We start from the raw sequence: 144,179 nt of genomic DNA, 5'->3' as shown, positions 1-144,179 counted from the left end.
GACTTGCATGGAACCAAAGGAGAAATATCCTTGCAGGAGCAAGAGGTCCACTGGTTTTGGTTGCCAGTCCTAGAAACATGACTAAAAGAAGAAGGTCAAACCAATATGTTAAGAGTTTCCCCAAACATGAATTTGGGATGGATGATGTGTGCTACTATAACACTACTTCTAGTTGTGATGTAGAATCCAGAAATGAAAGGACCCATCAGCAGAAGGTGGTAAGACCTGCTCCCAAGTGTGAAAAGGGGAAGAAAAATAAGACCAAGCAGGTATGGAGGAAGAAGACCATGGATCGACACTATGCATTCAATGCACAAGTGATATCTCCTAGGGCCTAAAGGAGATGCAGGATCAAAGGGGGAGTAATACACTAAACCTATCATCCACCCCTTGAGTGGAAGAGAAATAATATAAGACCAAGCTACTATTGGTATAAAGGAAGTTAATGAGAAGATAAGTGTGTGTAGAGGTTGCCTTGTCGACACACCTATAGATTGAAGTTGGATCACTACTACATCTGTCAATGGATGGAGGTTATGTAAGACAATGAGGTTGGAGATAATTGCAATAGCCCTGATAGCATGGAATGTGGAGTCTATGTCTTAGGTGGTATTGGAAAAGACCTGAATGACATATGTTGGCTTGGTGGTTGATCATGCATGCATGCATATTTATGGGCTAACCGGTTAGTTTTATGACTTGATGATGATATTGTATGCCATTGGGTTGATCTAGGATCATGTCATAGGATGTGGTGGATATAATGGAGTTGAAAGATCATCAGATGATCACATTTGTACAACTCAACTGGTACATGGCGATGATTGGAGCCTAGGTATTGGACCTAATCAAAGATAAGAACCTGAGATGTATGACTCAGGGGGAGTTCAAGTGGTTATAATGCAAGGGTGACATGGTTAAACTTGAGACTGTAAGTGCACTAATTACCCAAACTGCAGATGATGGAAATTACAGTAGGTATACCCAGGAGAATTTCATGGTTATGGGTATCTACTTGTCATTTGGTTGGTTGTATTCATGGTACAATCACATTTGATTCTAAAGAAATTTGGGATCAAATGGGAGGTGATGCAGTTTGATCAACAAGTGAGTAGTATTCATTGACACATCCTTCTACAGTTGAGTGTTTCAATAAATATTATCAAATTTGTATACTCAATTGGTGTTAGTTGATGGTTGAATCCTCCATCTCAAGTGTTGTGAGTTGAGAAAATGTAACAAGTGGTATCAAAGGGGGAGAAAAATTTATGTCACTGACCGATCTATACAAGGAGGAATGATATCCTAACAGTGCCCTTTGTCATTTGTATCAAAGGGGGAGAAAGACTCTATCGTATACTACATACTACATGTGTGAGAATACATTGGATCATACAAAAGGAGGAGAGAGATTATGTAGTATATCAGATACTACATGAGTTGACATCAATGCAAAAGGGGGAGATTGTTGGCATTGTGTTGTCATTAATGTCAACCGATATGGGATGGAGACTGATATGAAAGATGTATGTGCAACACTATCATGAAGAAGTATAGGATGAGATATCTTTGATTTCACCTTCTGTTGCAGAACACTAGTAAGGAAAAGAAGAGAATGTCATTCAGAGAAATGACCACTGATGTTACCGATACATAAGCTAATGCCTAACTTGTGAGAATGAAAGGGTAATATTATGACCAGTATACAAGCAAGATGGGAAAGGTGCTTGAGCTGTTGTTTGTGATGAAGAGGCAAAATGTTACCTAAATCACATCAACACTAGAGGAGAAGAATGAACAGGTCACCGATATACTATGTGGTTGTAAAACGACAGGACTCCCACCGGATGAAGATGTAGTCATCATGTGAAGCATTGAATGACAGTGAATGAACCCACACTCGATCACATGTGCCTATTTGAAGATGTGCTGCACAAACAGGGAAGTCACATGAGTGCATTACAGGAAGCAGATGACAAGGTGTCACTCCACTGGTAAGTGGAGCTTATCTCCTATTATGCAAAGTGTGCATTATAGTTCTATGAGATAAGGAAAAATAGGTGAAGGTAAGTGTTTGAAGGCTCACACCGAATCTACCAGTGAAACAAAGGAATGCCTTGAGTACATGAAATTAGAGTTATACACTAGACCGAAAGAGAAGGCATGTTGGGATGTCGGTGTAGTTGAAGTATGTTGAGTTTGTCTCTTTGACAAATTGGTTGAGATATGGTCTAAGCAGATTAGGGAGAAGGTAAGGCTGAGAAGATGCAAATAGAGGAGAATGGTCGGATTGAAGATAGATTCTGGTGAAGGTTGATGACATACTATCATCAAGAGTGTTTACTGGTATGTATGTCCATTGATAATATAGACAAAGGTGCAGATGCAAAATAATTTGTGCTTGATGAGAATGAGCATGCTTTGTATAGACATATCTGGTGACCGGTTAAGGAATTCAATCCATAGTTCAACAAAGAGCCGAAATAAGGAGTTAACCGGTAAAGTGTAAGATACTGGAAGGGTTAGCAAACTGGTAGAAAAAAGGAACTGATAGAGTGTTTGGTCAGTGATCCTATCTGGACCAACATGATGATCCGATCTAGCAGTTGGTTGACATGGATTCCACATGGAGTCAAGGTGGCAGACTTGCATGTAGTGGTAGATGGAATGTGCACTGATGGGGTAGTTGCAAAGTTGGTCAACATGAATAGAAGATCTCGTAAATCATGGGATGTGTTGCAAAGTCATTGTAGAGGTTTGTCGCTTGAGGTCTAGAGGACAACTAAGAGCCAGGTCAGACTGATTGAGGACATCGAGATAGAAGAAGGAAACCACAAGACCAATCTTGGTGTTTGACCAAGAGATCAGCTGACAGGGTAAAAAGCAAATTGCCAAAGATAAAAGGTGTGATCAAGAAAGTGCATTAATTGTGGTGATGAGAAAATAGTTGTCTGGGCAATCAGATCGAACAAGATCTGATTGGATTTGGTTTTCCTTGAGTTTGATGAGGAAATCCTAGCTGCCTAAGATTTGAATTAGTTTTTGGCGAGAAAAACTAGGCTATAAATGTACAAGCCAAAATAAAAAATAGTGCTACTGATGAGAGTGTGTTTCTGTTGGATGTGAGAGAAAATAAATCAAGTGATCAACAAATATCTGAGAAGAGACTGAGATGTTGTAGTATTCATCTGGTAGCAGTGTAGAACCAGTAGTGTTCATACCGGCAGAGTAGAGGTGAAGGAAGCTGCAAAGTAGGCATATATAGAATGTTGGCATTTTTTATGATTATGTTGTGATTGTCATTGATGGACACACACTTTCTTTGAGAGTACTTTTTGTATGTATAAGTTATGCTCAACCAGTATTTGTTCCAAACCGATACTATGTATTATAGTCTTCAGTCTATCAGTGCTATGTAGAAAGTGTTTACTGATCTCAAGTGGTATGAAGACCCAAGTAGTATGAAGACCTCAAGTGGTTCAAGGATCCAAAAGCAGTACAAAGAAACAAAGCGGTTGTTATCATTTTCCCAGTCTTCACTTTGTCAAACCAGTAATCGGTAAAATGTGAACTGGTAATAGGTAAATGTATGAACTGGTATTACTCTATGATGAGTTACCAACTAGAATTATTTTTGTGATGAGTTACCATCCACTAACACTTTGGCGGTGATTTTGTGTTGTGTTACCAAATATGTCTATATACACTGAACCTAGGAACTTGCAATATAATCCTATTGGACCGACATGAAATCAGATTCCTTTATAAGGACATCATGTTTAGGGTTTTAGGTGGGGTTAAGGTCTTGAATATTGTATGATTTTTTGTATGAGCGATCATAGGAGAGAAGAGCAAGTCTGTGTGAAGTAATAGAGTGTGGATATTTTGAAGACTGAAGTAATGCTGAAATGCATTAGCAATGAGCTATCATGGATCTAATCAAGATGACTATGCTATATGCTAAATCATTCACTTGTTGATTACTCACATCTTCGACAAGTCTGAAACGCTTAACCAGGTAAGCCGAGAAAATCCTTTGTAAATCCTCTAACAAGGTGGTTCACAACTGTGGATCTAAAATCCTCTCACAAGGTAGTGTTTAATCGGACTTATCTCCTGATAGAGATTGAGATTTCTAATAGGATCTATTCTGGTGAAGAACATTGTATGATCTTAACTAGTTTGATGTTAAGCGATCTATTTTCTATTCTGTAGATAGTTACTTGTGAGTTTCATCTCACCATGGTTTTTCCCATTTAGGTTTCCACATCAAAATCTCTTGTGTAATGGTTATTGTGCTTCTGTGGGTGAATGCCTTATTTTTTGTTTGGTTTGCATTTATGTTAACTGGTTTGTTACTAAAACTGTTATACTGGTTTACTACTAAACTATTTAAGTGTTTGAGTTTAATATTTTTAGGTATACTAATTCACCCCGCCCCTCTTATTATTCATCAATTGGTATCAGAGCCAAACTTTCTATAAGTTTAACCACTTGAAAGGAGATATGGGGGAATACACTGTGAGGGAACTTACTCATCGGCTCACTAAGATTGAGAAAGCCTATGATGAACTCAAAGTCAAGTACAAGGCCTCTATGGCAAAAAGAAGAGAGCATGCTAAGAAATTGATAGAGATAACTAAAAATAGTTCCTCTGATGAAGCGGACATGGAAGCCCTAGTTGAAGAAATTGAAAAACTGAATGAGTCTAACACTAACCTAAGAAGGGAACTTGAAGGACTGACTATTAGGATGTGTCAAGAGCTTGAGAACTAGAGAAAAGCTGAAGATCTGGTAAAAGATAAAGATCATGAGATCTCCAAGATGAAGCAAGAAATTAGTGCACTTACCACTCATCTCCAAGAGAGTGAAGTGGAAAAAAAGGAAATGCAAGGTGAACTAAACATGGCTATTTATGAGAATGCAACTTTGAAGGAATCTAATGCTGCTATTTCCAAAGAACTCACTAAGTCAAAGGAAATACTTGTCAAATTCAACAAGAGCACTGTTAAGCTAGAGCAAAAGCTTGAGTCAGCTAAACCGATAAAGAATACTAATGGACTTGGTTTCTCTGAATATGAGGAAGGTGAGACCTCTGGAACAAAATATTGAGCATCAAAGAAGCAACTAACATCAAAGGATAAAGGTAAGCAAAAGTTCAAACCTATTTTCTTTAATTGTCTCAAGGGAGGACATACTGCTAATGTATGTAGAAATAAGGCTTAGAATAACTTTCCTTACTTTATAAATGATAAGCCTAGATCCAATAGATTCAATCTTAACTATTATGCATGCAACAAGTTTGGGCATAGAGCATTTGAATGCAGGTCTGTCATGCACAACACCGGAAGGTATCCTCAAAGGAGTTAAGGATTTTTTCCTGAACCCTTTGGGAATAGGAATTCAAACCGGTTTAATACCTATACTCATCAGTCTGGAAGTGGTGGCTATCAAGCGGCAACCAAAAGGACAAAAACCTATTTGATTTGTCATGGTCATGGTCACACTGCTGCAACATGCAGAAGGAAGAGTTGAAACATGAATAATGGACCATGGAGAGCACCTGGAATGATTTGCGATCATTGCAACAAACCGGGGCATACAATAAGATTTTGCAGATAGAGAAAGAATATATCGGATGATATACCGGTCACTCCAGAAGGAAAGATTGATGTTTAAACTATTCAAGCGGATATGAAGAAAGCATGGAGAAAGAAGCCAGAAGAAGTGTCTCAAGAAGAACCGGTTTCTGCACCTAGTGTGGAAATCGTTGAACTAGAAAACTAAGCTTCAGAAAAGCTTAGGGGGAGCAAACGGTGAAATGTTTCGAACCCTTGGTTTACACCGGTAAAAGACCTTAATCGGTATGAGATACTTGTCAATTAGCAAAAGACCAAAAATGGTAAAAGGAAAATTAGGGTTTACGCCCTAACAGTAGAAGCATTTATTATGGTAGGTGAAGAATTCATTCAAAAGGAATTTTCAAGTCATTTTCACCTATCAGTTTGCGAGCGAAGAAGTTTTCAAGTGCAGAGTGACAAAAGGCAATTTGTCTTGCAACTAAGAGAGATTTCAAAACCTTGAAGAAGAATAAGAAGGAAATATCAATCGGTCAAGTGTAGAACTCAAAGCAGTAATTTAGTAACCGAAGTAGTGTGCAACGAAGTGGAATTTGCAAGCCCTAAATCCCAACTTGCGAAAGTATTTTTTTTTTTGAGTTTCTCTATTTATAATGGCTTCAGCATTGTACTCTAGTTCTAGTGTACCCGTTGATTCAGTAGATTTCATCCAACTGAAGGCAAAATATAATTCACTATCCCAAATACCTACTAGTGTTATAGTTGAGGAAGGTATTTCGGATTACATTGAATGTAAAATTGAAGACCTAGGATCTCTAGTGATCCATTCTTAGTTGAGTTTGTTCTACGGGAAGGACAAGAAGATCAAACTGGAATATAACATCTTGGAAAAGGAGAAGCTTCACAATGCAGTCTATTTCCTTGAATAATTCATAGATGATCACATCTGCATCATTCTAAGAAGAGTGCATGGTGACAAAATGTATTTGGAGCAGACACATAACATCACACCAGAAGCAATTCATGTCGTCACTAGTTTCTGCAATGTTGGTGAAGTGCTAGACCTAAGGAAGATCATGAAGACTGAAATGACCAAGCTCACCAGTTCTGTGAGAGACCAACAGGGAATGACCATGAATTCCATCAAGGATGATCTGGTCAAGTATGCCTGCATGGTGATAGGTTACCAGACATTCTATGCTAGCAGGATCAACTCTGTCTCTGCTGCAGTGGTAAATGTCACCTACCGGATGGTCATGGAAGATGCCTCATTTGATTTATGCACATGTATGCAAAGGCAACTTCTAGTGAACCTGAAGTCAATTAAATAGGACAATTCCTTGAAATTTAAGTTTGGTCAACTATTGGTAGGATTGTTCTTTTACTTCCAAGGCTATTTTCTAGGAGTTGGAGATATTCAGTGGTCTGCTGACCAACCAGTTACCAAGCAAATAAAAGAGAGTCTTCAAGCCGTTGGAACTGGTTACCCTGAAGTATTGAACAAATACTTTGATGAGTTCAAATGCAAGATGAGACAAAGGATAATAATATCTAGTGATATTGTCAAAAAGTATGAAGAAGACATTTTCTTTACCATCAAAGTACATGAGTGCATAATGGAGGTTGTTGAGCCTAGATAGGAAGAAGTGGAACCTATGGGTTATGAGGTGATGTACGACATGCTAGATAGGTATGCTTCTACCCTACTTGCCTCACTTCTTGATCCTAAAATGAAGAGAACCAGCACCTATCTAGAAAGGGTTACATTGGTTGAAGAGCCCTTTGTGAGGAAAGGAAAGGCAGTACCATCTGTATCGGCACCAGTTACTTCAGCTAGTCCTAAAGTGACCAAGCAGTCATCAACAAAGAAGAAACTAGAAGTTGCACCTGCCAAGGTATTTGAGAGGAAGAGAAAGACAAAAGGCAATAGGCCGGACTTAGAGGACACTATATTTGAAGAATAGCCTAAGAAGACTAGGCAAACAAGGAAGAAGACAAAGACAACCAGCAATAAACCGGCAACATCAACACTAGTAAATATTGATATTTCCTCTTATAAACCTTTGTCACATTGTCAAAGGACTATCAAGAATGTTAGAAGAAAATTGATTAGTGATTTGAAAGAATATTTTGATTATTTCAATGACAATGAGAGAGAGGAAGTAGAATAGGAAGTCATTCAATAATTATGTATTAATGACCGGTCACCATCATAAATTAGATTTGAGGTACCTGATAGTTTGTATAATTCTTTAGATAACAAATGGCGCATAGCCATAGAGAAGGAATAGGAAATAAGAGAGGAAGTGTTTACACAATATTTTCTTGATGTGTCCAATTCAGAACTTTATGAAGTTATGGAAAAATACAAAGGCCTCTTCTTTATGCGAAGAACGAGACTCTTGTTGCTAGAAGGGAAAGTCCTTGAGGTGGTGAAAGATACCCACTCTCATGCCAAGGCAGCTCTCAAATTGCACAATGTATCCGAAGCCAACAAAAAGGCTAAGCAAGAACCGAAAACCAATAAACCGGATGAGGTGTATGACAATGAAGGAGAATCAGTCACTGCTCAAATGGACCCTATTGATGTTGATGCCTTGAATGGTGAAAATGTTACTCCAGATACACCAATAGAAACTACAAGATAGGAGAAATAGGATGAGGAAAATAGAAAAGAGTAAGAGAAGAGAAATGAAGAGGAGAAGAGAAATGAAGAGGAGAGGAGAAAAGAGGAAGAGAAGAGAAAAGAGGAAGAGAGAAAACAAGAAGAAGAGAAGAGAAAATAGGAAGAGGAGAAGAAGAAGAAGGAAGAGGAGAGGAAAGAGGAAGAGAAGTGGAAAGAAGAAGAAATGAAGAAGGAAGAAGAGAAAAGAAAGAAAGAAGTTGAGGAGTAGAAGAAGGTAGAAGAAGATAAGAAAATAGCCAAAGAAAAGGAGGAAGCAGCAAAGAGTGTACATGTAGAGACCCCAAAGGTAACAGGTGGTCAAGCCAAGCCGACTGACATCACCAATCCCATTGATCTCTAGTCTACAAATGAAATGGAGTTGTTGCAAAGTATTAAGCTTGCCCAAGAGTGATTGGAAGTGCTAAGGAGGAAAAAGGAGGAAGATGTGATTCAAACTACAGTGGGAACTCTCACCATTTTGATCTCCCAAGTACCGATTCCTCTCTAGCTCAATTGAAGCTCCTATGCACAGTTGTAGAGGACTAAGTGCAATGTCTCAAAGAGGTGGCTGAAGCCAGTGCACAAAAGAAGCATCAAAAGGCTCTGAACACTATCTTGGTGAAGAAGTTAAATGAGCTCCAGTCTGAACTACAGAAGGCATAGAAAGACATAAGAGATGCAATGGATGAGGGGAAATTACTGCTCAGTAAGATTTGCCAAACCCATCTATTATGTGATGATGTGCTTTCTTAGAAAGACAAACTGCAAACTAATTTGCAGACATACATAAGCACTTTCAAGATGCCCTATAATTCCTTCACCACATATGGGCAAACCATTCACCGGTTTCAACTCTAGTCTACCAGAATAGAGTTAGAAATCAGCAAATAAATCAAAGATTTGCAGGAACTTCAACTGGTTCTACTACCAAGACTACAAATATTTTAGAAATGCTATCTGAATCTGGATGCCTTAATGGTCACTCAAGAGAAGAGTATCTTGGATGCCATGGAAGAATAGGTTTTCTAGATGCAAATGAAAAGAGAGATTTCTACCTCATTGCTTGAGTCATGGTCTATATCCATGAAGACATTTATGTAGGACTTTAAATCAGTTTTTGACAAGTTTCACTCTTTATTGTCATAAACTTTTATGATTTTAATGATAATGGAAACAGTGGTTATTCAGTTTTACTTTGTCATTGTTGGCAAAGGGGGAGTAGTATTATGTATTTAAAATTTTGATTCTTGCTATGTATAATTTCATGCTTATCTTTGTAAGGGAGTAGTATACATTGTATTTTCTACAAAAAGGGTAGTGTATATGCTTAGGGGGAGTAATTTTGATTATAGTATAATTTTTGTTGTAAAACACTTAGATGTCAAAATGTTTCCTAAGTGTTGCCATCAATGCCAAAGGGGGAGATTGTTGACATTTTTGATGATTATGTTGTGATTGCCATATATGGACACACACTTGCTTTGAGATCACTTTTTGTATGTATAAGTTATGCTCAACCGGTATTTCTTCCAAACTGGTACTATGTATTATAGTCTTCAGGCTATCGGTGCTATGCAGAAAGTGTTTACCGATCTCAAGTGGTATGAAGACCCAAGTGGTATGAAGACCTCAAACGCTTCAAGGATCCCAAAGTGGTACAAAGAAACAAAGCGGTTGTTATCATTTTCCCAGTCTTCACTTTGTCAAACTGGTAATCGGTAAAATGTGAACTGGTAATAGGTAAATGTATGAACTAGTATTACTCTGTGATGAGTTACCAACCAGAATTATTTTTGTGATGAGTTACCATCCACCGACACTTTGGTGGTGATTTTGTGTCATGTTACCAAATATGTCTAGATACACTGAACCTAGGAACTTGCAATGTAATCCTATTGGACCGACATGAAATTAGATTCCTTTATAAGGACATCATGTCTAGGGTTTTAGGTGGGGTTAAGGTTTTTAACATTGCATGACTTTTTGTATGAGCGATCATAGGAGAGAAGAGAAAGTTTGTGTGAAATAATAGAGTGTGGAGATTTTGAAGACTGAAGTAATGCTGAAATGCATTAGCAATGAGTTATCATGGATCTAATCAAGCTGATTGTGCTATATGCTAGATCATTCACTTGTTGATTACTCACATCTTCGACAAGTCTGAAACCCTTAATCGGGTAGGCCAAAAAAAAGCCTTTGTAAATCCTCTAACAAGGTGGTTCACAACTGTGGATCTAAAATCCTCTCACAAGGTAGTCTTTAATCGGACTTATCTCTTGACAAAGATTGAGATTCCTAATAGGATCTGCTCTAGTGAGGATCATTGTATAACGTTAACCAGTCTGACCTTAATCGGTCTAGTTTCTATTCTGCAGATAGTTACTTGTGAGTTTCATCTCATCCTATTTTTTCCCATTTGGGTTTCCACATCAAAATCTCTTGTGTAATGGTAATTGTGCTTCTGTGGGTGAATGCCTTATTTGTTGTTTGGTTTGCATTTGTGTTAACCGGTTTGTTAGTAAAATTGTTATACCGGTTTACTGCTAAACTGTTTAAGTGTTTGAGTTTAATATTTTTAGGTATACTAATTCACCCCTCCTCTTAGTATTCATCATAGAATGGGAAGAGTATTGTATTGATAAAGAGAAAAGTAGTGAGGAGGAGATCTAGTAGAGAGGTGAACTGGTAGAGTTTACCAACAAGGATGCAACAAATGAGAGTAGTAGAATAAAGAGTCAGTATAGGTGAGAAGGTGTCTCACTAGAAGAGAGAGGTATATGTGATGGTTACAATATTCACTTGTAACAATAGTATTAATTTTGTATTTAAATATTATCTTTGTGAAAACTAAGTTGTAGCTTGGTGCAGGAGTTGTAGCTCCTTTGGGTTGTAGCCCATAAATTAGTTAGGGGTTCGTGCTTCTTAGGTTGATGCCCTAAATCAGGGGTTGTAGCCCTAAACATTGTAATAGATTTGATTATGAGGCTAGATTGGAGTAGACTCAAGCAACATTCCTCACTGAGGTTTTTCCCATCTTGGGTTTTTCATCGTACATACTATTGTTATGTGATGTCACTTTATGTGAATGCATTTGTGTCTAGTCTCCTCAACTAACTGGTAAGTCTGTATTGAGTTAGTATCTAATAACTAGTATACTCACGTAGAATAGTTAGAAGGGTAAAGTTTGAGAACCACTGATTCACCCCCCCTCTTAGTGGTGCATTACGTCTAACAAAAACAAGGCTAGACTGGTTTGTAAAGGATATTCTCAAATGGAAGGAATTTATTATTATGAGATATTTGCACGAGTACCTCGAATTGAAGCTATTAGACTATTTCTTGCCTATGCAACATACAAGAACTATAAGGTGTATCAAATGGATGTTAAATGTGCATTTTTGAATGGTGTACTTGAGGAAGAAGTATACATTGAGCATCTTGATGTATTTTCACTAACAGATGACAAAGATAGGGTTTGCAGGTTAAGGAAAGCATTATATGGATTGAAACAAGCTCCTAGAGCTTGGTATGCAAGGTTGGAAAAATATCTTTTGAAGCTTTGTTTTACCAAAGGTAGTGCTAACAATAATTTGTATTACAAGATCACATGTGATGATATTTTGATTATTGAAGTATTTGTTGATGATATCATTTTTGGAGGTGAAGATGAATTGTGCATGGAATTCTCTATTAATATGCAGATTGAATTTGAAATGTCTATAATTGGTGAGATGAGATTTTTCTTCGGTTTGCAAATTACTCAATCTGACAAAGGCATTTTTATCTGTCAAACTAAGTATCTAAGGGAATTGTTGAAGAAGTTTGGTATGGATAATTCCAAACCGATAAGTACTCCTATGGTGACAAGTGAGAAATTATCTATCAAGAACACATTTGCATTGGTAAATTTGACAAGGTATAAGTCTATGATTGGTGGCTTGTTATATCTAACTCGAACTAGACTAGATATTATGAATGTTGTAAGTATTGTTTCAAGATATCAAATTAATCCTAAAGAAAATCATGAATATGTGGTAAAGAGGATATTCTGATATTTGCAAGGAACAACAAAATATAACCTATGGTACTCTAGAGATGATAACTTCACTTTATGTACATATACATATGCAGATTGTGTAGGAGATACTGATGACCGGAAGAGAACTTCTGGTGGAGCTTTCTTTCTTGAAAAGAAATTATTTTCATGGATAAAAAATAAACACTCTACATTTCTTTATCTACTACGGAAGCTGAATATGTTGCAAAAATAACTAATTTCACTCAAGTCTTGTGGATGAAGCAAATGTTGAAGGATATCAAGGTAAATTGCAGTGAACCAATAGTTATCTATTGTGATAACTCTGTAGCTATTGACATATCTAAGAATCCGATATTTCACTCTAAGACTAAGCATATTTCAATAAAATATAACTTTGTGAAAGAAAAGGTGCAGGAAAAGGAAGTCAAATTGGTTTATGTGAACACTAAAGAGCAGATTGCAGATATATTCACTAAGCCATTGTCTAAGGAATCATTTGAATATTTGAGAGATAGGTTAGGGGTATCTACCCCTCTGATAGAAAATTAATTGATGGAGTAGAGAATTAGTCTGATATGCATCATCAACTTTATACTTTTCGTTGGATTGATGTAGTGGTGCTACTACTTTGGGGAAGTAGTCAGCTTTGAGTTTCATAGGATTTTGATATCTATGTCATATCTTTAGCATTGATGTTAAAGGGGGAGAATTATATGTGAAAAATAATGTCATAATATGTCATATGGGATAGAGATTCAGATCAGTTTCAGATTAGACTACACTCCTAAGGGGTAGTTGCTGGGATTTTTTTAGTCTTTCATTGTTATATCTTCTATGAGAATTTTTTGGAATTTCTTGGCACTAAGATGTTTTCTTTTTCACATTTAGTGTTACCATCAATGCCAAAGAGGGAGATTGTTGGCAATATGAAGGAATTGATTATGTATTGCATTGATGTTTTGTCATTGATGTCAACACTAGTTGTTATGATTGGTTATCGACAGACAAATTTTGGTTATCGGTAGAAGAACTAGTGTTACCGACAGAAGGAACTATCAGTTGGATACTACCGACATGTTTGGATCAATGGAATATGTTTGGTTTGATGTTTCTAGAGTATTTTTTGGTTAGTTATTATTGACTTGATGATGGCATCCTATCATACACTCTAGTAAGCCTTTATCGGTAAGAGATTACGGTTTTACTGACAGAGCTTTTACTGAGAATATTTGATAGTATGCATAAGTGGTGTTGGTACAACTTCTAGATAGAATTCAGGATGTAGAAGGTGATCTTTATTTGTGCCTCAATTGATTGGAGATATTGCTTTAGCATGGTGAATCTATTTGGGTCTAGGTTATGGACCAGTATCATGTAACGCAGTCTCTAAACATTACCGAGATGATTTATGGATTGGTTAATGGTGTTTTGGTCTATAGCCAACATGGCATATAATTGCAATGTGGATATATGTAATAATCTAATTGTAATATCTTTTATGTGGCTGGCCTAATTGGTTTAGGCCTTAGGGTTTGTATAAATTTATGTAAGATCTCATTGTAGATCGTAGTGGTGGCGATGGTCATGGAATGAAATATCATATATGAAGGATATTTGGTCGATCATAGGTGATCAAATTGGGTTTATGTAAGAGGTCAAAGACCTCTACTATTGAGCTTAACTAGGACTGTAATCAGGCATGGTAGATGTTATCATTGGCAGTTTACTCTTCTGGATTGTTGTCCAATTATATTGAGGTGGTTATAACTCCTCTGTAGTCAGTGAGACTCCTTTGTAATGAGAAGTATGCTCTAGGAAGTACGCCTTATTTCATATGTAGGCCCCTTATTGTATCACATACTTTCTACAAAAGTATTATCTGGTTGTGGGTAGGCTTCCCACTATAGTTTTTACCTTAACTAGGTTTTACACATACAAATCATGGTGCTATATGGTATGGTTGAATTGTGTTGATTCTCTGTTTCATACTTAATTTTTATTGCTTCCTGGTATTTTTTTCTACTATTCTGGTATTCAATGTTTATATGCTTTGATTAAAGGTTTTAAATTGGTTTGATTAATATAATCCATTGAAAACTGATTCACTCACCCCCTCTCAGTTGTACACCGATTATTCTAACAAAACTCTCATCTCTCTTTGAGGGAAAGGGTTAGTTTTCCTCTTGATCTATCACTCATCATTTTCCCACCATTACACATCCAATGAAATGGTTCCTCTTCCTTTTCTCATGCATGGTTTGTTATTACCAAATTTGACTTGACCACCATCAAATTCTTGCAGGGTTAGAAACTTTAATTTGTCTCATGTCATATGATGAGAACATCCACTGTCTATTACCCATTCATCTTTTTCTTCAAATTTTGTTGCAAGGGATTTTTCCTCATTTTCGATAAATAGTTCCAGATCGTCTTCCTTCATAGCATAAAATACCTAGTCTCTTTCATTGCTAGATCCACTAGTTGAATCTCCTACCGGTTCTTCCTCTGAGGCATCTATTACTCCTTCCTCATTAGCATAGTAGCATGATTTGATTTTTTTCTTCTATACTTATGATTGATCTGATATTCAGGGTTAGGCTTAAAAGATCTTATTTCTCTTTCTTCCAATTTTGAATTCCCTTTAGGACATCTAGATGCAAAATGACCTATCTTATTACATGAAAAAAATGTAAAGGAGATTTTCCATCATACTTACTTCCTATCGGACCTTTAGGTATCCTTCTAGAAAATAGTGCTTCAAGTTGCTCAATCTCTTCATCTTTTTTTGCAACCTCTTCCAATTCCTTTGCATACAAAACTTTCTAACCTTGCTTGTCGATTGATGATGTAGATGCCTTAAATGTAGTATCAATCTTTGTAGCTCTTGGAGGACCAAATTCTTCAAGCTCAAAAGAAGATATTTTCCTAACAAGAGTATCTCTATTGATTGAATAATTAGGCATGGTTCTTAGCTCATTGATTGCAGTTACCCTCATCTTATATGCTAGTAGCAAAATGCTTAATACTTTTGAAACAATCTCTTCCTTGCTCAGAGATCCACCACAACATTTAATTCCAAATATAATTTCATTTACCCTTTCCATGAATGGATAAATTCTTTCATCTTCCTACATCTTCAAGTTTTCATATCTTACTCGATAACTTTCAAATTTTGCAATTTTAACGGTGGGATCACCTTCATTCAGAGTCTCCAACTTGTCCCATATAGATTTTTCCAATGATTTATCTAATATTCCCATGATCTGCTTATCTAATAAGGTGCTTAAGAGGGATTCTCTAGCTCTACAGTCATTTTCAATGTTCTTTTCCAAGTCTGCTAGTGCAAGATTACCAGATGCCAGATCAAAATGAGTGTAACCTTTCTATGTTATTTCCCAAATTTTATTTCCATGATTGCATCTTAAATGATTCTCCATCCAAATTTTTCATACTCCATAGTTTGTTCCATCAAGCCTAGGGTTGTCCTTCCGGTAAATAGTAGCTGAACTATTAGTTGCCATAAGATCTTCCTCGAGCAATTAGGCTTCTGCAAAAAGAGGACTAGGCTCTGATAGCAATTATTAGGATAAACAGTGGAAAAATGAGAGGGGGGGGTGAATTAGTTGTCAACAGATTATGTGAATTAAAGCACTTAAAACCTTTTAGCAAAATATAAGAAGAGATATACTGAAATAACTGATAAAGAATTAAAGCATAATTGAAAACCAAAGAATCAATACCATGCAACCATAACACATAACAACATGATTTGTACATGGAAAACCTGGTAAAGGGAAAAACCATGGTGGGAAACCCTATCCATAGTCAGATTGTACTTCTGCAGAAAGTATATGATTATAATAGGGGCCTGCACATGCAGGAAGGCACACTCCCTAGAGTGCACTGCTCATCACAATGGAGTTGAACTAACTAAAAAATAGGTCAACCACCTCAAAATGTTTGGACAACAATCTGGACAGAAGAATTTCCTATGATAGCATCAAACATACTAGATTACAGTTTTGGTTAAGCTCAATACTGAAGGTCTAAAACCTCTTACATAAACCCAACTTGATCACCTATGATCGACTGAATCCTCTACACAAATGATTATTACATTATTCGCTCCTTGTCTATGATCTATAATGAGATCTTACAAATATTTATACAAGCCCTGGACCTAAACAATTAGATTGGCCACCCAAATGATAATTGAATAGATGAATTACATAATCCCGAAGTAAAATCATAGAACATGTCAGCCTAAGGAAAAACAAACATCGTCCAATCAATAAAACATCCCAAAAGCGCATCATAAGGATCCACCAACACGTTTCATGAAACAGGTCCATAACCTAGATAGCACCAGACCTAAATTAGATCCATACACACAAAAGAAAGAACACCAATCAGTTGAGGCATAAACACAAGCACCATCAACATCCTGAATCCCATCTAGAAGCTGCACCAACACCACTTATCACAGATCTTCAATAAATCTATCGGTCAAACCCTTACTAGACCTTCAAAGCAGGCTTACTAGAACACAAGATAGCATCCAATCATCGAGTCAATACCAACTAATTGAAACATACTTCAAAATAATATGAACCATTCATACAAACTTATAAATCCCATGATTCAAATTATACTGGTGACAATCAATTGATAATCTTCCCAATCCAATCCTTCTACTGAAAGCTGGTAAACAACCATAATAGCTAGTGTTGACATCAATGACAAAACATGAATGCAACACATAATAAATTCCTTCATATTTCTAAGAATCTCCCCCTTTGGTATTGATTGCAACACTAGATGTCAATAAAATCCAAGTACCAAAAAATGCCCAACAAGTCTCTCCCTATGGAAGAAAACCAAAAAAATCCCATAAAATGATATATCAATGAAACTCTAAACCAAATCTGAATCAAAAGACCAAATATAGCCAAACTCGCCGCCAAACTCCCCTTGAGGAGTGCAATCAATCTAAAAAATAAATAGTAATGGTTTCTCACATATATTCCTCCCCCTTTGATAGCAATGCCAAATATATGACATAGATATCGAACAAAATATGAAAACTCTAAATCTGAAGGCTGACTACTTCCCTTGAGTAGTAGCATTATTTCATCAATCCAGGGAAAAAGGTAGCTTTGATAATGCATACTGTACTGATGCACATCTACATCATTTAAGTCTCTACCAAAGGGGTAGAAACCCTCAATCTATCTCTCAAATGCTCAAATGATTCTTGGGACAAAGGTTTAGTGAAAATGTCTGCTATCTGTTCTTTAGTGTTCACATAAACCAATCTGACTTCTTTTGCTTCCACCTTTTCCTTCAAAAAGTTATACTTGATGGATATATACCTAGTCTTGGAGTGAAATACCGAATTCTTTGATATGTCAATAGCTGCAGAGTTATCATGATGAATAACAACCAGATCATTACAACTCACTTGTGTTAGGTCTAGGAGACAACTAAGAGGGGGGGGTGAATCAGTTGTCTAATAAATTCAAACCAAAAACTAATTAACCAACTTAATACTTAATACCAGTAAACACATTAAGTATGTTGATAGAGAGTGTTAATAATAAATTGCTATACCGGTAAGGATTAATGCATGAAACATAAACATAAAGTCATCCACAACATGTAACACCAATATTTGTACGTGGAAACCCTGTAAGGGGAAAAACCATAGTGGGAAACCTTACCCACAATCAAATGATACTACTGTAGATAGTAAGTGTACATAAATGGGGTCTGTACATGCAGAAAGGCCGATAGTCTAGAGCTCACTGCTTAATCACAAAATGGGAGTCACACTAACTACAATTTGATGGTTAAATCCAATAAGAATGTACTGCACAAAATAGCATCTTCATATGCTGGATTCAGTAATGGTGTAATGCTCCTATGCTTATATAAAAACCTAACTTCACCTTCAAATGATGTCTTCATGTATATCCTTGCTTGATCTCACATGTACCTTCACTTAATTCTTTTTCGCATTCCACACTTGATCTTACAAATAAGATCTTACATTTATATCATACCCTAAGACCAATTTTAGTAGGTCAGCTCTACAAGATATTACAATAAAACATTTTATACAATATAATATCTGATGCAATAACCAATTAAACATGTTAGCTAAATGCATTTACATCAATAATAAAGCATCTCCATAGCGTGCCATGCTGATCTGGAAAAGTTAAACCTACCGGTGTAACTCTAGATAACTTGGACCTATTTGCCGGTAAAAGAAAATATGAAAATATGAATATACCAATGATTAATTCTTCAAAACAAAGTGTCCACATGATGTCTTCGACATTACCAAGTGTCTTCCATATCATTCCAGGTACCGGTGAACAATATATCCTACCGGTGAACCATATACCAGTAACTGTTGCATAGTTTTCTTGCTTGCCAGTGAATGTTGATGGATCTTCAAAGTGCTTGTATTTAGTAGGTGTTGACATCAATGACAAAACCATACCAAAATACCAACAATCTCCCCCTTTGGCATTGATGGCAACACAAGATGGAAAAACCATCAAAGTGCCAAAACAGAAATGCGAAATACAAAAACCAACAATCTCCATTTCTTCCCTTGGGAGCAACATGTGTTTATCCAAAGATTTATTTTCAATACCAATTTCTCCTCAAAAGATAATGTGTTTTCCATAGATATCTCTCCCCCTTTGACATCAAATGCCAAAGTCAAGTTCATACAAAATACCAACTACTCCCCCTGAGAAGTAGCTTCCTCATCAAATACTGGAACAAAAGATTTGTCTTTTTAATTCTACCAATTGATGACAATCATCAACTATCTAAGTCTCTACTGGTGGTGGTATGACTCCAAGCTGATCTTTGAGATATTCAAAAGTTTCCTTAGGCAAAGGTTTTGTGAAAATATCTGCAAGATGTTCTTTAGTATTCACATAAACTAGTTTTATCTCCATTTCTTCAACTTTTTCCCTTAGAAAATTTGGTTTGATAGAAACATGTTTAGTTTTAGAATGTAATATCGGATTCTTAGATATATCAATTGCTCCAGTGTTATCACAGTATATAGTAATGGGTTCCTTGCATTTTACCTTTATGTCTTTCAACATTTTCTTAAGCCATAATACCTGTGTACAGTTAGCTGCTGCTGCAACATATTCTGATTCTGTTGTTGATAAAGATGTACAACTCTGTTTCTTACTTAACCAAGAAACTAATATCTTTCTAAGAAAGAATGCTCCTCCAGTGGTGCTTTTTCTATCATCTACATCTCCTACCCAATTTGCATCTGTGTATGCACATAGATCAAAATTTTCATCTTTAGGATACCATAGTCCAAGATTTCTTGTGCCTTGTAGGTACTGGAAAATCCTTTTTACTGTTGATTCATGATTTTCCCTAGGATTACTCTGAAATCTAGAAACAATACATATTGCATTCATAATATCAGGCCTGGTTTGTGTCAAATACAGTAAACCTCCTATCATAGATTTGCATCTAGTTGGATTAATAGGTGTAGATTCATCCCTTTGAGATAATTTGTCTTTTGTAGTCATAGGTGTGCTTACCAGTTTAGAGTTCTCCATCCCAAATTTCTTTAGTAATTCTTTCAAGTACTTGGATTGACTCAAAAATATACCTTTATCGGTCTGAGAAATCTGCAAACCTAAAAAGAATTTTATTTCTCCAATCATAGACATTTCAAATTCTTGTTGCATTTCAAGAGAAAATTCCTTACATAATTCATCTTCTCCTCCAAAGATTATATCATCAACAAATACTTCAATAATCAAGATGTCATCATTAGTTATTTTGTAGTATAAATTGCTATCTGCATTTCCTTTAGTAAAACCAATCTTCAAAAGATACTTATCCAACCTTGCATACCAAGCTCTTGGGGCTTGTTTCAATCCATACAGAGATTTTCTTAACCTGCAAACCATGTCATTGTCATTTGTCAAAGAAAATACATCACGTTGTTCAATATATACTTCTTCTTCAAGATCTCCATTCAAAAATGCACATTTAATATCCATTTGATAAACTTTGTAGTCCTTGTGAGCTGCAAAAGCCAAAAATAATCTAACTGCCTCAATTCTGGCTACTGGTGCAAAGGTTTCATTGTAACCAACTCCTTCTTTCTAAGAATATCCCTTACACACTAGTCTCGCTTTATTTCTGACAACCTTACCATCTTCATTAAGTTTGTTTCTAAATACCCATTTAGTTCCAATTACATTTTTATCTTTAGGCCAGGGAACTAATGTCCAAGTATTATTTTTCTCAATTTGTCCTAATTCTTCTTCCATAGCTTTAATCCAAAATTTATCTTCACATGCCTCATTGATAGATGATGGTTCAATTTGAGAAATAAGACATACCTCTTCATTTGCCAATTTTCCTCTTGTCATAACTCCCTTAAATTTGTTTCCAATTATCTGATCTTCAGAATGATTCAATCTTACATATCGAGGTGTCTTAGTTTGTTGTTGTTCTTCAATTAATGTGGAATCTTCTGATGATACCAGGGTAACTGGATCTTCATTCTGTACCGGTGGATTCAGTATAGGTTCATTTGTCACAATTTCTATTGCTGGTTCAGAATCTATATATCTTGAAGTTCCTCTAAATTGTTCATCAATCTTTACATTTGTACTCTCAACAAATTTTCTGCAGTCTTTTATTAAAACATCTATATGCCTTGCTCTTACATGAATAACCAAGAAATATTCCTTCATCACTTCTAGGATCAAATTTGCCAATATACTCATCCCTTCTAATATAACATTTACTTCCAAAAATTCTGAAATACTTAAGAGTAGGAGTGTTACCAAACCATAGTTCATGAGGGGTTTTACCAGTTTCACCTTTGATGTGAACTTTGTTGAATGTATAGACAACAGTGATAATTGCCTCTCTCCAATACACATGTGGTAGATTTGCTTCTGATAACATACTTCTAGCTGCATCCAAGATAGTTATGTTTTTCCTTTCAACAACTCCATTCTGCTGTGGTGTCCGAGGTGCTGATAACTATCTTTTGATTCCATTCACTCCATAGAATGTATTAAAGTCCTTAGATGTGAATTCTCCTCCTTGATCTGATCTTAAACATTTGATTTTCTTACCGGTTTCATTTTCAACCATTGCTTTGAATAGTTTGAACTTTCCAAGTGCTTTTGATTTCTCTCAAAGAAAAGTAACCCAACACATTCTAGAATAATCATCAATAATTAGCATGAAATATCTATCACCTTGTAAGCTTCTAGTTCTAGCTGGACCACATAAATCAGTGTGAATTAAATCAAGAGCATTATTGGATTGTTTTGGAATACTTTTGAAACTAGCTCTAACTTGTTTTCCAAATTGGCATTCCTTACAAATTGTATTCTGAGGTTTCACAATTTTAGGTAGATCTCTAACTGCCTTATAAGTACTGATTTTTACCATGCAATCAAAGTTTACATGACATAATCTCTTATGCCATAACCAACTTTCATCTATATGTGCAATTAAGCATGCCTTTTCACTGTTATTCAAATGAAAGATATTGCCTCTAGTTTGATTACCGGTTGCAATTTCCAAACCAGTTCTATTCATGATTTTGCATTTTCCATTTTTAAATTGTAACTGAAACCCCTTCTCAACTAATTGACCAACACTTAAAAGATTATGCTTTAATCCTTCAACATAGTAGACATTGTTAGTGTTATGCTTACCATCAAGAGATATTGAACCCTTACCTTTGATTGAATAGGCTTTGTCATCTCCAAATCTTACTAAACCTCCATTGTATTCTTGAAAGTTCAAGAATTTACCTTTGTCTCCAGTCATATGATGTGAGCATCCTGAGTCAATGATCCATTCATCCTTTGCTTCAACTTTAGCTGCTAGGGCTTGTTCTACTGGTTGAGCAGTAGGTACCAGTTGATCTTCTGTTATAGCAAAAAAAACCCATCCGTTGTTTGCTGGATCCTCATCAGAATCATCAGTCACACCTTCATCAGCAATGTAACAAGATTTGTCTTTGTTCTTTTTAAATCTATATCTTTGATATTCAGGATTAGGCTTGTATATTCTTCTAGCTTCTTCTCTTAGTCTAGCATGTCTATCAAGGCATCTTGAAGCCATATGACCAATCTTATTGAAGTTAAAACATTTAAAGGGTTCTTTACCTTCATACTTACTTCCAATTGGACCTTTTGGCATTTTCCTTGCAAATAGTGCTTCAAGTTCTTCAAGCTCTTCATTCACCTTTCTGGATTCTTCAAGTTCTCTTGCATAAAAGGCTCTCCAGTCTGATTTGTCAAATGATGGAGTAGATGATGTTGATGCTTTAAAGGCCAAATCAGTTTTTATAGTAGCAACAGGACCAAATTCCTCAATTTCAAAGGCTGAAAGTTTTCTAGTCAATGTATCCCTAGTTACTGATGTATTAGGCATTGTTCTCAACTCATTTATAGCAGTAACCTTCATTTTATATGCCAATGGTAAACCTCTTAAGATTTTTGAAACAATTTCATCTTCACTCAGAGTTCCTCCACAACATTTAATACCCAAAACAATTTCATTTACTCTTTCCATAAAAGCAGAAATCCTTTCATCTTCTTCCATTTTCAAATGTTCATACCTGACTCGAAAGCTTTCAAGTTTTGCAATTTTGACTATGAAATATCCTTCATTCAGTGTTTCCAAATGATCCCAAATAGCTTTAGCAGTAGACCTATCTGATAATCCCATGATTTGTTGATCTGATAATGTGCTCAAAAGTGCTTCTCTTGCTTTGCAATCATTTTCTTCATCTTTAGCTAAGGTTGTTGGAGTATTCTGACTAGCTACAACAACAGTATAACCATTCTTAGTAACTTCCTAGATGTCTTTACCAATGCAATTCAGATGTGTCTCCATTCTGATCATCCATATCCCATAGTTGGTTCCATCAAGTTTGGGACTATCCTTCCTGAAATAATTAGTAGACATTGGATCTCCTCAAGTTGTTAAACTTATCCAAAATAGGACTAAGATTTGATACCAATTGTTAGGTCCCAGAGACAACTGAGAGGGGGCAGGGTGAATCAGTTGTCTAATAAATTCAAACCAAAAACTAATTAACCAACTTAATGCATAATACTGATAAACCAGTTAAGTATGCCGGTAGATAGTGTTAATAGTAAATTGCTATACCGGTAAGGATTAATGCATGAAACATAAACATAAAGTCATCCACAACACATAACACCAATATTTGTACGTGGAAACCCTGTAAAGGGAAAAACCATAGTGGGAAACCTTACCCACAATCAGATGATACTATTGCAGATATTAAGTGTACATAAATGGGGTCTGCACATGTAGAAAGGCCAATAGCCTAGAGCTCACTACTCAATCACAAAATGGGAATCACACTAACTACAGTTTGATGGTTAAATCCAATAAGAATGTACTGCACAAAATAGCATCTTCATATGCTGGATTCAGTACCGATATAATGCTGATATGCTTATATAAAAACCTAACTTCACCTTCAAATGATGTCTTCATGTATATCCCTGCTTGATCTCGTGCATACCTTCACTTAATTGTTTTTCACATTCCACACTTGATCTTACAAATAAGATCTTACATTTATATCATACCCTAAGACCAATTTTAGTAGGTCGGCTCTACAAGATATTACAATAAAACATTTTATACAATATAATATCTGATGCAATAACTAATTAAACATGTCATCTAAATGCATTTACATCAATAATAAATCATCTCCATAGCGTACCATGCTGATCTAGAAAAGATAAACCTACCGGTATAACCCTAGATAACCTGGACCTATTTGCTGGTAAAAGCAAATATGCAAATATGAATATACCAATGATTAATTCTTCAAAACAAAGTGTCCAGATGATGTCTTCGACATTACCAAGTGTCTTCCATATCATTCCAGGTACCGGTGAGCAATATATCCTGCCAATGAACCATATACCAGTAACTGTTGCATAGTTTACTTGCTTGCCGGTGAATGTTGCTGGATCTTCAAAGTGCTTGTATTCAGTAGGTGTTGACATCTATGAAAAAACCATACCAAAATACCAAAAAATTGTATATCCTTCAAAATCTATTTCATCCATAGAACTTGATTGCAATTAGTTGTAGCTGCAACATATTCATCTTCAGCAGTAGATAAAGAAATACATGACTGCTTCTTCTTGATCCACTAAACCAACTTCTTCTCAAGAAAGAATACTCCGCTGGATTTTATCTTCCAATCATCAACATCACCTTCCAAATCTACATATGTATATGCACACTTAACATCTATTTGATAGATGTTATAGTTCTTATAGGCTACATAAGCAAGAAATAGTCTAACAACTTCAATTCTAGCTACCAGTGCAAAATTTTCACCATAATCAATTCATTCCTTTTGAGAATATCCTTTGTAGACCAATCTAGCCTTATTTCTTACAACTTGTCCATCCTCATTAAGTTTGTTTCTAAAAACTCATTTAGTTCCAATGACATTCTTATTTTAAAGTCGGGGAACCAAAGTCAAAGTATTGTTCTTTTCTATCTAATCTAATTCATCTTCCATAGCTTTCATCAAATATTCATCTTTACAAGCTTCAATTACTGGTGCCGGCTCGAGCTAAGAAATGAAGCATACCCCTTCATTTTCCAATCTTCTCCTTTTTATAACTCCCTTGTTTTTGTCTCCAATGATCTGATTTTTAGAATGAACTAGCCTTACATACCTTGGTGTTTTCTAATTTTCAGGTTCTATGTGCTTCTCTTGAGTTGCAGTTGAGTTTTCTGATGATGTCAGGGTAACTGGTTCAACATTCTATTCTCGTATAGGAATTACCAAATCAATTATGATCATTTCAACTATCGGTTATCTATCATAAGATTTAGCTTGGTCTTTGTGCTTCTCATCCACTTTCACATTAGTGCTCTCCATAATGCTCTGAAATCTTTTGTTATAATATCTATATGTTTTTTTCTTAGTTTAATAACCAATAAATATTCCTTCATCGCATATAGGGTCAAACTTTCCAATGGAATCATCTCTTTTGATATAACACTTACTTCCAAAGATTGTAAAATATATAAGAGTAGGGAATGACCAAACCATAATTCATAAGGTGTCTTACCGGTATCTCCTTTGATATGAACTCTGTTGAATGTATAAACCACTATCCTTATTTCTTCTCTCCAATAGATATAAGGCAAATTAGCTTTCATCATCATGGTTTTAGCTGCATCCAAAATAGTTGTGTTCTTTCTTTCCACAATGTCATTCTGCTAAGGTGTCCAGGGTACAAATAATTATCCTAATGCCATTTTTTCTCACAATAGCTGTTGAATTCACTAGATGTAAATTCACCACCTTGATATAATCTTAGGCACTTGATATTCATCCCTATCTTAGTCTCAACCATAACTTTAAAGATCTTGAATTTCTCAAAGTCTTTGAATTTCTCCCTTAGAAAAGCAACCCACATCATTCTAGAATAGTCATCACTGATTAACATGAAATATCTATCTCCTTAAAAGCTTCTTGTATTAGAAGGACCACATAGGTCAGTATGAATCAAATCAAGAATATCATTAGATTTATCAAGTATGCTCTTAAAAGAAGCTCTAATTTGCTTACCCATTTGACATTCCTTACAAACTAGATTATGAGGCTTCACAATCTTAGGTAAATCTCTAACTCCCTTAGTTAAACTGATCTTTACAAAGCAATCAAAATTTACATGACACAACCTCTTATGCAATAGCCAACTTTCATCAATATGTGCAACCAAACATATTTTTTTTCACCGGAGTTCAAATGAAAGATGTTACCTTTTCTCTATGTACCGGTGGCAATTTGCAATCTTGATTCACTAATGATTTTTCACTTTCCATCCTTGAATTGTAACTGAAATCATCTATGTACCAACTGTCCTACACTCAAAAGAATATTCTTCAGACCTTCAACATAATAGACATTTTTAGTGCTATGGTTACCATATTGTAGTGTAATAAAATTGTGACCCTAGCAATTTTTGATTGCATTAGGATACTCATGCATGAAAAATCAAATCCTATAGCCTGATCGCAGATCAAAGAGTGCTTAGGTTGCAAAAAAAGCTTCTCCCTTGCCCTCTACATCACCCTAAGTACATTCTACCCTGGAGAAAGGGGTAGGACAGGGGCATGGAGCTGCTGTCTCCCCTTGGATAGGGGCACAATGCCCTTTTTTTCCTAGGAATGGGGTGTGGTGCCTCTATCCCTAGCCTATTTTAGTGCAGGACCCTTCCTAGAGCATGTCTTGTGGGTTGTGCCTCAGGCAGGAAACCTCCTTGATGTTGGCCTGTGATGAAATTACAATCCTCCAAACATGTATTTAATGGGCATTCGTCCTCTCATTTGTATAAGTTCATAACGTGGAACTCAGATAAGGTCATGTTGCATAAGCGATCAATAATTCAAGCATTCTTTTCCATCATTGAGCATTCTCAAGTATCCATTCAAGGATAGGTGTTGCATTCAAGTCAAGGATTCAACCATTGAAGAGGAGATTGATTTCAACATACAATTCCACAAAAGAATTTCTATCAACATTGCTACTACAACCTCCCTTGAGGTGATTTACAATTTAGTCTCTCATTTACATCTACTTGCAAGTACTTTCTTTCATTATTTGGTTAATTCCAAAACTAGGGTTTGACCTAAAGGCAAACCCCCAATCCCAACACATTTCCCTCTCTTTTTTGTGTAGGTTACAGGTGTGCATGTGTACTTTTAGATTCGAGCTTCATTTGCAGAGGTAGAAAAACCCTTTTAGTTTCATGGATTTTTTGGAGGACCATGTACATTCCCACAATGATCCGGGCAACTTTTAATCAAATTTACAGAGCGACTTTGTCTCGACATTTTACTGCCAGATCCAGGTGCACAAATTCATCCAATATTCCGATCCCAATTTATATTCGATTCTTTATCACTTTTGTACTACATAATCTAATCAATTTCTCTCCAAATCAAACAAAGTCAAAAGGGATCATCCTAACATTCTTAATTCATTTAGAATTCAATCTATCATCTTTGTGTGGAGATTGAATCTAGTGAATTCTCCCTTATCTTCCTAATGCAAATGTGAAAAGTGCTTGAAGGATAATCAATAGTGAAACTCTCATCTCTCTTTGAGGGAAAGGGTTAGTTTTCCTCTTGGTCTATCACTCATCATTTTCCCACCATTACACATCCAATGAAATGGTTCCTCTTCCTTTGATCATGCATGCTTTGTTTTTACCAAATATGACTTGACCACGATCAAATTCTTGTAGGGTTAGAAACTTTCTTTTGTCTCCTTTCATATGATAAGAAAATCCACTATTTATTTCCCATTCATCTTTGTCTTCAACTTTTTCTCCAAGGGCCTTTTCCTCAATTTTGATAACTAGTCCTGGATCATCTTCCATCATAGCATAAAATACCCAGTCTCTTCCATTGCCGGATCCACTAGCTGAACCTCATGTCGATTCTTCCTCTGAGTCATAATTTACTCATTTTTTATCAACATAATAGCATGATTTGTTTTTGTTTCTCCTGTACTTATGCTTGATCTTCAATTATCTTGTTCTAGCAAATAGGGCTTCAAGTTGCTCAAGTTCTTCATGTTCTTTTGTAATCTCTTCCAATTCCTTTGCATACCAAATTTCCAATCTTGTTTGCTAGTTGATGATGTAGATGCCTTAAATGCAGTATCAATCTTTGTAGCTCATGGAGAATCAAATTATTCAAGCTCAAAAGAGGATATCTTCCCAACAAGAGTTTCTCTATTGACTAAATAATTAGGCATGATTATTAGCTCATTAATTGCAGTTACCTGCATCTTATATGCCGATGGAAAAAACCTTAATATTTTTGAAACAATCTCTTCCTCACTCAGAGATCCACCATAACACTGAATTCCTAAATTAATTTCATTTACCCTTTCCATGAATGCATAAATTCTTTCATATTCCTACATCTTCAAGTTTTCATATCTTACCCGGTATCATTCAACTTTTGCAATTTTAACAATGGGATCACCTTCATTTAGAGTCTCCAACTTTTCCCATATATATTTTGCCAATGCTTTATCTAATAATCCCATAATTTGTTGATCTGATAAGGAACTTAAGAGGGCTTCTCTAGCTCTATAGTCATTTTTAATATTTTCCAAGTCTGCCAGTGCAGGATTACCAGATGCCAGATCACGAGGAGTGTAACCTTTTTGAGTTATTTCCCAAATTTTCTTTCCATGAATGCATCTTAAATGAGTCTCCATCCAAATTTTCCATACTCCATAGTTTGCTCCATAAAGCCTATGGCTCTCCTTTTGGTAAATAGTAGCTGACCTATTAGTTGCCATAGGATCCTCCTCAAGCTTTTAGGCTTCTGGAAAAAGAGGACCAGGCTCTGATACCAATTTTTAGGATAAACGATAGACAAATAAGAAGGGGGGGGGTGAATTAGTTGTCAACAAATACTGGAATAACTGATAAAGTATTAAACCATAATTGAAAACCAGAGAATCAATACCACACAACCATAACACATAACATCATGATTTGTACGTGGAAAACCCAGTTAAGGGAAAAACCATGGTAGGAAACCCTACCCACAGTCAGATGATAATTTTATAGAAAGTATATGATTACAATAGGGGCCTGCACATGGAGGAAGGCACATTGCCTAGAGCGCACTTCTCATTACAATGGAGTCTCACTGACTACAAAAGAGGTCAACCACCTCAAAATATTTGGACAACAATCTGGAAAGAAGAACTGCATATGATAGCATAAAATATGTCAGATTACAGTTCCAGTTAAGCTCAATAATGGAGGTCTAAAACCTCTTACATTAACCCAACTCGATCACCTATGATCAACCAAACCCTCCGCAAAAATGATTATTACATTATTCGCTCCTTGCCTATGATCTACCATGAGATCTTACAAATATTTATACAAGCTCTGGACATAAACAGTTAGGTCGGCCACCCAAATGATAATTCAATAGATCTATTACATAACCCTAAAATAAAATCATAAAACATGTTGGCCTAAGGCCAAACAAACATCATCCAATCAATAAAACATCTTGAAAGCGCATCAAAAGGATCCACCAACATTTTTCATGAAATCGGTCCATAATCTAGATAGAACTGGACCTAAATTAGATCAACACACACCAAATAAATGACACCAATTAGTTGAGGGATGAACACAATCACCATCAACATCCTGAATCCCTTCTAGAAGCCACACCAACACCACTTATCAAAGATCTTCAATAAAGCTCTGCCAGTGAAACCCTTACCGGACCTACAAAGAAGACTTACTAGAACATAAGATAGCATCCGATCATCAAGTCAATACCAACTAACTAAAACATACTTTAGAAGAATATGAACCATTCATACAAACTTATTCCATCATTCAGATTATACCTGTGACAATCAACTAATAATCTTCCCAATCCAATCCTTCTACTAGAAGTTGGTAAACAACCATAATAGCTAGTGTTGACATCAATAACAAAACATCAATGCAACACATAATTAATTCCTTCATATTTCCAACAATATATTAGTGGGTTACATGGTTTTTTAAGACATGCTATTCTTATATTGAACCCAACTAATTTTGATGAAGTTTGTGTTCAAGCTACTCTCATTGAGTCAAGAGGAAAGAATGTTCATGAGAACTTCTCAAAGAATCCATCTCTACCAACCACCAGCAAGTACAAAGGAAAGGGTAAGGTTAAAAGAACAAATACAATGAAGAAATAAAAATAGAAGCCCACATGTTCACATAGTAAAATAGAAGGACATGATGAAGCCAAGTGTTGGAATCTTCATCCAGAACTTAGACCAAAGAGGTTTGGGAACAAGAGGGGCGATAAGAAGAGCAGGGCGATAAGAAGACCACTGCCATAGTCCAAAAAGATCTCAAATCAAATTCAGTTGATGAAACCAGTATCATGGCCATGGTTTTACAAGGTACTTCTTTTGTTGCTAGTTCTATCTCTAGTACTCATTCTTGAAAATCTGAAATTGTGCATGATGAAAGGAAACTTAGTGAGCTATTTCATATCAGAGTCATCTCAAAATATACAAAAATTGATACTCTTTGATCTAGTGGTTTACAAGATAATTTTATTTCTAAAGAAGTTGTTAAGACATTGGGACTTGAGACCAAGCCTTATCTAAAACCATATCCTTTAGGATGGGTATGTGAAAATGCTAAGTTACAAGTGTCTAAACAATTAAACTCAGATATGCAATTACATCTAATTTCATTGATGAGGTAGAATTAGATGTCATACCACTAGATATTTGTGGGATTGCTTTGGTAATTCCATATCTGTATGATACAAAAGCTATCTTCTACACAGAGGAGAAAAAATATCATCTAATAAAAGATGGGATTGAGTATATTGTGAGAGCCCATTAAACAAAGACCAATTTTTGTCTCGTTACTATGGGACAAATAAAGAGACTTGTAAATGCTAGCAAGAATTTTTACTCATGATTGTAAAAGCTACTAATGATGATAAATCTAATCCCTTCAAAGGATGTGATCCTAAATATAATGATGAATTAGTTTAGATTGATTCTAACCATGATGAATTGTTCTAGGAACCGAAAGGATTACCTCCCAAGAGAGAGAGACAACATGAGATTCCATTGTAGAAAGATGCCCCTCTGCCTAACATTGGTATGTACTAATGAATACTAAGAGGCGGGGGGGGTGAATTAGTATACCAAAAATTATTGAACTCAAACACTTAAATAGTTTAGCAGTAAAGCGGTATAACAGCTTTACTAACAAACCGGTTAACACAAATGTAAACCAAATAGCAAATAAGGCATTCACCCACAGAAGTACAATCACCATAACATAAGAGATTTTGACGTGGAAACCTAAATGGGAAAAACCATGGTGAGATGAAACTCACAAGTAGCTATCTATAGAATAGTAACCAGATCGGTTAAGGTCATACAATGTTCTTCACCGGAGAAGATCCTGTTAGGAATCTCAATCTCTATTAGGAGATAAGTCAAATTAAATACTACCTTGTGAGAGGATTTTAGATCCACAGTTGTGAACCATCTTGTTAGAGGATTTACAAAGGCTTTTCTGGGCCTAGCTAGTTAAGGGTTTCAGACTTGTCGAAGATGTGAGTAATCAATAATTGAATGATCTAGCAAATAGCATAGTTAGCTTGATTAGATCCATGATAGCTCATTGCTAATGCATTTCAGCATTACTTCAGTCTTTAGTAAATCTACACTCTGTTACTGCACACCAACTTGATCTTCTCTTTGAAGATCGCACATACAAAAACTCATCAACCACCAAAAAACCCTAACCAACTCTCTCATCTAAAACCCTAGACATGATGTCCTTAAAAAGGAATCTGATTTCATGTCGATCCAATAGGATTACATTGCAAGCTCCTAGGCTCATTGCATCTAGACACATTTGGTAGCATGACACAAAATCACTATCAAAGTGTCAGTGGATGGTAACTCATCACAAAAATACCAATTGGCAACTCATCACAAAGTATTACCGATTCATACAACTTTACCGATTACCAGTTGACAAAAATGAAGACTACGAAAATGATAACTACCACTTTAGTTCCTTCATTCCACTTGAGATCCTTGAACCGCTTGAGGTCTTCATACCGCTTGAGATCGGTAAACACTTTCTGCAAAACACCAATAGTCTAAAGACTATAATATATAATACCGGTTTGGAACAAATACCAGTTGAGCATAACTTATACATACAAAAAGTGATCTCAAGGCAAGTGTGTGTCCATCAATGACAATCACAACATTATTATCAAAAATGCCAACAATCTCCCTCTTTGACATTGATGGCAACACTTACGAAAAATTTTGACATCTAAGTGTTTTACAACAAAAATATGCTAGAATCAAAATTACTCCCCCTAAGCATATACACTATCCCTTTTGCAGAAAATACAATGTATACTGCTCCCTTACAAAGATAAACATGATAGTATATATAACATGCAGAAAATTTTTAAATACAGAATACTACTCCCCCTTTGCCAACAATGACAAAGTATAGCTAAATAACCCTTGTTCATATTATCAAAAATAATAAGTGTTTATGACAATAAAGAGTGAAACTTGTCAAAAACTGATTTAAAGTCCTGCATAAATGTCTTCATGGATAAGGACCATGACTCAAGCAATGAGGTAGCAACCTCACTTTCCATTTGCATTTGGGATACCTGTTCTTCCATGGCGTCCAAGGTACTCATCTCTTGAGTGACCGTTAAGGCATCCAGATTGAGATAGCATTTTTGAAGTATTTGCAATCTTGGTAGTAGAACTAGTTGAAGTTCCTGCAAATCTCATGTCTAGTTGTTGATCTCTAACTCTATTCTTGCAGTCTGGAGTTGAAACTGGTGAATGATTTTCCCATATGTGGTGAAGGAATCATAGGACATCTTGAAGGTTCTTATGTATGCCTACAAGTCAGATTGCAGTTTGTCTTTCTGAGAAATCACATTATCACAAAATAGATGGGGTTGGCATATCTTACTGAGTAGTAGATTCCCCTCATCCAGAGCATCTCTTATGTCTTTTTGTGCTTTCTATAGTTCAGACCGGAGCTCGTTTAATCTCTTTACCAAGGTAGTGTTTAGAGCCTTTTGATGCTTCTTTTGTGCATTGTCTTCAACAACATCTTCCACGCATTTCACTTGGAACTGTGCATAAGAGTTTCAGTTGAGCTAGAGAGGAATCAATACTTGGGAGATTGGTACCAGGAATCAAACTAGTAATAGTTTCCACTGTAGTTTGAATAACATCTTCCTCCTTTTTCCTCCTTAGCGCTTCCAGTCGCTCTTGGGCAATCTTAATGCTTTACAGCAACTCCGATTCATTTGCAAATTGGAGGTCAATGGGACTGGTAATGTCAGCCAATTTAACTTGACTACCGGTTGCCTTTGGGGTCTCCACTTGTGTGCTCTTTGCCACTTCCTCCTTTTCCTTGGCTTTTTGCTTTTCTTCTTCTACTTTCTTTTGCTCCTCTACTTCTTTCTTTCTTTTCTCTTCTTTCTTCTTCCTATCTTCTTCTTTCCACTTCTCTTCTTCTTTATCCTTCTTATTCTTCTCCTCTTCCTACTTCCTCTTCTCCTCTTCTTTTCTCTTCTCCTCTTCCCATTTCTTTTCTTCTTCTTTCCATTTCTCTTGTTCTTTCTTCTCCTCTTCCTGTTTCTTCTTCTCCTCTTCTTTTCTTTTCTCCTCTTCCTCTTTGCTCTTTTTCTCCTCTTCTATTTGCTCTCTGTCGACCTTTTCTTTGTCGTATTTCTCCTTTTCCATTCTTTCTTTATCATCTTTTTCCTTTGGTGCATCAGGAATGACATTTTCACTATCCAAGGCATCAACATCAATAGGGTCCATTTGATTAGTGACCTGATCTCCTTCATTATTATACACCTCATCTGGTTGTCTAGTTTCCAGTTCTTTCTCAGCCTTCTTGTTGGCTTCGGACACTTGGTGTAACCTCAGAGCAGCTTTGGCATGAGAGTGGGTACCTTTTACCACTTCAAGAACTTTTCCTTCCAATAGTAGGAGTTTTCTTCTTCTCATGAAGAAGAGGCCTTTATATTTTTCCTTAACTTCATAAAGTTCTGAATTAGACACATTAGGAAAATATTGAGCAAATATTTAATCTCTTATTTCCTGTTCCTTTTCTATCACAATGCGCCATTTGTTGTCTAAAGAATTGTATAAAGAATCTGGTGTTACAAATTTAATTTCTAATGGCGACCGGTCATTAATACATAAATATTGAATAACTTCCTATTCTACTTCCTCTTTCTCATTGTCATTGAAATCATCAAAATAATCTACTAAATCACTCAACACTTTTCTCCTAATATTCTTACTGGTGCTGATGATGCTGGTTCATTGCTGGTTGTCTTTGTCTTCTTCCTTGTTTGCCTAGTCTTCTTAGGTTATTCTTCAAATTCTGTGTCCTCTGAGTCCGGTGTGTTGCCTTTTATCTTCCACTTCCTCTCAAATACCTTGGCAGGTGTAACTTCCAGTTTCTTCTTTTTTGGTGATCGCTTGGTTACTTTAGGACTTGCTAAAGTAACCAGTGCCGATACAGATGGCACTACATTTCCCTTCTTTACTGAAGGTTCTTCAACCGGTTTAACCCTTTCCAAATAGGTGTCGGTTCTCTACTTCTTAGGATCAAGTGGTAAGGCAAGTAGGGTAGAATAATACCCATCTAGCATATCATACATTACCTCATATCCCATAGGTTCCACCTTTTCCTTTCTAGGCTCAACCGCCTCCATTATACACTCATCTACTATGATGGTGAAGCATATGTCCTCTTCATACTTCTTGACAATATCACCAGATATTCTCATCCTTTGGCTCATCTTGCATCTGAACTCATCAAAGTATTTGTTCAAGACTTTAGGATAACCGGTTCCAACCACTTGAAGACTCTCTCTAATTTGCTTGGTAACCGGTTGGTCAGCAGACCATTGAATATCACCGACTACTAGGAAATAGCCTTGAAAGTGGAAGAACAATCTGAGCAATAGTTATCCAAATTTAAATTTCAAGGCATTGTCTTGTTTAATTGAATTCACGTTCACCAAAAGTTGCGTTTGCATACAAGTGCATAAATCAAACGAGGCATCTTCCATGATCATCCTGTAGGCGGCATTTACCGCTACAGCAGAGACAAAGTTAATTCTGCTAGCATAGAATGTTCGGTAACCTATCACCATGAAGGTATATTTGACCAGATTGTCCTTGATGGTATTGATGGTCATTCCCCATTGGTCTCTCATAGAACTAGTGAGCTTGGTCATTTCGGTCTTGATGACCTTCCTTAGGGCTGACACTTCTCCAATGTTATAGAAACTGGTGACAGCATGAATCGCTTCTGGTGTGATGTCATGTGTCCGCTCTAAATACATTTTGTCACTGTGCACTCTTCTTATATTGATGCGGATGTGATCATCTATAAATTCTTCAAGGAAGTGGACTGCATTGTGAAGCTTCTTCTTTTCCAAGATGTTGTATTCTGGTTTGATCTTCTTGTCCTTCCCATAGAATAAGCTTAACTAAGAATGGATCACTAGAGATCCTAGGTCTTCAATTTTACAATCAAATAATCTAAAATACCTTCCTCAACAATAACACCAGTGGGTATTTGGGATAGGGCATTATATTTTGCCTTCTGTTGGATGAAATCCACTGAATCAATGTGTGCACTAGAACTAGAGTGCGATGCAGAAGCCATGATAAATAGAGAAACTTGAAAAATACCTTTGTAAGTCAAGTTTTAGGGCTTGCAAATTCCACTTTTCCACACACTACTTCAGTTGTTGGATCACCACTTTGTGTTCTTCACTTGACTGAATGATATTATCTTTTGATTCTTCTTCAAGGTTTTTGAAATCTCTCTAAATCGCAAGACAATTCCCCTTTTGTCGCTCTGCACTTGAAAACTTCTTCGCTCGCAAATTGATAAGTGAAAATGACTTGAAAATTCCTTTTAAATGAATTCTTCACCTACCATAATAAATGCTCCACCATTAAGGCGTAAACCCTAATTTGCCTTTTACCATTTTCAATCTTCTGCCAATTAACAAGTATCTCATACTAATTAAGGTCTTTTATCAGTGTAAATCGGGGGTTCGAAACATTTCACCGATTTTTCCCCCTAAGCTTTTCTGTAGCTTAGTTTCCCAATTCTGAGATTTCCACACTAGGTGCAAAAACTAGTTCTTCTTGAGACACTTCTTCTGGCTTCTTTTGCTAGGTTTTCTTCATATCTGCTTCAACAATTTCAACATCAATCTTTCCTTCTGGAGTGACCGGTATATCATCTGATATATTCTTTCTCATTATACAAAATCTTGATGTATGACCCAGTTTGTTGCAATGATAGCAAACCATTCCAGGTTCTCTCCAAGGTCCTTTATTCATGTTTTCATTCTTCCTTTTGCATGTTGCACCAGTGTGACCATTATCATGATAGATCAAACAAGTTGCTCTCCATCTAGTTGCCGCTTGATAGCCACCACTTCCTGATTGATGATTATAGATTCAAATGCTCTATGCCGAAACTTGTTGCATGCAGAACAATTTACATTGAATCTATTGGATGTGGCTTATTATTTAGAAAGTAAGGAAAGTTATTGTAAGCCTTATTTCTACATACATTAGCAGTATGTCCTTCCTTGAGACAATTGAAGCAAACAGGTTTGAACTTTTTCTTACCTTTATCCTTTGACGTCGGTTGCTTCTTTGATGCTACATCGTTTTCTCCAGAGGTCTCACCTTCCTCATTTCCAAAGAAACCAAGTCCATTAGTATTCTTTACTAGTTTAGTTGATTCAAGCTTTTGCCCTAGCTTAACAGTGCTCTTATTGAATTTGGCAAGTATTTCCTTTGACTCAGTGAGTTCTTTGGAAATAATAGCATTGAATTCCTTCAAAGTTTCATTCTCAGAAATATCCATGTTTAGTTCACCTTGCATTTCCTCTTTTTCCACTTTACTCTCTTGGAGATGAGCAGTAAGTGCATTGATTTCTTTCTTCAGCTTGGAGATCTCATGATCTTTGTCTTTTACCAAATCTTCAGCTTTTCTCTAGTTCTCAAGCTCTTGACACATCCTGATAGTCAGTCCTTCAAGTTCCCTTCTTAGGTTAGCATTAGACTCATTCAGTTTTTCAACTTCTTCAACTAGGGCTTCCATTTCTACTTCATCAGAGGAGCTATTTTTAGTAAGTTCCATTAGTTTCTTAGCATGCTCTCTTCTTTTTACCATAGAGGCATTATACTTGACTTTGAGTTCATCATATGATTTCTCAGTCTGAGTGAGCTGATGAGTAAGTTCCCTCACAGTGTATTCCCCCATATCTCTTTCCAAGTGGTTAAAATTATAGAAAGGTTGGCTCCGATGCCAATTGATGAATACTAAGAGGGGGCGGTGAATTAGTATACCAAAAATTACTAAACTCAAACACTTAAACAGATTAGCAGTAAACAGGTATAACAGTTTTACTAACAAACTGGTTAACACAAATTTAAACCAAACAACAAATAACACATTCATCCACAAAAGCACAATCACCATACTAGAAGAGATTTTGACGTGGAAACCCAAATGGGAAAAACCACACTAAGATGAAACTCACAAGTAACTATTTGCAGAATAGTAACCAGACCGGTTAAGGTCATACAATGTTCTTCACTAGAATAGATCCTGTTAGGAATTTCAATCTCTATTAAGAGATAAGTCAGATTAAAGACTACCTTGTGAGAGGATTTCAGATCCACAGTTGTGAACCACCTTGTTAGAGGATTTACAAAGGCTTTTCTGGGCCCACCCAGTTAAGGGTTTTAGACTTGTCGAAGATGTGAGTAATCAACAAGTGAATGATCTAGCAAATAGCATAGTCAGCTTGATTAGATCCATGATAGCTCATTGCTAATGCATTTTAGCATTACTTTAGTCTTCAGTAAATCCACACTTTGTTACTACACATAGACTTGATCTTCTCTTTTAATATCACTCATACAAAAACTCATCAACCACCAAAAAACCCTAACAAAATCTCTCATCTAAAACCCTAGACATGATGTCCTTAAAAAGGAATCTGATTTCATGTCAGTCCAATAGGATTACATTGCAAGTTCCTAGGTTCATTTCATCTAGACACATTTGGTAACATGACACAAAATCACCATCAAAGTGTCGGTGGATGGTAACTCATCACAAAAATACTAGTTGGTATCTCATCATAGAGTATTACTGGTTCATACAACTTTACCGATTACCGGTGACAAAAATGAAGACTGGGAAAATGATAACCGCCGCTTTAGTTCATTCGTTCCTCTTGAGATCCTCGAACTACTTGAGGTCTTCATACCACTTGGGCCTTCATACCGCTTGAGATCGGTAAACACTTTCTGCAAAACACCGATAGTCTAAAGACTATAGTACATAATACTGGTTTTGAACAAATACTGATTGAGCATAACCTATACATACAAAAAGTGATCTCAAGGCAAGTGTGTGTCCATCAATGACAATCACAACATTATTATAAAAAATGCCAACATGTACAGTTTATTGGTTATTGAGAATGAAGAAATCAAGAAGCAATTGCAGGAGCTACTTGAGAAAGGTATCATTTGACCAAGTACATCTCCATGTGGATCGCCCATTGTGTTGGTACCAAAGAAAGATGGTATGTGGAGAATGTGTATGGATTTCCATGCATTGAAAAAGATCATGGTGAAGAATCATTATCCTCTTCCTCATATTTATGATTTGTTAGATCAATTAAGGGGTGCAATCTATTTTACTAAGCTAGACTTAGGAATTGGTTATCATCAAATCATAATTTCTGAAGTTGATATTTGGAAAACTGATTTTAAAACAAAACCAGGTTTGTTTGAATGACTAGTTATACCCTTTGGGATTTGTAATTCTCCTGCTACATTCATATGATTTATGAATGTTGTAGTTAGGCCATTCATAGATGATTTTGTAATGGTCTACTTAGATGATATCCTGATTTTCAGTAAAACCTGGGAAGATCATATAATGCATGTTATGAAAGTCTTGGATGTTTTGAAAAAGGAGAAACTATGTCTAAAGATGTCAAAAAGTGAATTTGGAAAAACATCTTTAGTGTATTTAGGCTATATTGTAGGGGGTGGTGAATTGAAAATTGATCCCTCTAAAGTTGAAGCCATCACAAAATGGCCTAATCCGAATAATGTAACTAAAGTTAGGAGCTTCCTAGGAGCTGTTCAGTTCATTGCTAACTTTTCATTTATTGCATCTCCTTTACATGCTTTGATAAGTACTAAGAAAGTCTTTTAGTGGGGAGGCAAACATCAAAACACCTTTCAAACTTTGAAGGAGAAAATCAGTACAACCCATATTTTGACATTACCAAATTTATGACAACCATTTGAGATTGAGACTAATGCAAGTGATTATACCATGGGAGCAGTGTTAATACAAAGAAGGAAACCAATTTGTTACCATTCTAAGACCTTTAGTGGTGCAATAATAAATTATCCTACATATGACAAAGAATTGTATGCTTTGGTTAAGAGTGTGAAGAAGTGGAAACACTATTTAATGGATAAAGAGATAATCATCCATACTAATCACTAGCCTTTGCAATATCTTCAATCACAATGTAAGCTACAACAATCATGACATTTTCGGTGGATGGGATTCTCACAACAATTCCATTTGGTCATCAGGTATAAGAAAGGCAAAATAGTTGCTCAATTGCAACATTATTATTATTGGCCTTAGATGAATGAAATAGTGTCTAAATATGTGAAGGGATGTGTCATGTGTGCTACAAGAAAACCCAGTAACAGAAAAATTAGGTTTGTACATGCCACTTACAGTACCTTCTCATCCATGGGAAAGTGTATCTATGGATTTTGTAGGGAGTTTACCTATGTCTAAAAAAGGACATGATTACTTGTATGTCGTAGTGGATAGATTTAGCAAAATGTGTATCTTGATGCCTTGTACAAAGCAGATAAGAGGGGAGAAGACTACTCATATATTCTTTCACAATGTTTGGGCTCATTTGGTTTGCCCACATCCATTGTATCTGATTGATATTATCGCTTCCTTGGGGAGTTTTGGTCAACTTTGTGGAGGTTAATGGACACCAAGCTTAGAAGAAGAACTTCATTTCATCCACAAACTGATGGACAAACATAAGTGGTTAACAGAACAATAGTACATCTACTCTGAGGATACTTTAGCAAGCATCCTAAGCTTTGGGATGAAAAAATTTTGTATTATGTACAACATGCCTATAACTATGCAATACATTCTTCTCCACAAAGGTCTCCTTTTGAGACATATTTTGGTTGTCTACCCAAGTCTCCTTTGGATCTCATTTTTGGGAATGATTCAGTAGCAGATGGACATAGTGATGCAAACAAAGCCATAAAGTTCATCCAGAAGATGCAATTGGTTCATCAAGTTGTGTAGGAACAACTGGAGAAGAGTCAAGCCAAGTATAAGGCTAGACATGAAAAACATTGGGTGGATCATCACTTCCAAGTTGGTGATCAACTTTGGTTATACATCAACAAAGAACATCTTTAAAGGTGAAGGTAAAAAGCTTAAACCAATCAGGTATGGTCCATTTACGATTTTGAAAAATATTGGTGATAATGCTTTCTAGTTAGATTTACCTCTATATATGTAGATATATTCTATTGTGAATGTTGAGAATTTAAAACTATATGAGCCTCCTATTCAATGATGGATCATGGTGAGAATGTTTCAGTTCCTTTAGTTAATGATTTTGCTCCTGAATATCTTGATAACTTGTAGGAAGATGTTATTCTTGATAGAAGGATTAGAACTTCACAACGACGTGATGTGGAATATATTTGTGTAGGCGTCAAAGGAATGCATTCAATTAAAGCATGATGGAAGGAAATTAGAAGAGTGAGGGAGATGTACCCTCACTTACTTGCTCAATAAAATCAAACTTTTGGTGGTCCAAAAGCGTCTTAGTGGGGAGGAATGATATAGGAGGACCTTCTCACAATCGATCCGAATTGATGATTTCAAAATAATGGATGATATTGTAGTTTTATGGAATGTCTTTCATATTTTAGAGATCGTCAAGGTATTTCTGATGCATTTTGAAAGAACTTAATCAGACACCGTATGCAAAAGTTATGGCCTTCAGAAGTTGAGGGATAGAAATGGGTGCATTAGCACGTGGCTCAACCAAAAAATAACATGGCATGGTTAAAGTTTAAAAAATGACACAATGCAAATTCAACATGTGGAAACAAGTGGACCAAGAAAATATGACCACATAGAATGATCGGAAGATGTCATGTGGACCATTCAAAAATTAGCACTTGGCAAGTCAACTTGCAAAAATGGTAAGTGGGACTTTAACTCAAGCCTATCCATAACAAATAAATGGTCCTACTGTTATCCCAAGTGCTACACACATGAATGGATAAGAATTAAATTATATTAAAAAAATAAAATAAAGGATAATGATGTATTTAATAAAAAAAATTATTTGGTGGGATTTGATCTGAAGACCTATCCCACCAAATCATCACATATTAATTATTGTGCCATGCATTTAGATGTGGGTATTTTTTTTATTGGAAAATAAAGTCTAAAAAGAGATTGCTCACATGGGATAAGTCTTATCTTTATCCATGGGATAAGTCTTATCTTTATCTTATTTTTTTGAACCCACAACCTCCATGGGATAAGGCTTATCCTTATCCATAACACCACATATTTTATATGTGTTTGGAAAAGAAAAGATATGCATTTAAAATACAATCTTCTTGATAAAGCATAATTTAATGCAAAAGGAAGGCTAGAACTTGCAAGCTTACCTATATAAAGGCAAAGTATCATTTCTCCACAAGCCTATTTGATAACAGAGAAGTATCCATAAATGGTTATTGTAAATAGTTTTGGAGAGTTAGAGGTTTTTTAGCCTTTATTTATTTATTTATTGTGCAGGAGGAAATTGGAGGAACTCTTAGTGAGTTCATATCTTCCTAGAGAATCCAAAAGACTTATTCTACAGTTTTAAAAATTGCTTTTGATGTTCAAGGCAATTTCATGTAATTTTCATCATTTTTAATGGATTGGTTGTGCACTTGAAGCAGACCTAGAGACATAGCCCATCAGGGGTGAACTATGTTATCAACTTGTAGTGTATGGTCTATGTTTAATTCTGGTTCTTTTCAATTCTTGTCATTTAAATTACTTATTGAATATTGTTAATTCAATAAATTAGTTATGAACAATTGAATAATGACATTTAAATTATTGGAATTCAAATTAGTGTGAAAGAAGTATTTTTGCCACTAATTTTGGATCACCAATCAACCCATAAACATCTTCCAATGCAAATTATTTGTTGTAAATCTACACACAACATGGTGAAACCCATTAAAATATTCTAACTCAACCAAAAAGCATGATCCAAACAAGATAGTTCAACTAAGAATGCTGAAAATACAAGACAAGTGAACATACCAAGCATAGACCAACATAACTCACTAGTGGAGTAGAAACCCCACTAGAGAATTGAATTAGAATAATGCATAGAATAAATAAACATGTTCTCAAAATTATAACACTTGAATTCACATATCTGAAAGCCACCAAGCATATTCTAGACCAATCTGATAGACACTCTTATTATTAGAAAGCAACAACAACTAATCTCATCATCTGAGGAATTCAATGGAGCTGTAAATTTGATAGTACACCACTCATAGAACATCGATATTATATCCAAATCTACACACCATACTCTTCATAATCTATAGGAATATAAAATATTCTTCCATTTGGACATTAAATATCCTTTCCTACATAATAAAACTTCTACTTTACCACCCTTCCAAAAAATACTTAATGTATGCACAATATTTGACTACATATTGGTAAACAATGCATATCATCTTTACAAATAATCATAAATCTCTTCACTCTGCTTTCACTTTTGCACATCACTAGACAACAACAAATACTACTACCACTTCTTTACCTTAACATTTCAGCATTAATTATGACTAAGATACCAATAAGAAAACATCAAACAAGATACCAACATTTGATCACTCAATTTTGGACAATATAATTCATCTGAACATCTACAACAATCTGCTGTGACTTCTGTAGTAGTGCATACTACTAATAATGATAGGAGACCAGATAAGTTTGACATCAATGACAACACAATAGATCAATGACAATATTCTCCAAGTTTCCAAATCTCACCCTTTTTCATTGATGGAAAAACTTGTGTCACCAATAGCAAGGAACACACGACACTAATCTCCTACTAAACTCTCTTCCCATTTGACATCAATTACAAAGGGCACAACAACTATAACTTTAGCAACTATAAAATTTTCTTTCTTTATATCTAAATCCCTTTTCAACATGAATCTCTCTTCCTTCTTTTAGAAATAACTCAAACCACTACAACACTCCCCTTGATAGGGACAACTTCCATTACCAGAACACCACATCCATCACTATTCTCCCTAAGAGAATCCACAACATCAATCCAAGAGACAAAAGTTATGCCTTAAACCTACACAACTACTATGACTTATATTTCTCTTGTTCCTTCTTTAGATTCATATGTTCTTCTTTAAGTCATCTTTGCGATCTCTTTAGCATCTTCTATTCATTAGATTTCATATCTAGAAGAGGTTTTGGACAACTATCTTCTTTGCTAATTTGTCTATACTGACAACATTCATTTTTGAACCTACTACTATATCCAATAGCTCCATAGTCTTCACAAACTCTTCTGCAAATTTAATTGCTTCTTTATTTTCATGATCAATCTTGTATAAACTTTTAGATCCATACTTATACAAGCCACCTTTTTGTTTTTAAGAAACATACATCTCTACTAGCCATAAATATTGTTAATAAGATTAGAGGGGCGGGTGAATCATACAAAATTAATCTTCAATATATTCAACAGATTCAACATTGGTAACCTTATCAGAAAAATTGTAAAACATGCAAACTCATAAACAGATAATATCATAAAACATATAACATTAGATTTAACGTGGAAACCCAAATAGGGAAAAACCACTGTGGGATTTTGGACCCACTAAGAAATATACTCTTCTAGAGTATGCTTAGTTAAAAGAAAATCATGTTAAAGATTACAAACACATTGGTAGATGTGACCCAGTTAAGGGATTTCCCTCAAATCTATTAGGATCTTCACTTTGTTAGAAGTGACCTTGTCAAAGGATTTCAAACACTAAATCAGAATGTCACCTTGCTAGAGGATTTACAAATAAGATTGTTAAGTCCACTCGGTTAAGAGATTTTCTGTCACTTACAAAATAAACAATAGTAATAAATATATCTACAACTTTGCATCTAAAATGCTAAAGCAGATTCCTATTTGCTCAATACTGTCAAGTCATAGGACTTATCTTGTCCCTCTGTTGGGCTCCTTACTCTGTTATTCAAATAGGTCTTCAAGCTTCTATGCTCGGTAATCACTATGTAGCATCCCTGTGCTTACACTTGCCCGCATGCATTGTTTATCAATAGTTCCTTATTTATAAACAATTTGCTAACCGCTTAATCTCCTTGATCACATTTCCCATGATCAATCATAGCCACCAAATCTTCAATCTTGACCAAGTTCAATGTATCCTTCAATCTAAAAATGTATTACTATGCTTGGGAACTTGCATTCTATTCTTGAAACTTGTGCTAGGGTATTGCAGTTCCATCTCTACTGTAGATCTAGCTCCTGAATCTTCAAAGCCGTAGATCCTTAACAAACTTCATGCCCATCGTATCAATCATTTAATCATATCCAACTCATCAGTTTCCTTCACTAAATAACACTTTTATTCATCCAATGCATTTTGTTATTACTCGGTTACAACTCGGTAAATACTAAACTTCACTCAGTAGACATTCTGCCTTCATTAACCGATAGCGATAACCTTAGGGTTTACCAACTAGGTTCCTTAGGGTTTATCGACTAGGTTCTATGCTCGGTAACGTATTATAGTATTAACCTTACAAACAATAACATATGTAGGATATCAAAATAATCTAAACATCATGATCTCATCATTGTCTAACTCAGTAATAGTTGCCCATTGAATAACTTATTCCTCCCCTTATTCATCACATTCTTTTTGTGTCTTTTATCGACATCTTAATTCTCTTCAAAACATACTTCTTAAGATATGGCAACATCATACTGAATCAGAAAATCAATTTCTTGACATCAATGAACAAATAATATTGTTAAGACATTAAACATCCTTAATTAGTTATATCCGTAATCATGAACAACCATCTCAATATCCTTATTGAAATGCCAACAATCTCCCCCTTTGGAATTCATGGAAAAACCAATTGATTTGACCTAAATGATTCAGATTCACATTGTTGTAAGATGTTGAAATTCTCTCCCCCTATCATTAGTCTTCTCCCCCATACATTAGTCTTCTCCCCCTTTGACAACAATGTCAAAAAGAAAACTAATACATAATTTCTTCTTGTGTGAAGTAATTCCCTTGCTGTTAGGTATCAACTCAGTCTCGGTCAGAGCATCTTGTCTTCAATTCCTATTTCCTATTTTTGTTTTCTGCACACCTTTAGAAAACCTCCTAAAGTGTATAAATCAGCATCAACTCATAAAAGGTATTCTGTAGAGTCATCGAATTGATGCTTCCACCAGACTCTATTAGTGAGTAGAAGATAGGGGTAGGACCCCTAACTGACTTCTAAGATACTCAAAAGTGTCCCTTAGCAGTGGCTTGGTGAAGATATCTGCTATTTGTTCCTTTGAGCTAACATATTCCAATGCCACTTTCTTTTCTTGGACTTCTTCTCTGAGATAATGATACTTCATAGAGATGTGCTTTGTCTTAGAGTGCATAAAAGGATTCTTTGAAATGTTTATGGAACTGGTATTATCACAGAATATAGTTACTGGCTAAGTAACTTTCTCATTTATGCCTTCCAACAATTGTTTGATCCATGCTATATTGGTACAATTTAATGCTACAGCAACATATTCAGCTTTTGTTGTTAACTATGAAATACATCCTTGTTTCTTGCTAAGCCAACTCACTAGTCTTTCTCCTAAAAAGAAAGCTCCTCCACTTGTACTTTTCCTGTCATCAAAGTTGCCTACCCAATCAGCATCAGTATAAACTTTTAAATCAAAAAAATTTCCTTTCTGATATACCCAGCCATAATCTTCAGTGCCTTTTAAGTATTTGAAAATTCTCTTGATTGCTGTCATATGTGTTTCCTTGGGATTTGCAGAAAAAATTGCAACTATACCTACTACATGTGCTATATCTGGTCTGCTGTGAACAACATATTGCAACTTTCCAATGATAGATCGGTAAAGTGTCTCATCAACAGATGTAGATTCATCATTCTTTCATAGTTTACAGTTGGTAGTCATAGGAGTACTTACTGGTTTTGAATCCTCCATTCCAAATTTCTTCAAGATTTCCTTTATATACTTGGATTGAGTAATGAAAATCTCATCTTTCATTTGTAGTATTTGTAGACCTATAAAATACTTTATTTCACCAATTAATGACATCTCAAATTCTTTACACATTTCATTTCTAAATTTCTTGCATAAAGAGTCATTTCCACAAAAGATAATATCATCAACAAATATGGCTGAGATTAGTATTCCATTGTCTTCATTATTCTTCATGTACATATTACTATTTTCACTAGTTCTTATAAAACCAATCTTGATTAAATAAGAGTGCAATCTCTCATACCATGCTCTAGGTGCTTGCTTTAGACCATATAAAGCTGTGTTCATCTTACATACCTGATCTTTATTCTCTCCTTCTCAAATCCTTTAGGTTGTTCAATAAAAACTTCTTCTTCTAATATACCAATCAAAAATGCAGATTTGACATCCATTTGATATACCTTGAAATTCTTGTAAGCAACATATGCCAACAATGTTATTACTCCTTCAAGTCTTGCCACAGGTACAAAAGTCTCACCATAATCAATTCCTTCTTCTTGAGCATAACCTTTGCAAACTAGTCTTGCTTTATTTCGAATGACCTCACCTTTTTCATTCAGCTTGTTTCTGAAAATCCACTTTGCACCGATTACATTTTTGTCATTCGGTCTTGGGACCAATGTCCATGTGTCATTCTTCTTGATTTGATCAATCTCTTCTGTCATAACATTTATCCAATCTTCACTGTTAAATGCCCCTTTCACTATCCTCGATTCAAATTCAAATATCAGACATGTCTTCTATCTTAGTTTGTTCCTTGTCATCACTGGATCATCCTTATCTCCTATAATCTAACTTGATGCATGATTCCTTTTGACATACTTGGCTAATATAGGCTCGGTAGATTCTATATGATCTTCTTCATCACTCAGTAACTAGATATTCTCTTCATTTCCTTCAGTAGCTTTCTCGGTAGGACTTCTCGGTTGAACATATATAAATCCTTCATAATCTTCTGGTTCTTTGGATTTTCCTTCATCATTTCTTTCAGAAAATTCATCAATTTTCACATTTACACTTTCTACTATTTTGTTAGATGATTTGATCAGAAATTTAAATGATTTGCTTCTAGAAGAATAACCAAGAAGTGTTCCTTCTTCACTCTTTTGATCAAACTTACCATTTCTATCATCTTTGTGAACATAACATCTACTTCCAAAGATTTTAAAGTAACTTACATTAGGTTTCTTGTCATACCAGATTTCATATGGTGTCTTCAAAGTTCCTTTCTTTAGTTGTACTCGGTTCAGGGTGTAAACAACAATGCTTATTGTTTCTCTCCAAAAATTTTGTGGCACTTTCTTTTCAATCATCAGGGTTCTGGCACAATCCACAATAGATCTGTTTCTTCTCTCATCTATCCCATTTTGTTGTGGAGTTCTTGGTGCAGAGACTTGTCTTTTAATACCATGATCATTCCAGAATAAGTTGAACTCGTCAGAAGTGAACTCTCCTCCTCTATCGGATCTAAGACATTTCAGTTGTCTTCCTGTTTCATTTTCAACTCTTGCCTTGTACCATTTAAACATTTGAAAATCTTCTGATTTTTCTTTTAAAACCATAACTGACATCATCCTTGAATAATCATCCACAAATAATATGAAATATTTATCACCATAATAACTCAGAACTTTCATAGGACCACAAAGATCAGTATGCACAAGATCTAAAATTCCCTTAGAAGTGTAGGACTTACTTTTAAAGCTTGATCTTGTCATCTTACCCATCTGGCATCCTCAACACACAACATTCTCAAGTTTCTCCAAACTTTCTAGATCTCTTACTTGGCGCTTCTTACTTATTTTGATCAGATTATCAAAATTTACATGACAAAACCTTTTATGCCATAACCAGGTATCATCTATCTTTGCATATAGACACTTATTCTGAGTTGAATCAAGGTGAAATGTGCTACCTTTTATTTGTGTCTCGGTAGCTGCTAACTTACCATGCTTGTCATGAACTTTGACAATTCCTTTCTAAAATTCTATTTGGTATCCTGTATTGTTTAGCTGTGCTACACAACAAATTGTATTTCAAACCTTCAACCCAATAAACATCATTACATTTAGCATTATCAAGAAGTGTTATGGATCCTTTACCTCTTACTGGACATGGTGCATCATTACCAAATCTTACATAACCTCCATCATAAGCTTCTAATATAACAAACTTGTGTTTATCACCTGTCATGTGATGTGAGCATCCACTATCTATGATCCAAGAATCATTAGTATTTATGTGCGATATTAAAGCTTTTTCCTCATACCTTTCTTCATCTAATCCATCTTTGATAGCCATACAAACAACTTCCTTTGTATCAATTTCATCTGATTTATCATCATTTGATTCCTCATAAGATATTAGGCATGTCTTTCTATCTCTTCTTCTGAAGTCTCGGTGTCCTCTGTAATGATTGTCTTTCTATCTGTCATCTCACTAATCTATCTTTTCACTAGATTCTGTGTCAAGACAGTTAGAAGCCATATGTCCTATTCTATCATAGTTAAAACATTTCAAAGGCAACTTTCCTTTGTACTTACCTTTTCCTCTCGGTAGCCTTCTGGCTAATAGTGCTTCAAACTCTTCTTGCTTTCTGATTTCTTCATATAGTTTGTGTACCTCTTCCATGTTTTTGCAAAATCTTTCACTTGCTCCACTGTGATTCCCTTCAGAATACTTATATTTTGTATTATTGTAATCATTAGATTCATCAAGATGAAAAGAACTGAATGCAGACTCAACTTTATTTACCGAAGATCCACTATTATCAAAGTTACTTAACTCAAATGCATGTAGCTTACCAATAGTAGCATCCAAAAAAACTGGCATATTTGGTATAGACCTCAATTCATTGATTGTAGAGACTCAGATTGCATAAGCAAGTAGAAGGGTTCTCAATAACTTACTTGTGACATCCTTCTCTTCAATGGTTCCTCTTACTCCTTTGAATTGATTGACAATCTCCTTTAACCTTGTGTTGTACTGGGTTATGTTCTCACCTTCATTCATTCTCATAGATTCAAGTTTTCCTCTTAGACTATCCACTTTTGCTCTTTGAACATGTTCATTACCACCATACACATATATGAGGTTGTCCCACATTGCTTTGGCATCACTGCAGCCTTCTAGATCATTAAACTTTGAGTCAGTCAATGTAGATGTTATTTCAATCATTGCTTGATTATGTTCTTGTTTTGCCTTTATCTCTTCCATTGTCAATGGATAGGTGTTAGGTGTAGTGAAATCATTCTCTAGATAATTTACAACCTATTCCCCAATTCCTAATAGGTGCAGCTTCATCCTTTTTTGCCATGTAGAGAAACTTGACTTGTTCAGCTTCAGTGCATCTCTCTTATACATCTTTGGATCTTTTCCTCAAGTGCCTTTAAACTTTACTTCCAGAGTCCAAAGCTCTGATACCAATTGTTAATAAGATAAGAGGGGGGGGGAGTGAATCATACAAACTTAATCTTCAATATATTCAATAGATTCAACCTCAGTAACCTTATCAGAAAAACTATAAAACATGCAAACTCATAAACAGATAATATCACAAAACATATAACACCAGATTTAACGTGGAAACCCAAATAGGGAAAAACCACTATGGGATTTCAGACCCACTAAGAAATATACTCTTCTAGAGTATGCTTGGTTAAAAGAAAATCATGTTAAAGATTACAAACACATTGCTAGATGTGACCCAGTTAAGGGATTTCCCTCAAATCTCTTAGGATCTTCACTTTGTTAGAAGTGACCTTGTCAAAGGATTTCAAACACTCAATCATAATGTCACCTTGCTAGAGGATTTACAAATAAGACTGTTAAGTCCACTTGGTTAAGAGATTTTCTATCACTTAAAAAATAAACAATAGTAATAAATACATCTGCAACTATGCATCTAAAATGCTAAAGCAGATTCCTATTTTCTCAATACTGTCAAGTCATAGGACTTATCTTGTCCCTCTGTTGGGCTCCTTACTTTGTTATTCAAATAGGTCTTCAAGCTTCTGTGCTCGGTAATCACTATGTAGCATCCCTGTGCTTACACTTTCCCACATGCATTGTTTATCAACAGTTACTTATTTATAAACAGTTTGCTAACCACTTAGTCTCCTTGATCACATTTCCCATGATCAATCATAGCCATTAGATCTTCAATCTTTACCAGGTTCAATGTATCCTTCGATCTGAAAACATTTTACTATGCCTGGGAACTTGCATTCTATTCTTGGAACTTGTGCTAGGGTATTGCAGTTCAATCTCTGCTGTAGATCTAGCTCCTGAATCTTCAAAGTCATAGATCCTTAACAAACTTCATGCATGTGGTATCAATCATTTAATCATATCTATCTCATCAGCTTCGTTCATTAAATAATGCTTTTATTCATCCAATGCATTTTGTTATTACTCGGTTGCAACTCGGTAAATACTAAACTTCACTCGACAGACATTCCGCCTTCATTAACCGATAGCGATAACCTTAATGTTTACCAACTAGGTTCCTTAGGGTTTACCGACTAGGTTCTATGCTTAGTGACGTAGTATATTATTAACCTTACAAACAATAACATATGTAGGATATCAAAATAATATAAACATCATGATCTCATCATTGTCTAACTCGGTAATAGTTTCCCATTGAATAACTTATTCCTCCCCTTATTCATCACATTCTTTCCGTGTCTTTTACCGACATCTTAATTCTCTTCAAAACATACTCCTTAAGATATGGCAACATCATACTGAATCAGAAAATCAATTTCTTGACATCAATGACAAAATAATATTGTTAAGACAGTAAACATCCTTAATTAGTTATATCCATAATCATCAACAACCTTCTCACTACCCTTATTGGAATGCCAACAATCTCCCCTTGTCTGTTGTAATGCCAACAAATATACTATACTCTTACTACAAATAGATGATATTTTATCTCATTAAAAAACTCAACCAACATTCCATACGAATGAAACCATCCAATACACACTAGAGTTGACTTACTAACCTCTGCCATGTCGAAAGCAATTCAACATCCCAACCGTAAGAGCTGCAAAAGATCTACATTTAGTTCTCCTCCTTAGACCATGCATGTCTGCTTAGTTTCCTAAAGAATCAGCACCAACAGAGGGTGCAAACCCATCATCACATTTTTCTTCCACCTTTTCTTCTGATTCCTTCATTGACATGTTTTGCATCTTCTCCTTTTCTATATTAATATCAATTTTCTTTACTAGACCATTGTTCTCATTCCCTTTCTCTACAAAATTTTGCAATGTGTCCAAGTTTGTTATATTTATAGCATATTGGACCTCTTTGTGAATCAATTCCATCGACATTGATGTTGCCACTTCAATTTCTTTTAAAATTAGGACTGCACTCTACAATCTTATGCCTAAAATTGTTCCAAGCATAAAAAAACCCATTGAAATATTGAACATCCTTTCCAAAATTTGAATTTCTATATCTATTCAAATTCATCCTACTTCTAGATTCACATTCTTTATGTCCAAACTTATTGAAATAATAATGTTGTTCTCAAAAATGAGAAACCCAAGTTCACCTGCAATCAATCTATGAAATGGCCAATTTCAATCTATGAAATACTTTAGGGCTTGGTAAACATAACAAGGATCACAATCCTTCTACTATTTAGGATTTTCAAAACCTAGGTGGGTAGACCTATGATGCATTAAATCAGACCCATTACATACATGACAACATTAACCAAAGCATATAGATCTCATAAGGGCTCAACAACAAGGAGGTTACTGCAGATGGGCTAGATCTACATTGATATCTCAACTAGATTGGAGCATGAGATAGGTGAAACAAACTAAACCTATAACATAAAAGTAAATGGATATTGATTATTAAAAATCTCTAAGAATCCCCGAGAATCTGCAAGACCAGTGCCTTGTCCAAGGGCATGGAGTCATATATCAAACTGCAAATGAAAACCTCTATTGTGAATCCAATTTATTGAAAAAGATATTCCTATATTAATGCCTGACATTAATACATTCTAAACTCAAACAGAGGATCATACATATCCAAACATTATCCTAAATCCAAAATGAATGTTCATAGAATTTAAACTCTTCCTTGAAGAATACCTAAGAACACCCATTACACTCCCACTTTGAGAGGACAAACCCAAACTCCTTTGAAGACTAGATTTATTGAAAATAAGAGAAGGCCTAGAGACAATCCAATAAAGTGTATATATGCCTTACATATATGTGACCTACAACAAGAAACACCTACAACAAGAAGATATATTCCATTACTTGAAAAAGACAATAACTAAAAACTTGGAAAAAAAAACTCAGAATTGGAAGCCAAGTTTATGGAGCCTTGCTCACAAAAATATGGAACCTCTACAAATGAGAAGACAAAGAGAATAAGATGGCCCATAGAAGAAAATTGGATCTCATTCTCTGACCATGGCAACTACCCTATCTTTCAGCGTTAATTGTTTCACACAACTTGGCCTGCCGAAAATCTAATCTTTCTGACTATGAAATAAATTCTGAGATCCTGAGGTAACTGCCCCAAAAATACTTTCTGTGGGTTACACTTGACTACAAAAATGGATTCCTCGGATCACGATCTTTCGAATGATATATAATATGTCAATATTAGGGAAAAAGAATAATCCCTCAGTCATCAATCTCTCAGATATGCAGGTCAGTTATTTAAATCCTGCCTTTTCACTATAGTCACTTAATTTTTGCATTTTCCACATAGTCTGAAACTATACATTTAAACTTGACTTTGATTTTTTCCTCCTTTGTGCTCTACCACATGTCACCTCTAGATTGGCTCTAGAGTCCCTCTGTGCATCACTCGTCCTGCCACCCGAGCATGACTGGACCTACCCTCTAACTTGGGCCCGCTCTTTAATCTCACCTGGGCTGCTCATCCTTTCTGTTGGGTCCCACCACCTAGTCGCCAAGTCATGGCAGATAAACACCACGTAACTCCACATTGCGGTTAGCGACAATCATTAGATCTGAAGAAACCTGCTCAATCTTTATTTCACCTCTAGGTCACTCTCCTGCTGTGTCCCACCACTTGGTCGTGAAGTTGTGCTGATAGCCATCAAGCTACTTACATTGCGACTCGGTCACCGTTCATTTTCCTTGACTTGTTCAGCCTTTATCTCTTCTAAGTGGCTCACTCTATCACTTTGTTGATCCGTGCCATGTGTCAACATTTGGTTTGCTTGCAGATCTACCTAACTCACCACATGGACCTGCCACTAAACTTGGGCCTGCCTTGGTTCTTCTTCAATGCTCTTCCACATGGCGCATCCTCATTCTCCCCAAGCCTGCCTAGACTACCACCTCAACTACCACCTCGCTAGTCACCATGTTGCATGGGATAACAATCGAGCTTCTTCACATGGTAGTATAGCGACAACCGTTGATTTGTGTTCAACTTGCTTGATCCTTAACACTTGAACTGCTCACCCTTTTCGGCATGTGGTTTGTCACCAGATCATTATGATAACTCGGTGGGCATCTTTCTATCATGGTATAGCAACCATCATTAGATCTTTTGCCTCACCATTCGATCTTCTCTAATTGTTAACCTTGATTGATTTGCTCCTCTCTATCGCATGTCACCAGGTGGCATCCCTTGGTTCGCTCATGAGATCTGCCTGGGCACTACCACCTTTGGTTCTATCAGATATAATTCTTTTGGCCAAACTTCCTCTTTGGCTAGCTGTTTTCTTATCTCATCAAAACCTTAGTTTCATCGATACCTTTTATGTCGATGAAACTAATGCCTTCGGTAAGTCCTTATAGTGATCCATTGAAACCACGGTCTGTTCGATATTCATTTTTATGACATGCCACCTATTATGCCTCATGTCACCACTCGACCTTCCACCTCATCAGCTGCATGTCACCATGTGGCACCTCATGATTTGCTCAGATTTTACCTCAATGCCCCCTAGATCCACCATTTCACTTTGGTTTGTTCGGCATCAGTCTTTAGGCCAAAATTCCTCTTTGGCAAGTCATTCATATGTCTCATCAAACCCACAATTTCATCGATGCCCTTATTTTATCAGTGGGACCAGTTGATATTTTTTTGATGTGCCTTTGTCAATGGAACTTAGCCTTTGGCAAAACAATTTGGAGATTCATCGTAGCCAATTTTTCCTCAACATTCATTTTGATGACATGCCACCTGTTTTGCTGTGTGTCACCATGTGTCCGCCACTTGTCTTCCACCTCATCAGTCACCAAATCATGGTGACTAACCGCCAACCACTTTGGCTTAGCAGTATAGCGATGGTCGTCTAATCTTTTGTAACTTGCTTGCTTGTTAATTTTCCCTATTACTCCAAAATTTGGCCACTTTGAGATGGGTGTGCACGTGAGGGGCCCACCACTTTCTTAATCAGCCACTTGCCAAAATCCCATAAGCTTTGACACTAAGGATGCATGTGGCATTGTTTTTAAACACAAAAATCCTCCTCCCCGCGGCTAATGTGGGAAAAATAGTTCTTCATGCCTGGTGACTGAAACTTCCTGGAAGTCCTCTGGCCTTTTAAAAACCTCTTTGGCACCCAAGTAAAAATCTTTACACAAGCTGATTGCATTTTCTCTGAGTTTCTTTTCTTTCCATGTTTCACAGGCACATGAGGGGAGGATTGTTGGTTCTATTTCTCATGCCCTTAAACCAAGCGATTAACAGTTGATTCATCAAGTGCCATTTGAAAGTGCAAAGCAAAATTTTTAAAATGGTCCTCCAAAATATCAAAAATTTAATAGGTCCCAACAAGTAACATTGGCCATTAAATATTTGATTTATGATTTGACTACTGCATTTACTAGCTCTATGTTCAAATTTATTGCATGAAAATAGTTATCATTAAAATATGAGGATTTATTGGATTGAATAAGAGGAGGTTTGTTGAAGTTCCTCAAGTTCTAGATTAGAAGGATTTTTTTTTGGTCATTATTAGTATCCTTGAATTTATCCTTGACCTTTTCTTTCTCACACTTTGTTCCTATCTCTTTCTTATCTATCATTTTAGGTACTAGTTTCCATGCTTGACTTTCCTCAATTTGGTTTTGTTTGTCTTCCATTGTTTTTATCCAACTTTTAACTTCCAAAGCAATAGGATTAACCTCAATCTTAGGTTTCAATATACGCTTAGTCTAATTCCATCCTTCACACATTTATGCTAATAGGAATTTCTTTCATTGTTATCCTTCACATAGTAGACATTTCCCTCAATTATTATAACTTCTCCAACGCATCTCCCATAATTTTTTTTCTCATCACACATACAGACTCAATGAATATGAACTCATAATCTTTATTGAACATTTGACTAACACAAAAAATTATGCCCCAAACCTTCAACATAGTAAATATCATCAATTTTATACATACCATCAATTATAATGCTTCATATCCCATAGATAGGTGCAACTTCTTCTCCTGTGCAAACTTCATTGATCCTCCATCATACTTTTCAAGATTATTGAACTTCTCTTTATTAGCAATCATATAATTTGAGCATCTAAAGTCAATGACCCAAAATTTTGATTTTATTTTCGCATGCAATATAGACTTATCACTTACTGAATTTCTTTTGTTCTTCATTCCTTTCAATCTTCTGGATATTTCTAAGTATTATTTTCTTTTATAGCTAGAAACAAAGATTCTTCATGAGTAATCATTATTTTCATCTAGTGCAGGATCACCTCATCAAACCCTTCAATATGACATGACAAAATCTAACAAGGGAGGATAAGGCATTAACAATGTCTTTAGGATGTTTTAAATAGGTTTTTAATCATGCATTATATGTTTGTAATAATGAATCCCATCTAGTGAGCCAAACTCCTATTTTGGCATTTCTATGAGCCAATTAGGAATTTTGGACAATAGGGATCCAATGTGTTGGTTTTGAGTGTTTTAAGATGTTTTAGGAGGGGTTGAACTTGACCCAAGGCATTAGGAGGCGAAAGATGACATTTTGACAACTTTTGCAAAAGTTGTCAAAAGTTGTCATGAGCAACTTTTATCCACTTTTTGCATTTTGTAATTTGAAAATTCTCCAACGTCTCTAACCTCTTGATTTTTGGTTGAGAGTAGTTCTATTTTTATTTTTATTTGGAGACTTTATTGTGTGTGTTGCTCCTTATATTGAAATTTTGTTGTAGGTACCCAGAAAACCAAGGTTTACCTTGGGTTTTTCGTCCTTCATAGCCATATCTTGCACTTTACCAATCTGAGGCTCATGGTATTTGGTGAAGGGAAAGTATGGTCAATTTATTTTAGAGGTATAAGACTTTTTTAAAGGAGGAGAAAGGGAGAGAAGTGTTTGAAGCGACCCTAGGTAGGCATCTCTATGTGGCTACCTAGACCTTGAACAAACAAAATCACTTTGTGTGCAAATGGCGATGCTTCCAAGTGTGTAACCCTAGAATCCCCATTGATTTATTTTTTCCAACATTCCCATGGTATTGTAACCCACTAGTTCATTCATCTGAGCATAGTTGTTTGACAAAAGAGACCTAATTAGCCCTTCTAGGACAGTCAAATTCCTACCGGCAAAGACCTTTATTTTCCAGATCTTGACCCTTTTTTTGGGGACTTGTATAAATTCCAAAAGGGTATTTGAATCCATAATTTCTTTTCCAAGGTGTTGCGTAAAATCTAAACTTAAGGTCCCATTACTCGCTAAATAGGGCTACAAGCAACTAGGCCTAATCGAGGAAGTTTCTTAAGGAATGGGTATGAACTCTTGTCACCGATGCTTTGTTTGAACTTGGGGAGTTTTGTATGACCCAAAACTGGTGTGAAATTAATTTGTAACCCTTGGAGGTACCATGGAGTGTGTTGTAGAAAGATACCCCTAATTGAGTAAGAGAGGGTCTTGGAGATGTTAAGAAGATTGTACTAAAGTTGTAGGGCCTTGCTTTGATAGGATCCCATCCATGTGTTAAGGGGTTAGTGTCAGACATTTGGAGGTGTTTGGCAGGTAACAAGGAGGGCTTTGCATCAAGTGGTATCAGACCCAAGTTACGAATTTGGTAAGGAGATAGAAAATTGAGAGATGTTAGAGGGACAAGAAGAAGAGGTCCCTAGAGGACCAATCACCAACATGGAATTGGCAAAGATTGTAAGAAAGCAGGCCACTGCTTGCAAGGCAATGCAAAGGGAGCTAGAGAGGTTGAGAGGTAGAGTAGATGAAAAGGAAGATGGAGGCACTGGTAGTTGTGATGAAGGGGATGAGGATGAGATCCCTATGCTGGAGGAAGAGGTGATTCCTCCTAACTAGAGTCACTTCCTTAATTCCCTCAAATCCATGGAGAGGAGAACCATGGAGAACCATGGAGCAAAAGATTGATTTGCCAAATTTCACTGGGAAGATGGAACCAGATGTTGTGATGGATTGGATAGACTCCCTTTCTAGTTTCTTTGAGTGTGAAGACAATCTAGGACACCAGAAGATAAAGATTGATAAGTCCAAGTTGAAGGGAGCAGCCCTAACTTGGTGGAACTTTGTCCAAGAGGAAAGAGAGAAGGACAATAAGCCCAAGATTATTTCTTGGAAGAGGATGGTTGCCTTGATCAAAGAGGCCTATGTACCCAAAGACTATGAAATACAACTCCATAAGAGGAGACAAAATCTCAAGAAGAAAGAGATGGATGTGAACTCATATAATGAGGAGTTCCAAAGGCTATGCATGAAGTCTAAAACAAAAGAGGAAGCGAGTGAGAAATTTGCCCAGTACCTAAATGGATTAAGGTACAACATTCAAGAAGAATTGAACCTTCCTATCTTGAATACCATTGGTAGATGCCATCAACTTGCTATCAATGTGGAAGAGAAGATCAAAAATGAGACAAGAGCAGAATAATAAAGGAAGAGGAAGATAGCAGAGGGGTGGAAGAAATTTTTTCAGAAGCAAAGGAAATGGCTTTGGAAATCAAAGTGAAATCAGTCAAGAAGGTAATAAACAAGAGAGTAGTTCCAATAACAATGGAGGATACAATCAGAGAGGTAATTTCAGAGGAAGAAGACCACCATTTAGAGGGAGATCTCAAGGTAGAGGTCCAATTAGATGTTACAACTACAATCAAGAAGGACACATGGCTAATAGATGCCCGAAGAAGCCTACTAGTTCCATAGGAGAAAGAAGAAGTAACTTGATTTTAGATGCTGATTGCCAAAGTGTGGCAAGTGCAAGCACATACCAAAGTATCAATACCCCTGATAGTTATGGATATGCTAAAAGAGGTGAAGCCTTGATGATCAGAAGAGTAGTAACCACCATGAAGGTGTCTAATAGAGAACCCCCATAGAGGAAATCTCTATTCAAGACAACTTGCAAAGCAGGTGGAAAAGTCTGCAAAGTCCTAATAGATTCTGGTTCAACTAAGAACTTTGTGTCTCTAGAGATGGTGGGAGGAGGCTACCTCACCCTTGCCCCTACAAGGTCTCATGGCTCACACAAGGACATCAAGCTGTTGTGGAAGAGAAGGCTAGGGTAGAATTCTAGATTGGAACCTATAGAGATAAGTTGACATTTGACATTGCAAAGATGGATGCTTGCCATCTCCTATTTGGGAGACCATGGTAGTTTGATTTGAAGGCACAACATGATGGTGCTAGAAATACATATTCTATTTCCAAGGATGGTAAGGTAATTGAGTTGCTACCTTTAATGGAGAGTGAGGAGGAAACCAGACAAAAGGAGGCCAAGGTGTTGATATTAGGAGGGAAGTAGTTCATGAAGAACATGGAAAATGAAGGCATCATCTACTATGCCCTTATCCGTATTCCAACACCAACAAAGGTGGAGAGGTCTAAGGATAGGAAAGAGGACAGATTGAATTGATTGACCTTGCAATGCAACAACTACTAGACAAATACAAGGGTGTCATCTCTGATAGCATGCCAAGGTCACTACCTCCCATGAGGGATATAAACCATTGTATAGACCTTATACTTGGATCCACATTGCCTAATAAATCAGCATACAAGCTCACACCGGATTAGAATGTTGAGATGACAAAACAGGTTGAAGAATTGTTGGAATCCGGATTGATTGGTAAAAGTTTGAGCCCATGTACAGTCCCTACAGTCTTGGCACCCAAAAAGGAAGGCACTTGGAGGCCTTGCACCGATTCAAGAGCTATCAACAAGATTACTATCAGGTATAGGTTTCCCTTGCCTAGGATTGAGGATTTGTTAGATTGTTTAGGGGGTGCTAGATGTTTTACAAAAAATGATTTAAAAAGTGGCTATCATCATATTAGGATTAGGCCATGAGATGAATAGAAAACTGCCTTTAAAACAAATGAGGGGTTATATGAGTGGAAATTCATGCCCTTTGGCTTATCCAATGCACCTAGTACCTTTATGAGGTTAATGAATGAAGTCTTGAGGGATTTCATAGGGAAATTTTTATAGTCTACCTAGATGACATTCTAGCTTTCAGTCAAACTAAAGGAGAACATCTAGAGCATGTAGACCTAGTCCTAAGGAGATTGTATGAAGAACAATTAATGATCAACTTGGAAAAGTGTTTCTTTATGCAGGAAGAGATCATTTACTTGGGATTTGTAATCTCATATGGTAAATTGAAAATGGATCAAAAAAAGGTGAGTGCCATATTGTCTTGGCCTACACCTAGGACAATGAATGATGTTAGGAGTTTCCATTGCTTAGCTACCTTTTATAGGAAGTTTATAAGAGGATTTAGTAATATTTGTGCCCCTATACTTGATACAATAAAGGGAGGACAAAAGTGTAGCTTTAGTTGAACAAAAGAAGCAGATAACTCTTTTGAAACAATGAAAAGAAAAGTTGTAGAACAACCGGTCCTTGCCCTACCTAACTTCAACAAGATCTTTCAAGTAGAATGTGATGCTATTCATATGGCCATTGGAGCAATTCTTAGTCAAGAAGGAAGACCTATTTCTTTCTTCAATGAGAAGTTGAATGAGGTAAAGAGAAGATATTCATCTTATGACCTAGAGACATATGCTCTAGTCCAATCCTTGAAAAAAAGGAGACACTACTTGCTACCAAAAGAATTCATAGTTTTCACAAACAATTAGGCCCTTAGATTCATAAACAGTCAAGAAAAGTTGAATCACCGGTACATGAAATGGGTAGAGACCCTACAAGATTTCACTTTCATTCTTAAGCACAAGAAATGAGTCAAGATAAGGTGGTAGATGCTTTCAGTAGAAGAGTCCTAACTGCAAATCAAATTTAGTTGGAGAGTGTTGGAATAGACTCTTTGAAAACCATGTATGAGGGTGATGAATATTTTGGAGAGGCCTACAAGGTATGTACTTCATTTGATGAACGGTTTCATGTTGAGTATTCTGAATTTTTGAATCAAAATGGATTGTTGTTTAAGGGTGCACAACTATGCATACCCAAATGCTCTATGAGACTAAATATAATTAAGGAAAAACATTATGGAGCAATGGTAGGACATTTTGGTCTTGACAAGACATTAGAATTGGTGAAAAGACACTATTTTTGGCCCAAACTATAGGTAGACGTTAAGAGATTTGTCGAGACGTGTAATCTACCAAAAGGTAAAAGGAAAGTCCACCAATGCAGGTTTATACCAGCATTTACCCATACCTTCAAGACCATGGGAAAGCATAAGTATGGATTTTGTTTTAGGATTACCTAGGAAAAGGAAATGATATGATAATGTTTTTGTAGTGGTGGATAGGTACAGTAAGATGGCACATTTATTGTCATGCAAAACAACTTGTGATGCTTCTTATGTAGAAGATTTGTTCTTTAAGGAGATTGTTCGGATACATGGCTTACGTTTAACCATTGTCTCTGATAGGGATGTAAAATTTGTTGTTCACTTTTGGAGGACCATTTGGAAGAAACTTGGTACAAATTTATCCTTCTCCTCATCCTACCATCCCCAAATAGATGGTCAAACTGAAGTTGTGAATAGATCACTAGGGAATCTCTTGAGGTGTTTGACTAGATAGCATGGAAAAAGGTGGGATAGTATACTATCTTAGGTAGAGTTCTCCTATAATGATATAATGAATAGGAGTACCAATAAGTTACCTTTTTAGATTGTCTATGGCATCCACCCAAGAGGTGTGGTGGAGTTGAGAGAGATACCTCAAGGAGAACCCATTAGTGCAGATGGAGAAACCTTTGCTATTTCTATAGAAGAGATCCATGACCAATTGAAGACTCATCTTCACCAATCTATTGAAAGATATAAAGCCCATGCTGACAAAAAGAATAGAGATGTCCAGTTTGATGTAGGAGACTTTGTGTCGGTTCAATTGAAGAAGGAAAGACTTTTGAAAGAAAGATACACAAATCTCATGCAAAGAAAGATTGGCCCCAGCTAAATCTTGAAGATATGTGGTTCAAATGCTTATGAACTTCAACTACCATTTGATCTTGGTTTGTCACCTATTTTTAATGTTTGTGACTTAACTCTTTATAAGTGTAGTGTTGATGTAGGCGAAGACACAATGCATGATATTGCTGATGATGATATTCCCAAACATGAACCACCAAACTTGCATAAGGTTCTCGATGATAACGTTGCCAAAAAAACTAGGAGTGAATTTTACATGGAGTATTTAGTGGATTGGAAAGGACAACTTGATTCTGAAGTAGTCTGGATGATAGAGCAACAGATCAAAGATCATGGTGTAGACCTACAAACTCTCATCTCAAGTGAACTTGAGATTTCTTCTTTTGAGGAGTATGGTGTAGGAGCACCTCATCAATCCCTTCACTATGACATGATAGACTTTGATAAGGGAGGATAAGGCATTAACAATGTCTTTAGGATGTTTTATATAGGTTTTTAATCATGCATTATATGTTTGTAATAATGAATCCCATCTTGTGAGTCGAACTCCTATTTTGGCATTTCTACGAGCCAATTAGGACTTTTGGACAATAGGGATCCAATGTGTTGGTTTTTAGTGTTTTAAGATGTTTTAGGAGGGGTTTAACTTGATCCAAGGTATTAGGAGGCGAAAGATGACATTTTGACAACTTTTGCAAAAGTTGTCAAAAGTTGTCATGGGCAACTTTTATGCATTTTTTGCATTTTGTAATTTGAAACTTCTCCAATGGCTCTAACATCTTGATTTTAAGTTGAGAGCAATTGAGGAATGGTTTTACACCCCAAGGATCTATTTTTCCAAGGGGGTGATTGTACAGAGAAGAGTATTGATGCAAACAAACCAATAGAATTCTGAGTTTTCTTGCAATTCTGGAGTTTTCGTCCGTGGTACAGTTCTGTATGGAGTGGGATCCATTTCAAATGATGTGAATTTATTTTAGAGGAGAGTTGACTCTAATTTTATTTTTATTTGGATACTTTATTGTGTGTGTTGCTCATGATATTGAAGTTTTGCTATAGGTACCCATAAAACCAGGGTTTACCTTGGTTTTTTCCTCCTTCATGGCCATATCTTGCACTTTACCAATCTATGGCTCATGGGATTTGGTGAAGGGAAATTATGGTCAATGTATTTAATATTTCTAAAAATTTTTTGTAGGAGGATCAAGGGAGAGAAGTGTTTGAAGTGACCCTAGGTAGACATCTCTATGTGGCTACCTAGACCTTGAACAAACTGAATCACCTTGTGTGGAAATGGTGATGCTTCCAGGCATGTAACTCTAGAATCCCTATCGATTTATGTTTTCCAAAATTCCCATGGTATTTTAACCCACTAGTTCATTCATCTGAACATAGTTGTTTCATAAAAGAGACCTAATTAGCCCTTCTAGGATAGTCAAATTCCTAGTGGCAAAGACCTTTATTTTCTAGACATTGACCCTTCCTTTTGGGGACTTGTATGAATTCCAAAAGGTTATTTGAATCCATAACTTATTTACCAAGTTATTTGGGAAAATCTAAACTTAAGGTCCCATTACCTGCTTATGAAGTCTTGTCACCAGTGCTTTTGTTTGAACTTGGGGAGTTTTGTTTGACCCAAAACTTGTATGAAATTGATTTGTAACCCTTGGAGGTACCATGGAGTGTGTTGTAGCAAGATACCCCTAATTGACTTAGAGAGGGTCTTAGAGATGTTAAGAAGATTGTACTAAAATTGTAGGGCCTTGCGTTGATAGGATCCCATCCATGTGTTAAGGGGTCAGTGTCATACATTTGGAGGTGTTTGGCAGGTAACAAGGAGGGCTCTGCATCATCATCCTTAGATGAATGTGTCTCCATAAAATATATAATCATTTTTCCTTTATCTCTATCATTTGTCTTTACCTTTGTATCATATCTTTTGTATCTATCATTCTTCTCATCCTTATCAGACATCTTGTAGTCTTCCTTATGTTAGACAGATATGATACTGGGAGTAACTAAGAGGAGCGGCGTGGGGGGGGAGTAAATCAATTTACTATCAATAATAAGAATTATAGCATATCATAACCTTTGAACCAGAGCACAAAGAAACCAACAAAATGAAAGATAGAAAATGAAAGCATAGTACATACAACACCAATATTTTTGATGTGGAAAGCCTGATAAAGGGAAAAACCATGATGGGAAACCCTACCCACAATTAGATAATTCTTCTGTTGCAGTATGTGAAAAAATTACAATGGGGATTGCACTTGCAATTAGGCCAACTGCTTAGAGCTCACTGCTCATCACAAAATAAGTCTTATTGACTTACATAAACATCGGACTACAATCTGAAAAGAAATGAACTATGAAACTAGCATCTACTAATGCTTGATACAATTCTGGTTGAGAATAGATGTCTACCTAGTAGCACAGAACCTTCTCAAACCTTTGTAGAATGATATAACCTTGTTCACACATAAACCACTATTTGATAATGCAGACATAACTATCAACACATAGATTACATGAATAAGTCAGCTATAAATACATATCATCAACCTTATTGACAAGGTCGACTAAACCCTAAACCCATAAACCCATAATTATAAAAATTACGTCACACGGTTCCACCAGGCCAATATTATGATTTGTGTTACATAGAATGGACCTAAACCAAATATCCAAACAATTAAATCTGTCAAAAATTTTGCTAAGACCAAAATCCAACACGCTTCACCAACTGGTAGAAACCCTCAGTGAAATAACATAAAGTTTAACTGGATCCAAATAGGACCATCATAACAACATGCCAGCCAATGCAAATCCACCAAATAGTTAGGACACAATCATGAAGTACCTTCAACATGATAGAAACCGATTCCATATGCCAAACCAAAATCATTTGACCAAATCACCAAATATTGCTTACTCATAAAGCTAACCGGTACCAAGAAATACCAACTGGGAACAAAAGCGATAGTAGCTGGAGCACCAAATAATGAACCAACAAAATATAGAAAACATATAACCATCCAAAACTGAGTCTAGAGATCTGATCATGGTGGATCATAAACATAGCCAAAACCAAGAAGATCACCAAGACTAACCAGGATAAATCCAACAGAGATAGCCTCCAACCATGATACAGTGTTGACATCAATGACAAGACTAAAAAAAATCCATTATATTGCCAACAATCTCCCCTTTTGGCATTTATGTCAACACTAAATGTGAAAATCATCCAAGTGCCAAGAAATTCCAACAATCTCCTCATGCAATGTTTCCAATCTGAAATATCTCTCCCCCTAAGATTAACAACTTTTCACATGAATAGTCCCCCTTTGAAATCAATTACAAAGGACAGATGCCAAACCAAGAATACTAACCAAATAGTTGACTACTCCCCCTAGGTAGTAGCATCATTTCATCAACCTGAATATAAAAAGTAGGTCTGATAAGCTCACCAGATTGATGCATTCCTGCATCTCTAAGTCTCTTCTAGAGGGGTGATAACCCCCAACTGATCTCTACAATATTCAAAAGTATCTTTAGGCAATGGTTTAGTTAGAATATTTGTAATATGTTCCTTAGTAGGCACTTAAACCAATCTGACTTCCTTTGCTTCATCCTTTTCCTTCAAGAAATTAGACCTTATAGAAATGTGTTTTGATTTGGAATGAAATACTAAATTATTTGACATATCAATAGCAGTAGTATTATCACAGTGAATAACAATAGGCCAATCATAACTTACCCTTATATCTTTCAACATCTGTTTCATCCATAAAATCTAAGTACAACTGGTAGCAACAACTACATATTTCGCTTCAGTACTAGATAATGAAGTGCATGATTGTTTCTTGCTAATCCAGGAAACCAACTTCTTCCTAAGAAATAATGCACCTCTAGTAGTTCTCTTCCAGTCATCCATATCTCCTACCCAAATCAGAATCTATATATGCACATAATCTGAGGTCATCATTCTTTGGATACCATAATCCAAAATCTATTTCACCTATCAAATATCTCAATATCCTCTTGATAGAAATATCATGAGTTTCTCTAGGATTTGACTGAAATCTAAAAGCAATACAAACAACATTCATTATATCAAGTCTAGTCCAAGTTAAGTATAACAAACCACCAATAATTTATTTGTATCTACTTGGATTCACCTTAAGGGATTCATCATCCTTTGATAATTTGCAACCGGTTATCATAGGAGTACCGACAGGTTTAGAATTCTCAAGTCCAAATTTCTTAAGTAACTCCTTCACATACTTAGTTTGATAAATGAAAACACCTTTATCAGTCGAACTAATCTGCAAACCTAAGAAAAATTTCATCTCACCAATCATAGACATTTCAAACTCATTCTTCATATCATCAACAAATTTCATGCATAGACCTTCTTCACCTCCAAAAATGATATCATCCACAAATACTTCAATAATCAATATACCATCATTCTCAATTTTGTAATATAGGTTACTATCAACATCACCTTTGCTAAAACCAAGCTTTGAAAGATATTTATATAATCTAGCATACCATGCTCTAGGGGCCTGTTTTAGTCCATATAAAGATTTATTCTATTTGCAAACAATGTTCTTGTCTTTTGATAAAGAAAATCCATTAGGTTGCTCAATGTAGACTTCCTCTTCAAGATTTCAATTCATAAATACACATTTGACATCCATTTGATATACTTAATAATTCTTGTGTGCAACATAAGCAAGAAAAAGTCTTACCGCTTCAATTCTAGCAACTGGGACATAATTCTCTCCATAATCAACTCCTTCTTCCTATGAATAACCTTTGCAAACCAATCTAGCCTTTTTCCTCACAACCTGACCTTCCTCATTAAATTTATTCCTAAAAATCCATTTGGTTCCAATAATGTTCTTGTTTTTTAGGTCTAGGAAATAATTCCCATGTCTTATTCTTTTCTATCTAATCTAATTCCTCTTCCATTGCTTTTATCCAATTTTCATTCTTACTTTCTTCAATAAATGATTCTAGTTCAATTTGAGAAATTAAACATACCTCTTCAACAACTAACCTTCTCCTAGTCATCACACCTTTCCTTTTATATCCAATGGTATGATCTTAAGAATGATTTAATTTCACATACCTTGGAGTCTTTGAATTTTCTTGATTTTCTGACTCTTTCTGCTATTCATCGATCACTATTGAATTTTTTTATGTTACCAGAGTGACTGGTTCATTGTTCTGAACTGTTTCTTGCAATACCAGTTTAGGTCTGATAAATTCATCTTTTGGTCCATAATCATATGATCTGATCTTATTACTGTCATGCTCATCCAACTTGACATTTATTCTTTCCATTATTCGATTCAATATTTTGTTAAAACATCTATATGCTTTTCTCTTAGTAGAATAACCCAAAAATATTCCTTCATCGCTTCTAGGATCAAACTTTCCTAATGAATCATCTATTCTAATGTAACATTTACTTCCAAAAATTCTAAAATATCTGACAGTAGGAGTATGACCAAACCATAATTCGTAAGGAGTCTTATCAGTATCACCTTTAATGTGTATTCTATTGAAAGCGTATACAACCATATTGAAAACTTCTCTCCAATAGATATCAAACAATCTGGCTTCTATCATCATTGTCCTTGCTGCATCCAAAATGGTTTTGTTCTTCCTTTCCAACAATCCATTCCATTGTGGGGTCCTAGGTGTAGAAAGTTGTATTCGGATTTCGTTCCTCTCATAAAAGTTGTTGAACTCACCAGATGTAAACTCGTCATCATGATATGATCTAAACTTTTTATCTTCAGTACTATTTTAGTCTCAACCATAGATTTAAATATTTTAAATTTCTCAAGAGCTTCAATTTTTATTTAAAAAATTCTACCCACATCATTCTAGAGTAGTCATCTATAAGTAACATAAAGTATCTATCACAGTAAAAGCTTTTAGTCCTTGCCGATCTACATAGATCAATATGAATAAGATCAAGAACTTCATTAGATTTATCATGTATATTCCTAAAATAATTAATAAATTTCTTACCTATTTGACATTCTCTACATACCAGATTATGAGGTTTAACAATCTTGGGCAAATCTATGATAGCCTGTGTTGAACTAATCTTCACCATGCAATCAAAATTTCCATGACACATCCTCTTATGACATAAATTTTTTTTATCAATTTGAACAATCAAGAAAGCTTTCTCACTAGAGTTAAAATGAAAGATGTTACCTTTGGTCTGAGTTCCAGAAGCAATTTCCAATTTAGATATATTGATGATCTTACATTTTCCATCCTTGAATTGTAAATGAAATCCTCTATCCAGTATCTAACCTACACTTAAAATATTATTCTTTTAGCCTTCAACATAGTAAACATTATCAATATTAGGCTTACCATCCAATGATATTGTTCCTTTTCCTTTGATCCTACATGCCTTGTTTTCTCCAAAGCTTACTAGTCTGCCATCAAATTCTTGCAGTGATAGAAATTTTTCCTTGTCGCTAGTCATGTGATGTGAGAATCCACTACCTATAACCCATTCATCCTTTTCTTCAATTTTAGTAGCCAAAGCCTTTTCCTCAATATGAGTTGCTTCAATGAAAAATTTCGGAGAATGATCCTTAATAGCAATAAAAACCCAATCTTAATTGGAGGAAGCTCCATTATCAGATCCACTCAGAGGTTCATCATCATCATCATCATCATCAGTAATACCAAAATCATTATCACTAACATAATAGCATGATTTATCTTTAATCATTCTGAATCTAGGTTTGGTATGATATTTCAGATTAGGCTTATAACTTTTTACAAATCTTTCATGATTCCTAGTAGCTCTTTCAGGGCATCTAGAAGAAAAAAGACCAATCTTATTGCATGAAAAACATTTAAAAGGGACTTTTCCTTCATACCTACTTCCAGCTAGTCCTTTAGGAATTATTATACCAATTAGGGCTTCCAACTCTTCAAGTTATCTTTCTTCTCTCTCAATGTCCTCCACCTCTTTAGCATGCATTTCCTTCCAATCTATCTTCTGCTTACCAGAGATAGATGCTTTAAATGCAATGTATTTTAGTAGCACTCTGATCTCCAAGTTCTTCAAGCTCAAAAGAAATCAATTTCTTTAGTAATGTATCTCTAGTAAGAGGGGTACTTGACATGGTCCAGAGTTCATTGATTGGAGTAGCCTTCATCTTGTAAGCCGAAGGTAGAACTCTTAGAACCTTTGACACTATCTCAACCTCACTAACTGATCTACCACAAAATTTGATACCCATGAAAATCTCATTTAATCTATCCATGAAAGAACTAATCTTCTCATCTTCTTCCATGTTTAAATTTTTATATCTTACCTAGAAACCTTCAAGTTTTCCAATTTTTACTGCCTGGTCACCTTCATAAAGAGTTTCAAGCTTCAACCATATTTTCTTAGCATTCTTCAATTCGATGACATTTAATAGCTTTTCATCAGATAGGGAACTTAACAATGCTTCTTTTTCTCTAACATCATTTTGAGCTCTCTTATATTCATTAGCAGGTGTCAGTGTTCAACAATTAGGATCATGAGGTATATACCCTTTCTCCACTATCTCCCAAACTTCAGCCCAAGACATCTAAGATGAATCTTCATTCGCTTCTTCCATATTTTTTAATTTGTGGCATCAAGTCTAGGACTCTCCTTTCAATAGGGATTAAATGTGGAACTTGATACTAATACCATCGGATCTCCTCGAATGGTTAAGCTTCTCTAGAGAGGACCTTGCTCTGATACCAATTGTTAGACATACCTGATACCAGGAGTAAACTAAGAGCGGGGGTGAATCAGTTTACTATCAATAATAAGAATTACAGCATATAATAACCTTTGAACTAGAGCACAAAGAAACCAACACAATGAAAGATAGAAAATGGAATAATAGTACACAAAACACCAATATTTTTGATGTGGAAAACCTCGTAAAGGAAAAAACCATGACTAGAAACCCTACCCACAATCAGACAATACTTCTACAGTAGTATGTGAAATAATTACAATGGGGATTGCACTTGCAATCAAGCCAACTGCCTAGAGCTCATTGCTTATCACAAAAGAAGTCTCACTGACCTACATAAACATCGGACTATAATGCAAAAAGAAATAAACTATGAAAGTAGCATCTACTAATGCTTGATACAGTTTTAGTTAAGCACATCTATCTTCCTTGCAACACAAAACCTTCTCAAACCTTTGCTAAATGATATAACCTTATTTGCACATAAACCACTCTTTGATAATGTAGACATAACCATCGACTTACAAATTACATGAATAAGACACCTATAAATATATATCATCAACCTTATTGACAAAGTCAACTAAATCCTAAACCCATAATTACAAAAATTACATCACATGGTACCACTAGGCCAATATTATGATCTACGTTACATAGAATGGACCTAAATCAAATATCCAAATAATTAAATCTATTAGAAATTCCACTAAGACCAAAAACCAACATGCTTCACCAATTGGTAGAAACCCTTGGTGAAATAACAATAAGTTTAATTAGATCCAAATAGGACCATCATAACAACATGCCAGCCAATGCAAAGCCACTGAATAGTTAGGATATGATTAGGAAGCACCTTTAGCATGATAGAAACCAATTCCATAAGCTAGATGAAAATCATTTGCCCAAATCACCAAATATTGCTTATTGGTAAAGCTAATCGGTACCAGAAAATACTGTTAACATTATTTCAGGGTTGCTCGTAGGCGACATTTTGATCAAGTGGCAGCGACTCCTTTTAATTTTTGGTCATTTTCCAGTTCTCTAGCATGCGTCAGGTAGCATCCTAGCATTGCCTCTAGGCGCTCGCTTTTCTCGTTCAAAGTTGGGAGAATGCGGAGCTACTGCGTGGATCAGTTTTTTATAGCATGGCACACTTCCCGACCTTACCATCCATCATGTGAAGGTAAAGACACTTGGTGTCCTTGTGTTGCTTGACCTGGTTCTCTTTCTATGCTCAACTTAAGATGTCGCCCGAGCCACTGCGTGTCTTCCATGGTAGTTCCTGAACCAGGATGTGCTTTGCATCATGATTTTCTTATTAGGCGGGTGCAGGGATCGCCATGATACAGTGGAGATAACAACTTTGAAGGTTATTTTTCTGGGTAGTATCTTGCGGTGTGCCACAACACGTTTCTTGTTAGAAGAGGTTGCTAGGATTTTGCTGATGCTGTAAGTTGTTAGTTAGAAGCCAAGGGCTCTATTTATGCTTTCTTTTCCTTGCTTAGAAGGGTTCTGACTTTTAAAGAGTTTTATAGAATTTGTCTCACTAAAGAGGCCTATATGTTTATTAAATTTGGTGAATGATAGACATGTCATATTGTGCCTATGACCTTTGTGATTGTTTTATTTGAAGCTTAATATATTGACTTCTATGTTATTTTTAAGCTAGATAACTTCTATGATATTTGTTGTGAGACTCCATGGATTAAACTATGTTATGAGACTTTTTATCTATTGGATGAATGGTTAATGTAATTTTATATTGAATGATTTTTTGTTGAATTATTCTCTTGAATTTTTCTGAGCATGTAGATTGTTGAATGGGCTTTAAAACCACATGTCTCTGGGTTTTATATGTTGTTAATTTTTTTCTAAAATATTTCAGCATATCGCCTAAGTAGTGTAGATCATTGGTTTTAATTTTTCTCTTTCCCCTTTTCTCCCCCAATTGTATGAAGAGAATTAGATTCTCAAAATCGAAGGTCATTCAGTGAGTCTCATGCAACAAGTTCCCCATCACTGAATTTCCCATAAGGTTGTTCACATTTAAGGTAAAATTAGGAGTCTACAAATACCAAACAGGAACAAAAGTGATAGTAGCCAAAGCACCAAATCATGAACCAACAGAATATAGAAAACACATAAGCATCTAGAATAAGCATCCAAAACCGAGTCCAGAGATCTGATCATACCAGATGAGAAACATAGCCAAAACCAAGAAGATCACCAAGACTAACCAAGATACAATGTTGACATTAATGACAACACTAAACTAAATCCATCATATTTCCAACACCTTATACATGCACTTAGAAGAATAATAACCAATTTTTCCACAATTAAAGCATTTCAGAGGTAACATACCTTTGTATTTTTCAATTCCTCTCTCTAGTCTTCTTACAAAGTTTGTTCAATTTTATCCATATTTTGATTTTCTTTAGGTTCATCTTCAACCATCTTGGAAACATTGAATGTAGCCTATTTTATTTCCCTTTTGATATATTCCATATCAAATTTTTCATAGGTAGATATTGATTTAAGAAATTGATCAACTATATACTTATCTAAATCATGACTTTCTTCAATAACACACTTCTTAGGCTTGTAGGGTTTAAAGGTAGAGTCAAAACAATTTTCTCACAATGTCACCTTCTTTTATCTTTCCACCAACACCCTTGATAGCATTCACATGCTCATTTACCCTATGTATGTAACTCTCGACACCCTCATCATCAACAATCTTTAGAGATTCATATTTTTGTTTCAAATTCATAACCTAGCCTGATTTGTCTTGGGATCTCTAAGTTCATATACAAAACTTATCCTAGATCTCTTTGGCTTTTTTTAACCCTATAACTCTAGACAATACTGTATCACTTAAATAATTGATAATTGTATCTCTAGCCTTTGTATTATTCTCACGATTCTTAATTTGATTCGGAGTTTAAGGGCCATTTTCTAGAGGCTTATAGCTAGATTTGATAATTTCCTTGATTCCACTTGGAAAAGTTTCCAAATATGAGTCCATCCTCTCTTTCTAATAACAAAAACTGGTGCCATCAAACTTTGGTGCCTTGAAATTGATTTCTTGCACCATTTCTAATCTACCTCAAGTGGTTAAGATTTTCTTAGAAGAACCTTTCTCTGATATCAATTGTTGAACCCATGATAGGACTAAGAGGGGGGATGAATCAAACCATATCTTAAAAACACAGATCTATAAAACTTTAAGCAACATTTAACTATTCTACAACAATAGTGAAAATATGACTTTTACAATAAAAACTCACTACTTCAAGGCAAGATAGAAAGAGCTACTGAGAGACTCACTGTCTCTGGCAATAGAAAGAATAGTAGAACTAAAATGAAAAGAATCTCTTGATCATGAAATTTTACTTGAACCACTATGTCAACTGACCAATATCATGGAAAACACATGTAACATCAACCATCATTTTAGAACACTATCACATTGAATATATCACCATCAAAAGCTCTTCATAAATTAGCTTTCGTAGATATGTATCACCAAATTTCCTTGCACATTCTTCACATTCACTTTGCATCAATTCACACACCTTCCTTACATCAACTCATACATATACACTTCTTAAATATAAGTTAGATCATCAAAAACCTAGTCAAGAGTTTGCCACAAATAGAGTATAACAATATTACATAAAATAGATTGCCTAGACTAAAAACACTTAATGCAGTCTACTTAGAAGATAGATGGGACCCAAATAAATCACAACCAAATCCTTCTAAGTTGAATCCAATAAAGCACACACACTAACACATCCTCCAAAGTTGGAACCAAACATAATATGTAGATTAACAATAAAACTCGACAACTAGTTAGCCCAAAAACATCTTCCAATGCAAATTACTTGATGCAGATTTCCACACGCCATGGTGAGACCCATAAAATATTTGAACTCAACCTCTAATGAACAACTGGACCAAAAATCATGATCCAAACAAGATAATCCACTCTCGCAACATGAAAACACAATACAAATCAACATATCAAACACATACCAACATAACTCGCGAAACAAAAACAATACCAAAGAATTGAACTGGAATACTACAAAAACTAAATAAACATGTCCTCAAAACTGAAACAATTAAATTCACATATCTAGAAGCCACCAAACATACTCTGGATTATTCTAACAGACACTCTTACTATCATAAAGAAACAACAACTAATCTCATCATCTAAGCAATTTAGACGACTTGTACACTTGACAGTACACCACTCACATAACATTAACATTATATCCAAATCCATATACCATACTCTTCAAAATCTAGAGGAATATAAAAAATTATTCCATTTGGACATTAAGTAATATTTCTTATATATCAAAACTTCTATTGCACCACCCTTCCAGAAATAATTCATGAATCTATAAAATTTGACTACATATTGCTAGACAATGTATCTCATCCCTACAACTGACCAATAGTCTCTTCACTCTGCCTTCACTTCTGTACATCACTAGACAACAAAAATACTACTAAAACATATTTACTTCAATATTTCAATATTAATTATGACTAAGACACCAATAAGAAAACATCAGACAACATACCTACAAATGATCACTCAATTCTTAAAAATATATTGTTGTCAAGAGATATTGCATCAATGATCAAATATTGTCATTTATGGCAACTCAATTTAGATATCCAATCCGTAGTTCATGAGTCATTCATTCATGAAGATTGATTGAGGTCTAGTAAGGTCTGGTAAGCAGAATAATGTATCTAACAAAGTGTACAGTTTGGTGGTCAGCAAATTATTTTGGTTTAGTATTTTTCTTTGCGGATCTGGGAGATGTATTGTGGATATGTAATTTACCTTATTCCAAGTTTCTGGCCTCTAATGTTAAGTTTGGTATTGGTTGGAAGATCTGGTAGATGGTTTTTTTTTTCGTAGGATAGTGTTTTGGTGCAATAGTGTGTGAAGATTTGTTATGTAGATCATGCAGAGTAATTTTAGTGGTTGTTTCTATGTTTGAGGTCAGTGAGATGACATATGAGGAGCATGTGGACATCTTGTTTTGTTTCACTTAGTTTTTTTGGATCAGATTGAAGCAACTTGGGTAACACATTTCATGTTGTGTGTTATGTGGTTCTTTGGGCTGACATGGAATTAATTTAATTTGGTTGGTACAAATATATTTGTCCAATTGATATGATCATTTGGGATGTTGATGGTGATGTGTGAAGTGTGTATGAGAGATTATGTGTAGTTTCACTTGCACGGTTTAGAGATTTGTGCTCCGGTATAATGTAGAATTTTAGAATAAAGTAGAGTAGCAGAGCAGAGTATGATCATGTATTTATGCTTAACTGGAACTAAACATAGGCTTTTGTAGATTCTATTAATTAGTTCAATCTTTCTTGTATTTCTTATAATAATTTTGCAAGGCAGTGAGCCTTCTGAGATGTAGCCCTTACTTATAATTGAGCAGTGAGCTCTAGGAAGTGTGTCTAAATGCATGTGCATTCCCCTTGTAATATTATTATACGTATTATAATATTATGGGTCATAGTCCCATCATGGTTTTTCCCTTAACCGGGTTTCCATGTAAAAATTTTGGTGTTATGGTGTTGCTGATCTTGGCTTTGTATTTATGCACTTACTTTTCTTCATTTGCATAAAGTGGTCATAAGATCAAGTTATTATAGTTAAATTTTTTGAATACTGATTCACCCTCTCCTCTTAGTGTTCCCTTGATTACAACAATTGGTATTGGAACCTATTTCCTTGGAAGTATCCTAATAGCTTGAGGGAGATCTGGGAAGGTGTCTTAATGGATTCTAGTGGTCTTAGACAATAGCTACTTATTGCACTTGATCATCTTGATTAGTCAAAAGCCAAAGTCTAAGAATTGAAAACAAATCTCAAGGATGCTAAAAATTTCATTCAGACATTAGAGGAGAAACTGAGTAAGTTTAAGGAAAAGAGAAATGAGCTTGTTGATCAACTTCAGGAGAAAGAAAGTCAAATCATTGATGAAGAATCCATGAAAGAAAAGATAGAAGAATGTGATAGACTTTCTTAAGTTAATGCACTTTATAAGAATGATATGGAAGCCATTGTGATGAAATTGACAAAGAAGATTGAAGACAAGAAGAAGAATGAGGAAAATGAATGTTGCAGAATAAATCATGAAAATGACCTGCTAAAGCTTGAATTGATACTATCCAAAAATAATGAGCAAGATCATGAAAGATAGATCATAATTATAAGAGATGAACTCACCACTACTATGAGTACAAAGAAAAATTCAATGCAATCTCAACTATACTGGATGAAATGCTACAATGTCAGAAGAATAAAGGTGATGTGGGATGACTTGGATTTGAGAAAAGAGAAAGCTCCAAATCTGGGCAAAGCAATACTAAACCTTAGAATAACAAGGGATCTCTGGTAAGATAACCTAATACTTATAAATTAAATAGTAAATGCTTTATTTTTTATAACTTTGGTCATATGACAAGTCAATGTAGAAATAGAGAAAATTAGAATAATTCATTATTCTCCAGTCCATGTTTCAATTGCAATAAATATGGTCGTAAGTCAATTGAATGAAAAAGTATGGTAAATAAAATAAATATAAGATGCTATGCTTGTAGAAGATTTGGGAATATCACTAACCAATGCAGATCTAAGGGAAATCAAAGTAATTCTAGGCCTAATCAGAGAAACACCATTATTTTCTAAGCTTTCAACAAATTCGGTCACATTGCTAAATTTTATAGAAGCAAGAATGTGAAAACAATTCTTTGGAAGACAAGAACAAATCATATGGTAAGGGAAAAGAGAAGGTTGAAGAAATTAGAGAGCAGTACAAGAAGAAATGGGTCAAGAAGAGTGATTATGAGATAGGAAATGGGTCTGCACCTCATTCTGGTGTTGGAACCTCATCTGACAACTAAGCTAAGGCATATGGCCTTGGGGGAAGCTTTCATGAAAATATTTTAAAACCCCTGTCTAAGATCTATGCTTGATTCTGATAGGTTATAGAGGTATATATGATAATTATAGATATTTATGATGGATTTCTAGAAGAATCTGAAGGTCCCCCAAAGATCCTTGTGAAATTAAGAGTATCCAAAAGTATTAGGGTTAAGTGCATTTATTTGAAAAGTCAGGTATGCAAAGGATAAAAGGAGAATTAATAATTTGTTTCTCACCTTGCATTCAAAGAAGAAGAGCATATTAGCACAGTAAAGGATAATTTCTATAGATTCCAAAGCGATAACTAGATTTGGTGTGTGATCTTGCATATGGTTGAAAGGTTATTTTATAGTGAAACCCCTTTTTGGTTGAAGTTTTAAATTTGAACTCGATAATATGGTTGCATCTAGTATTGTAACTCCTTTGGTAATTGAAATCACTGAGCATGCATGTCTAAGCTTCAAGAATCACCCATTCATTTTGATGGAAGATGATCCTAAGAGTGCATCTTCATTGGCGCCCTACAGAGTACTACATATTGAGGATATTAGGGTATATATGAACTTCCCCATTAAGGAATTGGGAATCACACAAATGCTGAGTCTATATAACAATCAGTTAGTAGAAAAGAGTTCGGTATTGAAACAAAAATTTCAAGAATTGGAGAACAAGGGTTTTGCATAGTTCATCATATTTTTGATGTTTTATTAACATGAATGAATTTGGTTCATCTTGAGATGAGTTCATGATGAATCTATTTGGCTAGATAAGCCCAATAAAATCACCAAGATAGTCATTCAGGTCGTAACAAGATTATGTGCAACCAGAGAACTGCCATCCTTAAAATTTGTGAAGAGTGAAATTGTGATCAATGCGGCAGGATCAAAATTTGACAAACGAGTGATGAAAATTTACATGGTATTAGGTTTGCATCAATGGTCATTGGGTACAAAATCTATTTTTCTAGTAAAGAAAATTTTGTTTTTGGTACTACCATTTATACCACATATGAGATGAAGAGAGAGAACTATAAATATGATCTTTGTTAATTGCTCCAGAGTGAGCTTATAAAAAATATTAAGAAGATCAATGAAAATAAGAAACATCCTTTCAAATTTAGAACACTGCTTCTATGCCTATTTTTTTACTTTATGAAATAGGTTCTAGGTGTTGGCCTAGTGCAATGGGCATTTGACAAACCTGTGGAAGTTCAAGTCAAGGAACACCTATACAATTCCGGTGATGCCAAGGTCTAAAGAAAGAATATATGGGGTTATTTCAAGAACTTCCATAAAATGCATGATAGGGAAAGGATACCTAAGCCTATTTTAAAGAAATATCAAGACACCATTTTATTCATGGTAGATACAGATCAACATTTTATGGAAGTTGTAGAGCCTCATACCATATGGATCATGCCTATGGGCTATGAGGTCGAAGAACAAATTTTGAAATTGTATGCACAACATATGTTGAGAAAATCACTAGACCCTAATGATGAAAGATTTAGAACATACATGGAGAAAAGTTTAAAACTTGATCAACCATTTAAGAAACCAGTGATTTAGAAGAAGGTTCAGAAATAAGTAGAGGCTTTTGTAGAAAGTATGGGGATATCAAAGGAAGCTATTCGAAAATCTAGGGAAGAAAATATTCTCTAAGGAGCAGTCTATGAAGAAGGAAGAAAAACCTAAAGTACCTAATCCTAAGCCAAGGAAAGTCAAAAGCACAACTCCCTCCTTCGGTCCTGCAAAGTTAGCAGGCAAAGCTAAATCTTCAATCAAGCCATCTGGTGGTGAAAAGAAGAGGAAGATAGTCAAATTTGTGACTATGGATGAAGAAGAGACCAAATCTAATGAAGCCATGAAGGAAGTGAAGTCCCAAACTCCAAAAGTCACCAAGATCACAAAGGAGAAGCCTTCCGATAGAATGAGATCTGGTAAGAAATCTAGGGCATCTTAGTTTGATGAAGCTTTAAAACAAGCAAAAATTTACTATTGTTCCTCCTATAACATTAGAGAAGATTGTTAATGAAGTTGTTAAGAATGGTAACTTGCAACCACTATCTAAGTGGTATGACAATTTTGATGAATACTGTAAGAGAGCACTAGAAAAGGATACTATAGAATACCTAAATGTGTATAGTAAAGCATTGATTGAACTAATGTGAATCATACCCGAGAGCTTGCATGACATTTTGGATACTAGAAGACAACTAGCTAATAAGGAAGATGAGAGACTGAAGGAATATGTATTGGTCAACTTGTGTTCAGTCATCACTACAGAGGTGATAGAGAGATTGCTTAATCTAGCAAAGTACAAATTCAAGAGCAAACACAAGGTAAACAAAATCATGTTAGGAAAGATAGATAAAGTTGGCAAGGAGACTAAAAAAGATTTTGACTAAATTTTTTTTTTAGATAATTAGTATGAGATAAATAAGGCTAATGAGCAAGAAGAACCTCATCTGAAAGAAAAGAAAACATCACAAATTAATTTGAAAGTCGAGCAGATAGTAGATGACACTTCTACTCTAGAAGTCTAGACAATTAAGCATGTAGAGGTCACTATGCAAGAAGAAGTTGGAGAAGAGGACACAGGGAAAGCTGAGGAAGGAAATGACAAGGTTAAGAATCCTCTGTTGTTGTAGTTGACACTTTGATTCTTGAGAAGAATGTAGAAAAAGAAAAAGTGGAGGTCAAGGTTGAAGTCAAGACTAAAGAAAAAGACACTGCAAAGAAAGTAAAGGGAAAGAAAGTTATCGATGATCCAAAATTCATTGGAGGTCCAATCAACCTCGCTTCATTTTCCCTAATTCAAAATCTTAAACTTACATCATTTGCACAAGACAAAAGCAACACAGATCTTTCGAAGTCACATACTGAGGATAGTATGCTGTTAAATATGGCAACCGATGTTTTTGAAAATTTGATGCCCTCATTTCTAAAGGAAACTACAGATACTCCATCTAGGCAATTAAAGAGTCTGATTAATTTTGTAGACAAACATTTTGAGTCTTTGAAAGGTCAGCTGAAGAAAAAGTCTAAAATCAATTTAATGCAAAAAGGCTTTGAAATTTGCAAAGAATGATTACCAAAGATAAATCCACATTAGGAGAATGTGCGAAGAGCATGCAAGATGCATTTTTCGAAGGTGGGAACTTGTACAAATCATGTTTATCCTTGAACAAGTTCACTACAAAGATATTGAGAAGAAGTCTAAGGTGCATGAGAATGAGCTTGAATGCATATCCCAATAAGTTGATTCCCTCATAGCATCATGGAGTTGTCATGAGAATTAGGTAATATTTTTACTTGAGAAAATCAAAAGCATGAACCATGATCGAGAGAAAATAATTGGGAGAGTTAGTGAAGTTAGGAGTCTTATTACTCCTAAGCTAGATATTATGCAAAGTGCCTTCAAAGATACTCAACATGCTCTAGCTAGTGGTGATCTGAATGATGTATAGACAACAGAGGGACAAGATTATTTTCTTAGTGGATTCATAATTGTATTGAATAATCTTCAGAAAGGCTGGGACAACCACTTGGCCTCATTGAAGAATTTGTATGATGATATCTTCAAATTTTTGTGAGTGTATATGGACTATGTGTGTATGTGTAATTAAAATTTTTGATTTCTAGAACTATACCTTTATCATTGATGTCAAAGGGGGAGAATAGATGAGTCAAAAACGTTGATCTTAGGGGGAGATTCTTTATTCTTTGAGTCTGGCAATTTGATTTTGGTTTTGATTCGACACTTAGTCATTTTTCAGTAAGTATTGGCATCAATGCAAAAGGAGGAGATTGTTGGAAAGAGACACTGTATTGATGATCAAAAATTGTCATTGATGGAAACTTGATCTAGATATCTAGTCCATAGTTCATGATTCATTCATTCTGGAAGATTGATTGAGGTCTAATAAGATCTGGTAAGAAGAATAGTGTATCCGACAGAGTGTATAGTTTGGTGGTCAACAGATTATTTTGGTTGATTATTTTTCATTACGGATCTGGGAGTTGTATTGTGAATATGTAATTTACCTTATTCTAGGTTTGTGGCTTCTGATGTTAAGTTTGGTGTTGGTTGGAAGATTCGGTAGATGCTTTTTCTGTTAGAATAGTGTTTTGGTGCAGTTTCATGTGAAGATTTGTTGTGCGGATCATGCAGAGTAATTTTGATGGTTGTTTGTTTGTTCGAGGTCGATGAGGCAATATATGAGGAGTGTGTGGACATCTTGTTTTGGTCCCCCTAGTTTTTGTTTGGATCAGATTGAGGTGATTTGGGTAACACATTTCATGTTGCATGTTATGTGGTTCTTTGGGATGACATGGAATTGATTTAATTTGTGGGTGCAAATATATTAGTCTGATTGATATGATCCTTTGGGATATTGATGGTGGTGTGTGAAGCATGTATGAGTGATTTTGCATAGTTTCACTTGTGTAGTTTTGTAGACTCGATGATAGTCCCAAAGACATTGAGAGGAGGGGGGCTGAATCAATGTCTAACCAGTTAGCAAAATATTTAAAATTATTAATAACTTTGCATCCCAAAATAGTATACTGGTAAATAAGAATTATTCCAATAAACAAAAATAGTAGAGACAACATAGAAACACACCATAACACAAGATATTTAATGAGGAAACCCAGTGTGGGAAAAACCTCAGTGGGATTTGTGACCCACAATATTTACTCACTGGCCAATGAATAAATACTACTTACAATGAGGGGCCTGGACATACAAGGAGGCCAATAACCTAGAGCTCATTGCTCAATAAAGAGTCACACTGACTACAAAATGGATTATCAAATCCAATATAATGTACTGCTCAAAACAACATATCTCATGCCAGGTTCAATATCGGTTTAAGCTCAGTCAATAACCGAAACCTTCACTATCAACTATATCACCTTATAGAAAATTGTCTACACATATCACAATTCCTTATCTCTCTCTCTCTCATGTCAAAATGACTGATAAGATATCATACATATATGAGTCTTTTACAATATACCATATCATCTTACAAAAGATAATTATATTACAAAACAATTCATATTAAAAAAAATTTATCCCATGTCGGTTGGAGTGTTGGTATGCTTTGTTGCCGATGTAATCTGAATGCCAATGAAGTGCTTGTTGGTGCCAGTGTCTACCGATGTATGAAGTTTGTGATGCTGGGGATGTAGAAACCAATTGCCAGTGAGTTGCCAGTTGGTTTCCATCAATGAAAAAATCAACTATTCTCATAAGAGTGTAGAATGCCAACAATCTCCCCTTTTGGCATTGATGGCAACACTCATGAGAAAAATCAAAACTATTATCCAATAAATGAAATCCAGAAATATGTGCTCCCCATGAGCAAGTGATCTCCTCTGTACATGCATTTTTCTCTCCACTACTCCCCCTTTGACATCAATGACAAAGGATGTCATAAATAATCAAAATATTAAAAAAATGATACCTCAAGGTTTGTAACCGGTTGGTTACAATATGAAAGATGTCCACCAAAATCATATTCAGACTCTGCATAAATTTGTTGCTATCATCTAATGTTGCCTCAATCTACTAGATCATACTGGGGAGATAGTGCATTTGCTACTTCAGTGATCATTCTCCTTGTACTATTGCCTTAGATAATTCATCTCTCTAAGTAATCAGATTATCTAGCCTCAGACCAAGTTTATCTTTTAGTTCTCCGGCTTTAGACATTATTATTTCCTTCTCTTTCTCATGTTTTCTAACTTTTCCTCAAATACTACCATTTCCTGCTCAAAAATTGATATGTTCGGATGAACCTATAATATTATCTGCAATGCCATCAATTTCCTTCGATGTCTTCTTGATCACCTCATCAATGTCCTCAGTCAAATAGTGAGGTTTGCATGCTTCCCTATATTGCTCCTTATACTCCAAAATTGTAGAATTGAGTACTGGTAAAAGTGTATCCACGTGATCGATACATTTTTATGGTGTTTTCAAAGAATGTGTTCTTCTCTTTTTCAACTTTCTCCTTTATGATATCCTCATTTACCTTGTCTATAGTTATAACATTATCATAAATGAATTTGGAAAATGTGTCCAATTTACTTAAATAATCCTTAATGTGATCTATCTAACATGTAGGTGAAATCATATTTAGAATAGGTAAAGTATTGTCAATTGCCTTAAAAGCCAATGTATTGTAATCAGTTGTCCTCCTAATAGAATCCAAAAGTACCTCTATGATATTGGTAGGTCTGAATTCACCTATAGATGTACTTGGATCTATTGTAGGTTTCTTCTCAACAGATGTTTGACCAATTACCTTAACTATATCCTTTTTACTTCCATCAGATGTATCCATTTTGCTTTTATTTTCCTCCAGTGGATCTATTTGTGTTTGTACCTCTACCTTTAATGGTTTCTCAAATTGTTTTAGTGTCTCTATAACTGTCGGTTTCTCAGTCTCAACATGAACCTCTACCTCTATTTGTTTCTCTGAAAGTTCTACAGTCGGTTTCTCTATCTCCGGTGGCCCTATGCTAGTACCTTTGTCTTCTATAGGTTTTTTAGTATCTGTCGGTTGCTCTGTTTGGGTTGATATATCAGTTTTCTTAGAGTCAAAAGTTTGTACCAATTTCTCTGAAATCTTGCTATTATCAACATTATCTGCCTTAACCTCTGAAGTATCTTTATCCACAACAATTTTTACCTATTGAGTATCCACATTCATTGTAAAGAGCATCTTCGACTCTAGATTAGTATTGTCAAGAGTTATAGCTTCAATATCAATAACTGGTGGATCTTCTATGTGTACCGATGGTGTATCCAAAGTTGAGGGTGAAAGATTATCTATAACCTTTATATTCAGAATACCACCAACTTTGCCTTTACCCTTGTCCTTGTCTTTCTGATATACTTTGAATTTCTTTTTAGGTCTGCTCTTTTCCTCTTGCTTTTCCTTTTCTAAAAAGAATATATCCCATTTATCTGCAACCTCATCTACAATCTCTTTTACCCTTCCAGCCATTAGGCTCACTTGTTAGTGTCCACTAACAAATACAGATTGGTTAGCTTCAAAAATAAGTTCATCTATTTCTTCTTTGGAATTCACTGGATGTGCAGATAAGAGTGCTTCAACTTTTGATTTCTTATCCAATTCCATTACAAATAGCCTTTTGGCTTCTAGTCTCATGTATAGATCATTCGGAATCTCATCAATCACTTCTATCAACACCTTATTGTAAATTTCTAAGTGCAAAATAATACTCTCTTCAATTGTGCTTTTGTTAGAGTCATGAGAAGAAATATACCATTTATTCACATTAGATATATTACCTTTCTTTGTTATCTCATTCAGTAAATCATTCAATGTGGGGGTAACTAGTGTCTATTTCTTCTTAGGTGTAAGTTTCTTCTTTGGTTCCCTAACTGCCTGTTGTTTCTTTCTTAGCGTCCTGGTTTTCCTAGGTGAAGGAGAGGGTACTAGTGAGGGTTTTCTCTTCATTTCTACTCTTTTAAACTCAACAGCCTTCCCACTGTCAGTATTAGAAGATGTTACAACTGGTGAAACATGTTCTTCAGGTTGTAGTCCTTCAAGTTCACTGGCATATACCACTGATGTTCATGACATTTTCTTTGATTTCCTTTACCTTGTTGGAGGCATCTCTAATTAATTTTTCTCTTCTCTTTGTCCTTTTCTACATAGATACATTTCTCTTTATGGTTTCTGCATTTCCAAAGAATTTCTCAGATGGCTCTCTTGGTGCATCAAGTAGAGGTTTAGCATAAGTTTCCAAAACAAATAGGTCTACCTCATATCCCATCTCCATAACTTAAATAGTTCTAGGAATTGTTGCTTCCATCCAATTTTCATCTCTTTTAATCACAAAACAGATTTCCTTGTCATATTTATCAACTATGCTCTGCAGTAGTTTCTCCCTTGTTCTCATCTTAGATTGGAATGTCTTAAAATAGTCTGCAATTTTCTTAATATTGTCATGCCCATACCTGTGAAAGCATCTTGTATCTGTCTTCCTACCAGAATGTCATAACCAAAATCCTTGTGACCTATGCCAGTTATCTCCTTGGTAGAGTACAACATTAGGCATACTAGAAGGTTTCCAAAATGGAAAGTACCTTTCTTGTCTCCCTTAATCTTTTTTCAAATTGTTAATTAATTCATCCTCAAGACATTCACACACATCAATCTTAACATTATTGTTTACAATCTCATATGCACTATGAATACATATGCTAGAAACAAAATTTAGTCTATTTGCATGATTAGCTTTGTAACCTAGTACCATACTCACATATCTCACATTGATATCCTTAACATCTTTCACTCTAAGTGACCTGTTATTAGATGTTTCTCTGGTTAAATCCATGATTCCCCTATTAAGTATCTTCTTAGTTTCATCAAGTCTACTACCGGTTGAAGGTAAACCAGTAACTGCCTTAATTACATCTTTGGTTATCTTGCAAATTGACTCTAACCACATGAATTCTCTATGGACTCTACTTAATACAAGTTTGACAACTTCCTTTAGAAATTTGGGAATGTTCAAAATCTCTACAAAACCTAAATTTTCCACAACCTTATGTTCGGGTTTGATCACACCATGTCCATCCGTAATGACCTCATTAAAAAATTTCTTCAACTCCTCAGTTCCTAGGTTTTCTATGTTGCAATGTATGTAAATTCTAGGGTCTTCTACAAATAATACACCCTTTGGTATTTTTGGAAAAGCTCCTATAGAGTCATCTTGTTTCACAATCTCAAGGATAATCTTGAATACGGGTCTAGGGCGTTTAACATTTTCCACAATGGTAGGGTTTGAAATAAACTTTGGAATAGAAGATGAGGAAACCATTTCAAAGAAAAATACCTCTAAACTAAAATTTTGAATACTTGAAAATCATTTCACATCTTCACCTTAGAATGCCTTTGCTCAATTTCATGCTCTTTGATCGTTTGAATGCTCGGTGAGTTCAAAATGAGGGTTTCCTGGTGCTTTATAGCCAAAAAAGGGTTCTTTAAGCTGCATTAAATTCTCACCAGTTAAGTGAAAACTTAACACATCCTCTAGTAAAGAGGAAATGTATCTTCTTACCATCAACCGAGGGTAGAATGCATGATTTTGAACTTGCTGCAATACCCCCTAAGCATTATTCCTCAGTTAGATGAAGAATCTCCTGCCAGTGGAGGATTACTCTATTCTACCGGTGCAGAGATAGTTTCATTAGTTCTTTGATCACTCTTCTTAATCCATTATTTTACAAAAAAATTCTTAACTTCATCTACCTTTTATTTGCCCTTCAAACTAGATCCTTTGTTGTTTGCCGATGCATTCTTCCTTCTATAGAATTTAGCAATATGTCCAATCTTGTTACATGCATAACAAGTTACATTATTCCTCTGAATAGCTTTTCCATATCCTTCACCGGTATGTGATTTGCATTGATTAGATAAATGCCCAAATCTTCCACAAACATAGCATTTCACATTCATTCTGTAATTTTATGAATTATGACCAACTTTGTTTCATTTGGAACATTGACTGATGGGTGAGTTCATATTCTGATTATTTCTAAATCTACACTGATTTGCTCTGTGACCATATTTGTTGCAATAGAAACATATGCCATTAAATTTATAAGCATTAGGTTGTCTTACCGATTTGTTCTCATCTTGATTGTTTGTAGTACCAGAACTTTCTCCATGTTCAAATCCAAGTCCATTAGTATCTCCATCAAGTTTCTGTCTTTTAAGCATATCATCAAGTTCTTCTTAACTTTTCTTGAATTTGTCTTTGTGTTTATTTGCAGTAGCCAACTCATTTTCCAAAATTCCAACTTGTCTCACAAGCTCAACTTTATCATGTTTCATGTGAATCAGATATGTCTGTAACATATCATTTTCATAACCAAGTCTCGAATTTTCATTTCCAGCATCATTGAGTCTCCTAGCCAAGTCTTCATCATTCTTCTTCCTATCTTCAATATCCTTACATAAACTCATAGTCATATCTTGCATTTCATTCTTCATGTTACTGTTCTCTTATCTCAACTTGTTTGCAATGTCTCTAAGAGTTTCTTTTTCATCATCATCATTTTGCATCTTCTCATGAAGTTCTTTTTTTTAAATTTTTTGCTATAACAAAGTTGTCCTGAAGTCCTTTAATGAATTCCTGTGCAATCCTTAGATCATCTTCAAGTTTGATATTCTTCAATTTTTCTGCATCAAAATCTTCAAGAGCTCCTTCCAATTGTTTTCTTAAGTTCTCCATTTGTACCGGTGTCAGAATATTCCTCAAGCTATTAGGCTTTTGAAAATAGAGGACCAATCTCTGATATCCATTGTTAGATTCAATGATAGTCCCAAAGACACTAAGAGGAGAGGGGGGGGGTGAATCAATGTCTAACCAATTAGCAGAGTATTTAAACTTATTAATAACTTTGCATCCCAAAATAGTGTACTGATAAATAAGAATTATTGCAATAAACAAAAATAATAGAGATAGCTAGAAACACACCATAACACAAGATATTTAACAAGGAAACCCGGTGTGGGAAAAACCTCTGTGGGATTTGTGACCCACAATATTTACTCACTGGCCAATGAATAAATACTACTTACAATGAGGGGCCTGGACATGTAGGGATGCTAACAACCTAGAGCTCACTACTTAATAAAGAGTCACACTGACTACAAAATGGATTATCAAATCCAATACAATGTATTGCTCAAAACAACATCTCTCATGCCAGGTTCAGTACCAATTTAAGCTCAGTCAATAACCAAAACCTTCCCTGTCAACTATATCACCTTATACAAAATTGTCTACACATATCACAATTCCTTATCTCTCTCTCTCTCTCATGTCAAAATGACTTATAATATCTCATACATATATGAGTCTTTTACAATATACCATGTCGGATTACAAAATATAATTATATTACAAAATAATTCATATAAACAAAACTTTATCCCATGTTGGCTGGAGTACCGGTATGCTTTGTTGCCAATGTAGTCTAAATGTCGGTGAAGTGCCTATCGGTGCCAGTGCCTGCCGATGTATGAAGTTTGTGATGCCAGGCATGTAGAAACCAATTTCCGGTGAGTTTCCAGTTGGTTTCTATCAATGAAAACACCAACTATTCTCATAAGAGTGTAGAATGCCAACACGGTTGAGATGCTTTTTCTCCGATATAATACAAAATATGAAAATAAAGTAGAGTAGCAAAGAAGAGTGTGATCATGTATTTGTGCTTAACCGAAACTAAACTCGGGTTTTTTTATGCTATTAATTAGTTCAATCTTTCATATATCTCTTATAATCATTTAGTAAGTTAGTGAACCTTTTGGGTTGTAGCCCTTACTTGTAATTGAGCAGTGGGCTATAGGCAGTGTGCTTGAGTACATGTGCATTACTCTTGTAATTTTATTATACTCCTGATCACAATATTATAATATTGTGGGTCTCAATCCCACTCTGGTTTTTCCCTTAACCAGGTTTCCACATAAAAATCTTGGTGTTATGTTGTTGATGATCTTGGCTTTGTGTTTCTGCACTTACATTTCTTCATTTGCATAAAGTGGTTGTAAGATCACGTTATTAAAGTTAATTTTTCTGAACACTGATTCACCCCCCCTCTTGGTGTTTTCTTGATTTCAACATATAATTCATCTAAACATTTGCAATAATCTGCTACAACTTCTACACTACTACATTCTAGTAATAATGACAAGAAACCATAGAATTTTTATATTAATGATAATAAAATAGATCACTAACAATGTTCTCCAAATATTCTCCAAGTTTCCAGCAGACTTTATGTAGTTCATGTATACCCTATTTGTGGCCAACCTAGTTGAGTCTTTCAATGTATAATCTTGTATCAATGAAAGTACATATGTATTTTGGTGAGTGCATTGTTGTGAATTGGATGTGATTGATGTGAAAGTAGTAGAAGTGTGAATTCTAGGTTATGATGAGATTTTATGATCATATCTTCAGTGCAACAATATGTTGAGATAGTGAATGAAGTCAGAGATGTTTGCCAAATATTTTCCATTATATTGTCCACTTGACACAGTGATTCAACTACAGTTTCAAGATTAGGAGATCTTATTCATTTCAATACATTATTCCCTAGACCTTCCCTAAGATAGTGAGTCTTTTTGAAAGAAAAATAAAATGAATTACGAAGAAAGAACCAATCAATGATCAATTGTTTGAAGGTAGATTATTACCATAAAAATGAGAATCCAAAACCAAGAGAGAGCACACCATAATCCAAGAAGAAGACACAAAATTTGTAAGGGGGAAAAAGAAAAGAAAAAACCCCCATGATTATGACGATGACATAAAGCCTAAGAAAATACAAATGAGGGAAAGAAAGAATGAGCTTAGAATATAAATTCTTCCATAGAAGAAATGAGAGAGGAACCTCAAATATATAGAGGTGAGAGAGGAGTTGAAAATGTAACTCCCAACTCTAAGAATATCATCTATCAAATATTCCACATATTTGGAATAAACAATATGAGTTGCGAGAACTCAAATAAGATAAAAGACTTGTAGGGATTCCTTAGGAATATTCCTAAAAGTAAAAAGGAAAAGGAAATTAACTTTACCAAGTAAAGATTAATTCCTAACACACCCCCTTAATCTTTACTTGTGAGTTGACATCAAACCCTTCAATTGGTTGAAATCTAAGATAATTACAATGATGAAGAAATTTATCTTTACAAAGTGGCTTGATGAGAATGTCTTCAATTTGATCTTCATCTTTACAACATGAAAGAGAAATTTCCTTGTCTTCAATTTTCTTTGAAATGAAGTGAGAAATGTGGTATCCCTAACTCTTCAAGTAATCTTTGTTGCAAATCTGAAGATGTTTGATGTGTTAGTATGGTTGTCATTGATGTCAACATACTAATCATGTGTTTCAATATTTGGTTTTTCTTCGCATAGGTGATATGTTGCAGATGTGTTGATATCTTGTTGGATATTGCCTTGAGATATTACTTTCATGTTTTGGAGGTTTGAAAGTTGTGCTCCAAAAGTCTATTCAGTGACGATGCTTTCTAGCAAAGGTTGTTGGTGCTCTGCATTTCTCTGTATATTCAGTTATGTTGATAAGATTATAGATTTATATTATTGATATATTTATTTGTATTATTCTAATCAAAATGTGTTGGCATACTCTTAAGTTGGTGTTTTGGATATGATCAGTTTGAGTCCGGTTGACCTGGGATGCTCTATATTTTTCTTCGATGATTGTGGCATTTGGATAACATGTTGTTGTATCATGGTGTGGTCCACTTCTCATTCCTTTCCATGGTGAGAATTCTTAGTGAAAATCTATTTTGAATTATGTTTCTTTATCTCCTTGGCCTACTTGAAAATTTTATTTGAGAGATCAATATAAATGAAGAATGATTGTAATGAGGTTACACAAAAATATATAGAAAGATATAGAAGATTTTATATTGAAAAGAGGATCTATCTCTTGTTGGTTTGTGTGAGGTTATGTTTGGTTTCAAATGATCAGTATGGTTATGTGTTGATATTGTTTGGTATAGGTGGTAGTGAGCCTAAGGTTTCTTTTGGCAAGTCAATTGTGTGGTTCAGTGGTGGATTATTTATTTCTTCTTATTTTGGGTAGTGAGCTTTGTTTCATTTTTTGGTTAGAGGGTAAAGAGCCCACCTATAGCAAGAATTCTGGTAGAGAGCCATCTTTATAAAAAATACCTTAATTGGTTTCACCATGATAGTTGTTTTCATATTAAGATCTAACATTCTCCGTGGTTTTTCCCTTCTTGGGTTTTCCATGTCATATCTAGTGTTTCATGTGCATATTCTTTCATGTTTATACCTGTTGATGGTTGAGTAATCTAAGATTGGTTTACCAGATTTATTTTCTATGGGAAAAGTAAAATATTTAAATGTACAATTTATTCACCTCCCCTCTCAATTCTTAGAGATATTCAATAATTGGTATCAAAGATTTGGTTCCTAGAAAGTGAGTCTAACCACTTGTGGAGTTCCAATGGCACCTAAATTGACTATTCCTTCTTTTAAGGATTTGACTATAGTTTTTGGAGAGTGAAGATGCAAGGATATTTTCTTTCTCTGAGTTACAAGACTTGGAAAGTTGTGGAGATCAAATATGTACAACCAACAAATGGACCTACTACACCAGATGAGATTGAAGTGTATGAAGAGAATGAGAAAGAAAGGTATGATATCTTTAGTGCCTTATCTAAATATAAATTGGCAAAGGTTATTGCATTAGATACTGCTTATGAAGTTTGAGAAAGATTGAAGAATATCTATGAAGGAAATGGTAGAGTTAAGCTAGCTAAGATGCAACCTTCTAAAGACAGATATGAGAATTTAAGAATAGAAGAAGGTGAAGACATAACAAGCTATTTTCAAAAGGTCGATAGTGCAGTGAATGAGATCAAAGATCTTGATGGTACCTTAGATGATAAGGATATGATAGAGAAGATTATGAGGAATTTATTGGAATGTTATAGTGACAAGCTTTCAGCTATTGAAAAAACTTAGGTTTCATCAAAGTTTACCAGAGAACAGTTGTATGACACCTTAATAGCATTCGAAATGAGGAAGTTTGATAAAGACAAAGCAAATATAGAGACAACATTTAAAGAATCAAAGACTATAGATGAAGATTCAAATGATGAAAGATTGGATAAAATGAAAGTGAACTTTGTGAGAAAGATGAAGAGAGGAACTGACAAGCATAAAGGTATATTACCCCTTAAATATTTTAAGTGTGGAAATATTGGTCATTATGTATCTAGATGTCTGGAAAGAGGATCAAAATAAAAAATTAAAGAAAACAAAGGAAAGTTCAATAAGATTCAAGCCTACTATGTTAGAGATGATGCTAGTATTTCAGATGATGAGCTAGATTATGAGGATGTTGATTGCTTATTATTAGTGGAAAATGATGGACATAAGACTAGTAATAATCCTAAGGTTGTCGAGGTTGTTGCTTCAATATTTCATGTTAAAAAGGATAGAAATAAATGGTTGATTGATAGTGGATGTTCAAATCATATGACCAGTAACAAAAGTAAATTTGTAAAGCTTGAAAAGTATGATGATGGTTCTATTAGATTTGGAGATGATCAGACAACTCACTATTGGAATTGGTTCTATTACTTTTGATGAGAAGCATAACACTAACAATGTTTATTATATAAAAGGATTACATTACAATCTCTTGAGTGTTGTGTAGATGTGCGAAAATGGTTACACTTTTGTTTATTAGGATGGTGGCTACAAGATCTAAAATTTTTATTATTGTGAGAAAAAAGACAGGTGGAAACATGTATCAATTCAAAGTTTCTACTGGACATTGCCTATTATCTCAGATCAATGAAATTTGGCTATGGCACTAGAGGATGTATCACATAAAATTTTATTATTTGGTGAAGATTAGTATGAAAAGAGTTGTAAGAGATTTACCAAGATTGACTAAACTAGATAATAGTTTTTTCAAAGAATGTTAACTAGGAAAACAGACAAAAAGAACATTCATAGGGAAAGTATCATCTTCTACCAGATTATTGGATTTATTACACATAAATATTTGTGGTCCAACTAGAATAAGGAGTTTACAAGGTGAGAGGTATTTAATGCTCTTAATTGATGATTATTATAGAATGACTTGGGTTGCATTTCTAAGAGAAAAATCAGAGGCATTGGAAAAGTTTAAGATATTCAAAGCTAGAATTCAAAATGAAGTTGATAGAAGGATTAAATTTTTAACATTTGATACAATAGGAGAATTTAATTATTATGAATTTGATACTTTATGTGAGAAATATGGAATTAGAAGGCATTTGTCTACTCCGAGGACACCCCAACAAAATGAAGTAGTTGAAAGAATGAACATGACTAATCAAGAGGTGGCAAGAACTATGATCAAAGAAGCAAATCTACCAAAATTTTACTAGAGAGAATCAACACATATTGTTGTGTATACCATTAATAAAGTTCTATATAGGAAGAAGTAATGTGGGAAGACACCATATGAGTTATGACATGGAAGAATTCCCTCTATAAGGCATTTCAAAATTTTTGGAAGTAAGTTCTATATCTAGAGAGATGAAGGAAATCTTAGAATGTTTGATAGTAGAGCTAATGAAGGTATATTTCTGGGTTACTCTACAAAGAGAAAAGATTACGAATGTCATAACAAGAGGTTCAACAAAATCATTGAAAGTGAAAATGGGAAGTTTGATGAAGATGTTTCAAAAGAAACTAGTGTTCAAGAAGGTTATAAATTTTATGAGTCTACAAGCATAGAAGAAGAGAAGAATAGGGATGAAGAAAAATAAAAATAAACTCAGGCTACCCCAACAACTACATCAAAAACCTTGAAGTGTGTGCAAAAAAATCATTTTGAGAATCAAATTATTGGAGAAAAAAATAGAGGAGTTATCACAAGAAGAAAACTGCTAAAGAACAAGTTTTTTTATGTTTACTTTTTGAAGATGAACCAAAGATAGTTGAAGAAGCTTGTAAACATCATAATTGGAGGAAAGATATGAGGGAAGAGATGGATCAAATTGAGAAGAATCAAACTTGGGAACTTGTCCCTAGACCAACAAATAAGAATGTTATTGGAATGAAAAGGGTGTTCCTTAATAAGATGGATGAAGATGGTCATGTAGTAAGAAAAAAAGAAATGTTAGTATGCAAAGGTGATGCAAAGGATAGATGCAGGTTGAAGGAATTGATTTTAAAGAAACATACACTCATGTTTCTAGAATGAAGGTTATCAGGATGTTTTTGTCTTTTGCAACATTTAAGGATTTCAAAGTCTATCGAATGGACGTGAAGCCAACATTTCTAAATGGATAATTAAAAGAAGTTTACATTGAACAACCAAAAGGATTCAAGTTATTAGATGATCTAGATATTGTTTGCAGATTGAAGAAGGTGTCATATGGGTTAAAGCAAGAACCTAGAGCTTGGTATGGAAGGTTAGACAAGTATCTACTAAATCAAGGTTTTCAAAAGGGATCAATTAATAATAATAAATATTTTAAAGTTGAATCAAGTAAGATCCTAATTGTTGTTCTGTATATGGCTGATATAATCTTTAGAAGTATTGATGAGAAAAAGAGTACTAGTGGTGGATCATTTTTCCCTAGTTCCTATTTAGTTGCATGGTTAAGAAATAAGCATGATTATGTATCTCCATCAACCACATAAGATGAGTATATTGCAGCTACTTCATGTTGCACTCAAATAATTTATATGAAATAGACACTAAAGGATATTGGTGTGATGTTTAATGAATTGATATCAATCATGTGTGATAATACAAGTGTAATAAATATCTCTAAGAATCTTATACTGCATTCCAGAACAAAGCATATTTTTATTCAGTATCATTTCTTAAGAGAGATGGTGTTGGACAATGAAGTAAAACTTGAATATGTACCTATACAAGAGCAAGTTGTAGATATCTTTATGAATACTTTTTGCAAAGATACTTTTGAGTATCTTTGAGAGATGGGAGTCATACCCCTTCCTAGTTTTAACTAAGTGCATTTAGTAGTGTATTAGTCTAGGGAACTTCATGCATATTGTAGTTTGGGCTATTGTTTTGGGGCTTCCTTTTAGGGGCAGTTGTGTGGTTTTTGAGCTGAGATATTATTGACCTTTGTCTTTGATATCAAAGGGGGAGAGGTTTGTAAAATTTCAGAATTGATGGGAGAGATTTAGTTATTTTTCCTAATGGGGAGATGTTTTTGAGAACACTTTGGAGAAAATTTCATTGATGAATATTGCCATCAATGACAAAGGGGGAAATTGTTACAAATGTAAAGAGGTTTGATGTGCTAGTGTGGTTTTCATTGTTGCCAACGTACTGATTATGTGTTTCAATATTTGGTTTTTCTCTACATTGTTGATATGTTGACGATGTGTTGATATATTATTGGATTTTGCCTTGAGATATTACTTTCGTATTTTGTGAGGTTTGAAAGTTCTAGTCCAAAAGTTTATGTAGTGATGATTCTTTTTGATAGAGGTTGCATTGCTTCACATCCCTCCGCATTTCCAATTTTGTTGATGAGATTTCAGATTTATGTTATTCATATGTTTATCTTTATTATTCTGATTCAACATGTGTTTATGTAATCTAGAGTTGTGGTTTTGGATATGATCAATTCAAGTCCAGTTGACCCCAAATGCTCTATCTTTTTCTCCAGTGATTGTAGAATTTGGATAACATGTTGTTGCATCATGGTGTGGTCCACTTTTCATTCCTTTCCACTGTGAGAATTCTTAGTGACGACCTATTTTGAATTATGTTTCTTTATCTCGTTGACCAACTTGAAAATTATATTTCAGAGATCAGTATAAATGAAGAATGATTTTAATGACGAATACATAGAAAGATGTAGAATGATGTAGAAGATTTTGGATTGAAAAGAAGATCTATCTCCTATGGGTTTGTGTGAGGTTATGTTTGGTTGTGAATGATCAGTATGGTTGTGTGATGGTGGTGTTTGGTACTAGTGGAAGTGAGCCTAAGGTTTGTTCTAGCAAGTCAGTTGTACAATTTAGTGGTGGATTGTTTCTTTCTTTCTTCTTCAAATAGGCTCTGAGCCCTCTTTCTTTTTCTAGTAGTTTTAGCTAGGTGGTGAGCCCACCTACAATGAGCATTCTAGCAGTGAGTCATCTTTATAAAAATCACCTTAACCAATGTCACCCTAACAAGTGTTTTCATTTTGAGAACTAATATTCTCCATGGTTTTTGGTAATCTGAGATTGGTTTACTGGAACTATTTTCTATGGGAAAAATAAATATTTTAATGTACAACTGATTCACCCCTCCTCTCAGTTGTTTGGGATATTCAACAAGCTTCATAATGAAAGAGCTTCTTTAGATGCATTAGTACAAGCTTTATACTCATCTTTTGTGGAACCAAGAGAAGTAGATTGTTGTTTTTTTACTATTATAAGAAATTACACCTAAACCAACAAATATACAATATTCACAAGTAGATTTCCCATCAATGCGATCCCCCCCCTAGATTTGAATTAGTATATCCCTTTAAAAGAAAAGCACAATTTTCATCATAAAATAAACCAACATTAATAGTACCTTTAATAAACCTCAAAATTCTTTTTGCAACTTTGAAATGGATTTGTTGAAGTTTGGACATAAATCTAGAAGCTAAACCAACACTATATGCTTCCTTTCTACTACACCATTTTGTTGAGGTGTATAAGTTGTGGATAGCTCAAGATTAACACCAAATGATTTTAAAGAAACACTGAAACCATTATTGACATATTCCTTATCATAATTAGTTGTAAGAATTATGAGTTTAAAACCAGATTGCCTTTCAATAGATTTGAAAAATTTAGCACAATAATTCAAGAACTTGATCCTTACCAAGAAGAAAAGAGATCCAAGCTCATAAACATCAATAAATTTAAGTGCATACCGTGATTTGGATGGAGGTATTTTCCATGGGTCCCAAAAAAGGTTGTATTATTAATGGGGTGCAATTGAAGTGCCCTCCATGGTTAACCTTGTAGATAAGGCTCCCTACACATCTTACCATAACATGCATCTAAGTGCATACAAATTGATGATGTAAAACCAACTTAGAAGTTTTGCAAGGAAAAGTTGTTAGTTAATCATTGAAATCAATAATAATACCCATCAAGGCAAAATTGTGAGAAAATTCATAATACTTGAACAAATTATAATTAAGCATTAGCAATGACATTATTTTTCTTGACATGATGGAAGAAAAAAACTTGAATGCTAGAGATTGGCAAAAATTACCCCCTTTTCTTAAATTAGACTGTAAATTTTTTTGAAAAAATTGAACTTATATAGATCCTTTATTTTAAATTTTATTTTTTTTAATAAAAATGACTATTATTTGAAAATTTAGAAATACGAAACTAGAGAAATATAGAAAAATTATTCTTATTTACAAAAAAAAATTTGATATGAAAAGAGAAATATGATTAAATTAAAACAACATTAAAAAAAACTTTTGTTAAAATATCTTAATGTTAGTCAGGAATGCTTTGATATGATTGCCAAGATGGATGAATTTCAAATTTATCATATTTTTGGGAGGGTAATGTGCCAACAGAGCACGTGGAAAATATTGGTGTGTTTAGTGATGATATTAAATGGTGGTGGGAGGGGGATTCCTTCTTGTTTCACTTGTGTGAGCTGGCTCAGAAGGATGTCAATAATATCTCATCAATTGAATACTAATTATTTCATCTTTTCACATGTGTAAAGGAATTCCTTAAAAAAAGTGTATCTATCCTTCCAGATTGTTCCTATGGGTCTGGATTTTTAGCTTTTGGGTTAAGATTGGTTTTAATTTGAAAACCAAAATTTGCAAAGGTAATAGTCATATGGGGAAAGACAATAATAGGATTTAATCTCCATCATGTTCTTTATGGGAAAAAAAAAAGAGCTTCAGGTAGAAGTTGTGGATGGTGGATTGGAACCTTATGCTAGAAAACTCCATGGCTAGGATCATAAGTTAATAGAGAGGTTTGTGAAAAGTTGGAACAAAGGGGTGCTTAGTATGTGTGGGGCTAAATTCAGGATTGACGAATCCCTCATTTATAAGATTATGGGGTTGAGTATGGAAGGTAGGAAGTTCTATAGAGAAAGAAAATACTCAGAAGAAGCCCTCACTATCTTCGATGATAAACAAAGTGAGAGAAGCAGAGTAAAAAAAATTCCAGATGGAGACTACAACTAAAAGGATCTTCTGATGGTCTGGGAAGACATGCCATAATTTATCATGAGGTATACAACCCTTGATGACCACTTTGCAAGCATATATTCCTATCATTTTTTGATCTTGAATTACTTTAGGCATGATAAAAAAAATGTTGCCATTTTATTTAGTTTCTTATCTTGATAATGACATAAAATTTCATGTAAAAAAATAATGAAAATCCGGTCTTGGATGAGGAGTTAATACTCCTCATTATTGAGTATGTGAAAGTGCATGAGGTTAAACCTTCCCCCATCTTGAGAAATCCCAAACCCTTAGACAACTAGGATGTGTATGTGGTCTTAGATGCTGAATTTGATTGGAAGGAGGAGGGTGGTATGGCCATGGATTGGAATGATATCCTGTTGGAATTATGGTGAGCAAGATGAAGTTTGAGGTACTTAGAGGTTGTCATTGATGGAAAATATTGGCTCTAATGTCATCACAACTGATTGGAAAAGGGTTATAATGGATTCGTAAGGAACAAGGAACTAAAAAATTCCACCGATGAGAAGAGACCGATTTACAGGAAGCAATCGGTAGTTTAGCTAAGTGAAGCAGGTTCACCGATATAAAGGAAGCAACCGGTAGCAAATCATAACAGTGATTGTTAAGCATACAAAATGAAAAGGATAAGTAGGTGTAGTCGTAAGCATGTTTGGCTTACTAACATATGGATCTGACAAATTTAGAAAGAGCTAGTTGAAGCCAAAGTGCTTTCTAAAGAACCAATGAGATTTGTGCCATGAGAAGATAGTCACACCAATATAATCGACAAGATTTGTTGAACGAATAGATTGGCACATAGAATGATTTTTGAGTTTGAATTTTGGAGGGACAATTACGACCAAGATTGAATACAACTATGTACTATTGGCCATTTGGTGGAATTGATTATGTGTTGCATTGATATTTTGTCATTGATTCCAACACTAGATGTTTCGATGCTTTATCAACACCCTTCTGGTCCTGATAGGTTAAGTGGTTTCTGGTTGATTTGGATCCAGCATGATCTGGTAGGCTTCCATACAATTTGGTGATGGAATTGGTTTGTTCATGATACTCATGCTCATATTTGGTCAGTTGGTTTTGTTTTGGTGATCAGATGCTATCTTGCTTGCCTAGAACCTTAGTTTCTGGTTCCAGGGAGGGTTTACCGACAAAGCTTTTGATGAAGATCTTTGATTAATTGCATAAGTGGTGTTGGTGCAGCTTCTGGAGGAGTTTCAGGATGGTGTTGGTGATCGTGTTTGGGACTTGGCGGATGGAGATCATTGTTGTAGCGTTTGGACCTATACTGGGTCCCGGTTGATCTAGGTTATGGACCGTCTTTAATGTAACATGTGGATTGGACCTCTCGATGTATTTCCAGGATGTCTTATGTGTTGGAAATTATTTTATTGGTCTAAGGCCGACATAGTTTGTAATTATGTAACTAGTTTATTATCTGGTGGTTGACCTAATTATTTATGGTCGAGGGTTTGTATATATAGATGTAAGATCTCATTGTAGATTATCATGGTTATGGTTAGAGGTCATGGTCAAGGAGTGTAATGTCCAAATAATGTAATATCATTCAAGCAGAGGAGTTGGTCAATCATTGGAGATTAAATTAGGTTTATGTAAGAGGATTTAGTCCTCTAGTATTGAGCTTAATTGGAACTATACTCAGGCATAGGAGATGCTATCTTTTGCAGTTCAACACTTCTCCGGATTGTAGTTTGGATTTCTATAGAGTAAGTGAGGCTCCTTTTGTGATGAGTAGTGCGCTCTAGGTTGTTGGCCTTCTTGCAAGTGTAGGCCCCTCAATTTTAATTCACATACTTACTACATAAGTATTATCTGACTGTGGGTAGGCTTCCCACCGTGGCTTTTCCCTTTACCGAGTTTTCCATGTATAAATCTTGGTGTCATGTGGATGTATTTTATTATGAGATTATTGTTTATGCTTAATTGTTTTCATAGATATTCTCATATTTGGTTTAAGCATTCCAGTATTAATGTTTTGTGTTTTGGTATTAAATTTTAAATTGCTAATAGTTTCAGTAATTTGTCACAATCGATTCACCCCCCTCTTAGTTGTCTTCTGGTTATTTGAATTGTCTAACATATACATGTTTTTCATCTTGATTTTTGTGAGTCATGGGAGTTGTGAATGAATTGAAATTGAAAATCAGAGTAAGGAGAAGAATGAGCGAAGTGTAGAAGAGTTCTTGATGAATCAGTAAAGTCATCACCAAGCAGAGATTGAAGTAGATACAAAGCAGATCTATTCGACAGAAAAGTGTCATTATCAGATTAATGATTTGTTGCTCTCTAATCATTGCAACAGATTAAGTCTCTTAATAGGGTGAACCTTAACCAGTTCTTTTTGTAAAATCCCGTAATAAGGTCTCTCCATGAGGGAAGTGTAAAATCCTTTTGGAAGGTGAATCCTAATAGATTCTAAGGTATTCTTAACAAGATACCAATCATATTTAATAGGGTGATGTTCTTAGATGGAACAAGATTATAAGCTCTTAACTGGGCACTCTTTTTATTGCAGTAAAAGAGATTGTGAGTTATCCCCACTATGGTTTTCTCCATCTAACTAAGGATTTCCACGTATAATTGGTGGTGTTATGTGATGTTTATTTAATGCATGCAAATCTTTTTTATTTAATGTTCTTGCCTTCATGATTAATGCATGCAAATCTCTTTTATTTAATGTTCTTGCCTTCATGATTAATGAAATATTTTAAGTTAATTTAAAAAGGGTAGTTGCAGACTGATCAGTTTGGGATATTATTCTTTATAAACCATTTTTACTGATTCACCCCCCCCCCCAGTCACTAGTTAATAGCAACAATTGGTACCAGAGCTTAGGTCCTCTGAAGAAAACTTTAATAGCTTAAGGAAAATATCATGGAGGAATACTGATATCAGAAGTATCTTGATGAAGCTAATGAGATCATTTCTCAGCTAAAGGATAGACTGAAAAAATCACTTATTAAAAGGAAGGAAGGAACTCTACAACTTAATGAGAGTTAGGATATCATAGATCAAATATCTGAACATAGTGGATATGAGGAAATAAAAGAGACAGTCTTAGAGATGATGGAAAAGAACAAGAAGTAGACTAAAGAAATCACAAATCTAAAAAGAGGGCATGAAAGTTAGGCCCTGAGAATGATTGAAATACTGTACAAGACAATAGGATAGTAAAGGAAAGAAAGAGAAATGCAAAAGAAGCACTATCAAAAGATGAAAGAGCTAAAAGGCTTACTGAAGAATACCTAAGAGAGAATGATGCAATCATCATTGGAAAGGATGAAGAAATCCTAATTCTTACTCAAGAGAACACAATCATGCAAGAGAATCTGCATGACAAAGCAAAGGAAAAGGAGAAGATGATGAAGGAGATTGAACAACTCAAAAATGAGTTGAAAGTCACAAATGAGAGAAATGAAAAAAAGAGAAAATTTAATGAAAGCTCTGACAAGATAGATGAACAATTAAAAGGTCAGAGGAAAACAAAGGTGACAACTGGTCTTGGCTACTTCGGTATAGGTCCACTAGAAATAGGAGAATCATCTAAATCTTCTTGCAATTATTGTGGTAAACCATGTCATAAGTTTGATGTTTGTAGATATCAACTAATCAGTCACAAGAAGTCATGCACCTCTTATGGCTATCGCTATAATTTTCACAAATATGGTCACACTTCTTATAGGTGTAAATATCGATCAAGTAGCATGTCTAGTAGAAGAAGCTTTAATTGATATTTCTTTACATGCAATAAATTTGGACACAAAGCTGAAGAATTCATGTTCAATACAAATGCATCAAGATCTCCACCCAAATTGTTTATCCCTAATAGAAAGAGTAATCAACTCAATGCTACCTATCCCACTTGTGAAAATTTTGGTCATGTTACAAGGAATTACAGGATGAGAATGGGTTAGAGAAACAATGCAAGACCATAGAAAACAACTGGTATGGCATGTTTCATTTTCCCTAAGATCAATCATTTAGCTAGAGAGTGTAGGAACTGATCCTATAACCGGTGTGAAGACAAGAACTAATTTGGCAAGAAGAAAGGGCCAAATGATTTGAAAGGAAAGAAGATAGTTAAAAAAGTGAAGAATGAAATGAAAAAGATGTGGACTAGGAAGGAATCAAGAGGAGGAGATAAGCATTCTAAAACTAAGTCATCATCCACCAGTGATGACAGTTATTCTTCAAACTAAGCATATTGATGCTCAGGGAGACCCTTTTAAAATAGAAAGAAAAATCATGGCTGATTCCCTAAAACCAAAGTGAAGTAACTCTTATTTAGATGTAGAAAAGTTGGCATATTTTTTGTAATTCTTTATCAGTGAATTATTAAGAGTATATGTGTTAAAGGTTGCATTGTTACTAGTAGGGAAGTAACATCAGTAAATTATAAAATATTACCGTTTGAGGTCATACAAATTAACCATTGTAAAAGTGCACCAAACAACTTAACAAATAAATAAGGAAATGGAAGCTCATTTTGTTTACCTTCCTTTCATTTGTGCATTTGTGTGCTCCTTGTGCAATCAAAGTATTTCTAAATATGTTTAGTGCATTACGTGCTAAGTAAGTTTGGAGATCAAGTGGTGAAGTTTTGGTGATTGAAAGCCCTAGCAGAAATGGTAGAATAAGCCAATTTGTGCATTTTATTCAAATTCATCATGGCAACTTCTGTGTTGACTCCTGTGTTGGTTGAGGTAGTTAAGGAACCACAACCCGAGTTCAAGTTGCATCCTATGAAGGTCAGAGAGATCGATATGACTAGTGCCCTATCATCTATGGCCTCTGATATGTTACTGGTTGAATATATCTATTCTTTCATCCATTATAAGATTGAAGAACTTGGAGTAAAATTCATTCAAGATGAATTCAAAAGGTTTAGTGACAATGGTTTATTGAAGGCAGAATATATGCATCTAAAGACCAAGGCTTTTCTGTATGCTGTTGATATTCCTAACCAATTTCATGTTGATTGGATCAGGTATGTGCTAAGTAGAGTGCATGACCAGTTACCATGGTTGGGAGATGAAGCACCAATCAAAATCACAAAGGAGGTGATCCAAAGAGTAACAGGGCTCAACATAATAGGTGAAGCTCTAACCCTAAGGACAATATCATCCAGTGATGTCACTGGGTTGACTCAATCATGGTTTGACAAAAGAGAAATGACATTCACTCACATTGAGGATGCAGAAGCAAGGTTTGCATCTGTAGTGATAGCCTATAGGGTTTATCAATCAAGCCGCATGAACAATGTGTTGAGCGGTGCTATCCATGTAGCTTACCGGATCATCAAGGAGGATGCAACATATGATATTTGTGAGATGATAAAAATTTAATTACTAGTGAACATGGGTCAAATCAAGAAGGACAAAAGACAATCATTCAAGTATGGTTCAATACTGGTATGTATCTTCTTCTATGTGCAAAATTTCTTTACTCATAAGGGCAATGTAGTGTGGTCTATAGATAAACCTATCACAGTCCAGATAGGTGAAATTATTAGAGACTTAGGTGATAAGTTTGGAGAGACAATGTGGGTTATTTTAAATATTTCCAAACTAGAATGCATCAACAAGAGAGAACCCCAACCGGTATAGTCCAGAAGTTCAAGGAAATCATTTGTTTTCTTTTGATACTGATTGTTGCATTATTCAAGTGGTTCAACCTAGAACCTGATGGGTACCTACTATGGGTTATGTGATTAGGGCAGACACTACCAAATTATATGCAAACATATTACTATCTAAACCGGTAGACAAAAATGAAAAAAGATTTGGAACTTATATGGAGGCAAGCTCCAAAATAAAGAGGGAAATCAAGGAGCCTATCATACAAAATAAAGTTTGGAAAATTATTGATACTTTAGATAAGAATTAAGGAGGTGAAACATCCAGTGCCAATGCTTCCACTAGTACAAGTGAACAAACAAGGGCTAAATCAAGCAAAGATGGAGAAGAAAATAAGAAAAGAATAAAATTTCCAAGACAAAACCCAAGGGTGTTGCATCCAGCAAACCAACAACATACATGAAAGAAAAGGACTCGAATACTCCTACATCATCCCAAGGTAAAGGTAGACCGATAGGAGTCACATATGCAAGAAAGAAAAGGAATGAAAGGATAGTTGACACAAAGGCCAAAAAGAAGCCCAAGAAGGATGAAAAGGAGGGTGATAACTCTGACACCTAATCTAATAAGATAGTAAAATAAGTCAGAAGAAGTAGTAGGAATGTACCCCCAACCATTGATGAACTGGTCCATGGGATCAAAGCATATGGAGGTTTAGCTAGTGTTGGGAGAAAGTATCCCCTCTACAACGATGAAGACAAAATAAAACTTGAAGATGCACTTATATGGAACTTACATAATTTCTATAGAACTCCCAGTGAACTACATGGAATTATTCCATCAGATTTACAAAATCTCATTGAACGGAGATGGAAAACTGCCCTAAAAATTGAGAAGGAACATAGAATAAAGGAACTCATGGAAGTGCAATATGAACTAGATTATAATCAAGCATATGTAGTGGTCGAAGCATGTGTACAACATTTCAAAATAGAGAATAGAATAGGCAGAGTGACCATAGGAGATGTTATTCTCAAAATCTGATTCCCCTTCAATGCCTTTAATAATATAATCTAAAATGGGTGCCGAGAAGGCATCAAGGATAAAAGGATTTCAGAGACAACATATGACAAGGTTTGGTTAGACCTTCTACACTTTGGGCTCTTCCTTAAGCCCAGGTGGGTATACCTTCTGTGAATTAAATCCACACTCTTAAGCAACAAATCCACAACAAACCAGTCCAGAAAACCAGTGGATTTATTCACCTTAAAAAACAATTGAAAACAAAGAGGGAAACAATACTCAATTTCAACACATTTGATCGACAACAAATGCAATAAAGGCCTCAGATTAATACCAGTGCTTTATCCAAGGTTACAGAGTCACTCAAACTCAAATAAAACTCCTGAAATGAGGTACCTCTATACCTCCCATCAACTCGGCTTCCATTTATCCCTGTAAATGCCTAACATCAACAAGGATCTAATCACTTCAAAATGAACTATGGTCCTCCAATTCAAAGTTTCTCCTAAAGTATTTACCGGTAGAGTGGTCGTGCATATTTAATTTCCCTCCTAAAGAGAAAAGCTAGAAACACCCATACTGAGATTGCCTTACAATTCCATTCAAACAGAAAAATCCTAGACTATTATGAATGAAACAAAGTAAATAAACTTAAGGACAAGTTTGAAGACGACACACAACTTTACTCAAAATTGATGGCCTGTATATTAATATTCATTTGAAAAATTTCTACAAAAGTCTGATTCTCCATTAATCTTTGGAAAAGCGCAGAGAATTTTTCTGCAGCATTTTCTTACAAAAATTTTGTGATTCCTCTCTCTCTAGTCCTGGTATCCATTTATAACAATATGGATGCACAAAGCTTCGGACTTCTTGAGGAAAGTTTGTTACAATTACTTCAAAAATTGAAGAAGTTACAATTTCAGTTATGCGCTCTTTTCAGCTTCTTCAGCAGTCTGTTGGACGGGTTGTTCAGTTGCAACCTCCTCTGGCTCTTCAGGGACATTCTCTAACTGCTCCGGATCTCGAGTGGAATATTTAATTCCCCACTCACCATATGTCTCCTCGGTCGGCCATACAAAATTAATCACATCACTTTTAACCTTAGTCAACCCTTTCCAAGAATTCCTCAGTTTGTTGACTTCTGAGTTAAGAAAACTGTAGTGTGATTTAACTCTCTCTATTTCCTGTATGGTTATAACAAAAAATGAGGTATCATCCAGATCAATAATTCCCTTGACCCTTGCTGACAATTTAGCATTTATCTCATTGAGCCATATCTGCTTATCTTTCAGCTGATCTGGATTGGCAAAAATTCCTGGGAGTAACTCACAAACCTGATCAGTGTATTCCTTTTTAAGCAATTTAACCCTTCTTTCCACATTATCCACCTCTGTTGCCAATTGTAATAAACTCTTAGTGATATCAGAAGTGGATTTGATAATAGGGTTAGCTCTTGCTTCATCACAGGAAACACACATGAACTCCAAATCCTGCTCCCTAGGCCTCCATTTGTCAAAAATGGGTGTCAATATGACTTTATCTCTTCCCAACTCAGTTCATATCTCCATGACTTTTCCTACACTATTGTGAAGGAGTGAAGCATTTATAGTGTCTGCAAAACTGGAGACTGTGGCCTTGATCTTTTCTTCATACTTCCCTGCATAATAGGCCTGAGTTTGCTTAAGATTCTCCAATTCTTGGGGAGTTATCTCTATCATCTGAGAGCTGGAAGGTGCAGGAGATGGTGGGAGCTCAATAATGGGGCTAGTAGGTGGAGGTCTTGCAGGAGAAGAGGTGATCATTAATGTTGAAGACTCACCTTGTTGACGTTGTCCTGCTAACTGGCTCTGCAATTTGGCAATGATACTCTCCTTGCCTCTTATTTCCTCCTTGGCACTGTCATAAGCTTTCAAGACTATTTCCAATTTGAGCTGGAGAGCCTCCTTTTCTTTAGCATCCTTCTCAGCTACTGCAACACTAAATTTGGCAGTCTCTAACACTGTGCTAGCAGCCTCTACTACCCCTGTACTTTCCACTCTCTTGACCATCAATCCGCCAATGTGACTTGTCCCTGTGGTGTCTTTACCCTTCTTGTCCTCATTTCTCTTAAGGGACCACATGACTAGAGCAACATTGTCTTTACTGAATGTAACCCCTTCCATGGGTTTGGTTTCTTTCCTCACTGCATCCAGCACCAGAGCATCAGCAATATTCCATTCTGGCAAAATGAGCACTCCAGCTTGTGCTACTAAATCCCTCCCCTGTTCAGGAGTGATGGTTTTGAATTCTTCCATCATCTCCTGTTTTATTTCTTCCTCCACCGAGGCTGGATCTTTATTTAGTTGTTCGGCCTTTCTTGTTTCACATCTAGCATTATATTTATCTATATGTTGTTTCCATATAAACTGCATGAATGCTTCAGATGTTACAAAACTATCATCTGCTAGAAAAGCACTAGTGGCCTTCTTTATCTCACGATCCCACTCCTGGCCTTTGAGTTCAGTCGAGGTGATGTCCATTTGTGCTTCAGTGGGTTCTTCTGGCATCCCCTCTTCCACTTCATCATATGTATACGCAATCTCCCCCAAACTGCCCAACTGAGAGAGGTATTCAGTTGCTGCTTGTTCATCTCCAATGTGGAGAGGGGATTGGGATGGGGAATATAAGGGTGTATCTGATTGCACTTCCTTCCCCACCCTCTGCTTCTTTGGGCTGTCTTGGATGTCAATGACTTCATGTGCTTTCCTCTTCCCTTTAGATGAAGAGAGTTCCCCTGTTGCAGACACCAACACACTGTAACCTCCTTTCTTATGCAGGGTATAATCACCAGGAGGGATGGCTTTAGTGGGAGCTGATTTCCCCAAAATTATTCTTGCTTTCTCAGGGTTGTTTTTAATTACAACTCCCCTTTTCTCCTTTATTGTCTGCATTACATCCTCAAAACAAATGATCAAAAACTTTATCTTTTCTTCCAATGGGAAGAAGCTAGACAATGGGTCATAGCTGGCATCAAATTGATGCACAAAATCCAGGGCCTTCCTGTAAGCCACCCATTTTTCCTTCTTCAACTCCTGTTCATCTAAATCAAATTCATTCCTGATTAAGTCTTCAGGAAAGTGGAATTGATGGGGCCTACCCCTGCATGCTACTTTCTTCCGGAATGCACCATTGTAGAAGTCCTCCGGATCAGCACATCTTGACACTGCAGTGGACAAATGGTAGGGTTTGAGGAAATCCTCAAAACATTTCCAGCCTCCCTTGGTGATTACAAATTGGTGGGCTACTGTAGCTGTAGGGAAAATAGTCCCTTTACCTCGGCCTGTTAACTCTGCCTCTTGCAAGTCACCAATTTGTCTGAGAATCTCAGCTATTCCCACTTTGAGGGGGACCTGGTATGGTAACAAAAATGGGGTGCCTCTGAAACCAAAGACCCTAAACACTGTGGACACTGGATACAAATACATATCACCCGAGTTATGAACAATCTTGACATTCTCTACGAATTCTTTTGGTCTTAAGAATTCCAGAAGAATCTTGGGGACTCGTGGATTGTCAGAACAAAGAAGAGTCCTTATCTTGGATGCAAAGTATTTATCAAACTTTAGAAAACTTGCATCCTCTCTATCCCATGACAATACGGTACTCCATAATTGTACTGGCATCTTTTCTCCCTCCTTTTCTTTTACCAGGTCCATTCCACTGGCAAAATAATCTCCACCTTTGAAGAGGAAGAGGTGCATCAATAGTGAATACCACCCAAATGGCCTATCCACCTTCCCATTCTTTATCCCCATCAATCCTCCATGGATAGCATCAGCAATATAGGAGGCATAATCAAATGTAATAGCAAGAGAAGGATTCAGAATTTGAACAATCATTAACAAATAATGATTTGGCATATTAGATTCAGCATCCTCTCCTAGAACTTGGCAAAGTGCCCAGTACATCCCTTTTGCCCTCAAGGTAAACATACTTAGTGAAAAGGGCTCTTGTGTATTGGGCCCTACAACTGCTAACCCTCCCACTTTCAGAAAAAGTTCTTTGAGAGGCCCATTCCTGAGATGAGTCCTCTGTGCCCTGTATACCTGAGTTAATTGTGTGAAGTTTATAGGCTCCAAGAAATTGGTAAACTCACTAAGCCCAAACGCTTTTCTCAGCTCTTCTGCATTTATCTCCACGAGGGTTTTCCCATTCACATCCTGGATACACCTGGTAACTGAATCATAATTTAATGCCATTTGGGTTAACAAATCTGTATCCATGAATACCCCTGGGACTACCAATCTCCCAACATCTAATTCCCAAATGCTATTTTGAGGAGCAGGAGAATTCCTCATTCCAAAACCGATTTTAAATAACCCCAACCCAGACAGCCCAACCTGCGGGTCTCTTAACCAATTACCCTTATCATACAATCCTTCTCCAATTCTCAGTCGGGAAGCCCTGGGTACTAATTCTTTGGCCTTAGATGCCTGGTTGGTTGACAGCGTCAACTGCTCTAAGAAGTCATCACACACACTTCTTTCAAGATAATCAACTTTACCAGAAAATTCCCTTTTAGGAGCCATTTGCAATACAACCAGATAAATATTACTTCTGAAACTATTTCTGTTATACGAGAACAGTTTCACGTATTACAACACAAGAACGGCTGCAAAATAAGAAAAAACCTGATGCTTGCTCGAAGAAATTCGCTCTGCAACCAATTCGCCTTCTCTGTATTTGTAAAAGATAACTCTGCGTTTGCCTCCGCTGCAAAAATCCTTTTAAGAGGTATCCTTACTTGGTTGTTAGGAAATCAAATGCTTGTACTCTGGGCCTTAACTGTAACATTGATTCCGCATGCTTCGACCGTCCCTTCAAAATCGAATTCATACGAGAATTCATATCTTAGCTCCAACGGGTCGCGGTCTTTCTGCAAGTGTCTCTCTATGAATTTCATTTTGACGGCTTTGTCCCTAGTCTAAGTCCTGTCTTTTTATTGGCCACATAATACCACGCGACATCCGACCATTGGCTTAGAAAATCCCCTCACATTCTATTTTGATACTGGCTGAATGTCGCCCTTTATACTATGGCGGGCCCGTGCCTTTCTCTTTTTGCCATGTCATCATCATGACACATGGACGGCCGATATTCATTCTCGCTATTTCGCAGCCTTAAAGGGTGAGCACTTAACCCTTGCGAAATAGCACGGGCCGTTGGATTATCTTTCAAGTTAATCACCTTTTAATCCTTCAAATAGGTCCTCAGGAATGGTGGGCCCACTGAGTCATCAGTGACATCTGGCATCTAGTCATCCACTATGCTGATTTGTCATTCTATCATTTGCCGGAAGAAGAACCATGGGGGCCCCACTTCAGTCTCGACAGGTCTATCTCAGAAATGGTGGGCCCACGGACACGCCATGGACACCTGGCTCCCCGTTATCTTTGGAGCTGACCTGTCACATTTTCATTTGTCAAGCATACACTACAGGGACCCACAGCTTCCTTTTAGACTGCGTGTCATCAAGACACGTGGACGGTCCAGGTTAACTTTCGCTATTTCGCAGCCTTAAAGGGTGAGCACTTAACCCTTGCGAAATAGCGCGAGCCGTTAGATCTTATCTCAACCCGCTCGGCATTTAAACCCTGTTAGGAGCTCTTAGAAGAGGTGGGCCCACGGACATGCCACAGACACCTAGCGCCCTGTCATCTTCGAAGCTGACCTGTCGACTTTTCATTCGCTGGAAGGGGCCACAGGGTCTCAATGAATTGTAAGAGCTGTCCCTGCCAGGTCACCTCCACCTGTGAGCTGACTCATCTTTAGGGCCCACTTTTGAACCTTGATCTCAACATGATAACTGTGGTGACCTGTGCCACGTGCTGCCCTCTAATACGCCAGAGAAGACCACGTAGAGGGGGCCCCACCTTCTTGATAGCCGCAACCTTCACTTCCTCCGCATGACACATGGACGGCTGATATTAATCCTCGCTATTTCGCAGCCTTAAAAGGTGAGCACTTAACCCTTGTGAAATAGCTCCAGCCATCGGATCTTTCCCCAAGTTGATCAATGTTTACTGGGCCCGGCACTTTAGAAGGAAATAATGAAAGGTGAAAATTTTTCAAATAATTTACATGACCGCCTAGGTAAATAGCAAGGGGGGACACTTCTTACGACCCCGCGACCCATGACTTAAGTGAAATAAAGTAACGTCGGAATAGAAACCAGGGGACTTAACACAAAAGATAAAGCCTAAAACTTAGAAAAACCTTAAACCCTCTAGGTTTAGAATAGAGATGAGACACCTGGGGCCACACCCTACGAATATTTTCAAAGAACCATAGCCAATTATGGGAAAAGAACCCAATTTTAAAAACAGTGATAACAGCGGCTCTGACTGGGGATGGTTGATTGCAAGATCAACACAAGAAAACTCAGAAATTCTGGAGAAACAGACCAAAACACAGACCAAGACCAGGAAAACAGGAAAGAAAACAAAATATATACAAACCAAGGACCTACTGTGCATGGACATTAAGAGAAATAGTGCTTCAGGAATTGTCCATGCACTGGAAATTCCTGCATCTCATCATTCATATTCTTCAAAAAATATGAATCCTTACCATTCAAATCACAAATTACAAAAGGGCCAATCCAGAGTGATTCAAATTTCTTATGCTTTCCTTTATCCTGCCCTTTTGCATTCCACTGAAGAACCATGTCATCAATTTGAAACTTCCTTAACGATGTTCTTTTATCAAAAAGATACTTTGACTATAGCTGGAGCTTTTGATTTTTCTGATGAGCAGAGGTTCTAAGCTCTTCCACCTCTACAATTTGGATCATCCTGCTTTCCATTGGTTCAGATATTTCCATGTCCTCTTCCTGCAAAAACTTATACACTGGAAGAAGGTTATTTACTGGCAATCTAGCTTGGGTACCATAAACCAACTCAAAAGGTGACATTCCAATGGATTTTTTAACTGTTATTCTATCCGCCCACAGAGCTAATTTCAACTTTTGATCCCAAGACCTCTTGTTTTCTTCTAAAATCTTCTTGATGATATTCAGCAAGCTTTTGTTGCTAGATTCTGCTTGTCCGTTTCCTTGAGGGTGATAAGGTGATGAGTATGACATAAGTATACCATGACTATTGCAAAAGCCTACAAATTCTTCTGATCTGAAACACATAGCATTATCCATTACCAATTTTGCAGGTGTTCCAAATCTAGTCACAATATTATCCATCAGGAAATCAATGACAATTTTACTAGTAGCTCTTCTTGTGGGAATAGCTTCTATCCATTTGGTAAAATAATCTGTAGCCACTATAATCCATCCATGGCCTCTTCCTGACTTTTCAACAATCTCTCCAATAAAATCAATACCCCATTGAACAAAAGGAACTTCTACAGAAACTGGATTTAGTGGTAAGGCTCCTTCATACTTGAGCTTAGAAGAAAATCTCTGACATGAATCACATCTTCGAACATATGCATGGGTATCTTTAAACAAAGTAGGCCAATAATACCCAGCCCGTATTATCTTACCAGCTGTAGTCTTAGTAGAGTAATGACCTCCACATACTCCATCATGCATTTCATTCAACATCCGTTTAGCTTGAAATTCATCCAAACACAGTAGTAACTCCCCATCTCTTTTTCTCCAAAAAAGATCACCTTGAATGAGGACATACTTTTGGGATTTGAGCTTTAAAGTTCTCTTCTGGTTGTGAGTCATTCCTTCTGGCAGCATATTACCCCTCAATACTTGGACTATCTCTGTGTACCATGGTTGTCTCTCAATACTAGTAACCAAAGTATCTTTAATCTCAACATTGTGTACTTCAACATTCATGAGATTTGACTCAGTCATGAGCTTAGCCAAACCTAACCCTCTCACCAATTTAGTGATCTTTACCTCCAAATTGAACTCTTGAATTCTATTGATCCATCTGCATCTCTTCCCAGTAACCTCAGATTGAGACAGAATATCTTTAACTGCAGCATGTGGAACATAGGCAGTGACATTTGCATTCACCAAATATGGCCTAAAGGCTTTAACAGCTTTAACCAAGGCATAAGCTTGTTTCTCCATGGTTTCATATTTTAATTCTGCCGCTTGCAAAGATTTTCTATAGAAAGCTATGGGATGATCATATCCCTCATTATCCTTTTGCAATAATACTGCAGCCACTGTGTGATATGAGGCAAAAGAAAACAGAGAAAAAGGCTTACCATAATCCGGGGACTTCAACACTGGTGCTTCCTGGATTGCTTTCTTAATCTCATTAAAAGATTTTGAGGCTTCCTGATCCCAGTGAAACTTGGTGTCCTTCTTGAGCAACTTGACAATAGGCTTTACTATCTCAGCAAAGTTGGCAATGAATCTCCTGACAAAATTCACTTTGCCTAGAAAGGACTGAATTCCTTTCACATTTTTTGGTTCAGACACCTTATTGATTGCTTCAATTCTTTCAGGGTCTATTCTTACTCCTTCCTTGGAAACTATATGTCCCAATAATTTTCCTTCAGTGACCCCAAAATGACATTTTTTGGGATTCAGTGATACACCAAATTCCAAGGCTTTATCAAACACCTTCTCTAAATGTCCACAGTGATCATCAGCTCTCTTTGAGAAACAAGTTAAATCATCTTGGTAAACCACCATAATAATGTTAATGAATTCCTTAAAAGCCACATCCATAGCTCTTTGAAAGGTAGCCCCTGCATTTTTCAATCCAAACGGCATTCTCACATACACATAAGTTCCCCATGGAGTAGTAAAAGCTGTTTTAAACTGTTCAGACTCCTTTACAAGCACTTGATTGTATCCTGAGAAACCATCCATCATGGACAAAAGATCACAACCTGTCACTCTTTGTAGCATTGCTTCCATGTTTGGAGATGAATAATTATCTTTTAGGGAAGCAACATTCAGATTCCTAAAATCCACACACAATCTGATATCTCCATTCTTTTTTCTCACTGGGACCAAATTAGAAACCCATGAAGAATGTCTGATTGGTTTGATAATCCCCCCTTCTCTCAATTTAGTTAACTCTTGTTGCATTTTTGTTTCTAACAAGGGGTTTATAGGTCTCTGTTTCTGTCTAAAAGGCTTAGCATCTGGAAGTAAGGGAATTTCATGCTGAAAAAGATCTTGTCTATACGCTTTTAGATCTTCATAAGACCAAGCAAAAACATGTTTATACTTTTTCAGTAAACTGATTAGGTTAGTCCTAACATGAGGAGGTAGCTTCTTTCCAATATATACCAACTTGGGGGATGATTCTGTCCCCAAGTTGACCTCCTCTAATTCTTCTAACTTAGTGGTAGATTGCTGGTGTAGATGACTGTCATTATAACTAAACATGCTTTCTAACTCCACCAGCCCTTTAGGTATTTCGTTGGTTTCCAATTGGACAATATCATTTCCAAACACTGTCTCTCTGCCATCCACTACTTCCACCAATGCATTACAATCAATTTTTTGTCCATCATAATCATCAACACATTGGATGAACCTAAGAATATCATCATCATCAGCAAAAACTTGCCAGTTATATACATTATCAGGCATAGCAGGCCTAGCTTTTATTTCCACAGTGGAGATACCAGTTAGTGTTGCATCGTCATTTTTTAAAGCAACATTAGCTAGGAAATCTGCCATAATATTTTTTGCTCGCTCTATCCAGTTGATAGAAAAGGCATCAAAATATTCAATAATATCCCAAACAGCATGCTTATATTGCTTCAATTTATCATTCTTAGATGCATACTTAGATCTTACCTGAGAGACGACCAGCTCTGAATCACCCATCACTTTCAATAATCGGATTCCATGCCTTTTTGCAACCTCAAGTCCTAATAACAAAGCTTCATACTTTGCAGTATTATTTGTGCATTGGAATGCCAATAAGAATGAATATTTAAAGGTTATACCTGATGGGGATACAAAAAGAACCCCTGCTCCTGACCCTTCCTTGGAACAAGCTCCATCAAAATACATTTGCCACAATCCATACTGCTGTGCTTGTAGTTCAACTACAATTGGGTCAGTGTTCTTCAACTGAGGTGATACTGGTTGAATTCTGAAATTATCTAAATCCACATCAATCATACAGTTAAGCATACTAGGGTCCACATTTTCAACTACCTTAGGAGCTCGTGGCTCCCTGTATAGTTTGACCTTATTGCCACCAACAGGAATAGTAGCATAAGACAAATCCAATTGAACATTTCCCCCCACTATTGCGGCCCACTGCCTAGAGAGTAACATGCCATAGTGGGGTTTAGTATCTGTGACAATAACATCCATTTTGTAAGTAGCTTCAGGAAATGCAGCTATTTTTACTTCTACATCTTTCATTGTACCTATCACAGGCACTTCTCTGTTATCCATGGCATAACATTTCCCATACACGGTGGTTACTGACAATCCTAATTCTTTCATGACACCATAGGGCATCACATTAGCAGCTGCTCCTGAATCTATCATGCAGTTTTTAATTAACCGGTTATTGACTAGCAAAGTAACATAGAAAGGGTCCACCTGAGAAGGCTCCTGAGTGATAGTGGTTCCAACATATACCTCTGGAGTTTGGAACTCTTGATCCTTCCCGATTTTATCTGAACCAGTGGGTGATACTGAACCACCATCAGATATACTAGAGAATAGAGACAAAGCTGCATCCTTGTGTTCCTTAATCTTTAGTAACTCCACTAATGGGACAGTGACCTTCATTTGAGTTAAAGCTTGGGCCATATTAAATGTGGATAATTACACTGTTCAGTATTAGCCTTAACCTTTTCTACTTTGAGTTGGTTACCCCTTTTTACTATTTCCACCTTTTGTACATCACCAGCATTTTTGGCATCTGTGGTTCTAGGGAAGTCTTTAACTTGTTCCTCTTTTTCTTGACTAGCTTTAACAGTAGCAGTAACACTGCCTGATGCCCCTTTCTTTGTGACCTCTTTTACAAACATGGAACTTGGCTCACCTTGATCAGTATCTCTCTTGGTGCTTCTCATATTGTAGTTATGTTTAGCTTTGGCGATTGCGGCCTTAGTGAGATTTCTAACCTCTTCTTCACTAGGCCTCCTAAGATGAACTTCTTCATCTTCAATTGTTACCACATTCAATGTAGGGTGCCAACCTAAGGCTAACTGCCCTTTTACTAATCTTTCATTATCTAACGCATCACTGCACTCACTTGGCATAGATTCCTCATCACTTTCTATGATAGTTTCAAACATATTAATATCAAGCTCTGCTTCTGGTCTCATGGATTCTTCCAGAGCTTGAGCTACTGCACACTGGTGAGGAGAATGTGGTCCATCACAAGCAATACACCAGGGAGTATTTTCTATATTATTAACAGTCTTGCCTTTCAAAGGATCTGGTGTGTCTTGGCTTTGGGCAATTTTAGGCTTCTCAACTTGGGGCTTACCATCCTTCCAATTTGTATTGTATGGCATATCATGTAACCTAGGAGGTCTATCTTGCCAATTGTAATGAGGTTTATCATTTTTGTTAACCTTAGCAGTCAAATCTTTCATAGCAGTGACCAGTTTTTCTATTTTATCCTCTTCCTTAGCAACTTTGTTAGGTTGCTATTTGGTTTCATGCCATAATCTTCCATCTATCCTCCTTCCTAATTTGCCAGATGCCTTTCTATTACTTTCAACATTTATGGCAATTCTAAAGGCATCCCTCAAGTTATGAGGATTTCTATCTCTGAGAATGTAAGCCATTTTAGAATCAAATGCATTATAATAGGTGTTAAGGCACATATTGTCATCTAGCCTCATTACCTGATATAATCTATGCATAGCCTTCTGGAACCTAGCATTAAAATCAGTGACTATTTCATTTTCAAATTTTCTGATATTATTGAACTCATTCAGCATGAAACTCACATTAGTCTTATCACCATACTGTTCTTGAAAGCAATTTTTGAATTCCTCCCATGAACCTATGCTGGCTACTGGAAGACCTCTATACCAATCTCTTGCATCATCAACCAGGGATTGAACAAACTGTTTCATAATCACATCTTCATCAACTATCTCATAATCATTTATCAAATCCCCAAAAGATTTGAGATGTTCCTCAGCACTGACTGCATTGTTCCCGGCAAAATTATGGAGTTTGTCTCTTAACTCAATGGGAACATGATTTGGATATCCTGGGATCCCATCAAAAAACAATTGCTTATATTGTTCTAGATTAATCGGCCTTCTTTGAAAAGGGGAAACAGTATTATTATTCCCCATAATCATCTTAGCCTTTGAGATTGGGGATTGAGATGTTTGGGTGTACTGCTTATTTGAAGGTATGTGGCTTACTGAAGCAATGTTAGTGTGCACTGCTGGTTGGATATTGACCTGAGGGAGAGAAATTTGTTGGGGATTAGGCTTACTAAGATCTTCTGATGGGAATGTAATAGGGGGAGCTTTTAGGTAGTTAATCTTTCTCTTAACTTCCTGATTTGCAGCCTCTAACTCAGCCTTTTCCAACTCCATTTGGAGGTATTCCTTTTCCTTCCTCTTCCTTTCCATCTCTCTCTCATGTGCTAAGATCCTCTGAGAAATCCCTTCTGCAGTTTTAGACTCTACTCCATCATCTACCCATATCTGTTTCCCTTTGTTTAAATTAACTTTAGGGAGTTGGGAATCATTAGGGACTTCTTTACTTGGCTGGGCTACTAACTTTGGAACTGGTTTGATCTTAGGGGTTAAGATTTCCCTGATCACCGGGCCTTCTTGATCACTCTTTTCTTTGTCTTTGGCAAGGACTTCAAGATCAGCTATCTGTCTAAAAAGCCTATCTCTCTCCATCATTTTGGCTTTAACTTCCTTTTCCTTATTTGCCTCCTTTTGGGCCCTCAAGGATATTAAATGATGAACCCTTTTATTTAATTCTTCAATTTCTTGAGACATCTTATCCTCATCAGGATAATTTTCTTCAGAATCCGATACATTAATTTGATCTATATCAATCAAACTAATATTCCCATCTATCGTCCTAGGAACAGAGTGCCTAATAGCATTTGAACTAGTTCTATCTTTTGCGGAAACACTAGCATGTGATAAATCTCGACTTAAAATAGGCATATCATCAATATTTCCAAACAATCCTGAATGAAAACCTAAAATATCCTGATCCGAATCTCTTGAAGATGAATTTGACTTTGCATAGACAGGTCGGTCAGGCATCTTACCAGTATTGTTGTTTTTCTGTACCCATGCAGCATTCGACGGCTCATGCATCACAGATCTCTTCTGGCCTCTTCGTGATTGCTCGGGCAGACCTTCTTGCAGGGTTTCACGAGGATGTTTCTTCATAAATGATCTTGTATGCTTATTTCCTTGCATCTTGTTTGTCTTTATTTTAGAAAGCTTGTATCTCACAAGGACTGGTTCAAAAAATAACAGAGTCGCCACCCACAAAACTATGGGAAATATAAACGCAAGCTGTCTTACTCACAAACACAACAATACTTTCCACAAGCTTGGCACAGATTCTGTGTCTATATCTTTGCGATAACTGTCCCCAGTAGAGTCGCCACTTTTGTTATTCTCAAAATCTGATTCCCCTTCAATGCCTTTAATAATATAATCTAAAATGGGTGCCGAGAAGGCATCAAGGATAAAAGGATTTCAGAGACAACATATGACAAGGTTTGGTTAGACCTTCTACACTTTGGGCTCTTCCTTAAGCCAAGGTGGGTATACCTTCTGTGAATTAAATCCACACTCTTAAGCAACAAATCCACAGCAAACCAGTCCAGAAAACCAGTGGATTTATTCACCTTAAAAAACAATTGAAAACAAAGAGGGAAACAATACTCAATTTCAACACATTTGATCGACAACAAATGCAATAAAGGCCTCAGATTAATACCAGTGCTTTATCCAAGGTTACAGAGTCACTCAAACTCAAATAAAACTCCTGAAATGAGGTACCTCTATACCTCCCATCAACTCGGCTTCCATTTATCCCTGTAAATGCCTAACATCAACAAGGATCTAATCACTTCAAAATGAACTATGGTCCTCCAATTCAAAGTTTCTCCTAAAGTATTTACCGGTAGAGTGGTCGTGCATATTTAATTTCCCTCCTAAAGAGAAAAGCTAGAAACACCCATACTGAGATTGCCTTACAATTCCATTCAAACAGAAAAATCCTAGACTATTCTGAATGAAACAAAGTAAATAAACTTAAGGACAAGTTTGAAGACGACACACAGCTTTACTCAAAATTGATGGCCTGTATATTAATATTCATTTGAAAAATTTCTACAAAAGTCTGATTCTCCATTAATCTTTGGAAAAGCGCAGAGAATTTTTCTGCAGCGTTTTCTTACAAAAATTTTGTGATTCCTCTCTCTCTAGTCCTGGTATCCATTTATAACAATATGGATGCACAAAGCTTCGGACTTCTTGAGGAAAGTTTGTTACAATTACTTCAAAAATTGAAGAAGTTACAATTTCAGTTATGCGCTCTTTTCAGCTTCTTCAGCAGTCTGTTGGACGGGTTGTTCAGTTGCAACCTCCTCTGGCTCTTCAGGGACATTCTCTAACTACTTCGGATCTCGAGTGGAATATTTAATTCCCCACTCACCATATGTCTCCTCGGTCGGCCATACAAAATTAATCACATCACTTTTAACCTTAGTCAACCCTTTCCAAGAATTCCTCAGTTTGTTGACTTCTGAGTTAAGAAAACTGTAGTGTGATTTAACTCTCTCTATTTCCTGTATGGTTATAACAAAAAATGAGGTATCATCCAGATCAATAATTCCCTTGACCCTTGCTGACAATTTAGCATTTATCTCATTGAGCCATATCTGCTTATCTTTCAGCTGATCTGGATTGGCAAAAATTCCTGGGAGTAACTCACAAACCTGATCAGTGTATTCCTTTTTAAGCAATTTAACCCTTCTTTCCACATTATCCACCTCTGTTGCCAATTGTAATAAACTCTTAGTGATATCAGAAGTGGATTTGATAATAGGGTTAGCTCTTTCTTCATCACAGGAAACACACATGAACTCCAAATCCTGCTCCCTAGGCCTCCATTTGTCAAAAATGGGTGTCAATATGACTTTATCTCTTCCCAACTCAGTCCATATCTCCATGACTTTTCCTACACTATTGTGAAGGAGTGAAGCATTTATAGTGTCTGCAAAACTGGAGATTGTGGCCTTGATCTTTTCTTCATACTTCCCTGCATAATAGGCCTGAGTTTGCTTAAGATTCTCCAATTCTTGGGGAGTTATCTCTATCATCTGAGAGCTGGAAGGTGCAGGAGATGGTGGGAGCTCAATAATGGGGCTAGTAGGTGGAGGTCTTGCAGGAGAAGAGGTGATCATTAATGTTGAAGACTCACCTTGTTGACGTTGTCCTGCTAACTGGCTCTGCAATTTGGCAATGATACTCTCCTTGCCTCTTATTTCCTCCTTGGCACTGTCATAAGCTTTCAAGACTATTTCCAATTTGAGCTGGAGAGCCTCCTTTTCTTTAGCATCCTTCTCAGCTACTGCAACACTAAATTTGGCAGTCTCTAACACTGTGCTAGCAGCCTCTACTACCCCTGTACTTTCCACTCTCTTGACCATCAATCCGCCAATGTGACTTGTCCCTGTGGTGTCTTTACCCTTCTTGTCATCATTTCTCTTAAGGGACCACATGACTAGAGCAACATTGTCTTTACTGAATGTAACCCCTTCCATGGGTTTGGTTTCTTTCCTCACTGCATCCAGCACCAGAGCATCAGCAATATTCCATTCTGGCAAAATGAGCACTCCAGCTTGTGCTACTAAATCCCTCCCCTGTTCAGGAGTGATGGTTTTGAATTCTTCCATCATCTCCTGTTTTATTTCTTCCTCCACCGAGGCTGGATCTTTATTTAGTTGTTCGGCCTTTCTTGTTTCACATCTAGCATTATATTTATCTATATGTTGTTTCCATATAAACTGCATGAATGCTTCAGATGTTACAAAACTATCATCTGCTAGAAAAGCACTAGTGGCCTTCTTTATCTCAGGATCCCACTCCTGGCCTTTGAGTTCAGTCGAGGTGATGTCCATTTGTGCTTCAGTGGGTTCTTCTGGCATCCCCTCTTCCACTTCATCATATGTATACGCAATCTCCCCCAAACTGCCCAACTGAGAGAGGTATTCAGTTGCTTCTTATTCATCTCCAATGTGGAGAGGGGATTGGGATGGGGAATATAAGGGTGTATCTGATTGCACTTCCTTCCCCACCCTCTGCTTCTTTGGGCTGTCTTGGATGTCAATGACTTCATGTGCTTTCCTCTTCCCTTTAGATGAAGAGGGTTCCCCTATTGCAGACACCAACACACTGTAACCTGCTTTCTTATGCAGGGTATAATCACCAGGAGGGATGGCTTTAGTGGGAGCTGATTTCCCCAAAATTATTCTTGCTTTCTCAGGGTTGTTTTTAATTACAACTCCCCTTTTCTCCTTTATTGTCTGCATTACATCCTCAAAACAAATGATCAAAAACTTTATCTTTTCTTCCAATGGGAAGAAGCTAGACAATGGGTCATAGCTGGCATCAAATTGATGCACAAAATCCAGGGCCTTCCTGTAAGCCACCCATTTTTCCTTCTTCAACTCTTGTTCATCTAAATCAAATTCATTCCTGATTAAATCTTCAGGAAAGTGGAATTGATGGGGCCTACCCCTGCATGCTACTTTCTTCCGGAATACACCATTGTAGAAGTCCTCCGGATCAGCACATCTTGACACTGCAGTGGACAAATGGTAGGGTTTGAGGAAATCCTCAAAACATTTCCAGCCTCCCTTGGTGATTACAAATTGGTGGGCTACTATAGCTGTAGGGAAAATAGTCCCTTTACCTCGGCCTGTTAACTCTGCCTCTTGCAAGTCACCAATTTGTCTGAGAATCTCAGCTATTCCCACTTTGAGGGGGACCTGGTATGGTAACAAAAATGGGGTGCCTCTGAAACCAAAGACCCTAAACACTGTGGACACTGGATACAAATACATATCACCCCAATTATGAACAATCTTGACATTCTCTACGAATTCTTTTGGTCTTAAGAATTCCAGAAGAATCTTGGGGACTCGTGGATTGTCAGAACAAAGAAGAGTCCTTATCTTGGATGCAAAGTATTTATCAAACTTTAGAAAACTTGCATCCTCTCTATCCCATGACAATACGGTACTCCATAATTGTACTGGCATCTTTTCTCCCTCCTTTTCTTTTACCAGGTCCATTCCACTGGCAAAATAATCTCCACCTTTGAAGAGGAAGAGGTGCATCAATAGTGAATACCACCCAAATGGCCTATCCACCTTCCCATTCTTTATCCCCATCAATCCTCCATGGATAGCATCAGCAATATAAGAGGCATAATCAAATGTAATAGCAAGAGAAGGATTCAGAATTTGAACAATCATTAACAAATAATGATTTGGCATATTAGATTCAGCATCCTCTCCTAGAACTTGGCAAAGTGCCCAGTACATCCCTTTTGCCCTCAAGGTAAACATACTTAGTGAAAAGGGCTCTTGTGTATTGGGCCCTACAACTGCTAACCCTCCCACTTTCAAAAAAAGTTCTTTGAGAGGCCCATTCCTGAGATGAGTCCTCTGTGCCCTGTATACCTGAGTTAATTGTGTGAAGTTTATAGGCTCCAAGAAATTGGTAAACTCACTAAGCCCAAACGCTTTTCTCAGCTCTTCTGCATTTATCTCCACAAGGGTTTTTCCATTCACATCCTGGATACACCTGGTAACTGAATCATAATTTAATGCCATTTGGGTTAACAAATCTGTATCCATGAACACCCCTGGGACTACCAATCTCCCAACATCTAATTCCCAAATGCTATTTTGAGGAGCAGGAGAATTCCTCATTCCAAAACCGATTTTAAATAACCCCAACCCAGACAGCCCAACCTGTGGGTCTCTTAACCAATTACCCTTATCATACAATCCTTCTCCAATTCTCAGTCGGGAAGCCCTGGGTACTAATTCTTTGGCCTTAGATGCCTGGTTGGTTGACAGCGTCAACTGCTCTAAGAAGTCATCACACACACTTCTTTCAAGATAATCAACTTTACCAGAAAATTCCCTTTTAGGAGCCATTTGCAATACAACCAGATAAATATTACTTCTGAAACTATTTCTGTTATACGAGAACAGTTTCACGTATTACAACACAAGAACGGCTGCAAAATAAGAAAAAACCTGATGCTTGCTCGAAGAAATTCGCTCTGCAACCAATTCACCTTCTCTGTATTTGTAAAAGATAACTCTGCGTTTGCCTCCTCTCCAAAAATCCTTTTAAGAGGTATCCTTACTTGGTTGTTAGGAAATCAAATGCTTGTACTCTGGGCCTTAACTGTAACATTGATTCCGCATGCTTCGACCGTCCCTTCAAAATCGAATTCATACGAGAATTCATATTTTAGCTCCAACAGGTCGCGGTCTTTCTGCAAGTGTCTCTCTGTGAATTTCATTTTGATGGCTTTTTCCTTAGTCTAAGTCCTGTCTTTTTATTGGCCACATAATACCACGCGGCATCCAACCATTGGCTTAGAAAATCCCCTCACATTCTATTTTGATACTGGCTGAATGTCGCCCTTTATACTGTGGCGGGCCCGTGCCTTTCTCTTTTGGCCATGTCATCATCATGACATGTGGACGGCCGATATTCATTCTTGCTATTTCGCAGCCTTAAAGGGTGAGCACTTAACCCTTGCGAAATAGCGCGGGCCGTTGGATTATCTTTCAAGTTAATCACCTTTTAATCCTTCGAACAGGTCCTCAGGAATGGTGGGCCCACTGAGTCATCAGTGACATCTGGCATCTAGTCATCCACTGTGCTGATTTGTCATTCTGTCATTTGCCGGAAGAAGAACCATGGGGGCCCCACTTCAGTCTCGACAGGTCTATCTCAGAAATGGTGGGCCCACGGACATGCCATGGACACCTGGCTCCCCGTTATCTTTGGAGCCGACCTGTCACATTTTCATTTGTCAAGCATACACTACAGGGACCCACAGCTTCCTTTTAGACCACGTGTCATCAAGACACGTGGACGGTCCAGGTTAACTTTCTGTATTTCGCAGCCTTAAAGGGTGAGCACTTAACCCTTGCGAAATAGCGCGAGCCGTTAGATCTTATCTCAACCCGCTTGGCATTTAAACCCTGTTAGGAGCTCTCAGAAGAGGTGGGCCCACGGACATGCCACAGACACCTGGCGCCCTGTCATCTTCGAAGCTGACCTATCAACTTTTCATTCACTGGAAGGGGCCACAGGGTCTCAATGAATTGTAAGAGCTATCCCTGCCAGGTCACCTCCACCTGTGAGCTGACTCATCTTTAGGGCCCACTTTTGAACCTTGATCTCAACATGATAACTGTGGTGACCTGTGCCACGTGCTGCCCTCTAATACGCCAGAGAAGACCACGTAGAGGGGGCCCCACCTTCTTGACAGCCGCAACCTTCACTTCCTCTGCATGACACATGGACGGCTGATATTAATCCTCGCTATTTTACAGCCTTAAAAGGTGAGCACTTAACCCTTGCGAAATAGCGCCAACCATCGGATCTTTCCCCAAGTTGATCAATGTTTACTGGGCCCGGCACTTTAGAAGGAAATAATGAAAGGTGAAAATTTTTCAAATAATTAACATGACCGCCTAGGTAAATAGCAAGGGGGGACACTTCTTACGACCCCGCGACCCATGACTTGAGTGAAATAAAGTAACGTCGGAATAGAAACCAGGGGACTTAACACAAAAGATAAAGCCTAAAACTTAGAAAAACCTTAAACCCTCTAGGTTTAGAACAGAGCTGAGACACCTAGGGCCACACCCTACGAATATTTTCAAAGAACCATAGCCAATTATGGGAAAAGAACCCAATTTTAAAAACAGTGATAACAGGAGATATTAACGGCATGCATGATGATGGCATTGCCATGTGGAAAACTATTTTTGAGCTAGAAAAGAGAAGTTGAGGAGGCAATAGAAAAAGAAGTAAAACAAGGACAAGATGTAGCTGCTCAAGAAAAGGGCAAAAGAATAGATGAGGAAACCACCGATGAGTTTGATGTATTTACAGTTGAAGATATCATAGGTGATGTTGTGTCAGATACTCCTAATCTAACAAAGGATACAGAGCCACCGGTTGAACAAAAATGCACTATTGAAACTATTGATATTGATGATACACTGACAAAGGCAATTGATAAAACTAAGCATCCTAGAGAAGATGAAGTCATAATTGAGGAGATCCCTTCTGAGGAAAGACCTCAAAGGAATCCAGTGACAATCAATACTCCCACAACAAATCCTACTGACAACAAACCTCATTTGCTAGAAAAAGGTGCAGAGAAAGAAACCCCATAGGTGATAGATTCATCAATACCATCTGTTGATGAAGCAGAAAAGAAGGAAGCAGAAAATAAGGAAGAAGAAAATAAGGAAATAGAGGAAAAGAAAATAGAAAGGAAGGAAACAAAAACAACTGATACTGGTCCAAAGGAGACCAAGGAAACGAAATAGGACAAGACGAAAGAGGATTCCTCACTCGGTCAATATGAAGGCCATAAGAAAATAGTGGTGAACACTCCTTTGGTGAAAAGGAAGTTAGATTTAGAAAAGGAACGAGAGAAGAAGAAAGCTAAAATCACCATCTCAGCCATCTGTGAGGTAGAGGCTAAAGAATAAAAATAAGAAAAAGAGGACGAAGAAGATGAAGACTCAGTAATAGATACAAAGAAGATGACTCCCAAATAGTTAATGAAAGTTTTAGAAAGATTCAAAATTCAAGCCGAAAAGGCCAAAGTTAGAATAAAGAAAAAGAAGGCAAGAATTCTTTATACTGCAAAGAAAATTCTATTTGATCTCATTCCTGAAATTGTTGTTGATGAGATTGAATCCATCATTAATCAATTGGTTACTCTTGTCAAAGCAATTGGTTCAGAGGCAACTGATCTAGAGAAGGTTGCAGCTAGGCAATTTGAAACTAGGAGAGGCGAGAAATTAATGGAACAAATATCAGTTGACAAAGGCTCTTTCTAACAAAATTGAAGAGGTAAAATATAATTTAAAGGAAGTTGGCCAATTATTGGTCAAATTATCAAACTTCACCAATTTCATCAAAGATTTAGAAGATAAAAGAGTATAGACTCAAAAGGAAATCCAATATCTCATAGGCACTTTTGATCCTCTTACAAGCTTTGTAGTGACCTTCAGTGGAAAAGTCAAACAGTTGACTCATGAAATCAACAAGCCAAAAGAGGAATGGGACAAACAAGATCTCAACTTGTTAGAGCTACAATTTTACCTTGCACCCATCATTGATTTAATGTAAGGGAATGTGAAAGAAGAAGAAAGACTCATCAATTCACTTGACTATAAGACAATAGATGATATGGAGGATTTTGTCACAGATTTGCATGGACAAATCCACACTATGAAATAAGTGAAGTCTACATGGGAATCTACTTTTAAGGCTGCTAAGGTCAATTTTCAAGACATTATTTATTTACTGTTACCTTTATGAATTCTTTTGTATACTTTGATTCTTTTATCATCTATCATTGTTGCAAAAAGGGGGAGAATAAATGAATGTGGATTGTACATATGAGGAGGAAGGACAATGTAGAGGTAGAGAAGGCAAATAATAGGGGGAGAACCAACATAGGGGGAAAATTCCAGTTTAATCCAGCTAGATGTTTTGCCACCAATGTGAAAGGGGGAGATTGTTGGCATTATGGTGAGAATGATGAAGTTTGAGGTACTTAGAGGTTGTCATTGATTGAAAATATCAGCTCTAATATCATCACAACCGATCAAAAAAGGGTTATAGTGGATTGGTAAGGAACGGGGGACTAAAGAATTCCACTAATGAGCAGAGACCAGTTTATAGGAAGAAACCGGTAGTTTAGCTGAGTGAAGCAGGTTCACCAGTATAAAGGAAGCAACTAGTAGCAGATCATAATGGTGATTGTAAATAATGTGAAGTGAAAAGGATAAGAATGCGTAGTAATCAACATGTTTGGCTTGCTAACATGTGGATTGAGAAATTTCGAAAGAGCTAGTTGAAGGCAGAGTACTTGCTAAAGAACCAATACGATTTGTGGCATAAATGGATAGTCTCACTGAGATAATCGACAAGATTTATGGAACAAATATATTGACACATAGAATGATTTTGGAGTTTGAATTTTGGAGGGATATTTAGTGCCAAGATTGAATACAGCTATATACATGTTTTTCATCTTGATTTTTGTGAGTTGTGGGTGTTGGTATTATCGATGTGTTGCATTGGTTATTTCATTGATGTCAACACTTGTCAACACTTATCAACACTGGAGATTTTTGGTTATGTTTACCAACATGTTCAGTGACTTATGCACAGTCACTGGTATTTGGTTCACCGACAGGATATATTGTCCACCGGCACAGAGGATAACTTGTTATCATCTGGAGACTACTTGGTTATGTCAAAGATATGGTTTGGACACTTGGTTTTGGTGATTTGGTTATTCATATAACCGAGTTTGCATATTTTCTATTATCAGCAAATTGGTCTAGGTTATGGACCGACAAGCGTTATCTATTCTAGATCAGCACGACACGTTATGGAGATGATTTATTGATTGGTTATGATTGTAAATGCATTAAGACGACATGGTGCATCACATATTGATTCATTTGTAATTGATATAATTGTAATATTCTTAGTGAGCCAACCTACACATTTGGTCTTAGGTTTTGGTATATATGTAAGATCTCGTTTGTGAGATTGTGTAATGGTGAGAAGAGGAATGTAATAAGGTATATGCAAATGTAAGCAGAGCTACTCATGTAGACATCATTTGAAGATTAAAGGAAGGTTATGAAGAAGACAATGAAAGATTAACTGGTACTGAATCTAGCATATGTAGATGCTATTTTGAGCAGTACATTATCATTGGATTTAACCATCCAATTGTAGCCAGTGTGACTCTCATTTTGTGATTGAGTAGTGAGCTCTAGGTAGTTGGCCTTTGTGCATGTGTAAACCCCATTTGTACACACATACTATCTTCAGTAGTATCATTTGATTATGGGTAAGGTCTCCCACTATGGTTTTTCCCCTTATAGGGTTTCCACGTACAAATATTTGTGTTATGTGTTGTGGATGTTATTTGTCTTTTTGTTTCATGAATTAAACCTTACCGTTACTGTTATTAACTATTAAACTGTCAAGTGGCATTAAGTTTGGTTTACCAGTATTATGCATCAAGTTTGATTAAGTTATATTCGGGTCAAAATTAACAGACAACTAATTAACCCCCCCATAAGTTGCCTCTGGGTCCTAACATTTTGTATCAGAGCCAAGTCCTCTTTTTGCAAAATTTTAACAACTTGAGGAGATTCTATGGCAACTAACTATTTTAGGAAGGACTGTCTGAAGCTTGATGGAACTAACTATGGTATATGGAAGATCAGAATGGAGACACATTTGAATTGCATTAGAAGAGACATATGGGATGTTACAAAGAATGGCTATGTTGGTCCTACTTAGAGCCAACCTTGTAGCGTAGAAATTAGGAATCATCACAAGATAAGTAGATCAATCAAAACACAAGACATGATAACTCAATCATGAGAGCACTCATTGCAAATGAACCTAATCCTAAGCACACTCAATAGAGATATGAAAACAAAGCATTCAAAATGAAAGATTATGCAAACCAAATGCAGAATTGAATGCTCCTTCCATGTGGCTCCATTGTTGTTCTTTCCTCTTCAATGGATTTGTGGATCTCACCTACAAGTGCACATACAATTGAAAGCAAGATTGAAGAAAAGCTCAAGAGTACTAGAAGCGTAAGTTCGGTAGTTTGATTAAGGATTCAGATTCAAGATTAGATTTGATTGAAAATCATCCAATTTATAGAAGAATTGGATAAATGACAAGATTAGCATGATGCAATTCAAATGGAAATTGCAAATCAAGAATAGCAAAATTATGACAAATCTATGACAAATTGCTATGCACGGCTTATGACAATTCATGACAAATTTCTATGTCAAGAATTTATGACAATTTATGACAAATTCTATGACAAATTTCTATGTCAAGAATTTATGACAATTTATGACAAATTCTATGAAAAATTTCTATGTCATTTCCATAAATTTAGGAGAGAAATAGGAGGAAATTGAAATTAAGAATTAAGAAATTAGAAAATTAGGAAATTAGAAATTAGGAATTAGTGAATTAATTAATAATTTTTCATTTATTAATCAATTCACAAAGAGGAATAATTTAGCCAATTAAATGAAGATTTAATTGTGACAAGAAGACTTAGGATAAATAAATAAATTATTAATCCTAAAGGAAGAAAATGACACACAAGGTTAAATGATGAAATCACGAAACCCTAGAAGATGAATTAGAAATGCGAGAATGACAATTAGGTCTTGATTGAAGATAATTAATGTCGATCATGATTTTGATTTTGGATTGATAAATGACCAATGTGATAAATGATTTGATTGAGAAAATGCGCCAATTGATGAGGAACAATGACAAATTGATCCAAATTGACATAATTAAGACAGACAATGATCGATGACAAATCGATCGTAAAACGACGAGATTGACAAAAGGACAAAGATCGACCAAAATCATGACTGAAGGTTGTTGTCGACAAGACCAAATTCGAAAGCAAGACAAATGAAGAATGTAGAAGAAAGACTCGATGTTCACAAATGATAAAGATCAAGTGCGAATCATAGGAGAAATGTTAATGCGACGCAAAAACCTAAAATGAGGCAATGCGCAAATGTTAAAGTATGACTTCGCAAGCGTTGACCATTTTTAGGTGTCTACATTTTGCCCCTCTTTGAGACAATGCGATTTTAAGTGTTGTTTCAAAGAACAATAACTAAAATGCCCTAGACAATAATAATGACATATGCATGCCCCCTCGAGGAATTGGCCGGAAACATGCGGAAAAGAGGCCAATTGATCAATAAAAATGATAGGATCGAACGGACTGACAATCGGAGATCGGATGCATGAAGGACAAGCTATTGAAGATGCAAAAGACCGTGACCAACATAAGATGGAGAAGATGCACGTCCATCTATGCAATGACAAAGAGCTATAAATGGGACCACGAGGGTGAAAAGAACTCATTTGCACTAGACAAAGAGGAGGATTTGTTGCTCTGGACAAAAACACTTGCAGAGAGATGGCGAACATTCCAATGGTGGATCACCTTGGAGAATGTGTACACACATTCAAATGACCGGACGACGCAGGAGCAGCAGTATGGATCTCAAAAACCCATGTTTTCAAATTCGTGAATTTTGATGGCTTACGGGACATTGCGGGGCCCACAGGGGATGCAAAAATGGACTCCTGCGCTTGTGTAGTCTAATTCTGCGCTTGTGTAGGGAGTTCTGCGCTTGTGTAGGAAGACACAAGCAAGTTACCTGACACAGGCACAGGTTCTTTGACACAGGCACAATTGTGCACTGAAAACCCTAGTTTTGGTCAAAATGACATGCAAATGATCGGAAAAAGGGGGATAAGGGTAGGATAGGTCAGATTAGATGAAAAACACCCTGATTGGACATGAAAATGAGGAAATGCAACCCGTAGGAGCAAACCCTAAAACTGACAAAAAGATGCCCCAATTGTGATGCAGAGTCGACAGTATCCGTTGATCACGTGGGAGAATCGACTTGACTGCTTCATGCTACGACATAGACTCAGGAGCACAGAGAGAGACACATTAGCAGGAATGGGGATATATTATATCACATACATGCCCAAGATTAGGGCAAACACAGGATTGCTTACCGCATTGGCAGAGCGATGGCATTCGAAGACCTCCTCATTCCATTTAGCGACTGGCGAGGCGACGGTGACTCTAGAGGATGTATGGCGCATCCTCCACATTCCGATACATGGGGAAATGATAGAGTACGACCTAGTGACAGGGAGAGATGCGTTATGTAGACTGTTTGAGTGTGACGCAGATGATCTGGACATTGTCGAGAGGGAGATTCACTGGGAGACTATGGCTGCCGAGTATGACCGACGATATGTGGTGATAGCAGTTGTGATAGCATGTCTTCTAGCAGGGGATAGATGAGGACATGGATTCCCTATTGGATGGGGAAGAGTGCTAGAGCGGATGGTGACAGAGGGGACAGTGTATGCATGGGGACCATGTGTGCTTGTTATGTTGTATTTCCAGCTGCATCAGATAGCATATCAGGGAGTGCAGACGCTGAGCTGTGGAGTTACATTGCTTCAGGTATGGGCATTCGAGCACATAGCCATATGTCGACCGATTACAGAGAGACAAATTGTACCACACCGACCATATGTGTATTGCTATGGTGGAGCACTGAGACAGGGTCCATTTGGATACATACTATACTGGCGACATGAGCTAGACAGACTGAGAGAGTTCATATGGAGGCCATATCGAGATTGCCCCGGATGGTCAGATGATCATGAGGAGTTACCATATTGCAGACAGGAGAGGTACCTGATTGGGCGACCAGTGAACTGCCAGAGAGTGATTGAGTTGTACCTGCCAAAGAGAGTCAGGCGACAGTTTGGAGAGCGACAGGATGTACCTAGGAGGACTACATGCTTTGCCCGATCTCACTGAGAGATGAGTCAGTGGGGGAGTATGATTCAGCCACGTATAGCATATGCCGACTTTGCACAGCTATAGCAGAGACAATGGGAGTGGTGGTTAGATGTGGTGGATGCTGGGACTACAGAGGAGTATGAGACATGGTTCGCACAGTGACGGCCAGTGCCTTTGACTGATCCTGATATTCCAGTACCGAGGAGACAGGAGGACTTCCCACTCACAGGAGAGGAGGGAGATGATGAGGACGAGGAGGATGAGGATGACAGAGATGGGGGAGAGGATGGTGATGAGGATGATGCGGCTAACGAGGATGGGGGAGATGATGGAGATGGTGGAGGGGAGGACGAGGAGGAGCCAAACTCAGTGGATCAGGAGACATTGCAGGACATTCCTCTAGAGCCGGAGACAGCTAGGACAGAGGAGGTGGAGATGTGCAGGGCTACCATAGCGAGTCAGCAGGACTATATTGCGACATTGGAGAGGGAGCATGAGCAGTTCAGAGCGGAGATAGCCAGATTCACAGAGGCTCAAGATACAGCCATAGCTCAGGCACAGCGAGAGGGACAGAGAGTCACTGAGTTCATTGGGTCGATTAGGGATGCCAGTGCACGGGAGATGGCACAGATGCTGGTAGAGACCGCAGAGGAGAGACTGTATTGGAGGACACTATATGAGGGTGTTGTTCCACCAGAGCAGAGAGCACCGTCATATCGGGCACGATCGAGGACAGAGAGCAGGTCACGCTCTCGGAGGTCATTGAGCAGCATGGGGGTGAGTGGACCTATGAGACCACCACAGCCAGGACCAGGAGGGACATCATCCGCGAGACATGGCAGGGATGAGGAGGATAGAGGGAGCACCCAGTGATAGAGGCACATGCTCCTTATGACAGATAGTGGACATTATGTAGTTTGCCATTTTGTAGTCATCCTGCAGGCCATACTTAGGACAGATAGTCTGATTTTGTACTCCGATATTATTTTGACATATGATATGATATGCATCGATATGATGGGATGCAATGTGTTATGATTTGTATTATTTTCCATGTATGGATGACTTATGCACTTGTTTAGGAACATGTATGAATGCATTTTTATGTATTTGTGATGTATTTATGAAATGAAATGGATAAAATGCTTGATGTAATATGTGATGGAATGCAAATGTACTAACCAATGAATGCAGGATACAACATATGTTTTTGGATATCGGAGCACTAGACCGAACTGACTATCCGGACTGAGGGAAGAAATGTTAGTAAGAAGAAATGAGACAGGGGAAAGTTAGAGACAAAGAAAAACTTGCTTTCAGTAATGCACTTTGTAGGTGAGAACCTTTATTTTTATGTAGCAAAATGGATGCGTAGCATCATGGCATTGAAGGCCAGAGCTGAAATGCAACCCTTTTTGTGAAAGACAGACACATCATAGACAAACAACAATCACAATCAAAAAAAGAAAAGGACCATGAGCCATCCCGATCACTCTAAATCACTCAGTGACATCATCGAGCAACATAGGAACATGATCGAAGATAAATCAAGAAAAAGATAAGATGTGCAAATTCAAACAAATCAAACAAACATCTTGATCTTCATTGTCAAAAGTTGAAAGTGCCGATAGGACGATCATGATGTCTGGTTTCAGGAAATGCGGTACCCCGTCTAAGACAGGACATAGTCTGGTTTCGAGTATACCACACCCTGTATAAGACCCATGATAGCAGTAACAAAGGACAAATGATTTTGATGCTGATATTCAATTGAGATGACAATTTTGATCAGGTTGAATGTTTGGTTTTAATTTAAAAGGTTCATCTGGTTAAGCATGATTTCATTAAAGCGCAGTGTTGGATTGCGAGTTGTTGGATGTATACTCAGTGATCTGTCTATGCACAAAAAGAGATCCTTTATTGCAAAATGCATGTTTTTTTGGATTTTAATGTTTTTGAAATGTTTTTGTGTTCATTTTTTCAAGACTTTTTATGATTTTTAGGAATTTTCATTTTTTTTAATTTTTAGATATTTTTTCAGGACTTTATTCGATTTTTTTGCTTGAAGATTTTTTCAGGACTTTTTAAAATGTTTTTGAGATTTTTTTAGGACATTTTCAATTTTTATGATTTTTTTCAAGACATTTTTCAATTTTTTTATGATTTTTTTCAGGACATTTTTCAATTTTTTTGAGAGATTTTTTTCAAGATTTTGCCCCCAGTGTCTAGCAAGGCAAGGAATATGACAGGTGAATAAATAGGCTTTCTGAAATGATGGTGGATAGAGGGAAGACAAAGGCCTTTTATTATGGAGACAACGCAGATGCAATTTCCAAGGGCTATTGCGTGATGGGACAAGAGACTGGATATGACAATGTAAAGCAGTGACATGGCATGAGGGACATATCAAGAGGTTTTTGAAACCATGTTTAAATTTTGCGTCTTTATGTCAGATCAAGATCAAGGAATGAAAAGAGTGTATGGATAGTGATAGGATATGGAGAGGATAAGCAAGACCAAGAATGGATAAGGGATAGTGGCAGAAAGTTGCAATAAGCCAGGGAATATGGATGAAAGGTTATAATAAGCAAATGGATACATGACCAAAAGCTATGATGGACTAAAAGCTGCAAACAAGATGTGTGATGCTCATGATGATCGTCAACCTTGTCAAGATCAAAGGTGGAAAGGGAAACTGGACATGAGGGACAATAGGATAATGGAGGAGTATGACATGGTATGATAGGATAATGGAACAATGAAGGACAAAAGGATATGAAGGAGTAAACCTGCCCCCAAGTGTGGTGTGCAAGAAGTTCATAAATTACGCATGACACCTGTTTGCCAGGTTTTCATCATGGTACTTGCCCAAGGCACCTGTTTGCCAGGTTTTCACCAGTGGATGAATTATTTTTCTTTGCTTTTTTTTTTCTTTTTCTCACTGTTTTGTCTTTTTTTTTTTTCAATTTTTTTTTTTTTTTGTATTTTTTTAGAAGGAGATGGACACATGATAGGGGATGGAAGAAGGAATCAAGCATATTTTTGTTTGGATAGTAGCCTTGAAAAAACTAAACCATGACCTTTAAAAGCATTCTCAAAGATGTTGGTAGGATAAGGACATGGAAAATAAGATGAAACTAAGGCAAGGATTTATGCAAAGGATTGGACCAAAGGGATGGAAGGATCGAAAATATGCATTGGATAATGGATAGGGTATTGGAAGAATTGGGCTTGAGTGGATGGAAATGAAGGCAAGATCGACATCGGCACACACCTTGAGGGGTGATGGATTGATGGAGGAAAGACATATTTTGGATATTGAGATTTGGATGGAGGAATGACTATGGATTTTGGGACATAAGGGCCCAAAATAGATGAAGAAGGTGATGGAGGAATAAATTTGAGAGGTTTGGATGGAGGAATAGCAACTTTGGATGCCAAGTTGGATGTTTCTTTAGGCTTTTGTGCTTCAAGGAGCTTCTTAGGGATCCACATGGTTTTTGATTTTTCATGCTTTTGTGGTTCCTTAGAGTGCATTGCTTGCACAAGGGATTTAGGAACCCATATATATTTTGACTTTGCTTTATTTTGCTCAATGGGCCTTTGTGACCTTTTGGATATTTCTTTTTCTTTATAGATCATATTGTTCTTTGTTTTGACATGTCGATTATATTGGACATGTTGATCCTTGAATACATGTGGATTTCTAGACTTATGATGCTTATACTTGGCATCCAAATTGCTTGGAGGGGGGAATGAATGTCGATGTGGATGGGAATGATTTGGAGGCATGTGGGATGGATGGAATGTTCTCCAAGATGTGTGCCTTTTCTGACCTTGCATAGGAGATGGAGGGATATAGGGACCTAGAATGGATGGAAGCGATGATGGGGAAGGTGGACATTTGGATTTTGACTTTGAAGGGATACCAACGCCTTGAGTGTGAGCTCTATAGCCATGACCATTAGTATATTCTTTAACATGAAGGGATTCTTGCTCATGAAGGTCTACTCCTTTGCCTTTATGAATATCTTGACTTGTAGGATACTCTTTGCTTTGAGAAGAAGACGCGAGTCCATTATGAGGTGGATATGATATGAGAGAAATAATGAGATCTTGAAGTGGATTAGATTGCACCAAAGTGGAAGAACCCATTATGCATGTCGAGGGTTCATGAACATCTTGCACTGACACGTTAGAATCATGAAGGGGATTAGGATCATGAGGGGGATGAGGATCATGTTGTGGACATGGTTCAATGATAGGCTCTTCAAGAGATGGAATGGGAGAAATAATGGGATCATCAAAAGAAATGCTCTCTTGGAGTGTATATGGAGCATTAAGACAAGGAGATGGAGGGACAAAAGGATCTTGTGGAGGATTTAAAGGAATAATTTGATCTTGACAAGGAGGAAGATCATTGGAATCCTCTTCAAAGGTGCTTTGCTCTTGACTTTTAATGGGATCATCGGAAAGAATGGAAGGGATATCTTGATCTTGTTTAGGAAGTGGAATGTCAATGGGATTTGAAAGGACATCATGTTCGTGAAATGGAATGGGATCGTTTGGGATTGGATGGACTAGAATATCTTGATCTTGCTCAAGGAGTGGAATGTCAATAGGACTTTGGATAGGATGGACAAGAATAGGGGAATCATCATGAGTGTCTGGGGAAATGGGATCTTGTTCAACAATTGGATGGGATGATAAGGTTTTGGGATCTTGATCTTGATTTTCTTTAGGACTCATTTCTTCATGCTCTAATTTATCCTCTTGACATGAGGTTGGACTTTGGATATGCATGGGGGATTCTGGCAAGGGATCAATGCTTTGGCATGAAGGAGATGCACTTCGAACATTCGTGATGGATTCTAACAAGGAATCAATGCTTGACCATGAGGAAGAGGGACTTTGAATGGGGTCCTCTAAAACAGGTAATGGAAATAAAGTGCATGGTGGCATTGGGTCTTGTATTTCTGAAACATGAAAAGGATGTGCATCATGAATTGGATTATCATGGCAATCAATTATGGATAGCCCTTGGGTAATTGCATCCTTGGGTGTATTTTTTGATGAGGACAATATAGAAGGTTCTTGTGAAACTTCTAAAGATGTAGGGATAGATGCCACTGGAGAGTCAACTTGCTTGTGAGGGAATGAGGCATTGCTAGACATAATTGTATTATCTTGATCTTCCTCAAAGAACTCACTTGGTAATTTCCTTAAGAGCATTGCAATAAAGCCACCTTTCTTTCGAGGTTTTGACATAGTTGTAGCTGGAATTTGAACTTGTTTTTGATTTAATGTCATGTTTTGATATTGGACATGGTTCAATTGTTCCGACATGTTTGAAACTTGGCTTGGTGTGGGCTGCAACCTTTGTTTTTGAATGTTTGATTGTTGTTGTTGACATTGATATGTTGATTGAACTTGTTGACATTCCACCATTGGTTGAACCATTTGTTGACATTGTATAGTTGGTTGGACATATTGTTGAAATTGAACCATTGGTTGCGTTGGTTGAATATGTTGAACAATTGGTTGAACCATTGGTTGTATTGGTTGAAAATCAGATTGATAGTAAACACCTTCTTGTTCTTGTTGTGAAGGCACATAATGTTGAAATTGATGTTGTCTCTTTTCTTGAAATTGTTTCATCATCTCTATTTGGGAGAGGAGAGCTGGTATGTCTGATTGTTCAATAAGAGATCTTACATCAATTGGCTCAAGCTTTAGATTTTGACCTGGAAATTTTTGAAACACTTTGGACATTTGTGATCTATTCTTCACAATGTTTTTCACTCTTTGTTCCAAAATCTCATTTTCTTGAGCTAGTTTCTCCTCTAGTTTTTGTATTTGGAGACTTGTTTCATCATAAAAAGTTTGATCAATATTGCCTTGTTGTTGGGTTGGATAGAATTGTGATTGCATTGTCGGTTGATACGTCCAACTTTGTTGCATCATTGGTGCTTGGAACCTTGTTTCAATAGACATGTCACTATGCAAATGCAATATTTTTGGAATTTTTCAAGGATAATATATGATATGCAACTAAATGCAAACTAAATGAATGAAAATGCAATCTATGGCAAGAATGCAATCTATGTTTTTGGTTGTTTTTGAAGATTTTGACAAACTTTTTGGAATGCAGATCTAAAAGAGACCCTTAGGAAATTGGAATGATGTCTAGACCTCAAAGGACAAAAGGATCAAGTGACAAAGGACAAAGTGACAATGTCTCCCCTATATGCTTGGATACTAAGCTAGGTTTGACGAAATGATATTGATGACAAAAGGACAAAAGATTTGATAAGGTCTACACTTCTTAACAAGGACTTAAGGTTTATCAAAGATTTGGATTACTCAAGTATGACAAGACCTCGGTTTGACACTATATGCAAAAGGACAATTAATATGCAAATGACCCTAATATGATATGATAATGACCTAAGTTTGATGAAGAGACCTAGGGTATGCAAATATGAATGTATGACAATGGTATGACTTTAATGCAAGAGGACATATGCAAATGGATGACCCTTATTGAAAAGAGTATGACTTAGGTGAAACCTAACCTTGGTACTTGACAATGAACTTTGCAAAATGCAACCTAGGATGAACCTAAATGCAAGTGATATGAATGTTGAGACAAGACTTTGAAAAATGTTTGACAACCATGTTTGAAGATATGTTTTGAACCTTGTTGAACTTTTGTTGGATGAATGTCTCTTGTATTTAATCTTATGTAGGATCAACTTTTCTTGTTCTTGAAATGAGATAAAATTCAACTTTTGACAATCAAAGAATACAAGATATTGCAACTTAGACTCAAGACAATCATGCTCATTCCCACATTTCTTATGGTAGGCAAGGACATTAGGTACTTGAGAGGTAGAATCATTATGGGATTCAAGGAGAATACATAGATGCTTGACCCCACGGGCTCCCCTCCATGACACTCACTTCTCAGGGCAGCCAAGCATCAGTCCCCATGGAAATCTCCCCATGGCGAACTTAGTATCTCTTCCAAGTATCCGAACTTGTCCTTCTCAAGCAACTAGAAGGGTTTTTGGCCTCTAAAACAAGGTGGGTAGTAAGGATTTCTATTAAGCGTTACTCCTTGATGTCACGCAAGCGTGATTGAGACATTAAGCCCATCAAGATACCAAACAAATGTAGTCGCGCAAGCACGATTTAGACCAAGAGGCCCTACTTAGATGTTGATATGAGAAAGAGTCCAAGGGTCATCACTTCCCAAGTAACTGCAATTCCCACGTAACACTTCCTTCAAAGCTTTTGCTCATCAGGTATTTTTTTATAGTGAGTTAGAATGCCAAGGAATTCTAGCCGTACTCACTTTGGGTCGTTCCCTTCTCACGATTATCACTTGCTTGCAAAAGCAAAATGGTCGGGAAGGCAGGCCCTCTAAAGGTGACACACAATCAACAACACAAGCATGGTATCAAAGATCTGGATTTCTGATCACCCTAAGAAGGATGAGAGCATACTCTCCTACTCCAATGTCATACTCAACAATCAAGGCAAAAACATGTTCATTCCAACCTATTTAAAAATCACTAAGTGCCTAATTAAAAAACACAAACACAAAGTTTGGTTGTTTCTCCAAGGCAACCTGCAAAACCCAAGTTAGAGGTTTGATTTATTGTCTTTGACTTTCGAATCTGCACAAAGCATGTTAGTAGTTTGATTTGTAGTCTTTGCCATGCATATGCCAAGATTTTGCACAAATAATTAGTACCAAAATCCAAAGCACAAAAAATAGAATGCAAAAACACCAAAAATTTCAAGTAAAAACTGCATTTTTCACCTCTGTTTTGGACTTTACACAAGCGCAAGATGCATGACACAGGCGCAAGATGTATGACACAAGCGCGGAATGTCACCTACACAAGCGCAAGATGCATGACACAAGCACAAGATGTCTGACACAAGCACGGAAGTGTCCAGAATACCCTGCACGACCCTGTTTTTGGTTTTTTTGACCTGCAAACAACTTGAAAGCACTCAAAAACACAGTAAAGGAGTTAGAAGGTTAGTTTTCACTTCGGGTTCACCAATTAATGTAGCGTAGAAATTAGGAATCATCACAAGATAAGTAGATCAATCAAAACACAAGACATGATAACTCAATCATGAGAGTACTCATTGCAAATGAACCTAATCCTAAGCACACTCAATAGAGATATGAAAACAAAGCATTCAAAATGAAAGATTATGCAAACCAAATGTAGAATTGAATGCTCCTTCCATGCGGCTCCATTGTTGTTCTTTCCTCTTCAATGGATTTGTGGATCTCACCCACAAGTGCACATACAATTGAAAGCAAGATTGATGAAAAGCTCAAGAGTACTAGAAGCGTAAGTTTGGTAGTTTGATTAAGGATTCGGATTCAAGATTAGCTTTGATTGAAAATCATCCAATTTATAGAAGAATTGGATAAATGACAAGATTAGCATGATGCAATTCAAATAGAAATTGCAAATCAAGAATAGCAAAATTATGACAAATCTATGACAAATTGCTATGCAAGGCTTATGACAATTCATGACAAATTTCTATGTCAAGAATTTATGACAATTTATGACAAATTCTATGACAAATTTCTATGTCAAGAATTTATGACAATTTATGACAAATTCTATGACAAATTTCTATGTCATTTCCATAAATTTAGGAGAGAAATAGGAGGAAATTGAAATTAAGAATTAAGAAATTAGAAAATTAGGAAATTAGAAATTAGGAATTAGTGAATTAATTAATAATTTTTCATTTATTAATCAATTCACAAAGAGGAATAATTATCCAATTAAATGAAGATTTAATTGTGACAAGAAGACTTAGGATAAATAAATAAATTATTAATCCTAAAGGAAGAAAATGACACACAAGGTTAAATGATGAAATCACGAAACCCTAGAAGATGAATTAGAAATGCAAGAATGACAATTAGATCTTGATTGAAGATAATTAATGTCGATCATGATTTTGATTTTGGATTGATAAATGACCAATGTGATAAATGATTTGATTGAGAAAATGCGCCAATTGATGAGGAACAATGACAAATTGATCCAAATTGACATAATTAAGACAGACAATGATCGATGACAAATCGATCGTAAAACGACGAGATTGACAAAAGGACAAAGATCGACCAAAATCATGACTGAAGGTTGTTGTCGACAAGACCAAATTTGAAAGCGAGACAAATGAAGAATGTAGAAGAAAGACTCGATGTTCACAAATGATAAAGATCAAGTGCGAATCATAGGAGAAATGTTAATGCGACGCAAAAACCTAAAATGAGGCAATGCGCAAATGTTGAAGTATGACTTCGCAAGCGTTGACCATTTTTAGGTGTCTACAAACCTAATCCACCAAACTTGGCTAAAGATCAGGTTAATGATTGCAAAGTAAGAGAAGCACTATTGAGCACATTTTCAAATCAGCAAATTATGGGATTATCAGACCAAGATCTGCTGCTAAAGATATTTGGGATGAATTGGAGACATTGAATGAAAGCGATACCACTGTGAAAATTGCAAAACTGGAATGCTTCCGGCTCAGGTATGAAAATCTGAAAATGGAAGAAGATGAAAGGATTTCTGCTTTTATGGAAAGAGTTAATGAAATTGTTTTGGATATGCAATGTTGTGGAGGATCTTTAAGTGAAGATGAAATTGTTTCTAAAGTTTTAAGAGAATTTCCATTGACATACAAAATGAAAGTAACTGCTATTAATGAATTGAGAACAATGCCTAATACATTAGTATCTAGAGATAGCTTGGTTGGAAACCTTTCATCTTTTGAACTTGAGGAATTTGGTCATGTTGCTGCAATTAAGATAGATTTAGCCTTCAAAGCATCATCATCATCATTTGAGAAGTATGATTGGAAAGCACTTTATGCAAGAGAACTTGAAGACATTAGAAGAGAGAATGAAGAATTGGAAGAGCTTGAAGCACTATTTGCAAGGAAAATGCCTAAAGGTCCAGTTGGAGGTAAGTATGAAGGTAAAGCACCATTGAAATGTTTTAAGAGCAAATAAAATTAGTCATATGGTATCTAGGTGTTCTGATAGACATCCAAGATTGAAAGAAGAAGATAAAAGAACATATAAGCCTAACCCTGAGTATCGGAGATACAGATTTAAGAAGAATAGAGACAAATCATGTTACTATGTTGATGAAGGAGTTACTGATGATTCTGATGAGGAACCAACAGACAATGGATGGGATTTTGTTGCAATAACAAACTATCAACTGACACCTACTATACAACCGATAGAGCAGACCCTGACAACTAAAATTGATGAAAAGGATGAATGAATCATTGATTTCGGATGTTCACATCATATGACTGGTGATAAAAGTAAATTCTTAACCTTTCAGGAATACAATGTAGGTCTAGTAATATTTGGGGATGATAAAGCTTGTTTGATCAGAGGAAAAGGCACTATATCTTTTGATGGTAAGCACAATACTGACAACATTTATTATGTTGAAGGTTTGAACAATAATCTTTTGAGTGTTGGTCAATTAGTTGAAAAAGGATTTCAGTTACAATTCAAGAATGGTAAATGCAAAATCATGAATAAAACTAGTTTGGAAATTGCTATCGCTAATCAGACTAGAGGTAATATATTTCACTTGAATAACAATGAGAAGACATGCTTAATTGCAAATATTGATGAAAGTTAGTTATGGCATAAGAGACTTTGTCATATAAATTTAGATTGCATTGTGAATATAAGTACAACTAAGGCAGTAAGGAATGTCAATTTGGAAAGCAAGTTAGAGCAACTTTTAAGAGTATTCCAGAAAAATCCAATAATGTTCTTGATTTAATTCATACAGATCTATGTGGACCGGCAAGAACTAGAAGTTTACAAGGAGATAGATATTTTATGCTAATCATTGATGATTATTCTAGAATGTGTTGGGTTACTTTTCTCAGGGATAAATCAGAAGCCTTTGGGAAATTCAAACTATTCAAGGTAATGGTAAAGAATGAAACTGGTAAGAAAATCAAATGTTTAAGATCAGATCAAGGAGGTGAATTCACATCTAAGGAATTTAATACATTTTGTGAAGTGAATGGAATCAAAAGATAGTTATTAGCACCTTGGACACCCCAACAAAATGGAATTATGGAAAGAAAGAATAGAACTATTTTGGATGCAGCTAGAAGCATGATATTAGAAGAAAACCTACCTCATGTGTATTGGAGAGAAGCAATGAAGACATCAGTTTACACATTCAACAGATTTCACAGCAAAGGTGAAACCGGTAAGACCCCTCATGAACTATGGTTTGGTAATACTCCTACTCTTAAATATTTTAGAATATTTGGAGGCAAATGTTATATTAGGAGAGATGAGTATATTGGTAAATTTGATCCTATAAGTGATGAAGGAATATTCTTGGTTATTCATCTAAGAGAAAGGCATATAGATGTTTTAATAAGAGATTGTAGAAAATCATTGAGAGTGCAAATGTGAAGATTGATAACAATTTAGAGGTAATTCAAGATCTATGGACTCTGAACCAACAGTTGAGATAATCACAAATGAACCTACACTAAATGCACCAGTACAAAATGTTGATCCAGTCACACCAGCATCATCTGAGAATTCCACAGTGACTGAAGAACAGTAGCAAGTGAATACACCTAGGTATGTAAGATTGAATTACTCTAAAAGTCAAATAATTGGGAATAAGTATCAAGGTGTAATGACTAGAGGAAGACTAACAAATGAAGAGGTATGTCTAATTTCTCAAATTGAACCAGCATCAGTTAATGAGGAATGTGAAGATAAACATTGGATTAAAGCTACAGGAGATGAAATGGAACAAATTGAAAAGAATAACACATGGACATTGGTTCCCTGGCCTAAAAAAAAAATATAATTGGAACTAAATGAATATTCTAAAATAAAATTAATGAAGATGGTAAGGTAATCAATAACAAAGCAAGATTAGTGTGTAAGGGATATTCATAGAAAGAGGGAATTGATTACAATGAAACCTTTGCACCGGTAGCTAGAATTGAGGCAGTCAGACTATTTCTAGCATTTGCAACACACAAGAACTATAAAGTATATCAAATAGATGTTAAATGTGTATTTCTAAATGGTGATCTTGAAGATGAAGTTTGCATTGAACAACCTGATGGATTTTCTTTGACAAATGACAAAGATATGGTTTGGAGGTTAAGGAAAGCTTTATATGGATTGAAGCAAGCTCCTAGAGCTTGGTATGCTAGATTGCACAAATATCTTTTGAAGCTTGGTTACACTAATGCTGACAACAACTTATATTTCAAAGTGACTAATGATGACATCTTGATTATTGATTTTTTTGTTGATGATATAATTTTTGGAGGAGAAGATGGATTGTGTAAAAACTTTTCTAATAAGATGCAGGAAGAATTTGAAATGTCTATGAGTGGGGAGATAAAATTCTTTTTAAGATTGAAGATTTCACAAACTAATAAAGGTATATTCATATGTAAATCAAAGTACTTGAAGGAACTACTAAGGAAATTTGGAATGTAAAACTCTAAACCGGTAAGTACTCGTATGACTACAACTGATAAACTATCATAGAAGGATGAATCAACACCTGTTAATCCAACAAGATATAAATCTATGATTTGAGGTTTACTATATTTGACACAAACAAGACTTGATATTATGAATGCAGTATGTATTGTTTCAAGATTTCAGAGTAATCCTAAAGAAAATCATGAATCAATAGTGAAAAGGATTTTCTGGAATCTACAGGGCACAACAAATCTTGGTTTATGGTATCCTAAAGATGAAAATTTTGATTTATGTGCATACATATATGCTAATTGGGCAGGAGATGTAGATGACAAAAAGAGCACCACCGGTGGAGCATTGTTTCTTGGTTGCAGATTGATTTCATGGTTGAGCAAGAAATAAAGTTGTACATCATTATCAACAACTGAATCAAAATATGTTGCAGCAGCAACTAATTGTACTCAAGTATTATGGATTAAGCAAATTTTGAAGGACATAAAGGTAAAATGAAAAGAACATATAATCATTTACTGTGATAATATGGCAGCAATTGATATATCGAAGAATCTGGTATTTCACTCTAAAACTAAACATGTTTCTAAATTCAATTTTTTGAAAGAGAGTGTTGAAGCAAAAGAAGTGAAATTGGTTTATGTGAATACTAAAGAACAAATTGCAGATATATTTACTAAGCCTTTGCCTAAGGAAACTTTTGAATATCTCAGAGTGCAGCTTGGGGTAATACCCTCATCGGTACAGACTTAGATAGTTGGACAATAACATTAGACTGACAGAATTAACAAAGAAACTATTTTCAGGCTTTGATGAAGGAGAGCTACTTCTCAGGGGGAGTAGTTGGTTATAAGT

This window comes from Cryptomeria japonica, chromosome 7 (assembly GCF_030272615.1).
Source record: "Cryptomeria japonica chromosome 7, Sugi_1.0, whole genome shotgun sequence".
NCBI classification, from domain to species: Eukaryota; Viridiplantae; Streptophyta; class Pinopsida; order Cupressales; family Cupressaceae; genus Cryptomeria; species Cryptomeria japonica.
The sequence above is the reverse complement of the archived record's forward strand: the minus strand, read 5'-3'. Positions refer to the sequence as shown.